A 144,179-nucleotide genomic window follows, 5' to 3' on the forward strand; every position below is an offset into this window, starting at 1 on the left:
CTGATGGGCTCAGAATTTGAATAATTTAATAGTTTTCTTCCTTTGTCCATGATTAATAGCCTATTGAAACCATCTCCTGGTATTTCTTTCAAAATTATCTAGGAAATCTCTCTATTTCAGTATGTTGTTATTTCTCAATGCGTATTAATTTGTTGTAAATTTTATTGGAAGCTCCAATAAAATTGCAGTGGAGATGGTTTGGTGCTCAATTTGGAAAGCAAAAGTCCCCAATAATGCTAAGATGTTTGCATGGAAAGCATGTCATAACGTTCTACCTGCATGTGCCAATCTGGTGAACAGAAAGGTTCTAAAGCATGTATTATGAGGATGACATGATGCATGTATTATGGATTTGTGAAGAGGCACAAAGAATTTGGTGTTGCAGTAAAGAGGTAATTAGAGCATGAATTCCTAGACTTTTTGAGAATATTTTCGCCTGTATTGGAGGAGTGCAGAGCAATATCCTGATTAAAAAAAATAAAAAATAAAAAATTAAATAAATAAATAAAAACCATACTCGGTTACAAACAATTGGTAAAATGAAGACCATATTTGGGTTTAGGTGCACATAGATTTTTTTGAGCAATCCTAATTCTTATACGAGGAATCTATAGCTAATTTGAAAAGATAATTACGCCACTATTAGTATTATGTCTAATCTTTTAATCAGCAAGGTTTTTAATTATTCAATTTAAATTCTTTCAAAAAGGAATCTACTTCAATTAAATGAGGCAAAGTATAAGAATTTGAAAAGAGAATTAGGCAACCAGATTACTAAACAACATTTACTACTGAAGATCCTTGCCAAATGTAAATGGGTTACTTGATGATTTGCTACTAACATATAGGTTTTAGTTTGGATGGATTCGGTTGGATATATTTTGGCAATGATTGGATTGACTGGGTTGTTCTTTTCATTATTATTATTTTTTTTTTTTTTTTGTTTGGTGAAAAAGCTTTACCAAAAGTTTGTTTTTCAACCCCTAAACTTTAAAATTTTCTTTTTCATCCTTAAATTTTGTAAAGAGTTTTTTTAATAGTTTAGAGACAAAAATAAAGATGAATTTTGTTTAATAATTTAGGGACAAAAAAACAAGTTTTTTGGTAAAGTATAAGGACAAAATGTAAAACAATAAAAAACACAAAATTTTTAAACTATAGGGATTAAAAAAAAACTTTAAGTAAAGTTTAGGAATGAAAAAAAAAAAAACTTTTAGTAAAGTTTAAGAATAAAGAAAAAAAAACTTTTGGTAAAGTCTAAGGACCAAAATATTATTTTACCCTTTTTTTAATGTGAATTTTGACAAATTCAACATTAGATTGTATTTTCTTATTATTTCTTCTATACTTGTAAAATTTTAAGAAAATAAAAAATCAATAGCTATGTCATCAATCAAATATTTAATTTCAAGTTTGTATAGTTTTAAATTATGTATAAAAAATAAGTTTATAGATCGAACGGTAAATATTATCAATTTGAACAAAATTTGACATATATGTTAAGAATAAAAAGAATATGCATTCCAACGGTTACATTTAATTTCAAAATATATAACCTTGTTAAGTTTTTAGTAGGAGTTTATAGCTGAATTTTGTCATTTTCATATACCTTCACCCGTCAAGTACACACCATACAACAACCATTCCCATTTCAACTCATCTTTACTAATATCTTGCTACCTCGAAAGGACGTCTACTATTAGTTCATATGTTATGTCCATACTTGGGATAGAAAGTCATACTCAGAAAAGTGGACCATTTTTCCTTTGTATAAATAGGGGGTCCCAATGGGATGAGAGGTTAGCAATTTTCTCTCCAAAACATTGTAGGAACCTAAAAGTTTTCCATTCTAGACTTTTCACGCTTAAACAACATGACTTGCCAACTAATCATACTAGAGTTCTTAGTACCTACAGCAATTTCACCAGAATAATCATACTAGACTTTTCCATTCTAGACTTTTTACGCTTAAAGAACGTGACTTGCCAACTAATCATACTAGAGTTCTTAGTATTTATAGTAATTTCACCAGTCTAATCATACTAGACTTTTCCATTCTAGACAACTTTGCATGATGCTATACTAATCATACTAGACTTTTCCATTCTAGACTTTTCACACTTAAAGAACATGACTTGCCAACTAATCATACTAGAGTTCTTAGTACCTATAGCAATTTCACCAGACTAATCATACTAGACTTTTCCATTCTAGACAACTTTGCATGCTGCTATACTAATCATACTAGGCTTTTCCATACTAGACTTTTCACCAGACTAACTTGCGCTTTCACAAGTTAGAAATTGATATATGTAACCAAATGAACCTAGGGCCCATAAACAAGACTTACATAGTCAATCCCTAACTTACGGTAGAAATTTAAAAAGAAATGCTATGTACACATAACAAAATATTTTCATAATAAATTCTAAGTTGTAGATATAGACACTAATAAGAAAATCAATATCTTAGATATTGACACCTTTTTTAAAATAAAAAAATTCAGCAATTACAATTGTGGGAACACTTCCTGCATTAAACAGTTTTTGTCCGCTTTGGGGAGCCAATCCCTCATAGTTTTGTCACGAAGGGGTGGGAGCTCAGGATTTTCACCCTTTGGGCTAGACACCCGAGTCCCACATCGCCTAAGTAACCCCCCACTCATGGTTTATAAGCTTCTGGAGCGACCATGAGTGTACCACTACTCAGCACATGACCATGAGTGTACCACTACTCAGCTTTTATAAATATGTGTGTTTCAGCTCCTAAAAGCTGAAACAAACGCACACTTAGTAAAATTCCACAAGCCCTAGCATCATATTCACTTCATAATACAGGCACAAAAAAACTTGGTGAGTAAAGGTTCCATAAAATATGTAATTCCATTTACTTGTACGCATGCAATACATCAGCTTGCATATTTACGTATGCCTTTTTGCATTGGAAAATTAAACATATTTACACAAGCCTTTTTGTGTGTGTATGTATATATATATATATATATATATATATATATATATGTGTGTATGTATGATTAAGAGCTACACCAAAGATGAGTATGGGAAAGTAGCCTAGCTTGCAAAATAAAGATACAATTTTATATATTACCACTGTATTCATGTCTTGCATGTCTTGATTCAGTATTCTAATACGACTGTATTAGCATGCAGACTACACCTTGTATTACACTGAAAAAAATTATTCATTAAGAACATTTAATGACATTCGTTCATATCAACATTTAGTCTATAACATCTATCCAATGCACTGACACACAAAAAAAAAAAAAAAAAAAAAAAAAAAAAAAAGATTGAAACTTCTGAAAGTCTAAGCTTTAATTTCGAAATCACTATAAGCTATAGAGTTTAAAGTGTTAATATGACCACAATTTTATATCTTTAGTGTGTTTGTGAATTTGATACATTGTCAGTTCACTTCATAACAGTTTAAGCTTTTGGGACTGCCTTCCATTTGATGAAACACAGACAGAGAGATCCACAACCTTGCTTCTGAATCTGAATGTGAACATAAAGCAATCCAAGATTATACACTAAAATTTATGTAATACCCACACTGCTGCTTGTAGAGATATAGTAAAGAAAGATACAGCCACAAACAGTCATTGCTCCTGACTCCTCACATCATATAAAATCAAGAGATGTTACCTTGGATCATCCCTTTTAAATTTCAACATGTGATAGCAATTTTCTACAAAAAAGGGTTGAGAATATTGTGAAGGCATGGACACATGCAAGTTAATCCATATGAACTGTGTATGAGACGTATTAGAAGAAAAACTAGCTGCCAATCTGTGTCTCTACTAAGCAAGGCCTTCTTTTTTTCTTTTAAGAATCCCTGGCTTTTATCAACATTCATATACACATATTATAGCATACTAAATGGACAGAATAAGAAAATGTTTACTCAAGAAAAATGAATTTTTCAACCATGACCAGATTGAAAATGATCATTTTCATTTTAAAATGGATCAATGTCATAATTAGATCAAATGTTATAAATCTAAGATATACCTAGTGTCAAGTTGCTTAAAATTTTAAATATCTACACTGTTAGATACAAGAACTTTAGTCTTAGCTTGAAATGTACATACAAAAACCTGAATTTGTAACTGTCGCAGCCTGGAAGCCCACTCTTCTTCTATTGCTCGTTTGTATTCGTCACTCTCCTTGAGATTTTCTCATTATTTTCAACCGAGGGGGTTAACATCTTTGATTTGGCATCATTTAACTGATGGGGAAAACATAAGTTCTGTGTAATAATGGAAACTTTTAAGTTATATATGTCTTGCTAAACTTTCAGAAGGAAATATATAAACAGCAAATACAGCACAGAGGAGGCAGAGCTAGCTACTAAGGGATGAAGGGAAAGTAGCCTTGCAAGATGAAGATACAATTGTTAGGATATATTATGATCCCAAGGGTTCAAACCCATTGTCTTACCTAGCTAGATTCAATGTTCTAGTACAATGCGCATACTCTTAACCTATTTTTTGTATTGTATTTCTGTACTAATACCTGCACAAAGGCCCATGTACAATTTTGTAACTCAATTACTGCATTCAGTTTTTACAATAATACATCTATAGTATTAAATTCAAACCTTCTTTTGGGTCTCTCTCACTTCTTACACACATTGTTTTTGCCTTTTATGAATGTCCAACAAACATCTTTCATCTCTTCTTTTCTTATGCATTCTTTGTGCCTCTCCTGCCTGTATAAGAGCAGATGTATTCAAGTCCAAGACAAAATTTTGTTTATTAAGAACATTTAAGTGACATAGATTCCAATGCACAGCACAAAATTTAAAACTTCTGAAAGTGTGAGGTTTAATTTAAAACACCCTTAAACTATAGAGTTTAAAATGTAATGTGACCACAATTTCATTCTTTAGACTTTAGTGTTTGTGAGCTTCATACATTGTTTGTCCACTCCCTAACAGCTTAAGCTTGATCCAATATAACAAAGTAAGAAGGAATACCCAAATATGCTATACAAGCAGATAATAGTAAACAACAGCTACTAGTAGAGGTACAGTGAAGGAAGATACAGCCACTAACTCTCATTGTTGCTCACATCATTTAAAATCATTAGATGTTATCCTTGGATATCATAGGTTTTAAATTTCTACATATGTGAATTTTCAACAAAGCCTGTCGAGGATACTGTGAGAATGACTCAGGAAAACTTTTTTCATCATGTAACTAAGTGGAAAAGGATTCTGTCCATTTCAAATGGATCAATTTCATAGATATTTGAAGGGGAAGGAATTTAGATATGACGGGTCCATCTGGATGGGCTTGACAGATTAGGATAAGTGGGCCGAAAGTGGACGGATTTGATGTGAACAGACTGGGGTGAACGGACCAAAGGGCCACGTGGTGCTAAATTGGTCATTATGAGGTCTCCAAGAAATCTTAAATGGAAACGACTTGCGTCTCACGATTAATCCTAGCCCATAGAATCCCAACATGAATAGAATTCTAATACGAAGAAGATTCCAGAAGATACGCCCATTAATGAAGATCTTCCCTATATGGATAAGACTTGTTGCGCAAGCATTGGAGTTTAATTCTACACTACTATAAAAACCCAAAGACCCTCAGAAAATAGGTACGCATAATTCAACCCGACTCTGGCACTCTAGAGTTGTGAGAGGTTCTAACTTGACCTTCGGAGGGTATTTGGCCGGCACCACACCTGTGCTCTTTGTTAGGTCTTCTCTTTTTATTGTGCATGTATTGTTTCGAGCGTGCGAGGGCTGTGTGGCTCACTAGTGATTTTTCGGCATCATCAATATTAAATATTACAAATCAAAAGGTATATCTAATATTAGGTTATTTTAAATTTTAAATGATGTGGCACCATATATATTATTGGATATAATAAATCATATCATCTTCTTAACTTGAATTAATGTACAAGGAAAAACTTGAATAAATCAAAAATTATTTTTTTGAATATATTCTCTAGAATGTTTACACCATTATACTCCTAATAAATCGGAATAATAATTAACTGTTTGTTTTTAGACCCCTTAAAACACAATTGGATTAATCTAGTTAATTAGCCAAGTGATTACTTAGTCCAAATTTCAGATCTAGGTTAACACACAATCATATAATCATATCAATGTAAAGTGCGAAAAATAAAGAACACAAAGATATGATGACCCAGGAAACTAAACCGGTAAAAACCTGGGGAGGATTTAACCTAGCTATCCTCAAGGTAAACTTGAATCCACTATGAAAGAATCGAAGTTTTACAATAGCGACTTAGACCACTAACATCCTATTGCTATCCACCAGTAGAAAATTTACTGACATGACCACGTGACAGCTCTGAGACCACGGACTCCTTCTTTCTTGGATTCTCCAGCAAGTACAAGCACTCCTGCTTGTGTATCTTTAAGCTTTTATTGCAGCAACTGAATGATCATCAAGTTCTTGAATCGAATTCTCCTTCTTGATAATCCTAAGTATGTGTGAAGGCAAATACCTCTCCGATCTCATAAGAGATTCACACACACAGCAAAAGGAGCAACCTAAAATGTGGCTAGGGTTTTCCCTTTTATACTTAGGGCAAAATATAAAACCCTACACCTCATATGGGCTTAGGGCTGAGTTGGAAAATTCTGCAGAAAAACGTTCTGCCCGAATTTTGATCGGTCGAGTCTAATTCTCAATCGATCGAGCCAGGCAGAATCATAGTATAACTTCTGTAGCAACTCGATTCCAACTTTACATAAAACGCATACACTTTGAGCAAGTCTAATCAAGACTATAAAACCTGTTTTGATCATAGTTTGCCAACAATACAAATTAGAGTTCTAATACATTAGTTCCTAAGTACTTAGAACCTAACATTAACCACTAAAGAACTAAATCCCTATAGTAAAAAAATAGGAACTAAGTAATTAATTAATAAGCAAGGTGTGTATAACTTTTATGTTAAATATATATATATATATATATATATATATTTAACTAAAAGTTAGTTTATTTCAGGAAAGATCTAAAAGCTAAATTATTTACCAAAATTATTTGAGACCAAAAGAGAAAAGAAAAAAGCAAATCTTTTTTCAACATTTTCCAAACGCACTATAGCTCCAAAGTTAATTTGTGAAGTGAAATTGTGGTTCCACTTGATGCAAACCTCACCAAGATATGGCTCTAATAACTTAGAAGTCAGGACAAACTATTATAAAGAAGTATTCAGGCACCCCATTAAGCAAATATTGATGAAATCATGATAAGATTGGTCTAATGGAAAGTAGGGATGGCAATTTAATATCCATATCCATTAACCTACTCATTATCCATTTAATTTAAATAAGTCTTAACATAACTCATTTAAATATTTGGGTTAAATAGATAAAAACCCATTGGATACTGTAGCAAACTCTTCATTCAATTGAAAATCATTTGGCAAAAATAAAAAAAGTTATGAGTCTTGTGGTTTGGTAAAACTAGGCCTGTTCAAGAATTCACCGGCGCAGACAAAACCGCCCGAAACCACGCCGAACCGACTGCTGAAAGCTCCACCGAAGGTTCCCGACATGATGATCAATAGGCTTTTTCCGTTACCGAAGTCAGCCGGTGCGATGGTCAGCAGCAAGATCTACAAACCAAAGAGAAACCGAACCGAACCGATATATATAAAATATATATATATATATATATATATATATATATATTTTAACTTATATAATATATATAATCATTCATCGATTTTAAAATAAAAGAAATTGAGAGGGAGAGAGAGAGAGAGTACCAGTTTGGCATGAAACTGGGAGAAGCAAAGGAAGAAGAAGGGAAAATAGCGTTTAGGTTAAGTTAGTTAGAACGACGCCGTTTCATTTAAAATTTTTTTTTTTTAATAATCTGATTCAAGCCGATGCTGTTTTGGAACTATTTTAAAATTTTACTATCAGGTTCAAAACAGCGTCGTTTTAGTGTCAAAATTTATAAATAAAAAAAAATAAAAAATAAAAATAAAAAGGAACGGCAGGAACAAGGAATAGTCTGAGACTTTGAGTGGTCTTGTTTTGTCTAAGTAAGTAACTCTGTCTCCCACTTGCATTTTTTGAAAAAATATATATATTAAAAAATATTTTAAAAAAAAAATGCTATGGCCATATGGGTTAATGTGTTACCGTCAATTTTTTGAAAAAAAAAAAAATTTAAATTTAAAAAAAAAAAATGCTATGGCCGTATGGGTTAATGTGTTACTGTCAGTTTTTTGAAAAAAAAATTAAAAAATAATAAAAATAATAAAAAAAGATGCCTATCACTGTTTGAGTGACTGATGGAGTTAGTCATTGTATAAGATTTTTTTTCCTCTTTTGATCTCAGCCACATGCGTCTTTTCTCCTCCTCTCCTACTCAGTTGCTCTCATTTCTCCTCTTTACTCTTTAGACTTCTGCTCTTCTCAAGTCTCAGTGTCTAATACTCTTGCCTCTCAGATAGAACTCAGTCATCACTCATCAGCTAGACAGCTACTTCATTTCTCTTCCAAACCCTAATCCCGCCAAACAAAGAAAAGTTTTTCCCTCTCAATCTCAGGCTCTCAGTCTCACCTAACCATTTTTCTCTTTTTTTTTGGCTCTCAGTTAGCCACATAATGTTTCTTCCAAACCTTAATCCCGCCGAACAATTAGTAATGTTTCCCTCTCAATCTCAGATTTGCAGGCTCCCACCAACCATTTTTCTCTTCTCTTTTGCACTCAGGCACATAATTTTTTATCCATACCCTAATCCCGCCGAACAAACAGTAGTTTTTTCCTCTCAAATTCTCAGTCTTAGGCTTCGACCTAACCTTCCCCTATTTAAGAACACAAGCTCTTAGTCTCAATGTCAAGACTCATCTCTGATTCTCAATCTCATTCTCTCACAAAGAAAGACTTTCCTTTCAAGGTCTCACGAAATTCCTAATACCTAAGACAGTCAATCTCCTTTTCATCTCCGTTCTCCACTGTGGCTCTGCCACTATGTAGTTCTGTCTTTGGTAACCCTAACCCCTACTTTGTTTTAGTTTTATTTTATGGTCACTAAATGTTTCTTGTTGATTCTAAATTTTTTTTTTTTTTTGGTTATTTTCTTGTAATTTCAAGGGTAATTTAAAAGATTCAGCTTCAGCCTAGTAAAGGAATAAATCTCAAATGCTTAAATAGTTTTTAGGTATTTTTTCATACTATTTATATTTGTTTTGAGTTCACAATTTTTTTATTTTTTTTCCTTTTTGTTTGATTTTCTTTTAAGGATTATTTTTTATTTTGTTTTCAGTTCACCATGTTGTGTCAAACTTTCATGTATGTGTTTGATTTTGCTTTTAGTTTTAGTGTTTTTTTTTTTAAAGGTTCACTCATGTTGTTTGCTATTTGGTTTTGTTTCCAGGGTTCAAAGACTGTAAATTTATTTTTTATCATCCTATTGATTAATCATACTGTTGTGATTTTAGTTATATATATAATATTTCTTTTTAAGGTTCACTCATGTTGTTTGTTGTTTGATTTTGTTTCTAGGGTTCAAAGATTGTAAATTTATTTGTTGATCATCCTATTGATTGATTATACTGTTGTGATTTTAGTTTATTATATCATGCTAATATGTTGTGATTTTAGTTGATTATCTTGTTGTGATTTTAGCACTGAGAAAGCTGCTTGTATAGTTTTTGTTTACTAATATTTTATTGAAATTAGTGTATGAGTATGACTGTGTGTTTAAGTTAAAGGTTGCTTGCATAATTTATTTGTTGTTGATTCCTTAATTACTATATATATATGATTGTTATTTATATTGATGTAATTAGATCATGGCTGCTTGTGCTTCTTCTTCCACCCCCTCTACTGAGCCTACTCCTAGTTCATGTACTGAGGCTAATCAACCAAATACACAATCTTCTATTCGACCATCAAGTGTTGCACCTCCTCAAACACAAACAGAAACTCAACAAGCTACTATTAATGGTGGTAAAGAGTCTTCTAAGATATTGGGACCATTTCTCTAGAATAGAGGGATGTGACCCCCTTTACCCTAAGTCCCAATGCAACTATTGTAAAAAGAGTTATAATTGTCACCCAAAAAGGAATGGAACCTCTGCCATGTGGTCTCATATAAAATCTGGTTGTAAGAAGTACCCCTATAGGCGTGATAAAGGCCAAAACACTTTGAGTTACCAAAAAAAAAAAGGAGGGAGAGGGGGGTAATGAGCTGGTGTTGAGGAAGTTTAGTGTGGAAAGATTAAGGATAGCCTTGGCTAGGATAATAATTGTTGATGAACTACCTTTTAGGTTTGTTGAGCATGGTGGGTTCATTGATTTTATGGCAGAGGTAGAGCCTAGGTTTGAAGTTCCCTCTCGGGTTAGTGTTGTAAGGGATTGTCTTAGACTTTACATTAGGGAGAAGGAGAGTTTGAGAAAGGTTTTAATAGCTGGTCAAAGGATGTGTTTGACAACTGATACTTGGACTTCAATCCAAAACCTTAATTACCTTTGTTTGACTGCACATTATATTAATGTTGATTGGATTTATCATAAAAAGATTTTGAATTTCTGCCTAGTACCTGATTATAAGGGTGAGACCATTGGTAGGGTGGTTGAGTCTTGTTTGCTTCAATGGGGGATTGATCATATTTTTACAATTACTATTGATAATGCAAGTTCAAATGATGTAGCCATAGAATATCTTAGGAGGAAAAAAAGGATAGGGTGGGTAGCCTCTTGGGTTGTGAGTTCCTTCATATGCGTTGTCGTGCCCATACTTTGAATTTAATTGTGCAAGATGGGCTAAAGGACCTTAATGAGTCAATTGTTAAGGTTCGTAATGTAGTGAGGTATGTGAAATCCTCTCCTAATAGATTTGAGAAGTTTAAGACATGTGTTGAAAAAGAAAAAATTCAAAGCAAAAGTTTGTTGTACCTTGATGTGTCTACTAGGTGGAATTCAACTTACTTGATGTTAGAAAGTGCACTAAAGTTTGTGGCTGCATTTGAAAGGATGGAGGAAGATGATGGGCATTTCCTTCGTTATTTTGAGGATCCATCTAGCGGTCCCCCTCGGTTTTTAGATTGGGAAAATGTAAGACTTTTTACAAAGTTTCTCAGTATGTTCTATGAGGCAACTTTAAGATTTTCTGGTTCCTTATTTGTGACTACTAATATGTATTTCCATGAGCTTATTAGTCTTCAAGACCAGTTAAATCAATTGTGTAATGGTAGGGGTGATCCTTTGTTAAAGGGTATGGCACAAAGAATGAAATTGAAGTATGATAAGTATTGGGGAAGTGTTGATAGGATAAATCCGATGTTGTTTGTGGCTGTTGTGGTTGATCCTAGATATAAATTGAAATATGTGAGGTTTTTGTTTAAGCAATGGTATGACGAGGAGAAGGCTGATGAGTTAGGATTGAGAGTCAGGGAAACTTTGAATAGATTGTACAAGCACTATAGTGGAGCAATGGGGACCCCATGTGGTGCTAGTGCTAGTGGGACTAGTGAGTTTGGTAGTGGTGATGTTGCTGCCATGTCTTCCATGCTAAGTGGCTTTGGTAGTGCAGAAGAGAGAATGAAGAGGTACAATAACATTTACAAACAGCACTTAGCAGATAAGGATAGTGTAGAATGCAAATCTGAATTGGACCAATACTTGTTAGAAGCTAGTGTAGATCCAAAGACGGAAGGCTTTGATATTCTTGATCGGTGGAGGGTGACTTCTTCAAGATATAGGATCCTTTCTCAAGTTGCTCGTGATGTTTTGGCAATTCCTGTCTCTACTGTTGCATCAGAATCTGCATTTAGCACAAAGGGTCGTGTCTTGGATCCTTTCCGTAGCTCATTCTCTCCTAATGCTGTTAAAGTTTTGATTTGTACACAAAATTGGTTGAGGTCCAAGGATTCAACTGAACCAATTAACCTACGAGAGGCAATGGATGAAGTGGAAAACTATGAACTTGAATCGAGTAATGTATTTATGTTCTTTTCTAATATTTTTCTATTTATAAATTCTCTTGTATTTTTTTTGTTATTTATATATTTGTGAGTTATTATTTATATACAATTTGTTTTGTTTTTTTTCCCCCTTTTAGAGCTTGCACCAAAACCCATTGTGGGTACAAATTCTGTTCTAGACTAATTTGGAAGGTGGGGTTGTTTTTTGGACTTAGCTACCTAAGGTAACTTAAAAATTTTATGTAATTTGCTTATGTTTGCTGGGTGCTGTTTGTAATGGTGTTAATTGTCATGTATTGTTTTCTACTTTCTACTTATCATTATTTTTTGGGGATTGACATTGTAGGGATGGAGTTTTTGTATATGATGACTTGGAGTTGGAGTTGTTGGCTGGCTGATTGCAAAAAAATTTTGTTATTGAATTGCTGACTTAATCATGGAGAGAGCCAAATTAGGAGTATTTGGGTGCTTGGGCTGCTGCTAGTTGCTGGCTTGATGCTTCTTTGCTGCTTTCTGCTTTATTTTTGTTTACTAAATGCACACATGACAACACAAGCACTGAACGAACACACTATTAGTTTTAGTAGACTAGACTACCTCCATTTTTTGTGAAAAATATGTAGTTGTGTAGTGTACCAATTGTATATTTTGGTCCAACATCCATTATGAATATTTGTATAGTGCTTCTCAAGCACTACTTGACTATTTTGTAGTGCTGCACTACTGCTCCTCCTTGGGGCTGTGCTACTGCTTATATTTGATGTGATTACTATAATAGAAATATTAATGTTAATGTTACTGTCATGTTGGAATTCTCTTGTTATGGTTGAGACTTGATATTTTATAATTGTGTGTTTGATTTGGAATGTTGTGACAGGTTGAGATTTATTAATGTGTTAATGTATTTAATAAATACATGTTTAATTTGACAGGTTGAATTTAAGTTGTATTATAGTTGAGACTTGATACTCTATAATTGTGTATTTGATTTAGAATGTTATGAGTCTGGTGACAGGTTTGGAGTTGTCTTTTTGTGGTTGAAACTTGATAAAGAAATGCTTAGTTAAAAAGAAGTCAGTTAAAAAGAAGTTATAATGGGCTCAAAATGCTATTTTTTAAAGGCTTAAAGGCCCAAAGCTTAGAATAGGAATCTTTAAATATCCAGCCCATATAACCAAACTAACCGCACCGAACCGTTAAGATTAACCACACCTTGTGTAGACCGATTTTTATCTTCCAAAAGTGAGGTGCGGTTAAGCATAGGGTGAAACTGCACCCTATAGGTGTGGTGCAAAAAATCTCTCCAAAACCGACCGAACCGAACTGTATACACCCCTAGGTAAAACGTCTCTTCTATGGAGAGAATTTGGGTTACATTTTCCACTTTATTCCAAATGACTTGCAGTTCGTCAAATGTCAATCAATCTTACTCTTGTTATTTTATATCAAACCTAGTTAAAGTACAAAACTTGTCACACTTGACATGAACTTGGTTGCAAATCAGATTGAGTTTTCAACGACATTTATTATTTTCTAAAGATGTGCATTAATTTTTCTGATGAATTTTCTAAAGATTGCACTTGCATTATTATTATTTTTCCCTAGATTAGTGGTGAGAGTTTTTACTTTCTAGCAAATAGGGAAGTGGATTCAAAACCAAATTTTCACTATGAGAAGAACTAAATAATATCACTAAACTACTAAACTACAAGAGTACGTCTTAACAATTGGAGAAGGCTTTTGATGGTTAAGTTTCCTTGAGCAAAATGCTTTAGATGTGGTACTAAACTCTTCACTAGGGATGTGTATGAGTTGAGTTGAGTTGAGTTAATTTAGGTTAGGCAGTTTAGTTTTTTTTTTTTTTTTTTTTTCTTTCTTTTTTAAGGGAGAGGGGGTAATAATTCAACCGGACTTTAAATCTCCAACCCAACCCAATCTATGACAACTCTAAAAATCAAATCCACCCAACACAACCCACAATGGATGGGTTAGGTTAGGTAGTTGGGGTTGTGGTCGTTTCTTAGGCTTATTTAAAAAAATGTATTTGATATTTATTAAATTATTTAAGCTTATTATTTAATAAATAATTACAATTTATAGAATTGAGTCTTATAATTCCAACTTCATTAAAACTACGTCTTGGGGTTCAAGTAATAGTTAAATAATAATGACATGACATCTTTTGTGGTTCTCCATAACTATAGTTGAAATCCCATGATATATATAAAACACTAATTCTTAAAATATCCACACACACACACACACACACACACACAAAAAACAACAACAACAACAACAAAAAATTAAACTAAGTTTCAAAATCCAAAAAAAAAAAAAATCATTTTTTTCTTCAAATTATTAATAGTGTGGCTTGGGCTATTTAGTTGAAAATTCAAACAACCCAAACTCAGCCTAACCCGAAATTTAATAAAAGATTGAAGGCTTGACCCAATTCACAATCCATGAAAACCAACCTAAGATATTGAGTTAAGTTGTCTAGTCAGGTTTGGTGAGTTAAATGCACACATCTAATGTTCACCCAAATTTTGGGTCCTGAATTATTATAAAGTAGGAAATACATCTGTTTTGTATATTGGATACACAAGATATCAGTACAGACCAATGGAATATGATATAAAGTGTATTAGTTTGACTTAGGAAGTTGAAGAAATGTTAGAGTAGAATCAATACAAAATAATTTGAAAATTAGTCTTCCATATTTAAAGAGTTCGCTTAGTCTGTTAGTTATTAAAAACCACAATAGATAAGTGTATTGGTTAAGAGGAAAGGACTAGAGTCAGTAATTTCATCCTCTAGAATTTTAGGATAACACTAAAATTCTACATTACACCGTGATGTTACATTACGCCGTAATATTACAATATTGTAATCTTACATTAATCTATTCTCAATACAAAAATACAACATTACATTATCCAGAAAGGTGATGAGATTAAGATGATGTGATATATTTTGTAATTTTAAATTATGGTAATGTTAGAAAAAATAAAATAAACCAAAAGTTTTAATGTCACATTATCGTAATGTGCATCGTATCAAAGGCACATCACAACGAACCAAACGCCGTCCACAAGTTCTTAAAATTCTAAGTTAGGTGAATAGTTTAGAATTTGTCAAATTATCAACATTGGAACAAAAATGACTATTTTTTTTTTTTTTTAGTTTCCATTTAATATGATGATAACATGGCAAAAATTGATCCATTAATTTTACAATGAATCGTTAAGATTTTACACACCCCATAATAGATTTATCCTAATAATTTTATATTATAGGATTTTAATCCTGTACTATATCACACCAGGGAATGTACAATATACTATCATTTGTAGCAATACATACACAATCCAGTAAAACAACACCATTGCCCAGGAAATTCAATGATGTTTTTTTTTAGTATTCTATATATCAAATTATCAAATAGGTAAGTAAAATTAATTTTATTCTGAAATCAGATTCAGATGAATGTGTTTCAAACTCAACTGAGACAATAATGTTTCTTTTTACTTTGCAAGCCTACGAAGTTATCATAGGACCTGTAGCTGTCAGTTAAGTCAACTTTAAAGCCCAAGGCTCCACTCCAAAGTGTCATGCCGACTAGAAACTAGCAGAAGCAGGCCCACAAATCAGAACTATACTCTGTAGAAAACACCACATCATGATGAAAATGATAGTCATGTAGAAGAATAGCCACAAGAATTTTAATAGAGTAGTTGGAGAGTTGCCTAGAGAGTATCGGTCTGATTTATTCATCATCTTTCTTTCTTTTTTTAGTTTTTAGTTTTTCTTTTCCTTCTTCTTCTTTCTTTAGTAAACACACAAGATTAAATCACAAGATTTATGGTATTGTTATAATTTTCAACGTTCATAAATAAACTAGTAAGTAATTTGTGCATTGTATGAAAACATTAAGAAAAATATGATACATTTTTCGGGTAAACTAATATTGAATCATTGATCATGCTGACATTCTAATATGTGACTCGTTTCCGGCACTAGCCTACGGGTTATTCCCACTAGCAAAATTTTAGGAGTAAGATTAATATATTCAATATTTTAAGGATTTAAAATTAGGTACACAATTGAAACAAATGCATCTTAGTGTATTAAAAAAAATACATATTTATTTTAGTTGATAATTTGTTAATACTATACATATACTTATTTAGAGTTTTTTTTTTTTGTTTTCTTTTTCATTTTTTTACTTCGACCCCTGGCATGAAATCTTGGGTCCAACCCTAGGCAAAATATTAAGAGTTTGATGTGAACAAGGCAACAGAGTCCTCTCTCTCTCTCTCTCTTCATTACTGCCTTTCTCTTACTTATGTGTCATCTCCATTTTCGCCCCTATATATGTTAGCTTGGGGGCACTAAAGTCAATGACGGCAGGTGACATTATCCTTGGTGCATGCTTTTTTCAATGATTTGTAACTGAATTTACTCTAACTTTGTTACCCAAAAAACCAAGCATTCAATGCCCAACTACCTTGTTTCTCTCAAGACAAGATGCCTTGCTTTCTTTACCATAAGAGCCACGTCAGTTTGTACAAATTTTCTGTCTATTTTAGAAGAAAAAACCTATTTTTTTTTATTTTACACCTCTACTTTTATAAAACACCCACATCAGTTTATCTATTCTACACATTTATTCAATAAAATATTTATTCTTTTACAATTTTTTATTATTCCCTCTCTCATTGCCTCTCTCTCTCACAGACCCACAATCTATCACTACCAACGATCACTCCACACCCAGCCACCATCATCACCACCCAACCAGCATCATCAAGGAAAACCAACCCACTCAATCCAAAACCTATTCAATTCCAAACCCATTCATCACCCACCCAACCCAAAACCCAATCAAGCCAAATCATCACCCACCAAATCGGCTGCAAGATCATCAAAACCCATCAATGAATCAGAAAAAACAAGCCGATCAAGATCAAAACCCACCGATCCACACCCGCAATTAACCAAAAAACCAAAAAAAAAAAAAAAAAAAAAAAAACCAACAACCAACAGATCGGAGCAAGATCGACGCCTCCAGCCTGAGCAAGATCGACGCCTCGTAGCACCGCCACCTCCTTGCGATGTCCACCGCCATGCGCTCCATTCGGCTTGAGACTATAGAAGAGAAGTGACGGGCTGCATTGTAGCTCGAGTTTGAGAGCAGAAGATCCTCGAACGTAGAAGAGTTAGGCCGAGAATATAGAGAGGTTTAGATTTAGGGTCGGACCACCGTCTATGGTGGCGTGATGCTCAGAGAGAAGCTAAGACCTGAGAGGCGTTGGTGTTGCTCAGTGAGAGGAGAGAGAGAGAGAGAGAGAAAAAAAAAGTGAAAAAGTTGTTTTTATACTGTACAAAGATAATATTAAAATAAGAGATAAACAAGCTACAGTAACCATGTAAATATACACGGTTACTGTAGCTCATGGAAATATTTACACATTTTTACACCCACTGATGTGGGTATTTTTTTGCTCAAAATGTGTAAAATTTGTACTTTTTTCTATTTTAGAAGACTATAAATGAGATGATGTGGTTGCTCTTCGAGCACTAGCATTGGTGTTCTAAATGCTAAAGCATTTAGTACTCCAAACACCAATAACATTACTATATCATACTCTCTCCGTCTCAATTTATTTGTCATGTTTGAAAAGTCAAACTTGTTAAAAGAACATCATTTATTGTCTTGTCTATCTTATAAAAATGTATAAGTTTACAAAACTATCCTTAAATAAATTTATCAGTTTTTTTTTTTTTTTTAAAGAGTTATTCTTAATGAAGCAACTAAAAAGGTGCCCCAATTAGATTGATTTTTTAAAATATTTGTTAGTTTTCTTTTTAAATAGTTTTGAAAATAAAGTAAGGATATAATAGGAACATTAGTAAATTAATAACTTTTATTTTTAGAAACAGAACAATATTTTGGGACATCCCAAAATAGAATAGAGGACAAACAAACTGGGATAGAGAGAGTAGTATTTTTTATCGTACGCTTTTAATAGTAGAAGCATACAACAACAAATGTTAAAACTAAAAATTAATTTTCACTCTCTCTACTATCTCTCTTTCTTTTGTCTCTCAAACCTAATATCTATCATCTCTCCTCTCTCAGATCAAACTCAATATCTCTTATCTCTTGCCGGTGGAGATCGGTTTGGATTTGCTAGATTTGGTGTTATTGTTGATGGGTTTTGAATATATAAAAAAGAAAAAAGAAAAGAAAAAAAGAAGAATGGCACATGAAAATAAAACAATTGATGTAGAGTGTATTGTTCAATATTATATTAAAGTAAAAAAAAAAAAAAAAATGTGTTAAAATATGGTTGGGATACAAAACCCGATGCAAGTTCTCTAACAAGGAAGGCCAACCAATTACTGGCAAGCCTAACCCCTTCCCTTTACTAAAACTTTGTTTTCAGCAAAAAAAAAAAAACTTTGTTTCCAAACATGTGAAAGAGGCATGGCTAAGCCAACCCTAGAAGATGGTGCACAACCTTTACCCTATGCAAAAACAAGATATTGACTTCTCAATATTGGCCAAAAACTGATTGGTGTTTTGGCCATAGGTTGAAAAAAAAAAAAAATGAAAGTATGCCAGAAACTGTTTTAAGCTTGACTCTCCTCCTTCAAACCGGGTTCAAAAGCTAGCATATCCTATCATGAAACGTGGCTAGAAAAAATAAAAGGACCCCACGGTTTAAAGTTCAAAACACATCAGGTTTAATGTATTGCTAGGCTACCAGTAAAACTTGATTTATCAGCTTTTGGCAACTCACAATCCCACCTTTACAATAAAAATAAGGTGATGAATGTGTAGTCAAAAGTTTTGGCTTTGAATAAGCTTAAAAATATATCAATCAGAAAATGAAATAAAATACTAAACGATGCAATGCAGATTATGATGTCAACTCGAAGAACGAATAACTAAAGTTATCTCAATGATTTGATTACAAATTTAGCATATGAATCTTTTATCAAAATTTTAATGGGAACCTATGCATATAAAATACATAGACATTCTTTAAAAAAGTAATTTATCATCGTATTGGGATTCTTAACTTCGGATAAATGTTGGACAAAGATTGGATCCAAATTCCAATGTTCTTGTGTACAGGATCTGTTGAAATGTAGACATATGACAAGTGTTTGACACATGTCCACATCCTAACGGATACAACGCACAATAGCACTAGGCCCAAACCAATTTCCCAAATGCAACACTAAGTCAACCTTTAGAGTTCATTCGGCAAGTCATTTCTTATATAATTGACACTTAAGTAAAAGCAAACAACACATTTAACAAAAGGACAATTTAATGGATGCCCTAAGGACATTTGTTAATGAACTATTTTGGAAAGTTTTTATGGGAAAAGGAAAAAAATAAAAAATAAAAAAAATTGATTTTTTGATAGCCTTTTCTATTTCCAATAAAAATAATATCAAACTTTTCATAAAATGGTTCATTAACAAATGAACTAAGGGCTCCCTGTTAACTGGACCCATTAACAAATTATACAATAAGGGTATATAAAGAAAATGTGATAACCCCAAGTAGATCGAATATTAAATTGAATATGTGCATGCATTGACTGCATGGTATATTTAGATCAATTTTGGTTATATAAAAAATTAGGAAAATTCTTAATTATAGTTTGGGTGTGACAAAGATGTGACTAACCCTTAATTAGGTTATAATAAATAGTATTAGAGCCAATCTAATAATAATATGTTGCTAGGACGTGTTAAATTTAATTACAGCGAATATGTTCTAGGTCAATTAGGAATTTAGGATTGGTTTAGTGCAAACATAACTAATGCTTCATCGGTTACTGTTAGCGCAAACACAATAATAATGGAAACAACACAAAGAGAAACTAAATAATACGCCGAATATTATCAATTTAAAGAGATGAACATAAAACTATTTGGACCGAAGCGCAGCACTCGCTCTCTTTAAGGAGATTCAAGCCCTTGGTTGGCTAATTTTTGTAACTGGTGCAGACCTTCTCTGACTTGTCTTCCTCAGGATACAACAACCCAACAAATGTTGTATGGCAAGAACAACTTCTGCATAAAGTGTTCAAGCCCAAAGCTCCACCAAAAGAACACCTTTTTTTTTGCCCGAAATCTCTTAAGTATTTAGGAATATTATTGAATTCACTCTCTCACACAATACTCTTTGCTTTTAACTATTTCTCTTCATTCACTCTTGATATGAAATTAGTCCATAGTATATATATCGTCTTCCAACCCTTCACATAACCTACATGTTATTTATTAATTTAGAAAACTTCTCTTACTTTATTTAATCTAACTTACATACAAGTAACTCTTTCTTTAACAAATTATAACTCATCTCTTTATTCATCTTCAGTTATTTTGAGTTTCAACATATTTAATTTAAAATGTACTAACAGTTACTATTTTAATTCCTTAGAATATACTATATTTTTTTTCACGCGTTTCCTACAAGTTTTTGAAAAATAAGATCTTTACTATTGAATTTGAAAACTTAAATACAATTATAATAATCCGCTATGATATTGATAAGACGAGTCAAGAGGTAGTTTATAGATAGATTTTTATTTTTTTTATTTTTTTGTTGTTGCAGCAATAGCATTCTATCCCTTTGGTATATATTATAAACTTATAAAGAACCCAAAAATAAACCAAATGAAGAACTAATTCTTATAAACAATCCCTATCAAAAACAAACAAAAAAATCGGATTAACAATCTAATTTTTTCCTTGCCACAATCATTGTTACCAAATTATTAGTACTAATTTCCCTCACTTTTGCCTCCATGTATTATAATTTACCATCAATAGATAATTCATACCTAGACTTTGTATATCAAACTTTTGTTGGAGACAACCCCAACTTAGCTCAACTGGTAAAATCTCTGATGGTTGTATAAGAGATTTGAGATTCAATCCCCGGAAATGACCTCTTTCACCATTGATAATTCATACCTAGACTTTGTTTTATTTTAATTCATTTCCAATTTCATTACAAAAATGTGTTAAATGCCAAAGGAAATTGTCACACACTCTTAGGATTTGTTTACCGGTTGTTTTATATTGCCAAACTTTTTTTTTTCCATGACTGTGCTTGCTACTAGAGTATATGCCACGCTAGTCCCATAGCCACAATAGTCCCATAGCGTAAAATCCATGTGTCATTATATATTTTTTTTTTAGAATACTAAGGGTATGTTTGGTATGCTGTAATATCTCCTGTAATGAAATAGTTATTCATGTGTAATAGCAATTGAATATAATAGCTATTCCTTAGTGCATATAATATGTTTTAAAATTAATATATTTCCAAAAATATAAAGTTTTTTTATACATCATCATTTGCAAGTTCTCCATATGTAACAACTAAACTTATGAATAGTAACAGTTATTCCATTACAATATTTCTATTTTCAATAATAAAGATTACTATTTCTAATGTAATCTACATTTAGTGTACTAAACATACCCTAAGTATTTTTAACACACGCACACAGAGAGAGAGGGAGAAGGTTTTTTAAAAAAACTTACAGTAGTGTATATCCAAAAGAGCCTAACTTTTTGATACACAACACAGGCTTTAAACCTCTTTAACTCACACTCATTTTCCAATGTGGGATTAACCCACTGTTTTTTCTTTTTGAGAATACTAAGTATTTTTAACACACACACGGGGAGTGGGGGAGAAGATTTTTTAAAGAAATTTACAGTGATGTATATCCATGTGTCATTACATGCATGATAAATGTCATATGATATATTAAAAAATTCATATAAAAAAATTATATATATACATATATATACATATATATATATATATATATATAATAAAAAATATACTAAATTACACACTCTTAAAATTTGGGTTTGTTTTTTATTTTGGTCCCTTACTATTGAGATTTTTGTTTCTGCACCAAAATTGATTTCATTTTCACAAAAAGTCATTCAGTCCATCTTTTGTTATTGCTTCGACAGCAACCACATCGGCATATGTATAGTTTTCTAAAATAGAAAAATGTACATATTTTACACATTTTGACTCCAAAAAAACACCTACGGCAGTGGGTGCAAAGTTGTGTATTTATACACAATTACTACAATAACCGTACATATTATAACTCGTCTATATATTATTTTAATATTATCTTCACTCTTTTTTTTCTCTCTCCTCTCACCTGAGCAACACCAACGCCTCTCAATAGTTTCTCCCTGTTTTATTCCTAAGCTCCTTGACTACAAACAACTACATATAGAACCCTCTCTACAACATGAAAAATCTTTGACTAAGAATCGAAGTAATCCATTTCAGTGAGCGAGGAGAATGTCATTACTGAACAAATCGATGATCGAATTGGGCGAGTCCTGGACCGAGTTAGGGATCGGGTTGAGGAAAAGCATAGACTTAGCCACCACATGCTTTTTCCTCTGGGGACAGCGCGGGCCGTAGATCCTGCTGGAGAAGCAGGGGATACCCTTGGTGAAGGCGTTTACCGGAGCTTGTTGAGCAGCGGCATTGGAGGACGGTGGAAATGATGGTGGGGTCGCACGGTGGAGAGAGATCAAGGAGGAGAGGAGGTAGAGCGAGTTGACTCGGTGAGTTTCTATGCATATATGTTGGGTTTGTTTTTGTGTTGTGGCCTGTTGGTTGCTGGTTTTTTTTTTTTTTTTTTTTTTTTTTTTTTTCCTGGTTGAGCTTGAGGCTACCGTGATAGTGATTGTGGGTGTGGGTTGGTGGGTTGTGTGGATTCTGGTGTGATCGCCTTGTTCTTTGGGGTTTTTTTTTTTTTTTTTTATTAGATGCTGGTGTCGATCTTGTTGCACAGTGGGAGGCCGGAGGCGTTGATCTTGATGATGGTGGTTGCTTGATGATGGTGGCTGTGTGGGTTGGGTTGGGTCTGTGAGAGAGATGATATTGTTAAAGAAATGAATATTTTATTGAATAAATGTGCAGAATAGATAAACTAATATAGGTGTTTTATAAAAATGAGTATGTAAAATAAAAAAATAGGTTTTTTCTTTGCAAAATATATGGAAATTTTATGCTAACCGATGCGGTTGCTCTGAGTGCAAACAAAACGACTATGTATTTTTTTCCCCCTTTCTTTTAACAACCATATTAGTTATAAACATGAATAAAATGATCAATAGAAAAAAGAATCTTAAATATAAAAGTTCAAAATGATAATGATTCTAAAATTTAAGAGTAAAAGATAACTTTCTCAAAAAAAAAAAAAAAAAAGAGTAAAAGATATAATTTTAAAAAAATTTTAAAAAAAATATGTATGTTGAGCTGGAGAAAGAGGGCTGAAGCTGGGGTAGAAGTCCAACAACTGTCCCCAATGCTCATGATTGCACAGGTTGGTCACATGGAGACTGCATTGGAATGGTGGGATCCATCGGTTAGCGTTCACAACGTGACCCTCCCTACTAACAAAAGCAAGCAAACTTGATTATCCAAAAAATAAAAAATAAAAAATAAAAAAAGAAAAGCAAACCCCCTATCATTTTTGTTCACCTTTGTTTTAGTTAACTTAACGAATAAAATTTTTGATAGTTAAATAAAAAATTTGGGATTCAGTTTTCTTCTACATCAAAAATCAATTGATATCTTTTTTTAATAATAAAAAGAAAAAAATTATAGAAGCAGACGATGCCATAAATTATAACTTTATTAAAAAAAATTATTTTCCCCTATTTTTCCCAAAGACCCCAGAACCTTCCTTTTTTAGTTCTTACTTCTCATCTCACTGGAAAAGTTAAATCTACAATTTTTTTAAAAAAATTAAAAATTGATGTGACAAAAATGTGATTAATGTCATTAAAAAATTAGTTAAGTGTCAACCCATCATATGTCAAAATAAAAATAAAATTACACCAAACCTATCACAATTCAAATGAGATAAATAAGAATGTTATGAGATTTTGTTGTATCCATGAACTTTATCAACAACATAATAAGCGGATGTTTGAATTAATCTTTTGTAATCAAACTTAAAAAAGTAAAAAAAAAATAGTCATATTAATTTATAAAGATTATGTTGTAAAATTTGTATTATTGCGTGTTAGCCTAGACCGGTCGTTGTGGCTCAATTAACATCTTATGATGTTTTAAAAGAAAATATTCAAGATTTAAAGAAATTAGCTTGGGTCGAAGTGTTCCTGTGCACTGAATGTTTATTTTTATTTTACGAATGAACCATCCCTATTTTGAAAAGGAAAATTTTTAGGCCAAAATGGCCAAATACCACTGTTTTTAAAAATATTTTGTAATTTACCACTGTTTCTGAAATATGTAGAGATCTACCATTAATTAGGAACTCGAGTTTCCATGGTACTCGAGTTCCATAAAAAATAGCCCGACAAATTTGAATGCTACTTTTTCAAAAAATTCGAGTTTCTACTACTCGAGTTACACGACAAATTCAAGTTTCACAAACTCAAGTTATATGGCAAACTCGAGTTTCACAAACTTGAGTTTCAAAAAGATGGTAGATTGCTAAATATTTCGCAAACAGTGGTAAATCTATACATATTTTTCCAAACAGTGGTACATGGTCATTTTGGCCAAATTCTTAGATACTTTCAGAGTATAGAAAAATAATGCTTCATCTTCTTACATTCATGATAAATCTTACTATGAATTTAATGAATAAACTATACTATGAATGTGTGAGAAAAGAGCATTATTCTCCATGCTCGCCCCGTCCTAGAATTCGTAAAAATTACTCTTCCGAAAATACCATCCCACCCCACCCACATGACATGAGCTGTCTATTTCCACATATGTCAATCTGTTTTACGGTGAAGAACCCTCCCCTTTTTTTTCCTTTCTACACATCATCCACTGATATAACGCCACGTAGAAGCTACAACACAACCTTTCCAATCGTCAAAACTCGCAGTGCTCGACACGTGTCGAGGTCCCGATGCCCCCAGAACTCTCCCTCTCTTTCTCTCTCTCTCCGAAGTAAACTAAAGTAGTACCATATTTCAAACTCTGTGTCCCTCCCTTTTGAGCTCTCATTTTTTTCTCTCTCTACAACTCTCTCTCTCTCTGGTTTTGACACAAAGATCTGGGTGAGAAGATTCAGCTGGAGTTTGATGGGTAACTAAATTTTATGTTTTTATTTTTTTTTATTTTTTTTCTGGGATTGGTTTGTTAGGTTGTTTTTAGGCCTCTGTTTGGTTGCTGAGAAAAAAGTAAAGGGAAAAAAGAGAGAAGAGTGTGTGTGTGAAAAAGTTGAAAATTTTGAACTTTGAGTGTTTATATTATGTGGGTTTGGTTTGTTTTAAAGTGATGGGAAGAGAAATGGTGAATTTTTTTAAGATTTGTTAGTTTCTCTGTGTTTCTTTTCTTTTCTTTTCTTTTCTTTTTCCCTGTGTTTTCTGAGCAACCAAACAGAGCTTTAGGGTTAATAAATTCATGACAAGAAATGATCCAGTTGTTACTGTTTTATGTTGTGGTTATAATTTTGTTTGATTCTGTACATCTTTTGGTGCTATTTAGTTTTACTTCTATTTTACCTTTACTAATTAGAATCATGAAAGCATGTACTAATATAAGCAAATTTGAGTTTTGCATATTGGGTTTTCAGAACTGATATCGATTTTACATATAGATTTTTCCCTGGAGGCCCCTTGATGATGTTTGGATTTGATTCTATAAAGTTTTTTTTTTTTTTTTTTTTTTTTTGGTTTTGTAAATCTACCTTGTATTTTTCATTGAACCCTAGTATATCTGTATATGTTTGTGATTATGCCCATGCATGTGTAAGTAAGCGTTGAATTCTCTGATTCTGGTGGAGCCAATACTCCGTTTGGATCAGTGGGCACATTGTGTTGTGTAGTCTAGGGGTTTAGTTAGCTCTCATGCTGATGATTAAGATAAAGTAAGAATGACGGAACTGTGAAGGTTGAGACTTAGGTGAGCAATTCCTTTCCCGTCTATCTATGCTCAGTGACCATAGCTAGACTTGGAAAGGAGAAAACCCTCGTTGTGAAAATAGGCAACCCTTGTAAGGAAACTTTCATTTTGTTGGAACTAGAAATAATTTTCATGAAATTGAAAAAAAAAAAAAAAGAGAAGAAGAAGAAGAATGTATTTTCACTTTCTTTGAGGAAATGAATCATGAGATTTTTTTTTCTAAATGCCTATGGTACATGTTTGGTTTTGCTCTTGGGAGATTTCTTCCATTTCAGATGTTTTGCTCTGAAAAGACTTGTTTGCGAATGTGTAGCAACTAGCAAGAGTTAAAACTTTTTCTGCCAGGAAAATAGAGAAAAATGTTTTTTTTTTTTTTTTTTTAACTTATTAGTTTCTACTGTTTGAAAGAGAAATGAAAATGTCATATTTCCAATAATTCCTTTGATTTTTTAGAAGCACATTTAACTTTCAAGGGGTTACCCCTATAATGGTACTGAATATGCTCTGAAAGTATCATAGTTTAACTATTTAACTTCTGTAGTGGAGAAAATGTCTTCAATTTGCCTTCATGTTTTAATTTCATCAGCTTAAACTTTTGTCAATGGACCCAAATTGTAGTATATTATTCCAGCTCTTCTACAAGAAATGAAACCGAGGCAGTTTGTATTCTTTCCCCTACATGCATTTAGCACAAATCCTTAAATGCACACTGCAATTGAGTTGTGTGGCCTGTTGGTTTTACTGGCTAGAGGTGAGTCCAATGGGCTATTCTTTAAAGAGGTTCCCTACTTTTTCAGAAAAAAAAGAAACAATAAATATGATTTATTAAGTTGATATAAATTGACATATCTGGATAATTGATGTACATGGATACATGTATATGAAGAATATTTGATATTTGAACTTGCCTACTAGGAACAGAAATTGTGCTTGATGTATGGGTAGACCAGGGTCTAGTGTCCCATACAGTATTTGAACTGACTCAAAAAATCTCCATTATTTTGGTGCTTTTGAAGTTTGGAAGATTGTGATGCAGGTGGGGATATAAGATGGGGTTGCCCATTTGTTTGAGTCATGAAGGAGGTGACATATGGTAGTAAGTGGAGATAGGGCATGGGCTCTGTCTTGTTATCCAAAAGTTTCTCCTCCATTGTGAGAATTTATAGAGAGAATTAAGTTTGTTTATGTATAAAGTACGTCATTTGATGCTTTAATTAAGTAGAAAAGATTTGCTTTTATTTTGGGTTGGGTATTATGTATCAAGTATGTCACCACCACTCCTTGGCAAACTTATTTTATTTTGGGGTAAGTATTAATTATGTAGCTGAAAAATTCTGAATGAACAACTTCTATGCCTGAAAGGTTGCCTCTCTATGGCAATTGGTTTGATTTTGCTTTCTTAGGGATTTTTAGAATTCATTTTTGACTGACAATAGGGTGGCAATTAATGCTCATCTTTATAATAAGGGGAAAAAATCAAAATCACATGATGGGTTCCATCGTCAAGCTAGAACTAGCCCCCCCCCCCCCCCTCATGAAAATTCTTAGCTTTGATCTAGATCCTGGCATAGTTGTCATGTTTGGTGACATTCAGAGAACATACCTTAGCCAAAGGGTCCAGCTTCAGTCCAATTTTTCTTTGAAAATAGAAGAAAACAGGCATATTGGGCATATTGGTAAGGTTGCTTTTTGTCTGTGGGTTGCATGACATGAAATCCCATGAGGATATACATGTAGGTTTTTGTTTCAAACTACTGTCCTCTTTAGATAATTAGGAGATGATTAGCTGAGCTTTCCTTGTGTGGATGCTGTGATGGTTAAGTTATAGAAATGGTTATCTTCCATCAGATAACCACACCAATGAGCTCTAGCTCAAATGTTACCTCTTCTACTTGTAATAGCAAGGTAAATCTGAGGTTGTGGGTTCAAGACCCACTGGGTTCATAACTTACCCAAGAAAAAATAGTCATCAGACAACTACAGTTTTATCCTTACTCTGATGTAGAATAATCTCATCAGATTTGTAACCATAGTTCCTTCACAAAGGCAGAAGGATGCTGGAATTTGAATTAGGAAAAATGCTGTATTGTAGGTCATTTGATTTTCCTGTAAGATTAAATCTGAGTCCACAGGTCCTCTCCCTCCTTCATTCCTGTGAAATTGGAACTTTGGCTTCTAAATGAGAATTAAAATTTTTCTCATTAAAGCAGAATCTTAAATGGTCTATTTGTGCCCATGCAATGTAATTTTCTCTTCTCACTGAACTCCATTGTATAATTAGTTCTCAATGACATGTATCTGAGCTTTTCTTGTGTGGTTTCTTTCAGCATTCTGATTAGGAGGTAATTACAAGAGGTGAAACATACTAAGTAATTTGCCATGGATCAATCAGAACAGACACAAAAACAGCAGCAGCAACAACAGCAGCCTGTGGTGGGAGTTTCCACAGGTGCCAACCAAATGGCTTATGCTGCTCCTAACTATCAAACTGCTGCCATGGTGGCTTCTGGAACTCCTGCCGTAGGCGTCCATTCCCCAACCCAGCCCCCCAACACTTTCTCCAATTCTTCACACCAGCTTGCCTACCAGCAAGCCCAGCATTTCCACCACCAACAGCAGCAGCAGCAGCAACAGCAACTTCAGATGTTCTGGGCCAACCAAATGCAAGAAATTGAGCAAACAAATGACTTCAAGAATCACAGCCTCCCACTTGCTCGTATTAAGAAAATAATGAAAGCTGATGAGGATGTCCGAATGATTTCAGCAGAGGCTCCAGTCATATTTGCGAAGGCATGTGAAATGTTCATCTTGGAACTGACTTTGCGCTCTTGGATCCATACAGAAGAGAACAAAAGGAGGACATTACAAAAGAATGATATTGCAGCTGCCATTTCCAGGACTGATGTCTTTGATTTCTTGGTTGATATTATTCCAAGAGATGAACTGAAAGAGGAGGGACTTGGGGTCACCAAGGCTACTATTCCAGTGGTAGGATCCCCTGCTGATATTCCATATTACTATGTCCCACCACAGCATCCTGTTGGACCTACGGGAATGATCATGGGAAAGCCAGTCGACCAAGCTGCAATGTATGTTGCACAACAGCCTCGACCACCTATGGCTTTCATGCCATGGCCACAGACACAAACTCAACAGCAGCAACAATCCCAGCAGCAGCAAACAGACTCTTGAAGACCATGTTCAAGGTAATGTGACAGGTGTTTAGTGGCTTCCTTGTGATTGGTAGAGATAATTTCAGTAGTGTCTTTAAGTGAGTGGTGTAGCAGTAGTGTTAGTTGGTAGCTGTAATGCTAAACTTAGTGAATGATGACAAGCATGTGAAGTGATTGTATTATGTATGGGCTTGTATTTGCTCTAATTTAAAAAGTTTGTCTCAATCCGTGTTTGTGTTTGGCTCTTTGGGTAGTAGATGAAATGATGGTTGGTTTGCTTGAACAGAAGTTCAAGAAAGCTTATATATTGTTCAAGAATGACCAAAAGAGTTATACTCATGATACGACTAACGGCTGTTGAGTTTCAATATTCAACAGTTACTGATTTTAAAACCAATTTGCAATGCATCCCTGCTTTGATGTTAGTATTATTGATGTCTGATTTCATTCTGTAAATTACTATGGTGGATCTTATTTTAAAACCGTATACTGGCCTCCCTAACCACTAGGGGTTGTATTAAATTGAACTTTCAGGATGTTTCAGGCTGGTGAAACATTTTTTTTCACCCTGTGCAGAAAAGGGTGGAATTGTTTTTATTATAGTTCCTTTTTCCCCCTTTTATCAATTTATTTAGTTTTTTTTTTTAATAAAATGTATGGTAACCACTTGCTATATCTATATGACAAGAACAATAAGTATTATTTGAAAGTGTTTTATACAGAAAATGATGAACCCACAGCAAAACAAATTTGCAGCTAAGATAATAATGTCAGATCCAGCAATTAAATAAGCAACTGCTGCCCCCTAGAACCCTACTTCAAAAAGGGCAGTTTTTGTTGCCATTTACACATTACCCAAAACAACTGAAAATATGACTTTAAGACGAGTTTTCAGACTTGAAAATGTGATTTTATATTTGGCCGCATAAATGCCTATGTGTGCAATAGAATTTTTCCTTCCAACCGAAACACAGCAGCAAAAAAAGGGCGAGGGCCACATCATCTTCCTAACCTGGTTAGCCTCCCATTGCAGCACCAAAGAAAGGCATTGGTTTTACAAACTGGACCGGCCGGTTCAATTGGGAACCGGGCACCAATTTGATAAGGTAAAAATCCATAAAACCGGTCAAAAACTAAGAACTATGACTAAAGTCGGTTCTTTGATTGTACAAATTTTTAAAACCATGCATTGGACACATTAGTGAAACATTTTACTAGAACAATTGTGACATACTGGTACAGCCTAGTAGTGATCAGTGTTTCTTAATCGTCACATCCATTTTCAATTCCAAAAAAAAAAATTATATATATATATATATATATATATATATATATATATGTATAGAAGCTGAACTCACAAAGGAACTGACAAGTGCAGTTTTTAACTCAACATCATCGCTCTTCAACAAGATTAAATCTATAGTGAAAAACAGTTCTCCTCATTAAATCTAAGGTGAAATTATTTATATTATGCCATCTTCACATAATGATTGCCTTTTATCATTTGAATAACTTATGATAGCAGGATTGCCTTTATTATTCTTCACAAAGTGTCTGGTGCTTAGCAAATGGGCTTGGGGAACCGAGATTTAGTCAGGAGGTGCAAGAGGTCTGAAAGACCATGGCTTCCCTCACGGTAATGGATACTTGAAACATGGCCTCCCTATTTTTTTTACAAGAAAAAATGGGGGAAGAAACAAGAAGTACGCTTGCATGAAAAAGGGCTTAAATATCATTGAAGTGGTAAATACAAAGGAACTTGGACCAACAGACATTATTCAATTCTTGCCACTGTCTGATTTCAGTAGAAAATAAATCTTGGAATATCAACAGCAAAATCAAAGAGCAAAAACATCAAATTTTTCAATGAGTTCCTTGCACAAATATTTCTTTAAAATTATTAATTATAAGTGGTATTTCTCCTTATAGTTTGATACTATTATAAAACTATCGTGTGAAAATTGAAGCGTAGCTCCAAAGAGGCTTGAGAAAAAGCCTAATTAAGAATTAACTAAAAAGCTCCAAAACCCAGAAAAATTAACTAAACCATAAACTCCATCAAAATTGAATCCTTATCTTCACGAGTAACTAAACCCTAAACGCAAAAACAAGAACTAAAGAAAAGAAAAAATATATAAATCCCAGAAATCTCTTAACAAAATAGTAGAATATTTAATAATAAGATTTTGATTAAAAAGATCATTAACAAGCACAAATTAAAACCCAATGAACTATCTCTCCATCACAATTAAATCCTTTTCCTCATGAGTAACTAAACCCTAAACTCAACAAACACACACACACACACACACACACAAAAAAAAAAAAAAAAAAAAAAAAAAAGGAACTAATTAGGAAATCTCTTATCAAAATAGTGGAAATCTATTAAGATTTTGATTAAAAGATCCTTAGCAAAGCACAAAGTAATTAAACTAACCTAAAATCATACCATAAAACACTCCATTAGACTTAAATCCTTATCCTCACAAGTAACTAATAAACCTAAAACCTAGAGACAAAGACAAAATCAAGAAAAAAACAAAAAACAAAAACAAAACAAAACAAAACCCAGAAATCAATTTAACAAAATAGTAGAAATTTAACAAGGTTATGATTAAAAAGATCATGAATAACAAGTTTTAGTTAAAAACTACTAAACTAACATAAAATCATACCATAACAAAGACCAAAACACAATAATCAAGAAAGGATAAAAAAAACATATCCAGAATCTCTTAACAAATTAGTAGAAGAACTCTAACAAGATTTTGATTAGAAAGATTATTAATCAATGAATCAATCCTCATCTACACCCTCGAAAGACCAAGCAAACTCCTCGCGAAGCTTCTCCTCCTCTCCCAGCTCGAAATCACTCTCCAGACCAAAGAACTTGCGAACAAACTCGATACTCTTGTTCTGGATTGCACTAGCCACGGCCCGGCAGAAGAAATCCAAGGCTTCCTTGAAGTTGAGGTAGTTCGCGGCGAGTATAAGTTCGGTGAGTTCTTGAGGCATCACCTTCTTCAACAATTCTTGCTCGTACTGCTCCATCTCTTTCTCCGTCTCTTTCTTGTTGTCAGCGTTATTGGCCTTGATCTTGAGATGTTTCTTGCAGTAGGTGATGAGTATGGCGAGCGGGTGGCTTTCCACGTTTGGAAGAGGGATCATGGTGGTGGAAGCGCCACTGGTGATGTTGTTGTTGTTTTCGTCATCAAAGTACTGCTTGACAGCGCAGAACTTCATGGCCACAGCTTCTTCGACCTCAAATAGTTCATTGTCTGAGGTTTTTAGGGTTATATATCTTGGTTGAACTTGAAGTGGGGTTTGGGTTTTCTCTTTGGTTCGACATTGTTGAAGGGAGAGAGATTGGTTCGTGGAGAGAGGGAAAAAAACTTTAGGGTTATGTTGTAGTAGAACTGAAGAAGTAGAACGTTCTTATGGATTTTGGAAGCTACTTGCTGATTTTCTGTTTTTACTTTTTATATTTTGAGAGGGAAGTCTACTTGGAAAAGGATTAGTTTTTTTTTTTTTTTTTGGTTTATTGGTAAATTTTATGTATCCCTACGTTATGTTTGTTTATTACTGTAATTCAAATCCATAATTATCTTGTATTTAATCATCATTGAAAAATAAAATACTATATTTCTATTTCATGGTTTTTTTTTTTTTTTTTGAGACATAGTTTCAAGTTTCAACATATGATAATAAGAAATTTTATCAGTTGTAACCATGCATTTAATTTTATAAATTTAATGTATTGTACTATATTTAATTAAGTTTTACCATTGCAAAGGACCTCATAGTTGAATTGACATCTCCTCATACACAAAGTATTTGAGAGTTTAGAGGAGAATATGTTTGAGTTTCGAAATTAACAGTATATTATAATTATCTTTTAAAAAAAATTATTAAGTTCTGTCGTTTGTTTCTTTTTAAAAGAGATGAGGAAGAAGGATAACCATTAATTATTTTCTATATCTTTTTAAAAGAGATGGGGAAGAAGGATAACCATTATTTTCTATATATGTTGCATTCGTAGCCTCTCTCTCTCTCTCTCTCTCTCTCTCTCTCTCTCTCTCTCTCTCTCTCTCTCTCTCTCTCTCTACTATTTTTCTTTTATATATAAGTAATATGAGCATGCTTATATAAAAGATATGATTTTTTTTTTTTTGAAATTTTTATGCTAAGTATGTTTCAAAAATATTTCAAAAAAAAGCTAAAACTTAAATTATTTGAAAAGAAATTGAAACAAAAAGTAGAAAAGAAAAATTAATAGAAAAGAAAATTTAACTTTTTTGAGCAAATCCCAAGTGCACTTTATATGTAGCAATTATTCAAGATACTATTCTATGATGATAATTAAATTTAAATTAAAAAAATAACAATAGTAATAAATTGAAATACAAAATTTGTTTTTCTAAAATTAATGTGATTGTGTTGCAACTTTAATTTTCAAAGATTTTTGACTTGTGGATTTAAATAAATTTTTTGTATCTTCTTCTTTTGTTGCTCCATAATAGTTAATGAATAACTCCATTCATACTCCGTAATTGCAGATATTGGTGTGAGTTGTACATTGATTGCAACATCAATTCTTTGTAAATTAGTAGATTCATGCAATATCCCTTTCACTTGATAACTTACTTTCACAATCATTTAAAGTATCATTGATATAAGTCTATCAATAGATCGAACATGCTAAGAAATCTATCATGATATGTAGAAGTAAAAATAAATAAAAATAAAAAAACTAATTAAGAAATCTCTAATCAAATAGTGGAAATCTAATAAGATTTTGATTAAATTAAAAGATCCTTAGCAAAGCACAATGTAATTAAACTAACCTAAAAGCATTCCATAAAACACTCCATCAGATTTAAATCCGTATCCTCATGAGTAACTAATAAACCTAAAACCCATAAACAAAGACAAATCAAGAACCAAAAAAAAAACAGAAATCTGTTAACAAAATAGTAGAAATTTAACAAGGTTATAATTAGAAAGATCGTGAATAACAAGCACAAGTCAAAAACTACTAAACTAATGGCCTGTTTGGAAGTTTAGAGAGGGATGAGAGTTGAGGGGAGTAGAGGGGAGGAGAGTAGAGTGGAATGATTTCCCTTCACCTTGTTTGGATGTTTTTAAAATTAGTAAGGGGGAAGGGAGTAATTAGCCCTTCTCCTTGTTTGAATATTTTAAAAATTAGGATGGAGAGGAGAGGAAATGATTAAAATAGACAAATTTACCACTATTTGAAAATGGACTTGTAACATTGGCCTATGATTAATTTATTCTAAGATTTTTTTCCAATCTTAGAATATGTTATTAGTGAATTTTTTTCATTACAATTTCAAAATGTTAAGAACCTTAAAAATTATTCACGCTAAATATAAAAATCAACAAATTGCGAACCATTAAAGCTTATATAAACTAAAAAAAAACTAACTAATAAATTCAAATAAAATTTTTGGAAAGGCCTTATGGTAGCTAAAATTGTACAAAAAGAAAATTAAATTGGAGCTTCTAAATCTCAGATTCATTATCATTTGTGACTACTTAACCTAATACAACTATGTATCTTTTTCTAAGTGAAAGCTCCTTATCGGTGGACAAAACTGAAGAAGAACAAAAAAAATGCCGTTTCCTCTGTTTTCTCAGCATCAAAATAGAGGCCAAGTAATGAGAAACAGCACGTAAACACAAAAATCAAGCATTGAACTCGATGAAACCAAAAATACAATAAAACTAGCTGAAAGTTTGAATATGAGCTAGGGTTTTGGAGAGCAATACGACAAAACTGAAGAAGAACAACCAAAAAAAAAAAAATGCAGTTTCCTTTGTTTTCTCAGCAACGAAACAGAGGCCAAGTAATGATGAGAAATGCCACGTAAACACAAAAATCAAGCATTGAACTCGATGAAACCAAAAATACAATAAAACTAGCTGAAAGTTTGAATATGAGCTAGGGTTTTGGAGAGCGATACGTTGTTGTTGTTGTCATCGCCGTTGTCGTTGACATCGTAGGAAGATATCTCGGCTTCTTCTTTGGCTTTGGAAGGCTTTTCAGAGAGCTTCGTGTTGGCAATCGAATTCATAGGCTCTGATACTGTTGCCTTTGCCCTAGCTAGTTTGATTCAATTTTTCTTTTCATTCACCTTAATTTTCTTAGGAAACAAACAAATATTATTTACATAATCAGTTTTTTTTTTTTTTTTTTTTATGTTAAAAAACCTTGTAATTTTTTTAATATAATAAGGGTAAATTAGGTAATTTATATATTCAATAATTTATATGTTCTACTCTCCCTTCAAATCTCTCCAATTTGGAGGAATTAAAAATGAGGGGTTTGAGGTAGTTGAAACCTCTTCAAACCCCTCCCCCTCTTTCCTTAAAAAACTTCCAAACAAGATAATTGAATTAATCTCCCTCCCTCTACTCTACTCCCCCTCCTTTTTAAACATCCAAACAAGTCATTAACATAAAATCATACCATAACAAAGACCAAAACACAATAATCAAGAAAAGACAAAAAAAAAAAAAAAAAAAAAAAAATCCTGAATCTCTTAACAAATTAGTAGAACTCTAACAAGATTTTGATTAGAAAGATTATTAATCAATGAATCAATCATCGTCTACACCCTCAAAAGACCAAGCAAACTCCTTGCGTAGCTTCTCCTCCTCTCCCGGCTCGAAATCACTCTCCAGACCAAAGAACTTGTGAACATACTCGACACTCTTGTTCTGAATTGCATTAGCCATGGCCCGGCAGAAGAAATCCAAGGCCTCCTTGAAGTTGAGGTAGTTCGCGGCGAGTATAAGTTCGGTGAGTTCTTGAGGCATCACGTTCCTCAACAACTCTTGCTCGTACTGCTCCATCTCTTTCTTGTTGTCAGCGTTATTGGCCTTGGTCTTGAGATTTTTCTTGCATGCAGTAGGTGAAAAGCATGGCTAGGACTTTACCACAACTTTTCATTAGTCTTCTACAGTTCTACTTCTACTACCCTTGAGTTTTTTTTTTTTTCTCCACAAATCAATCTCTCTCTTAATCTTAAAGAATGTTGAACCAAAGCGAAAACCCAAACCTCATCAAGATTCAGACAACAAACTATTCAAAGTCGAGGCATTTGTGGCGATGAAGTTCTGCGCTTCCAAGCAGTACTTTGATAGTTTGATGACGAAAGCAATGACAAAGACATCACCCAACGCCCCTCCACCATCGTCATCCCTCTCCCAAACGTGGAAAGCCGCGCGCTAGCTCGCCATGCTCATCACCTACTGCAAGAAACATCTCGAGAGAATGAGAGAGAAGGAATATGAGAAAAATGTGAGTAGGTTCATTATTAGAGCTTAACAAGGTCTTGGAGGTGCTGGTGGGGACTAAATACCATGTGGCAACTGGCAAATGATCGGTTGGATCTGTTATGATAATATAGATTGCATGTTATGATAAGGGATAAGGTCTATATTTGATATTTGTTTTGGAGAACACGAAGATGAGTTATCTTTTATCTTTTTCCTTTCGAGCATGCTGCGACAATAGATATCCATTAAACAATGAGTTAGAAAGTTTTTTATTCTATTTTAGAAATCAACAATGCTATTTAACTTGGAAAAATAACAGAAGTATGTATTTTTTTTTTTCATTATATCAAAATTACACATTTCTATTTTACTTCTACATATCATGATACATTTCTCGACATGTTCTGTTGGCACATATCAGTGGCACTTTAAATGATTGCAAAAGCAACTTATCAAGTGATGGGGATGATGCATGATTCTGCTAATTGAAAAGTTAGGTACTCTCAGATTATGGTGAAATTGTGATTCGTCCTCTTACATTCGTGGTGGACCATATCATAAATTTTATGATTGGACCTCACTATGATTGTGAGAGGAGGGGGCACCATATTTCGTATTCCAAGAGCACCTAATTAAGAATTACTCCTATTAATTTACAAAGAATTGATGTTGCAATCAATGTACAACTCACACCAACATCTACAATTATGGGCTATGAAAGGAGTTATTCATTGACTATTTAGAACAACAAAAGAAAAAGATACAAAAAAATTTATTTAAATCCTCAAGTCAAAAAAAATCTTTGAAAATTAAAGTTGCAAAATAATTACATCAATTTTAGGAAAACAATTTTTGTATTTCAATTTATTGCTATTGTTCTTAATTTTTTTTTTTTAATTTAATTATCATCATTGAATAGTATCTTGAACAATTGCTACATATAAAGTGCATTTGGGATTTACTTAAAAAATATTTATTCTTTTGCTTTTTATTTCAATTACTTTTCAAAGAATTTAAATTTTATCTTTTTGAAACATATTTAGCATAAAAATTACAAAAACAGAAATCATATCTTTTAGTAAACATTAAGCAAATAAGCACACTCATGGGGAGGTGCTCAAACCAATTCTTCCCTAAATCCTCAAGCACTTTGTGTATGGGGAGATGCTAATTCAACTACAACGTCTTTGACAATGGTAGAACTTAATTAAATACATGGTTACAATTGATAAAGTTTCTTGTGATATGTTGAAACTGTCTAAAATAAAATAAAACCAATGAAATAGAAATATACTATTTTATTTTTCAATGATGATTAAATTTAAGATAATTATGTATTTGAATTAGTAAACAAGCATTTAATGTTCAAAACAAAAAGAATAAGAAATGAAGGCAATAATTGATGTTGCTGATGATCTAGTTTTGATGCACTCCTCGACCATCCCTTCAAATTAGGACAATCATAGATTTAAAGTAACTTCAGTGATGGGAAGAATAGTATTCACGGCATTGTGGATGAAGCAAGGACATCCTCATTTATACCCCTTTCTGATATGTACTCCAGATCTTCCATTAAACTCAACACAAGACTATCCAAAGAGGGGAGCTTCAAGCTTGTCTTTCTTGTCTAGTCTAGTCCATACGGAAGCTTTGTTAGTTTTTACTTTTTACATTGTAAATCACAAAATGGCAACACTGCAACCTAAAGGAAAGAACTGAAAAGAAGAAGAAGAAGAAGGCAAATGGAGACAAGAGAGTAACCTATGTGACTGTGAGCAAAATGTTCTTCAACTGTGTGGTGGACTTGGTGGTGCGGCAAATTCACAAAACCTCTGACTTTTCAATTTTTCTACTGCTATGGTACAAGTAAGCCCTAGATGTGTTGGAATGAGAATTTAAAAAAAAAAAAAAATTCCCTTTTATTTATTGAGGTAATTATTAAAATACCTATGTATTCATTTTTAAAATGTTGAACGTCTAATTATTATAATTTTTTCACATATATTTATCACTAATTGGATTGTATTTTATTTAAATTAAATAAAAATTATATTTATTTTTAGACTTTTTAAAATATATATATGTATGTATATTATCGGTATAGGAGATCTAAAATAATAAGGTTCTTTAAAATTTTTCAAATTAATTAGGATAATTTCAAAATTATATATTTCCTTAATTTTTTTCAAAAAATTTGGGCGGGGGGGCAACGCCTCGGTCCTCATGTCATGTGGCTCCACCACTAGATGCAAAGAACTTATTTTTAGTTGGATGCAACTACATTATTGACTTTTTTTTTTTTTTTTTTTTTTTTTTTTTTTTTTTTTTTTTTTTTTTTTTTTTTATGGAAAGCTGAAAACATTTATTCAAAACAGAAACAAAAAAATAACAACTACATATCAACATTAAGGTTCTGCTCAAGAATAATTATATCAACAAAAACTGAAGGAGCAGAGCCTAAAACAAAAATACTAGCTAGGCAATTATTAAGAGACCATTTTACAAGAACATGAGTAGCCATTTTCAGATCTCTAGGAATAGTTGAATTTCACATTATGGACTTAATATTTTTTAAGTACTTTGATATTATTTCAAACTTTTGGACGATGTGTTTTAAATATTTGATATTGTTACACTACAAAAAAAGAGGGCTATAGCCGCATTTGCAAAACGCAGCTATAGCCGCATTTGCAAAACGCAGCTATAGCCTATAAAAAACGCAGCTACAGGCTATAGTTGCGTTTTTATAGCTGCGTTTCCAAACACAGCTTATGCAGTGAGGCTATAGCCCCCTGCGGGGACCTAGAGCTGCGTTTTAAAAAAGCAGCCCAAACCGGGATTTGTAGCTGCGTTTTAGACATCCTAGAGCCGCATTTTTTCACACCCCTAGATGTGGGACCTATAGCTGCGTTTTCTATAAAAACGCGGCTATAGGTACAACATAGAACTGCGTTTGAAACGCAGCCCAAACAGGGTCTATAACCGCATTTTTTTAAAAACGCGACTATAGGTACCGCATCTGTTAGTGTGTAAAAACGCGGCTATAGGGTGTCTAAAACGCAACTACAGACCCCGGTTTGGGCTGCGTTTTTAAAAATGCAGCTCTAGGTCCGGCATTGGGTTTTCCTGTAGCCGCGTTTTCAGAAACGCGGCTATAGGTCCTTATTTTTTCCTATTTTCTTCTCCCTAAACACAATCCTACTTAAAACAAGACCTGTAATTCCTGCCAACACTTAGATACAACCAATTGGAACCAACAAAACAAATTGCCTACACTCAACAATTCCCAACCAATTACCAGCAAACAAAACAAGTTCATTGCCAAAAGATTAATTACATAAACAAATAATTACATAATATAGTATTAGCTCTGATTATATAATATCTATGTCCCAACCTGAGGAGTGTTGTAAGTAAGATATTGTTAGGGGCAAACTAGTATTTGTCTTGGAATTAACCATAAATAACATGTATAAGACTATAAGTGTGTGAATAGTCTCTTTTGAAAAAATTCTTAACCCATTAAATAGATTCTAAATTTTTATAAAATTTCACGAATATAAGTGAAAATGGGTAAGGCCCACTATCCTGGGTTTTGTCCTCAATAGTGTTTTGAACCACTAAATTTGGATTAAAACAATTAAAAATGCCTTCAGAAAAGTATGGCAACAATTTTAGCAATACCTCTGCATTCTTAATATCTGGAAGTAGGTGGCAGTTCACTAAAATATACCATAGTGAATCTCTTGCTCGTGGAAGAACATACAAGGCAACTGTTGGAAAATAAAATAAATGACATTTAATTTTTTATATCTAATTTCTCATTTGGTAATTCCGCCCTATGCAACTAGTTTTTCCATACCCGAACAAGAAGTCTAAAAAAAATCAAGAAAAATCAAGGATAGAAGCAAGGGCATGGTAGGAAATGCAACATGATAAGCAAACTGTTGAAGAGAAGAAGCCTTGGTTTTAAGCACAAACATACCTTGTTTATCAACCCATCATTGATTACAGAACTGCTAATGCTCTTCTAAAGCTCAAAAGGTGCTTCAACTTCACTAACAGTAACTGGGAAATAAAAAAAGGCACAGAAGATGAAAAAATTAAAACTAGAAAGAAAGAGTTGAGGATGATTATATGCAACACAGAAGCTCACAACAACAAAATGCAGAAAAGGCACAAATTTTTTCCAGAATTTTTTCCTAAAAGAATCCAAGCACTTATCAATTTGCACTTATCAAGAGACAATAAATAATTGGGCTGATCAAAGTCCGACTAAAACAAATCAACTAAAAATAGAGTGGGCCAATGAAGAGCACTAGAAACCAAGCCAACTAATGCAAGTGGACAAATTCAACACCATTAAATTGATCCAACCAATCAATGACATCACATAACAGTACCAAGGATTTCCTCAAATATTAATTAGACCCATTAAATTTTATTTTTTCTTGGGAGTTTAGTAATCCTGATTGGAGTGCATAACTTCAAAGTAATTTTAACTAAATTATCTCTCACCTTGATCTCATTAGGCCGACAAGCATTGCATTACGTTTGTGTCTAGATAAGACCACTTCATTAGAAGCCCAATAAGATAAACTAAAGCCCTTAGTCACTACCCAAAATTCAGGGGTTTATGTGTCAGTGTCACTACCCCAAACTTCATTACTAGTTGGTACCTTCTTTTTCCCTTAAATTTTAATGGTCTAAAAAAATAAACTTCAAAATATTAGAGTTTAAAACACATATATATATATATATATATATATATATATATATACCTATGTGGGCTACATTAAGGCCGTACTCTAGGTGCTCATGCAATTTATGGGCTGCTTAGGACCTCAATCAAAAGAGTCTCTAATTTTTTAGTTAATATATAATGGTTTAACTGAAAAAAAAAAAAGAAAAAAAAAGAAAAAGAAAGTATAGATGAGAGATTTTTACCATATTGAGAACAAGAGCACAAACCATAATAGTTTGCCTAAGTAACACATTCAACTCTTCCAAGCGAATTCCCTTTGAGAAATCCTACAAGAACAACATGAAATGTTTTAAAAAGTTCTTTGCAACAGCAAAATATGAGAAAAAGCTTATGATCAGAACACTTATAGATATCATTACACAATTCTCTAGATAAAAGATATGGCCTCTCTGTTTTCCAATCACATGGCATACCTATTACCAATGTCTTTATAGATATCCCTTATAGGATAAGAATCCACAAAGTGGTCAACTCTATCACCCAAGAAATAGAGTTAGCCACATGGTCTTTCATCATCTTCATGAAAAGCATGCTCAGCATGATGCTTTTTGTTTTTTGCTTATTAATGGGTTGTTAAAACACCAACTTAACCACAAGGCAGTATGAAAAGTAATTTATCCAAACCACATAGTGCCATTCTGACACAATTCTAAAGACTACCTAATAAAATTTCCCTTGAGAATCACGGACAACACTGACAGCACAGTAAGTTTTTGCAAACTCATATTTGTTCATTCCCAGTAGACTACGCCTATTACCAATAGAATTGCCAAGAAAAAATAGATTAAATTAACAAACTGTGTAAAATAAAATCAATCTTGTAAGACATAAAGGTGTAAAGAAACTTGCCATAGCATGTTTATCTGATGAAAAAATGTCATATGGCCTATGATCACCTAGGAAATATACAACTAAGATATTAGAATTCATTAAACAAAAATTAAAAAATAAAGCCACACAAAACATTAGAAAGCCAAGCAAGATAGAGTATCAATTAAAAAGGAATGGTCGCATTGTTTAAATGTGCCACAAAAAACTAGACTAAGTAGGACCTATATCAAAAAACTAGACCTTCTTCTTGTTATTATTTTTTTTATAGGACCTACAAAGCCACCATACATTTCATGTCAACAACTATACATAAGCATATATCCTATTCCTCATCAAAACCCTATTTCCAGTAACAGTATTGTTTAATATTCTCCTCTGCCACCGTAGACTTCAACACATTTGCACACGTCCTAAACAATGAAAATTTGCTCTCCCTTACTTTATAAAAGGTTTTGTTCACTCTATTTTTCATAAACATGGCAAGTCAAGGTTTTAAGTCCTCATCTCACAATTCCATCATTCTCATTAAATAGCCTATGTAACCACTAATATACAGTATGTGAATTAAAAATTGTATTTCACAGAAACTCTTACAAGACAAGAATAAAGTACAAATAATACAAGACAAATATATATACTATTTGTTGTAAATTTCTTGACCTATTGTGGTCTCTTTGAATTGAACACAATATTGTCTCTTGCTATTTCAATAGTTCAACTTCCTACTCCAGTGAAGATTTGGAGTATTGAGGCAAATGAAGAGGCCAAGGGAAGGGAATGAATGTAGATGATGCTGTAAAACGCTTCTTTGAGGCTGGCCTTTATGCCAAGAAAATGGGAGGTGATGAAGATTAAATTGTCCAAATGAGGCCCTCTCTCACTACAAGGCCATCAAAATCTCCAAGCAAAAATCCATAAAGAGGATGATGCTAAATGAAAAAAAAAAAAAAAAAAAAAGTGATAGAAATATTTGTTGAGAAAACTAGTAGTGTATCGTTAGGTACATATGTACAAAAGCACTAATAGTTTTATGTATCTATTCAAATTAAAAGATAGGTGAAAAAAAAAGATAAGGTAAAAGATAGATTACTGATTAAAACTATTTATTCTTTACAAGGTAGTTCTGGTTTAGTTGTGCTAAGTTGTTAAACAATTGATTATGTGCCTAGACCTTACAAAGATTAGCACTTCTAATTTGTTTATGAGGTGAATTAGTAATTGTCTACTTGAGCCAACTACATTTGGGCAAGGGGCACTACTGAGTTATAGCTATAGTTACTGGTCCTTAAGCCCAATTTGCAATTTTATCTAGATCCTATTACTAACATGTTAGACAACACAAGCCCAAAAGAGTTTGGAAGGGTATCCATTCTTTTTAAAGCCCAATGTGCATCCAATAATTTGACCAATAAATCGATTGTCATGAGTCTCCAAATGTCAGTGAACAGAACGATTTAAATGTCATATTCTTCACAAAAGCAAAAAAGGTTCAAGCAAGAGACAATATACAATCTCATAAATCAATGCACATAGGTTCTTTATAAGAAGTTGTTGCCAGTACATCACATGTACAATATGCCACGGACTCATTAGCATATGATATACTTTTCCTGTCTCAAATACAATTGGTGGTCCACAAGAAGTTTGAAATCTATATTTCCCTTTCCAGAAAACTATTAGAAACTAAAAATGCATCAAATTTTTTTCTTATATGTACAAAATAAACTATTGCACTTCACAGAATAAATTAAACAAAGGGGTAAAAACTCTTTCACACTGTGTGTTTTTCACAAGATTTATTAAAACAAAGTGTGTGAAAGAAATACTGTCCTAAACAAAAATACAGTGCAGTTATAAAATTAGCTTTTGTGAAGAAAAGTCCATTTAAGGCATTGGTGTTAATTAACAGAAACAAATGGGAAAGAGAAAGAAGTCAAATGATCCAAACAATGGAAATTTATATGGCCACTCTACCAAACTGTCTCTAACAAAGACAATATAGACTAATGGAAAAGAAACACACATTGGAAAAGTGAGAAAAGGGCAAAAAAGAAAAAAGAAATTTGGCCTTTTGGAAATTGGAATCACTGAAATATTAGTTAAATACACAGAAATTTACAATCCCCCATCATTTATAAATTTACAAGTTTGGCTGTAATATTTGTAAATTTTGAAGTTTGGACATAATTAGAATTTGTGAAATCCTTCACTATAAAAGTAGTTTCCGATTGGAATATTCCAGTGACAAGTGCATTCATTAATGCATTCATTAATACAAGTTCATTTTATTTATCTTTGCTTGAGATAATACAATATATACTTACAAAACAGCACACAGTAGAATTCAAACTTTAAGAAGTGATCTCTCTAGTCGTTAAAAAAAAAAAAAAATACTAATACTTGTTTCCTGCAGCTGTTAAAGTTTACAATATAAGTGCAGCATAAACTAATATTTATAAATGGCAATGCAAAACAACACAAGAACAAAGATAGCCTTGACTTTCCTCACAAATTAAGTTCTGTACATTTAAGCAGAATTAAAAGCATCTGATCTGAAATGTTAGTACAAAAGATTTTTTTCAACTATCGAGATAATAAGAAAAAACGCATCCAGTTGATAAAAACAAAGTTTTTTTTCAAATCTATTAAATATTTTCAAACTTGACCAAATCAGAGCAGTGGAGAATGGTATGGAATGTCAGAAAACTGTTGTCCCTCTCTTCCTCTTCGTTCTCTCATCTCTGAAACAGAGCAAGCAAGACCCAAACCCAGAACAATTCATTTCTCCATCTCTGATACACTAGCACTAAACTAAGAAAAACACAGCAACTCAGACCCAGAAAACACAACCAAAACCCACTAACACCGGCAACCCAAACCCACGAATCGAGCACTGATACCGCCACAACCAATACCCACAATCGAGCACCTTACAAATCAAAAATTCAGCAGCCCAAAAGACAAAAATAGAAACCAAATAGAAACCCACAGCAACCCATGACAAAAATAGAAACCTAGCACCACGGCAAAACAAGCACCACAACCACGACCCACGGCCAGACCGACGGCGACACTCATGATCCCACGAATCGAAGCACAGATCGGAGCACGATCGCACGAATAGAAGCACAACTGGAGTACAGATCTCCATGCTAATGACCCACGCTGATCTCCACACTGATATCACCTCAACTCTAATGCCCAAGCCGATGCCCTCGCTGGTCAAAAAGTTTCAAGGTTGGGTTCGGTCTCAGGCATGGGAGAAAGGAAGGGATGGGGCTGAGTGAGCTGAGAGTTTTTTCAATTTAGGGTTTTTTCCGTTGTTGTGTCCTATTGAGGGCTTTTTTTTTTTAATAACAAAACGCAGCTTCAATTCATGTTTAAGCTGCGTTTTTGTTTCAAAAAACGCAGCTCAATTCAGCCATTTAAGCTGCGTTTATTAAACGCGGCTTTGGGATATATTGGAAAAAAAAAAAATTACCTGATGGGTTTATAGCCGCGTTTTTAAAAACGCGGCCTAAGCCCTGCCAGACAAACGCAGCTTCAACCCCATAAAACGCGGCTTCAGTGCTGGTGGAGCTGCATTTTCTTAAAACGCAGCTCAAACATCCATGGTGGAGCTGCGTTTGTATAAAATGCAGCTCATACATCACTTTGAAGCTGCATTTTTTTAAAACGCAGCTCCAAAATGCAGCTCCAACCTGCGTTTTTGATAGTGTTATTAACTTTCAAAATGTATGCTTAATAGGTATTTTGATGTTGAGCTTGTAAAACAAAAATTGTTTATTAAATTTATAACAATATTGTGGGGCCAAAGAATATGACAACCCCGGCCCACTTTATAATGAGCCCAAGACCCACGCCGAGGAGAAAGAAATGGCCAAGGACGGACAAAGAAAGCCCAAATAGCCTAGAAACGTTGCCGAGGACGATCCTGCTCTCGGCATCCCAAACCCCAGGAGGAAAGAACAGCACGCCGACAAAGGCAGCCTCCCAGAGCGCCCCCAGGAGAAGGACAAGTACAGTAGGATACCCATGGGCGTATGGTGTAGGAACAATTTAAGGAGAAACTGTTACCTCCGCATTGAATGCACCCAACTAACGTTCTAACCGCATTAATGAGGAAATGACCCCTGAACAGTGCGGTCTTGGTTGCCGCAACTCACAGAGGGTTTGGGAAGGTGGCTGATGGGATGAGCACTCAAGTAATGACCTACATGATCAACAGGTGGAGGGCCAAGATCGACTAGAAAGAAGTATATAATGTGAGAGACCCTCCAAGAATGGGGGATCGAGAAAAAAGAAAAAAGAAAGGAGAAGACAGTAGCAATTGGCGTGACTTTGGGAACCTCTACAACCTAGCACTGAAGAAAGAAGAATAATCATTAAGTTCCTCGGATGAAGCGCCTGAGGACACCATTTCACGCTTTAGTCTGTATCCTAGTTATCCAATCCATGTATAACCGTGCCTAGTTGTTGTAATCCAGACTAAGGCCTAGTTCTTAAACTCATTCTCTACAAATTTATTGTATTGGGTTAATTGGGCTTGAGACCACTCATCCAACTGAAGAAGTGCTCGAACCCAGTCCCTATAATTGGCGCCATCTGTGGGAAGAACTTGTGTGTTAGTAAGGGCAACAATTAGACATGGTAGGATCAGGCCCTCATCAAGCAAGCTCCCATCAGCCCGAACCAGCCAAATCCCAACAACAGGGTAACTTTCATAACCCCGAACGTGATTGAAATGAAGAGAATGGAAGGTTTCGAGAGGGAAGCGTAAACACCACTTAAACCAGCAAAAGCTGCTCTCGCGCGGGCAGTCACGTGCTTCAGAGACAAAATAACAACCGGGCCCCACAACCGGAGGAAGTTAGAAGCCATATGTCTCAGAAACAAAACAATAAGCGAGCCATGCAACGAGAGATAGATGATTTGAAGAGAAAGCTGCACCATGCACAGCAAAGACGATCTCGTTCTAGGCCTGACATACCCTCTGACGATGAAAGTGACGATGACTATAGACGAAGATCGAGGACTCCCCCAAGTGAGAACTTTTCTCACGAAGAAGAGAACTACCGGAGGCGTAGGCACAGAAGCCCATCTCCTAGGGTTTTGGGAAACGATGCCATGAGCAGGGCATTGGATCAACTCTCTAAGTCACCTTCACGCATCACATAGAAGGGGTCATACTTCCTCGACGGTTCCAGCAGCCAACCTTCGCCATTTACAATGGTAAAACAGACCCTGTGGAGCATGTGAGCCAGTTCAACCAAAGGATGGCTGTTCATTCTAAAAACGAGGCGCTGATGTGCAAGGTTTTCCCATCTAGCTTGGGACCAGTGGCGATGAGGTGGTTTAATGGCCTGAAGACGAATTCCATAGATTCGTACAGGCAGCTGACCCAAGCTTTTGGCTCCCGCTTCGTTACAAACAGCAAAGCTCCTCGGCCTTTGAGTGCTTTGTTGTCGCTATCCATACATGATGGAGAAACCCTAAAGGCCTACTTGGACAGATATTGGGAGACGTACAATGAAATGGAAGACAATTTTGACGATGTCGCCATTATCACCTTCAAAAATAGTCTCCCAGCCGATCACGGCTTGAGGAAGTCTCTGACTGGTAAGCCTGCCACCAGTATGCGCCAACTGATGGATTGGATTGATAAGTATAAACGAGTGGAGGAAGACCAGTTGCAAGGTAGAGGAAAAGAGAAGGTTATCCCTCAGGAGAGGAGGGATTTCAAGTCAGACCGGTATAACAGCAACCGCCCGATGAGAGATTTCGTAGGGCAACCCGGAACAACCAACACATAGACTGTCAATGCTGTATTCCGAGAACTAGTACATTAGGTGCTGGAGAAAATTAAGAACGAGCCATACTTTAGGTGGCTGAATAAGATGGTAGGAGAGTCCTCGAGGCGCGATCAGAACTTTTATTGCCAATACCATCAGGACCACGAACATACCACGGAGAACTACAGGAACCTCTAGAACTACTTGGACCAGCTAGTCCAGGAAGGAAAGCTGAAGCACCTGCTGCATCATTCCAGTGGTCATTAAGGTCAAGCCCATCAAGAAGCCAGGAGGGATGCTGTCCTAAGGCCACCCGTAGGGACGATCAACGTAATCATGGCCGCACCAAGAAGAACAGTCCCGCGCCCTTCATGAGTGTTATCGGTGGCTCAATTGCCTGCCGAGGAGTCCCAGCTAGGGCCAAAGAGGGCTAGAATGAACTTTCGTCTCGTCTTGAGTTTTTCAGAAGAGGACAAGATCGGAACCATCCAGCCCCATGACGATGCGCTGTTGATCACTCTCGAAATTGGGGACTACGATGTGAAAAGAGTGATGGTAGATGGCAGCAGTGCGGCCAAGGTTATGTACCCTGACCTTTACAAGGGGCTGGAGTTAAAACCAGAAGATTTGACGCCCTATAACTCCCCTTTAATGAGCTTCGACGAGAAGCTTGTCGTTCCAAAGGGCATGATTAGGCTACCCATTCAGACCGGCCCAGAGATAGTGGAGGTGAACTTTATCGTGGTGGACACTTACTCCCCTTATACAACCATCGTCGGTAGGCCCTGGCTCCATACTTTAGGGACTGTTGCCTCCTCATTGCATCAGAAGGTGAAATTCCCATCAGGGGACCAAGTTCTCGAAATCCGCGGTTGCCAACCCACGGCGAGGTGATGTGTGGTGGCGGCCGTCTCACATTGGCTCGATGTGGAATCCTTGGCCTCCGCTAAGAAGAATTTATAGCAATCAAGGGCCCCGGTTTCGCCCCCTAACACAACTGCCAAGGAAGCGAAATGCGAAGATTTAGAAGAGGTGGTTATTAGCGACGACTCGGAGAAATTCTTTCGGGTAGGGGTTCAGCTGCCTCTTCAGGAGAAGGAGGAGCTGATTGAGTTTTTTAAAAGAAATATTGATGTATTTGCATGGGATGCCTGCGATGCCCCCGAGATTGATCCAGCCTTTATCTGTCATCATCTCAATGTTAACCCGACCATCACTCCCAAGAAGCAACCACCCCATCGCCCATCAAGAGAGTATGCCGATGCGATTAGGGATGAAGTGACGAAGCTTAAGCGTGTTGGGACAATCAAAGAGGTCTTTTAGCCCGAATGGCTGGCCAACACTGTGGTGGTCAAGAAGAAAAACGGGAAATGGCGGGTTTGTGTGGACTTCACTGACCTAAATAAAGCGTGCCCAAAAGACGCGTTCCCTATGCCTCGGATAGACCAACCAGTGGATGCGACAGCAGGCCATCCTCGGATGAGCTTTTTAGATGCCTTTCAAGGCTATCATCAAATATCACTAGCGTTGGAGGATCAGGAGAAACAGCCTTCGTGACACCAATCGAGAGCTACCACTACAAGGTGTCGTTCGGTCTGAAGAACGCGGGATCCACTTATCAAAGGATGATGACAAGAATGTTCGAGCCGCAGTAGGGCAAGAGCATCGAAATCTATGTCGATGATATGATGGTGAAGAGTAAAATGGTGTCCGAGCATTTAGGGTACCTCGACAGCACCTTTGGCATCTTGAGGAAGCATAAGCTGCGCCTGAATGCTTCCAAATGCTCATTTGGCGTGGGATCAGGCAAGTTTTTGGGCTACATGGTTACTCATAGGGGAATTGAGGTTAACCCCGACCAGATCAAGGCTATAAATGATCTGAAACCACCGCAAAATGCAAAGGAGGTCCAAAAGCTTTCTGGGATGATCGCAGCCCTCAATCGATTCATTTCCAGGTCAACGGATAGATGTAGACCGTTTTATTTCTTGATCAACAAGTGGAAGGGGGAGTGGTCCGAGGACTGTGTTGTGGCCTTCCAGCAACTCAAGGAATACCTATCCCAGTCACCTATTATGTGCAGTCCCGAGGTCGATGAAGTCTTATATGCATATATTGCTATGGCCCCCCATGCTATGAGCTTGGTGCTAATATGGGATGACAATGGCCTTCAAAAGCCAATCTATTACGTGAGCAAGTCGCTGCATGAAGCTGAGATCAGATACTTACCCCTGGAGAAGGCCATACTGGCTGTGGTCTACGCCACGCAAAAGCTTCCCCATTATTTCCAAGCCCACACAGTGGTTGTTCTAACCCAACTACCCTTGAAGTCTGTACTTCGAGCCGCCGATTACACTGGAAGGATTGCCATATAGAGCACAATTCTGGGAGCTTTTGACATCAAGTACATGCCTCAGACCTCCATAAAGGGCCAAGTCCTAGCTGCCTCAGACCTCCATAAAGGGCCAAGTCCTAGCTGACTTGGTGGCCGAATTTGCTGAACCATCGATAGAAATAATAGCAGAGCAGAACATGGATGAAAAATCGATTGGAGTAATCTCTACGCCAGGACCCCCATGTTGGAAGGTGTACGTTGATGGAGCAGCAAATCAAAGGGGGTCCGGAGTAGGGCTAGTCCTAATATCTCCTGAGAAAACTATCATAGAGAAATCCCTAAGACTTGGGTTCTCGGCCACAAACAACGAAGCCGAGTATGAGGCCTTGCTACAAGGAATTGCCATGGTGTAGAAAATGGGAGGAAAAGCAGTGGAGATGTTCTCAGACTCAAGACTAGTAGTGGGCCAGGTAAAAGGAGAATTAGAGGCCAGAGACGCAAGGATGCAAGAGTACTTAAGCCAAGTCAAGCGCTTGTAGTCAGGCTTCGATCTTTTCAGCTTGTCGCACGTCTCCAGAAGTGGAAACACTCATGCAGATTCACTGGCCACACTTGCCACCTCCTCGGCAGGGGGTCTGTCTCGAATTATTCTTGTTGAGCATCTGGATAGAGCGAATGAAGTAGCCAAAGGCATGGTCCATGTCCATGAGGTTAAAGTGGGTCCTAGCTGGATGGATCCTATGGTGAGGTTCCTCAAAGATGATATCTTGCCCGAGGAAAAGTCAAAGGCTGAAAAGATACGAAGAAAAGCTCCTCGGTTCTGGTTGTCCGAGGACCACAAATTGTACAAGCGCTTGTATTCCGGGCCATATTTACTGTGTGTCCACCCTGAGGCATCAAAACTACTGCTTGAAGAGCTGCACGAAGGGATCTGCGGGAGTCACACAGGAGGAAGATCTTTGTCGCACCGAGCCATTACCCAGGGATATTGGTGGCCGGGGATGCAAAAGGAAGCCCTGGAATATGTTAAAAAGTGAGACCAGTGCCAAAGGTTCGCCCCAAATATTCATCAGCCAGGCAGGATTCTCAACCCTCTGTCCAGTCTATGGTCGTTCGCCCAGTGGGGCCTGGATATTGTAGGCCCTTTCCTAAAGGCAGCAGGAAATAAGAGATATCTACTAGTCAGCACAGATTACTTCACCAAATGGGTCGAAACTGAGCCCCTGGCAAACATCAGAGATGTGGATACTAAGAAATTCATCTGGAGAAACATTGTTACACGATTCAGGGTCCTTCGCAACCTCATTTCAGACAATGGACTCAAATTTGACAGCAAGGCCTTCAGAAGATATTGTTGCGAGCTGGGGATCACTAACAGGTACACAACTCTAACTTATCCTCAAGGAAATGGGCAAGCCGAGGCTGTCAATAAGATCATAGTCAATAGGCTTAAGAAGAGACAAGATGATGCCAAGGGGAGATGGGTAGAAGAGCTGTCGCACGTCTTATGGACTTATCGGACTACGCCTCGACGGTCAACAGGGGAGACACCTTTCGCCATGACCTACGGGGCCGAGGCTGTTATCCCTCTAGAGGCAAACTTCCCAGCACTGAGGACGAACTCCTTCACCCCGGACAGTAATGACGAACTGTTGGGGAGGAACCTAGATCTGATTGATGAACGAAGAGAAAAGGCAATGATCCAGTTAGTCTATTACCACCAGAAGCTCAAACAGGGATATGATGCTAACGTGAAGCTTAGACCGCTAGCACCAGGAGACTTAGTACTGAGAAAAGTTGTGGGTGCTGCCAAGAATCCATCTTGGGGAAAGCTTGGGCCCAATTGGGAAGGACCATACCGAATTACTTCAGTAGCAGGAATAGGAGCATACTACCTAGAAGACTTAGATGAAAAAGTTGTACCTCGTCCATAGAATGTAAATAACCTGAGAAGGTATTATTATTAATAAAAACATTTCTCTAGTTCAAATTTTAAGTCTATCCTGATTATATGTCTTGTATTCTAGCAACCGTTTAAATACTAGACAGAACCAAGGTCTTGCATAGTCCTCAGACTCAAACCTATGGGGAAACTCGCTACTTCAAAAAAAAAATCTAAGTACTAGACAAAACCAAGGTCTTGCATGGTCCTTGGACTCAAACCTATGGGAAAACTAGCTACTTACTAGACAGAACCAAGGTCTTACATGGTCCTCAGACTCAAACCTATGAGGAAACTGGTTCTCGAGAAGAGCGAGATTTCCCCCCATCCATGGGCTCCTTGCCTTTGGCAGCCCTCTTCCTTTTTGGATCGGTGGGCTCGGACCAAGGAGGTAAAGTCGATTGGTAGGGAGGAGGAAGTCCAGATCGTGGAGATGGTGGCTGCGATTGGGTGGAAGACGACTTGGTCTGAGCAGACTGAGGTTGGGGCAGCAAAGGAGGAGGAGGCCTGGATTGTGACTTCCCCGGCGCTTCCTTCCCCGGTTGGCCCTCAAGAAGGTCGAACAGGCTGGTCGCAGGTTTCCTCTTAAAGCCCATTTCTGCCTGAGAAAATGTCCCCACTGACAAGAGATCTGCCTCAGACAAATCGGGATTTCCCAAGTCACCAGAAGGATCCTCGGATGGACTAACTTGGTCAAACACACCAAATTCTTCCTCGAATAGACCCAAATCACCCTCGGCCTCCGCTGCTTGGTGGGATGAAGAAGAGCCTGCTAACGGGATGCCTTCGGGGACAAGAGATCCTTCGGGGATCAAAAACCCATGCTCTACTACAGTGATCTTCTGAAGCCGAGGATCGTTAGCTCTGATCACATGCTTTGGGGCGGCAAATGATTTCTGGATAGGATTGTACCCTAGGATCTTGTGAGCGGCCCTGACTTGGTTGTCAACTTCGTTTACAAAAACTGCCGCCTTTAGAATGGTCTCTAAATCTCCCCGGTTGGTCAGGTGAAAGTGTCGTTCAAAGGCATGCGGATCTTCAAAAAGAAAACACATTCACATTAGCAACCGAACGATGCAAATTACAATGGCACAAAAGATTAGCCCTCTCCTACTCTTGCTACCCCACTTGGCTCCCCCTCCACTGTTGGGCAATGAAGGCCATCGTGCCACTCCCCGAACACAATGAGGAAGTCCTTATTCAACCCTTTGCTGGTCTCGGGAAGGCATCGAATAAGCCGAACCTTATCATCCCTCGTCTTCATATAGTAGGATTCACCCCTCAAGTTTTAGAGGTTTTAGCACCAGTTTACATCGTGGTAGGTTAACCTCAATCCCATTTTCTCGTTTAGAGCATCCACACAACCCAGGATCCTAAACATGTTGGCAGTGCATTGGGTGGGAGCTAGCCGAAAATGCCTAAGGTAATCCCTCATCACTGGCCCCAGAGGGATTCTCATACCACCTTCTATAAAGGCAATTAGGGGAATCACCACTTCGCCCTTATTTCTCCTAAAATGCCACTCTCTTTCCTCACAATACCTCAAACCTACATTAGGGGGTATCCTATAATCGGCGATGAATTTTTCCATCGCCTCTTCGGTCTCAACCAACTTTTTTAATTTACCCATCCCTAGAAACGGCTAGAAAGACTCAGGGCAAGACAAAGGAGGGAGAGGGGTAAGAGGAAAAGAAACTTAGAAGAGAGAAAACACGAGTTAGGGAGAGAAGAAAACTTACAGAAATGAGGAAAAGCTCCTCGGACAGGCTTTTTATGCTGGAAAGAGGCTTGAGTTTGGCTGGAAGTTTGACTGAACTCAGGATATGTGTGCAAGAACTCTCAAGTGCAAAGGTAAAGAGACAAATCAGTCCAAATGGGTATTTATACCTCCCATTAAAAATAACTGTGCGGGTTTTCCCGCCCATAAAGACAAAGGAATCTCCACCGTTAGATTACCATCGTACCGTTAAACGTGGGGAGCACAGAGCCACCAGAATTTAATGAAGACACGCTTCATATACCAAGGTGCCAAGAACATGCCTCAGGCAAGCGAAGACGCTCTGGCATTGATGGAGGACAAGACTTGACAAGCCATGACAAAGGCCCGATGTCACCAAAACCCTCATCTCCGTCTGAGGAGCCAGACAGCAGGATTTTGTGGGGCTATTATGGGGCCAAAGAATATGACAACCCCAGCCCACTTGATAATGAGCCCAAGACCCACGCCGAGGGGGAAGAAATGGCCGAGGACGGACAAAGAAAGCCCAAATAGCCTAGAAACGTTGCCGAGAAAGATCCTGCTCTTAGCATCCCAAACCCCAGGAGGAAAGAACAGCACACCGACAAGGAAGAAACGGCCGAGGAGGAAGAAATGGCCGAGGATGGACAAAGAAAGCCCAAATAGCCTAGAAACGTTGCCGAGGAAGATCCTACTCTCAGCATCCCAAACCCCAGGAGGAAAGAACAGCACACCAGCAAAGGCAACCTCCCAGAGCGCCCCCAAGAGAAGGATAAGTACAGTAGGATACCCATGGGTGTATGGTGTAGGAACAATTCAAGGAGAAACTGTCACCTTCGCATTGAATGCACCCAACTAATGTTCTGGCCATATTAATGAGGAAATGACCCCTTAACAGTGCGGTCTTGGTTGCCGCAACTCACAGAGAGTTTGGGAAGGTGGCTAATGGGACGAGCACTTGAATAATGACCTGTATGATCAACAGGTGGAGGGCCAAGATCAACTAGAAAAAAGTATATAATGTGAGAGACCCTCCAAGAATGGGGGATGGAGAAAAAGGAGAAAAGAAGGGGGTAGACAGTAGCAATTAGCATGACTTTGGGAACCTCTGCAACCTAGCACTGAAGAAAGAAGAATAATCATTAAGTTCCTCGGATGAAGCGTCTGAGGACACCATTTCACGCTTTAGTCTATATCCTAGTTATCCAATCCATGTATAACCGTGCCTAGTTGTTGTAATCCAGACTAAGGCCTAGTTCTTAAACCCATTCTCTACAAATTTATTGTATTGGGTTAATTGGGCTTGAGACTACTCATTCAACTGAAGAAGTGCTCGAACCCAGTCCCTACAAATATTATTCACGTCTTTTTTTAAGCGGGTTAAATGGATTGAATTTGTGTCATCCTAACCTGTTTAATATTTATTGAGTTAAAATGGGTTGTATTACATTCATGTCAACCCAACACAACCTGTTTATTAAGCAAGTCTTATTGTGTCAATTCGTTTCGTTAACATGTCATGTTAAGGTTGAAGGGTCATGACATAATTATTAAATGAATCGGGTTTGAGTTGAATCATTTAGCCGAATATCCCTATCTCGACACAACATAAACATGATAGGAACTTCCATGTCAACCGTATAAAGAGATATTTAATTCAACAAAAGGCATGCATGACAATCAAGAAAACGATCATTTAAAAAATATTTTTTCTTCTATAAAATTTATATGAAAGGGTAACATATATGAACTAGTTCTATGAAAGGAAATGGAAGAATGTTGAGCATTGCATGTAACTATCAAGAACATGCAGCAATTCATGGCATATTAACATGAAAATTTGCCCTTTTCAAATAAACTTAGCTCAATTTGAATCTTTAGTAAATATATACATCAGCTACCATTTTTCTTTATTTTTTATATTTTGTTTTATTTCTTTTTATTTTTTTCTCTGATTGGAAGTCACTTAATGCATAATTAGACACCAATGACTCGGCACTATTTCATAAACCTTATTAGTTCCAAATTGAGTTAAGGTTTTGTAGTTTCTCAGTGTTATCTTGTTTTAAAAGCTTTAGGCTAGGTTTGGATTCAGCTTTTGCATTTTACGTTTGCGTTTTCAGCAGCTTTTTTTTTTTTTTCCCTTTGAGCCGGTTTTGTTGACTTTTTCACGATGAATAGTGCATCCGTGCACTGTTCATGAACCCACAAATTTCACTTTTCAGCAACTTTTTCATTAAAAATGGGTCTCACGGCACTATTCACATATCTAAAAATTATTTTGCTCCAGTGTTTTCAATTTTCAGTTTTCAGTTTCAGCAAAATAAGTTCTATCCAAACAGACTTTTAATCTTCCTTGGAGTTTTCACTTTTGAAAATAATTCAGCGATAACTTCTTTTATATATATATATATATATATATAAAAGAAGTATTTTATTGAGAAAATACTATTTCATGAGCAAAGGACATGAAGAAGCCTAAAGAATTACATAATAGAATTATGTACAAAATAAAATTATATAAATAACCTTTACTACTCATTACTACCCACAGTATAAGGAATTGAGTCAGCATGGGATGGCTAATAATTGATCTAAAGATTTTAAGTACATAACCTTCCTTCCCACTTTGAAAATATGATGGTGAATATATGACTAGAGTTTAATACCGAGAGAGTGGCTTAGGTAGTGCTTACTTGTAAAGTTTATGAGAATGGAGTTTGTTTGGCTGCCAAGAAAAACAAAGAAAAATAATGGAAAGTGAGGGGAGAGGGAGGAGGGGGAAGAAGAGTTAAAAAGATGGTGTGAGAATTAGCTAGCTTTTATTAGTCATGATAGACGAGTTGGAAGTATAATTGGATAATTTAATTGACTTGGAAAGCTCTAATTTGGGCAAATCAGGGGATTTAAACCTTTGTTGTAAGAGGACAGTTGTTTGGGTCATGGTCGTGTAGCGTTGAGTCCATTGCTGATGTTTAAAAATTTGTGTCTATTATTTCTACTAAGATTTTCCAGTCTTAGGATATATAAATAAAAAATAAAAAAATAAATAAAAAGTTAGAATAAGTATATAAAGTAAAATCCAGATTTATAATATTGTTATTTTAATTACGAATATCACAACCAACTTGGAAGAAATTCGACATGATTCGAGCTCACCTCAGCAATGTTGGGATAGGTTTTAGTTTTGTTTAGATCTTTTACAAGATTCAATTCGTTAATTGTGATGTATGGCAGATGCTATATAGGAGTAATAGTAGTCCTTTTGCATGATTAGATCAAATCAGTGTATTTTAGCATACAAGGCTATCATATTGGTATCTTAAAAATTGTGAACAAACTACTTCAACAAAGGATAGTAAGTGCTTAAACTAAAAGACCAATAAGAGCATTAGTATTGGGGGTTCGGCTATTTTAGCAATACACACTTAAATTGAGCTTTACCTTGGTGTGTATTGTTAAAAAAATTTAGCAATTGTCAACCGTAAGTTTGTATTTATACTTTATAGCAACTACTATAACAAGTTTGTATTTATTTTTATTTTCATCTCTCTCTCTCTCTATTATTTTTTTGAAACTCAGATGTGAATACTCTAAGGAAGATAAACCCGTGGAAGCTAGATGCTAAGAGCACTTGCATCGATACTTGTATAATAATAATAATAAAAATGACCACATTTTAACCAAGAAAGCCTAAAATTCACCCACATCAAGTCATACAAAGTTGTGTAAAAATACATAGTTATTACAATAACTAGTCACCAATCCATGCGATGCACGAGAAAACTATTAAATATGGGACAAAATTTAATTACAAAATTAGTTGTAACCTTAGGCTACAAACTTAATATCTTTTTATTGGAGGTGAATTTGATAAATCTACCATTAAATTACATCTTCTTCTTATATTCTCCATGCTTGTAAAATTTTAAGAAAATTAAAGATCAATAACTATGGCATTAATTTTTTTTTTTTTAATTGCAAGTTTTTGTAATTTAAAATTATGCACAAAATATAAACTTATAGATCATATAGTAAATAATATCCAATTGACACAAAATTTAACATGTGTATTAAGAGCATAAAAAACATGCAATTCAATGGTTAGATTTTCAAACTATGTTGTAATATTTATTTTATTGAGTGAATTTGTAGCCTTAAGTTACAACTAATTTTGTAGTTAAACTTTATCCTTAAATATGAGTTATTGTATATTCTATTAGGGTAGTTTAAGAGATTATTTTAAATCTCCATTTCATTATATTTTAGCTGGAAAATACTATATTGTCCCATAAATATTGGAACACAAATTGTCTTTTAACGCAAATGTTTATGAAGTTGCATTTCAATAATAAACTCCCCACAAAAATAATATAAATCAACCAAAAAAACAAACTTCTATGAACAACTACTAATGTGAGTTTCATATTTTGTTGTTATTTCTATAGTATAATATAGTCGCTAACCCATGCGATGCACGGTATAGTTTAATTAAAATTATATATATTTATTCAAATTTGTATGGATTTTTTTTTTTTCAGATTTGTAATGAAACTCTTAATCCTCTATTTTATTTAATATAGGAAAAGTAGAAAAAATAATAATAATAAAAATAAACTAAATTTTGGTTCAATTTTCAGTCTCTCTATTAATTCACTTGTTGTGAGTTTTATAGACAAACTTCATAAACAAAAATGATAGAGAACATCATACAAACATATAAAGGCAAAGAAAATAACGATTTTGTTGAATTTAACTAAGAATAGTTGTATCAATAGGAGTCAGGGTTTCATGTTTCAATTTGGATGTTTCTTTTCAGTTGTATCAAAATAATTACATACAATAAATGATATATCAATTTTTATTAACTGATAATAATAATAATATAATAGATGTACATGACCTAACTCCTATGAGGTAACCAATTAGACTCATAATTAAAAATTATAATAATCTTCAATAAAATGCCCCCAACAATTTCACAATATTTCTAAATTAGTATATCAACTCACGTATAGACGCATGTCAATATCTAATTTAATTCTTTTGGTATAATAATTTAAAATTATTGTGATATTTTGTTATGTTTCTCACATTGTACTTGTAATTAAGAACACTAAAATGGGCATAGCTATTATAAAAAACAAAAAAAAAACAAAAAAAAAAAAAAAAAAAACAAAAAAAAAAAAAAAACAAAAAATAACACTTAAAAAGTTTAAAATCGTGGCATGCTTTTTCACCACACATTGAAAAGTGGTTGCAGTCTTTTTAGTTGGTCTTGTTCCCTCCTTCTATGCTACTCAAATACTCTCTCAGTAAAATGCCATTTGAGCAAGACACAAACTTGTTTGATTCAAATTCATTCACGCACGATACAGTGAGAGAGAGCTGGGCTGCGTGTGAAGAAGATAAACAAAGGAAAAGAAGAAGAAAATTCGAAGAAGAAGAAGAAGAAAAACTTACATCAATTATATCTCCTAATGGATGATAAATCTGAGTTTTTCATACTAATGAAGTCATTGGTGCAGTCATTTCAGTTTAAAATATTTTGCTTTATAATTCAGGAGTAAAAAAAGGGTTCACCTAGCCTTCAAGGTGGCATCGCCAATGCCTCAGCCGCATTGATGCCAATCTTCAAAGCAAAGAGAATGAACTCTTTAGGGTTTTGAGTTTGTTGGTGTTATAAAATAGAAGTCGGGTTTCACATTTTAGTTTGATGTTTCTTTTTCTTTTTTTATATAAAATTTGAAAATAAATTAGTGATGTGGAAAATATTTCTTTAGTATATATATAGAAATATAAAATCAAAATTTTCGTTTTTTTTTTAAATAATGCTAACATGTAAAATTGTGGTGCTAGCAGAAGTTTCAGTTATATATATATATACATATAGATCAACCAAAATCCAATCTGAAATGGACTAAACTACAAATTTGGGGTAAAACGATGAAATTTCCATTCTTGTAGGGATCAAACTGCAAATCTTGAAAAGATGAAAAATAAATAAATAAATAAACCCTCGCAAGGCCCCTATATGACTATATCTAGTTTAATTAAAATTTCTAGTCGTCCAAAAAATTTTCATAAATTTATATTACTACTATTCATTTTTCATTAAGTTTTTTTTTTTCTTTTTTCTTTATATATATATCGAGAATGAAGGAAAAGAATGAGGTAATGGTGGTTGTGCTTGTATATGAAAAAAAAAAAAATCAAAATCAAAATTTTGAAGAAAAAAATTAATATTTTAATGAAATATAACGTTAAATAGGTAGTCTGACGTGAATTTTTTTTTTTTTATTATAGAATAGACCCAAAAAAAAAAAGAATGAATGAATTGATGTGATCGTTCTAACCATTTCCAAAGAAGATGGTTCGGGTCTAAGAAAGACTTCTTATTGGAATAGAAGAGCTATGCTGCTTATTTGGTTAAAAAGCCCGTTTAGCTAACAAATTAATAGGCCCAACTTTGTGCCCTATTCTAGTCCAGGATGGTGTTATTGTCAATTGGGCCTCCAAGCAAGGTTTCATCAGCACAAATACACAATGTTCACAAAACCTTTTTAGCGCAGGCCATAATTTAGGTGCTCTGATTAAACATAAATTCAAAAACATTTTTTGATGATCTGGAAAAATTATTAATTCAAACACATGTTTCTCTATCTAGAGATATGATTGAATAGACAAATATAACACAAGATCTTTTTAAAATTAATTAAATATCTAAACTACAATAATTTTTTTTAAATGCAATAAGATTTGAATCTTACATTCATCCATGATGATTACGATTGCACTTCATCATTAATTAGCTCAAACACCAATTAGTTGCTGTGTAGACAGGATTCAAGACCCAATCCCTTAATTTTGCTATTGCTAATAGGAGACCTTAATGATTGAGCTAACTAGCACTCAAATAAGAGACCTTACCGATTGAGCTAACTAATACCCGCTCTGAGATTAGCTTGGAAGCTAATTTTCTTGGGAAGATGGCAAATGGCAGATATTTAAAGGCTAGAAATTAAAATTTCTAGCATAATTTCTCTCCAATTTGAAATCCAATTTGGGAAGAAAACCCCTTTCCACCCTATTTTCTTTCCTTTCCCTTTTCACTCCAACCAAACACAATTCAACAAAAACCCATGTCTAAGCCAAGAATTTTGACAAAAGAGAAAATAGCAACTATGAATCTCTAAAAACCATGATTAAGCAAAATTACCATCAACAATATAAACATAAACAAATTCTCTCTAATTTCTTTAGCATCTAAGCAAATTACCAATCACCAAAATAAACATAAAACACAGTTATAACTCCCTCTCTCTCCTATGTTCTTATCTTCCCTTCTTCTTTTTTTATGTTCTCTATGTTACCATTTTGTGTGTCAAAGCGAATTTTCAGTCAAATCAATCTTCATCAACGCCCTCGAAAGCCCAGGCGTTTTCTTCGCGCATCCGCGCCTCTTCCTCCGGCGTGTAATCGCCCTCAATCGCGAAGAACTTCCTCACGTACTCCACGCTCTTGTTCTGAATCCTCACCGCCACGCTCCGGCAAAGGAAATCCAGCAGCTCCTTGATGTTCAGGTAATTCGCAGCCAGTATCAGCTCCTTCACGTCCTCGTTGCTCTCGTCTTTCAAGAACTCCGCCTCGAAATCCTTTCTCTCTTCCTTCGCCGCCTTCTCCGCCTCCGAATCTCCCTCTCCCACCGCATCCGCTGCCGCCGTCGCCGCCGGCGACGGAAGCTTCGACCGGATCTCGAGGCTCCTCCGGCAGTAGGTGATGACGCGGGAGAGAGCCGAGCCGGTCACGTTGGGAAGCGGCATCGGCGTGGTCGCCGAGATGGCGTCGTCTTCGAAGAACGATTTCACCGTGGCGAACTCCATGGCAACCGCTTCCTCCACCTCGAATATCTCCCCGTCTGCGGTCTTCAGCGTGATCGTCCTCGCAGCGGCTCCTGGAGTAGCTTCGATAGGGTTAGGGTTAGGGTTTTGGTGTTCGCCGTTCGCCATTGTTGGTTGCTGATGTGTATAGTTGAGTAGTGAGAGAGAGAGAGAGAGTAACAACGAGAGAAACGAGTGAAAAATATTTATAGGGGGCGATTTGCGTTTGCTTCGTGAAGAAGTTATGTACTTCAATTCAATAATTTAATTTACGAATCTGTATTTTCTACTTTTTTTTAAAAAAAAATAATTAAATAAAATAAAATATTTTGATATTGACTTTTTTAAAATATATAAAAATAAATTTGTGTTTCTTAGTCAACGATAAAATATTTTATTGTTGAGTTAATTAAAATCTATAATATTCACTAAAATTTTAATTTATAGTGAAATGAATTTTTCTTTACAAATTATATAAATAAATAAAATAATTTGATATTGTCTTAAAAAAAAAAAATTCAATCTATCACGTTTATAATATAATAATCATTCATTATTATTTGTGTGTGTGTGTGTGTTTTTTTTTTTTTAAGTTGGATTTGAATCCTAAATTTTTTATTTGACGATAAGATATTACTAGTTGGTCTAATTAAAATTCATGATATTCACTAAATTTTTGATTTATAGTGAAGTGAATTTTTCTTATTATCTTGGTTTTTTCTTTTTTTAGTTTAACAAAATTAGTTTTCCTAAAATAAGTTCATTTTTAGTTTTTTGTCTCACTATTAACATTTATTTTAATGGTTAGGATATAATTTTAGTATTATTAGCTTTTTTTAAAGGTAAGTTGGGTCTGAATTCTGAGTTTCTTAATCAATAATAAAATATTTGACTTGTTGAGCTAATTAAAATTCATAATATTCACTAAAATTTTGATTTATAGTGAAATGAATTTTTCTTTACAAATTATATAAATAAATAAAATAATTTGATATTGACTTTTTAAAAAATAAAAATAAAAATAGAATTTCAATCTATCACCTCTTATAATATAATAATCATTCATTATCATCAGCGTTTTTTTTTTTTTTTTTTTTTTTTTTGTAACAGTTTGGTTTGAATTCCGAATTTCTTATTTGACGATAAGATATTACTAACTGGTCTAATTTTGATTTATAGTGAAATGAATTTTTGCTTATTATCTTGGTTTTTGTTTTTTTTTTTAGTTTAATAAAATTAGTTTTCCTAAAATAAGTTCATTTTTAGTTTTTTGTCTCACCATTAACATTTATTTTAATGGTTAGGATAGAATTTTAATTTATAGCATCCACTCCATCTTGACTGCTCTTATCTTCAAGTTAGGATACTAATCAATTTAGGTTTAAACTCCAAATCTTTTATTCAACAATAAGATATTTTCCCGATTGAGTTAATTAGAACATTAAAGCTACCAAAAGTTATATCTTTCATGTCATATTTAGTAAATAAATTATCTTAAAATTATTGGATATCAAACGGATACTAAATTATTAAATTGAGAAACTTGCCAATTTTTAATTTTTTTTTTATAAAGTACAACTTGACATTTTCACATATTCAATCTATGCAACTTACCTAATAAGAAAAAGGGTTTCTTACAAGTAATATAAACTATATAAATGGATTTTTTTTTTGAATGGTTGTGATTAAAGTATAACTTTGACAAATCTATGCAACTTATTAATAAATCATGTGATTAGTACTATATATGAATGGTTGTTTGAATCACTGCACAATGAGTTTAACAAAACTTTCCTCTAAATCAATTTAAAAGTAAACTATTGTCCAAGACAAACGACATGCTTTTCAATTTTGATCTCTTAGCTTCATTTAACTATTTATGGTTTTGATCTCTTAGTTTCATTTAACTATTTATGGTCTTTTTGGTATAGATATTGACCCTAAAAACACACTTTAAAAAAAAAAAAAAAAAAGTTATTTTTTAACATTTGATATCTAAGGTTAAGGTAATGTGCCATGAGGGTCTAGCAACCCATGTTTTTATAAGATGTGTTTTTATAACAATGCTTTAGATAAATATGCTTATGCTTATATTTCAAAGGAATTATGCATGTTTTATGTCAAGTTATACAAATTCTATGTAATGAAGTTTGAAAGGAAAATCATGTGGATATGCAAGATTTTCTAAACCCTCTTTTGAAAGTAAAGAATTTTTAAGAAATGAGAATTACTTTTAAAAAGTGTTTTCTTGTAAACTTCTCAGTATTTCACTTATATAAGTTATAAATTCAAGAAAAGGAAAATTTTAACTAAAAATTTTAACTTTTCCTTAATTTTCGCAAAAATCACTATTTAAAAATGATATACCAAGAGACACAATATTTTTTACAATTTTTTAAATAATCTGTTGTAATTGACCCATAATAAAAAAAATAGTTTAATAGTGATACTTTACCCAACAAATTGGCCAACATTTGGTATTATATGGATAACTTCAAAGATTCTTTGAAAACTTTGGGTGAGTGAGTCCAAAAGCCATTAAAGACATACTAGAAAAAGGTTTGGTTCGATTCCTTGTACTATTTAATACTAGATGATTAATATATATTGATTTTTTTTTATTCAGTGCATAAGTATACAAATATCTTCATGATTTGTTTGTTTATCCCAAAAAAAAAAAAAAAAAAAAAAAAACCAAACAAACAAAAACAAAAAAGAGAACTTGTACTGTCAGCTTAGAAGGGAAAATCACCTTAAGCTCTCCTTAATAAGAAAATAAATATAGACAATATATTTCATTTTTTGGTCATAATCAAAATTGAGCTAATGTTCTATCGAAAACAATGTAATATATTGACATTTTCAAAATGGGGGCTCATATATAAAACTCTCATCTATTACTCATCCGAATAAGTTGTCACTCACTGATTTAGTAGAAATACAAAGGTGAAACTACAATTTTCAACCTATTTAGTAGATTTATCTCTTTTTCTCTTTTTACTCCTTTTCTTCAACAATCCTTTCTCTGCTAGAGTTTTCAATTTTTGTTTCTTGCGTTCTTTTTCTTTCTCATCAAAGCCGTCATCCATCATCTTCATCACTGCCACGCGTTTGGCCTTGTAAACCTGCATATTAAAGTAGAACATACTTAAGCAGGCAGGAATGAGATCTCCACTTAGTTTGATTTTTGACAAACAAATATAACGTCTCATACAATTTTTTTTTTTTCTTTCGGATAATTCAATCGCTACAATAATGAAGAAGGGAGAATTCAAACATGATTATCCTTATAAATAAATGCTAAAAAGCTCTTGGCCAAGCAAAAGAGAAAAACTAATAGGCCATAACAGCTTTAGACATGTTGACATACTTAATACATACCACTAATCTGAAATGATGAGAAAAGCTAAAAATAATAGCATCTTGATAAAATCATTATAAGAATAAGCATCTATTTCATCACAGCCTAAACGAAAACATAAGTTTTCTCCAAAAGACATTTTGTTGAAGCGTTATGACAATTTTGGGCCTAAGGTTTCATAATAATTCAGCATTGAAAAGGTTTTCATTTCAGGATTTGATTCAGACATGTTGGTACACATTGATAGATTCTGGGGATATGTAAGAGTAAGGGAAAAGTAAGGCATACCTTCTTATCATTCAAAATAAAGGATAAGCTAGATTAATATAAAAGTTGTGTACCACATTACTAGTGTATAATTATCTTAAAGATTACTTGCACGTGACAGAAATCCTGGTAATTATATGGAATCCAATATCAATGAGATTTTTGAAAACTGAAAGTTGCAAAATATTAAAAGAAAAGGTACAGGTAAGGCCTAAATATTCCAATAAAAGGGCTAATATTGATTTTTTTTTTTTTTAAAAAAGAAGAAGAAGAAGAAGAAGAAGAAGAAGAAGAAGAATAAAGCCTGTTTTTATACATTACAAGACCAGTAATGCATGCTGCCCCATGCTAAACCCAGCTTTTTAGTCTTTAACCCTTCCCATGCACTTCTAACAGTGAATGAACCTAGGGTGATCAATCCATTGTACTCCACTTATGAAAAGAATTATAAATACTTATTTTTAAAAGTTTCCTTCCAAATAAGTCATAAATCATCCCAAAAAAATTCTTATATTATATTTATCCTTTTCTTATTTCCAAATTAAAAGTAACAGGACCAAGTTCCAAATGTCTAAAGTTCTGTTACCTAAGATGCAACTGAAAATTCTTATATAAATATAAGAATATTCAGTTGCATCTTAGGAAACTTAGAGCCCGGGACATTAAAGTATTGAACTAATATGGGACAAGGTTGATCTTATCCATTCAAAAAAAAAAAAACTGTTATTTATATTTTTTCCATAGCTACCTCACCGCCTTGGAACCCTACTTTTCAACCATACATCTAAAGGTATTTAACCTTGGTCCTTGAGGATGACAAAACTATTAATTTGGATGCATGTGGAACACTGAGCATGCATAATCATCAAGCAAGTTTATAGATAGTTATATGACAATTAAAAAGTTAGAAAATGAACATCAATGCTTTCAAATGAATTTGAATGGTTATATAAATCAAATGAAATTACATCCATCATCTATCTATTTGTAACTGAAATGGATGAAAACTGGAAAGTTCTGATTAGCATAAATTGGAAGAACTACAATTTCTCAGATATTAAAAACTCTTCCTCAGTGTAAAGCTTATTGCCAACGAGACTTCTTTTTGGAGTAGCGTAAGAGAAAAATTCATCATATAAAAGTCGCTTATAAAAAGCTCTTGGTTTGGCTTGGCTGTTTTCGCTTGGGCATTTTTTTGCTTATGTACATATTTTTAAAGCCTCACTTTTTTTCTAGGAAGTAGAACAATTATATTTTTGCCTAGCTTATTATTTAAGCAAAATAAGCCAATTAAAAAAAGCCATACCAAACCAATTAGAAAGAGTAGCAATGAATTTTTAACGTGACAATCCGGCTACAAATCTAGTAAAATCACCAAAATCATTCTGAGAGATCTTACCTTTGTAATATCAGAAAGCACCTCATTCTCTTTACATTCAAATGCTTCCAACTGTTTTCCAATATCAGCTTCTATTTCATGAATGAGAGCAACATCATTCTGCATACAACAAACATTACAAGTAAAGAAAACAATTTAGAACTGGTCTCATATACCCATGAGGGTCTTCACTAGCTAAGATATATAGTATGCAAATTTTCAGCAAAAATCTGTAAGTTGATTATTCTTGGGACAGTTGTCCTGCAACAATACTCAGACAAGAGTTGAAAGCTATAAAGACAAGGAATATGGAAATGCAATAGACTCTATGGCATTGAATCTAAGGAAGATCTTGTGCATCTTCATTGCGCAATGGTGAGTGAGAGACCTTGTTTTAAGAAGTACTAGAAATCCAGAAAAATTCAACTTTATTTATTTTAAATAGAGAAAATACCGGTGTGATCTATCTAGCTACCTAGAAAATTGATGAGAATGTTTCATGGAGTATTGTATACACTGGATAAACTTCCCATTGAAGCTAGAGTTCTCCATGCAAAAGATATAACAAGATGCATGAAGTTCGGAGAAATTGAATCACATTTTTTCTTAGTTGCCACTTAAAATATGGTTGCTAATCTACTGAAAAAAAACTGGATTATTCCTACCATGTGACATAGGACAAATTGGGGAATTTGTCTACATGTGCTTGTGGAGGGTTTAGGGTTAGGAGAACTTGTGGGTCTAGGGTTCAGAATTGTTGAAGAAAGGGTTGTGAGGTTGTGTTAGAAATTAAAAGATGATTTGATGAATTTTTTATGGCTATCTAGTAGAAGAATTATGTGGGATTTTAGGGTGTTGATAGGAAAAAGAAAGGTGTTGTAAGAAAGAAGCAAAGAGAGAATTTTATGGCATCGAGGGGCTATATGCACAATACTTGTGAACAATCATTACCACAAGAAAGAGAAGAAGAAGAAGAAAAGAGAGAAGAGAGCGGGAGAAAAGAAACACGCGAAGGCCGACATGCCTTAATGCTCAAAACACTCAATATTATCATTAATCAACTCCCACTTATTTGAATACAATAACACATTTACATAGACCGTAACCTTGTCTTCTCCTAATAGAACTATGACCCATACTTAGACTATTAAACCAAACCCTAATTGAATTGAACCAATTCCACAAACAGAGAAAAAAATAAAAACCATGAACTAAAAAATAAAACTACTTATTAATAAAAATAAAACCCAAGGCCCATTTCTATTGTAGAATTACTAAAATACCATTGACTCTAGAATAACCAAATAAAATATAAAACCATAGGTAACTACTATGGACACTTATTCTTGGGCCTTGCCTTAACCTAGACTTCCAAAGAGGATATTGCTTCTTTAACCATGCTATGGATGCGACATCACTATGTGTGGCTTCTAATGTACAAAAAGCTTATGTTAAGAACTTAAGATAAATGATGAGAAGTTAGAGTTTAAGTGCCCGTTTGGCAAAGATTATATTTGCCAATTTATTTTACTATTTAACTTATTTTTGTTACTATTCATGGGTCTTACTGCACTTTTTGGTACTATTCATGAGTTTATTATACTATTTCAGCTAATTTTTACTTTTATTTACAGTACTTTCAGCAAAAAAATTTCAGTTTCAGCAAAATAAATTGATCCCAAATGAGCCCTAATAATAAAATCATCCTTAATCCTTAAAAGCAGAAGGGACAGAAGCTGAAGGTGTCACATTCATTTTTTTTTTTTTTTCCCTTTTTCCTTTTTAAAAAAAAAAAGTCTGTCTATATAGGATTTTTTTTCATTGTAGATAAAAAATTATAGTAAGCATATCCCAAAGTAAAGCACCCCTAAACCGCACCCAGCAAATAGTCAAGGAGATTTGTTGAGGAATTTGTCTTTAAATAGTATCCATACATTCTCTTGAAATCTGTTAGACAGGGATGGAGATGCAGAACCTAGCATCCACCATTGTTTATATAAGACTTTTTTTTCTTTTTTTTTTGATAGGTAATAACAAATTTATTGATAATAGAAGTACAATGGATTTACGATAGTAAACTCATTGCACTGAAAAAAATACAAACCAATCAAAAAGAAAGACTAGCAGAACGATGCACCCTGAAAAAAGAGGATTTTGGGTCTTACTGCTACTGTATGTGTGTGTGTGTGGGCGTGTGTGTAGCACAAAAGCACTGCAAGTGGCATTTGTGGTAAGACAAACAAGAAAGCATCCCAAATTCATAATGACACATAGGAGTTTAGCCATTCATAGAAAGAAATCACTCGTGACATAATTGTTAGCATTAAAATCTTTACCAAAGATACTTTCAGCTTTGATGCATGATCAAATGATGCTCTGAGAAACATAAAGAGTTCTATATAGATCTCTATATCATTTCCAGCAATATTTTCACTACTTACCTCGGTAACAAAGCTCACAGCCAGCCCTCCTCTGCCTGCTCTTGCCGTACGCCCCACACGATGGGTATAATCTCTAGTGTACCTGCAGTGGGCTGGCAGTTAAATCCCAACATATAGATGTCTTATTGGGAAATTGACAATAACTAAAATTAGTCAAGAGATGTAACCTAGGAATATCATAATTTACAACAAGATCAACTGTAGGAATATCCAAACCACGGCTGGCAACATCAGTTGCGAGCAATACAGGAACTTGTCCAGATTTGAATCGATGTAGAGCAGCAAGCCTTAGAGACTGAGATTTAAAAGAATGTAATGCTGCTACTTCCTGATCAAGCTCTTCCAGTAATAAACTCAAAAGGTGACAGCTTCTGCATCCACAATGTTTTTGTTTTTTGATAAGTCATACAAGTATTGCTCATACTATGGATGAGAAATCAATGCACATTTCTATATTATAAACTTTCTTCACTGAAATGAACAACTAAGATAATGCTTAATTTTTTTTATGAGTTTTACTAAAGATAAAAAGACTTCATATTCACAATGATGAACACCAAATACAAAGATAATGCTTGAAATATCCAACTCATTACATTATTTTTTTTTAATATTAAGATAATGCTTAATTTTTTAATAAGTAAAGAGTTTTATTAATGATAAAAAATACTTTTTGTTCACAATTATGAACACCAAATACTAAGATAATGGTTGAAATATCCAAATCATTACATCATTTTTTTTAATAAGTAGACCAAATGTTAAAACTCATTACATCATCTAGAAAAATACTAAGATAATGCTATGTGGAAATGAAGATGCTATTGATTATGATCTAAGGAAGAAAAAACAAATGATAAAGCCAAAAAGCCGAAGGGAAATATCTACAGCCGTTGGGTGACATGACTCAGACTTTAAGTTCCCAAAGGCACAAGGGGAAACGACATTACTCTTTTTTTTTTTTTTAATAAGTAAATAGAAAATGACATTACTCATGAGACTCCAATATTTAGAGAGAGGAATTACATCATGGCTATATCAGTTGACTTTTATTATAGCCCTGAAACTTTGATAATGAAAACTATATTGGAACACCTCACCCCAATAAAATAAAAAAAACTAGAATGTAACCATGAACAACTTTGCATCATGACGAAAGATTTAAGGTTGTAATTCATATCATACTCTGACATAAGAAGGTTTGGTTACGATATTTTGAATAATTTCATTGTTGAGAACAGGTAAGAAATTTATGATCACACTCAAATGAGGATACAATTTGGGAAAAAAGAAGTAACAAAATAGAAACCACAAGTGAAAAATTAGCTAAAATTGTTCAGAGCTGAATCAGAATTAGCCAATCCTAACTTATCCAAAAAAAAAGAATTAGCCAATCCTAAATTGTATATACCAATGACAGACTTCTTATTTTGGCACAATGTTTTTGCAATCAAACTTGACCTAACTGGAAGTTCAAGCAATAGTTGACTGGCCAACACACATATCTAAAAAGGCAGGCAAGAAATTAGTCCAGAGAAAATATAATACAGCTAGCTATTAATGGACGAGGTGGGCCAAAGCAAACCAGGATGACTAGAAAACACACATCTATGTCCCACCTAATTTTATTTAAGTCTTTCAAAATGAAAACAGGTATGTATCAAGTTGTATGTTAAAGGATCATATTTCATCATTCAACAAGCCATCAAACTAAATGTCAAATAGGAAAATTGTTGCTAAATATCTCTAGCTACATGCTATAGGCCAAACTTACAAGCTACAGGAGGCCCCGATTTTTCCTCTTTTTCTAATTCATTTTTTCCCCCTTTCTTTTTTTCATCTTTTATTTTGTTTCCCTCAGGGAAGTTGGGTATTGGGTAATGAGGCCCTATCTTAGTCTTGGCAGACATTGGGCTATTCCCAAATTATAAAGCACCAAAATCCCTCAGGATATGAGAGCATTTAATCATTTACATTAAGATCAAGGATTCAAGGTTCAACGCCAAACATTATTTCAATAAAAAGTAGCCAATTAGCTTATGTATAGGAGCATTCCCACCAAGCTCAATACAGATTTAGCCAAATCTGGTCTGAAAATCCTACTTTTACAATTTCAGCAAACTTAAATTCACATAGACCTGCATCAAGCTTAATATTTATTTGTCTATTTATATAAATATTATTTCTTCTCTCTCCAATCTTTTTTTTTTTTGATAAGTAGAAGTAAATGGTAATATTGTTTCTCTCTCCAATCTCTTCCACTCTTTCACAATTTTCAGTCAAAATCTTCCCCAATCTTCACGCCCTAATTAAAGCGCACACAGCCAACAACAACAACAACAACAACAAGATGATTAGAATCCCCAATTCAGCCACCCATAGTCACTCAAGCACTCATACACACAAAACCAATTATTGAGAAATTAAATGAAAAATAAAGCAAAATCCTCCAAAGGAGATCAAGAAGCGGAGGCGAGCATCTGATCCAACCTCAACACCGCATTTGATGATCAAGTGCCAGCTGTTGAAGCCCTCAAATTGAAACTTGAGAAGATCGATGGGTGAGTGGGGCTTGGACCCAGCAAAGAGGTTCTTGTTCTCCACCATAGGGATCGAGATAATGAGTAGGAGAGAGAGAGATAGAGAGAGTGAGAATTTTCAGATGTGCACACACACACACACAGAAAACAAATATTAAGTCATTTGTGGTGGTCTGCTTTTTTTTTAATGGGTATTGAGTTACTGTTCAATAATGACATTTTGTCTAAAGGCTGTTGATGCAAACCAGTTTTAAGTTAGTTTAGCTATATTTGTTGTAAAAATTTGGTTTGTTGAGCCTGATGCTAATGCTCTAACAGAGAAATGGTTTTACTCATTCCTCCAATCAAATAAGAGCAGGAGCAGATTTTAAGATGGATTTAGTGCAGAAGGCACAAACACAAAGCATTGTTGATTTAGCTATTGTTGTTGATATCTTATGAAAAAGTGCTTCATTTGTATGGCAAGTGGAAATGGGTCAACTAACAAACTAAATTTGCATGAGAAAGCTTGGTCCTAAGAATCCAAATCATATAGAAGCCTATATATATGGTACATAATTCAACTCACTATCAGTGGTATCAATACAACAGGTTGGTGACTTCAAACTTCAAAGCTTGAAGTTTTAAACAACAAAGGCAAACCAGCAACTAACATCCCAACTCTAGTTCTCACTTGAATGCATACTCAAAAGTCTTATTGATTTGGACCATATATGTGCAGATTATTTCATAAACACACTCATATTAAAAAAAATGGCAAATTATACTTATCAAACAAATAAAAAAAAAATGTAAATTACACTTTTTTTCCTATTGTTGAGGCAGAAAGCAAGTCTGGAGCAAGGATATATAATAAGTACTTTCATTGCATATGCATATATTGCTATTGAAAGGTTCACAACAACCAAATGTTTATTGTGATTATATGTGCAAGTGCAATTGGGAAAGACAATAAACTACAAAAAACATCAGAAAACAGTTTCAAAAATTCAGACTGTATTGTTCAAGGAAATAGTACCTGCAGGTGGAGACAAATATGATGGCGGACCGAACACCCATATCTTCTATTTTAGACAAAATGTGCATTAGATAAACATCCTTCACATTGTTAGGAATAAAAATATACTGCTGTTTTAGAGTGGCAACTGTCTTAAAGCCTTCGTATGCCTCGTAGAAGTATGCCTTATTTGCAGAAAGCTCAAGAAGTGCTTCCAGTTCACTTGTCATTGTTGCAGAAAATAATAGAGTTTGCCGATTTTTTGGCAAACACTTAAAGACCACCCTCAATTCCTCTTCAAATCCAACATCTAGAACTCTATCTGCTTCATCCAAAACTAAGAACTAAACAAAACAAAAGGAACATATAAATAAGTACTTCGATTAAAAAAACAAAGAATCACTAAATGTTTCACCTTAAGTGTAAATTTAGAATTGATGCTGTGCAAAACTCAGTTGCAAGCAAATCAAGCTCAGAGAAAAAGACAATGAGGCTGCATAATCAACTCCAATGGAGTTTGCTGACCCCATTCTAGTGCAAGTTGACACTTGACAAGCACAACATGGCAATAATGATGACGATAATTAATTTGTGGATTATGGTTTAAAAACATGGTGAACATGCTTCTGAAAAATTCTTAAAATTGTTGATCAATGAACTTAAAATATTAAAAAATGAAAGGATAGATTAATTAAAAATAGTCACTCCAAGAAAGTTCTATAGGTTGCACCACATTACATATTAAAGCATCTAAAATCAATTAATTTGGCTGACAACAATTATTTGAAACAAGATCCATCACTGTTGAGTTGGATTAACAAAACCAAAACAAAACAAAAAGGTTAGATTATAAAAAAAATAAAAATGATTACCCTAGCATTGGAGAACAAGGGAGGAATATCAGGATTTTCTTCCAGCAAGACCTTGATCCTCCCTGGAGTTGCAATCACCAAATGTGGCCTCGTCATCAAAGTCTTTGCCTGGTTCAGCATGTCCATTCCTCCAACAACCACAGTACACCGCAAATGCAAGCATGACCCAAGCGCCCTAAACTGCTCAGCCAACTGGTATGCAAGCTCCCTCGTTGGTGTCACCACCAACCCAAAGATGCCAAAGGGATCTTCAGCGAGGCGGTGCAGGATAGGCAATGCAAATGCAGCAGTCTTGCCACTGCCAGTCTGTGCAAGACCGAGTACATCACGGCCTGCAAGGATTTTTGGTATGCAGTGGGTTTGCACCGGTGTGGGTTTGTGCATTCCGAGCTCTTTGCAGGTCTGCACTGCCCACTCAGCGAGGCCAAGGTTGGCAAATGTGGCGGCGGTGGTAGTATCATGGTCAAGGTTTGTTGATTTTTCAATATGTCGGGTTTTTGCCTCAATGTTTTGGGCGGTGGTGCTGGTGCTGGTTGTGGCAGTTGGTTTAGAGCGTTTGGTGGGTTTCGAAAATAGGGGGAAGTCCTTGTCAACTAAAGCATCTTGATCCATTCTGTTTACGAGAAGTGAAAGGTCAACAGTTTGGGACCAGAAAATTACATTCACATGAAACTATCCTTTACAAACTTCTCCAAAAGAATTAATTGGAGTTCTTTCAACTGTGTGAGGTAAAGCAGCTACCAGAAAAAAATCAGGGATTCACTTCTACAGTTTAAGTTAACGGCCCCACCAAAATCTAGTTATTGTTTTACTCCCAAAGACAGTTTGCCATTTTAATTAGAACCATAAATTATGCATACAACTAATAGCAGCAGCATTTTCAATGTATTTCAGAAAAAAACTAAGAACTACCCATTGCTAGAATTAATCCAAAAAGTTCAAAAAATGGCCAAAAATTTTGGTAAATCCTATTAAACATTGGTTCTAAACAAAATCATTGACCAAAAAACAAACAGATAAACTACAAATCCGGTCTCAGAGATTAACCACAAAACAAAACAAATAAATCCACTCAAAACCCTAAAAATTTTACCTTTCTCTCCAGTCTCTGCTCTCCGCCTCTCTCTAGTCTCCAGTCTCCACTGTTCAGTCTGTTCTCATCTCAGCCTCTCTCTGATTCTCTGCTCTCCGCCTCTCTCAAGTCTCACCTGCTCACCTCACCGTATCAGGTTCTGAGGTTCAGGAATCAGGTATAAAATTATAAATATTTGGGCTTTTATTTGTTAAGAACTTATATAAGATAACTTTGTTTATTTGGGCCCCCCCTGTCCCTGGTTGGTTTTGTAACTTTGTTTATCACTTATCAGTTTATCATTATGGCTGCCTGGATCCTCCCTGGACTGGGCGTTTAGTTTGGGCCTTCAAGTTTTTTTTTTTTTTTTTTTAAAGCCTGCTTTTTTTTTTTTTTTTTTTTGGTTATTGTTATTTTTTTTTTTTTTTTTTTTTTTTTTTTTTTTGTGGGTGGGTCTTATTAATAAGTCTTGTGTTAGTGTTATGGTTGTGCTTAAATTTTTGTTTTTCTTGAGCTTAATTTTTTTTTTTTAATTTATGCAGGTTAAGATTGCTAAAAACTTGTTATTGTTCAGTGAAATTACAACAATATTTTTTATATAAATCAGGTTCTATTTCTCATTTGCTCTACACTTGAAAGTTATTTTTTATTTTAATCTTTATAAATATATTGTTTTATCATAAATGTCTACTAGAAAATATGCATATGGATATGAAAAACTTAAAAAAAGAAAAAAAGAAGAAAAATTAATTGAGTCTCAAAAAGGATCAATGGATAAATTTGTTATTAATAATAAATAAAATATAACACAAAATTTAGATGAAAATATCACAAATGAGCAAGAAATTCACCAAAATAATTTAGAAGAAAATGATGTTCAATTTTGTAATACAACAAATCTTGATAATGAACTTCAAAATAATTTAGAAGAAAATGAAAATAATGATGAAAAATATAATATACCACAAGCAAGAATGATAGACTGAAAGCAAAGCAAAAAAATGGTATTTTTCAGAAAAGTGTTTTCAGAAAATAGAAAGGGTAAGCAAAATATAAAAATTATTTACTTCATAATCTCAAATAAATAAATAAATAACCAAAAATCACACACCATAATCCAGTGAAGCCTCGTGAGCCACAATTTCACCTAAGAGGATCGTCTAAGTTGAGAGGAAGAGATTTTCATACTCTTTGGCTCGGCAGCACAATCTTCGATTTCCTTTCTTGACGTGACTTTCGTTCACTCTTCTCCTGTCAATCTAGACAACATATAAAAAGAAATAAAAGGAAGAAGAACAAAGCACTGCGTAAAAAAGAAAAAAAGAAAAATGGTGAGAGAAGAAAGACGGACTGAGATCAGGTGCACTGTTGAAAGTATTTTTTTACATTTTTTTTTTTTACTTTTTAACTCTCCTTTAATATATTTTATTTAATGATTGAGATTGAAAGTTGTTTTTTCAACTTTTAATCTCAGCCATTAATTACAATTGCATCAGGGTATTGCACCTGAATCTGAAAAAGACAAAGAGACCTACACATACACATACACAGACATAAGCACACATACACAGACATAAGCACACATACACATACACATACACTTACACAAGCACACATACATACACATACATAAACATATGCATACACATACACATACAAATACACATAAATATACATATACATACACATAAATATACATATACATAAATATAAACACACATACATATAAACACGTATAAACTCACATAAACGTAAACATACACACACATAAACTTAAATATAAATATAAACACACATAAAAGCTCAATTTAGCATGCCAAAATCATATATAAACATGCATAAACATAAATGAACATAAACATAAACGCACATACACATACACATAAACATAAACATACACACACACACACATAAACATACACATACACCTACACACTCATACACATACACATACACATACGCATAAACATACATAAATATAAGCACGCATAAACACATACACATACGCATACATAAGCACACATACATACACATACACATACACATACACATACACATAAACATACATACACATACATATAAATATACATATACATAATTATAAACACACATACACATAAACACGTATAAACTCACATAAACGTAAACATACAAATACATAAACTTAAATATAAACATAAACACATATAAAGGCTCAATTTAGCACACTAAAGTAACTAACGAAATTGTTTGAGGATTGATATTAGTTTGCAATTTTTTCTACTCTATATGAGGGTTTAATTTTTCTCAGTCTGTATGTGTGTTTATGTCTATGTATGTTTATATTTATGTTTGTTTGTTTTTGTTTATATTTGTTTATGCATATTTATGTGTATGTGTTTATGTTTATTTGTTTTTGTGTATGTTTGTTTGTGTTTGTGTTCATGTATGTTTATGTGTATGTGCCCGTTTGTTTCCACGTTTTGAGCCCAAAAATGGCTTTTTGAAAAAAGTCAAGCCTAAAATTGCGTTTGGTTAAGCCCAAAACGCAACTTTTTGATAAAAGTTGCGTTTTGGGCATAGGCCAAAAACGCGGACTAAACGCGAAAAATTTATGGACCTCTGAGGGCCCATAAATGAAAACGCACACTGCGCGTTTGATGGGTTACCATTGCTAATGATGGAATTACGAAAATACCCATGAAATTAATCAGTTCTCTCAACGCCTGACCTCACGCCCCTCATCTCATCTCTCTACTCTCTCTTTGCACGACGCCTCCCATCTCTTCTCTCTGCTCTGCTCTGCCCTCTCCGTGAGTTTCTCTGCTCTGTCTTTCCTCGTCTTCCTTTTCTTCTTCCTCTTCTTCTTCTTTCTTTCTGTCTTTCTCATCTCATCTCTTTGCTCTCCCAACAAATTTCCAAATCCAAACACAAAAAAATCTATAACAAATTCCCAAATCGTCTCTCTGCTCTCCCAACAAATTTTCAAATCCAAACACAAAAAAATCTATAACAAACTCCTAAATCAGTTAAGGAAAAAAAAAAATCAATCCCTTGCGAATTAGGATTCCTCAAAATGCAAAACAAAAAAACATCAAAATATAGCAAAATGATAGAGAATTACCGGACAAAATTGAAGCCGAATGCGTCAAAAACACCAAGCTCTGGGTTCGATCAAATCGGCGAACCCCTCCCAATCAAACCCGGACGACTCTGACTCCGACTTCGACTCCGACCCCATTTTCGATCTCCAAGCCCTTCCCTCTCAGCCACTCGCCGTCTCCGAACTCCACCGCCTCATCTTCGTCGTGCACTCCGATGGATTCTATGTCGCCAGAACCTGAGTGGGATGCTATTGATTCCGCCAAGAACCAACAGACGAAGTGTTAAGAGAAAAGGGAGAAAGGAAAAAAAAAAAAAAGTGACGAAGAAGGAGAATGTTCTGGTGTTTGGAGGAATGGTAGGGAAGGAATAAAGAAAGGAGGAAAGAAGGATTAAAAAAGAAAACAAAACGGGTACGTGTGTGGAGGAGAAATTTAGTGGGAAAAAAAAAAAAAGAAAAAAAAGAAGAAGAAAGAAATGCCGTGTGGAGGATAAAAAAAGAGTGGAAAAAAAAAAAGGAAAAAAAGAATAATGAAATATTATTACAATTTTTTCACAATAAATTTTAAGGGGTCGGTTATTATTAGCTAATATTGGTGAGAAAAAAAAATTTTAGAAAGAAAAAAAAAAAATTTTAATAGTATGTTAAAATTAAAATTAGTATAAATTTTTATCACAATATTTTCACAATATTTTTACAATAAATCTTAAGTGGTAGGTTATTGTAGGGGCCGGTTAGTCACTAAAATTATTAAAGTCAAGTTAATTGGGCCTATGGCCCATCCGAGGAGGCCTATATCAGGTTGTGGGGGTAACCAAACAAAAGGAAGAGTAAATATCATGAAAGGTGAGTTTAATATTCGTCCGAGGACAAAATCTTTCTCGGCAGTCTGAGTCCGAGGACGACCAGAACGCCACCTTGTTACAAACGTACTTCGGAGCTACGTCACCACTAGAAGTGGGATAAGGGACCAAGGGCAAGGAAGAGAAGGCCAACAAATATCTATAACAACAGCTGCCTCCGCATTAATTGCCTCTCAACCAACTCTCTGGCCGCATTAATGTGGAGGTGATGCCTGAACAGTGATGAAGCAGCCTTACAGCTGCTAGTAGGAGGTTCCAGAAAGTGTTAGATGGGACAAAAAGAGATCCTCTGAATCCAACTTACACGTGTGTGGTGAAGATGATATGAAGATGGCAGTATATAACATGAAAGAAAGTATTAAGGAAGAGGATCAGAACATAAATAAAGGAAACAAAGAACACTCAGGAAAAAAGCTTAGAAACCAAAGAACTGTACTTGTTTCAAAGGAAAACCAATTGTTATATCGGTGCTAATCCATCTATAAACGTGAGGTTGAATCATTTTTCTTTTAAAAGTTGAACTAGTTCTTGAACATCCACACTCTACAAATTTTATTGTTTGGGCCTTTAACGTACGAACCCAATACCATTTTGGGATCGTTATAAATTGAGTCCTTACAATTGGCACCGTCTGTAGGAAGAGCTTGATTTAATTTAAAAGAACTCCGGTGCAACGTTTATGATAGAGGAAGCAAGTCCACATCACTACGCGGCGGGACCACATCAGGAAGATGCCAACCCACACCAGGCAGAGTCAAGGGGCTTCCAGCATGGTAATCCCCATCGGAGTCCCGAACGGAGAGAAGGCCGTGAGGGGAGTGTGTGCACAACTCATACCACCAAAAGTCACTTTCGTGGGAAGAGTCATGTCTCCCGTGCAAAGTATGACGGGAACTTGCAACGTGAGATTGTCGATTTGAAGAGAGAGTTGTGTCATGCCCGGCGAGAACGCTCCCCACCTTGCTCCAAACCATCATCCGAGGAGTCGGATGGAGCTAGTTACAAGCGGAGGTCAAGAACTCCACCCAGTGAGACTTTCTCCTATGAAGAGGACCATCGACATAGGCACAGAAACTCGCCTAGTAGGGGCTTGGGTAACAATGCCATGAACAAAGCATTGAGCCAAGTTTCCAAATCACCCTTCACGAGGAATATAGAAGATGCAGTTCTTCCTCGGCGATTCCACCAGCCTACGTTCACCCTGTATGATGGCCGGTCAGACCCAGTAGAACACGTTAGCCATTTTAGTCAGAAAATGGCTATCTACTCCAGGGATGAGGCCTTGATGTGCAAGGTTTTTCCATCAAGTTTGGGTCCGGTGGTGATGAGATGGTTCAACGGCTTAAGGGCCAATGCTATTGAGTCCTTCAAAAAGCTAACTCGGGCTTTTGGCGCTCGCTTTATCACATGCAGCAGGGTTCCTCGGCCTTTGGGATCCTTGCTGACTCTGTCCATGCGAGAGGGCGAGACTCTCAAAACTTATTCGGATAGGTACTGGGAAATGTTTAATGAAATAGAAGGAGAGCACGACGACATGGCCATAAGTACTTTCAAAGCTGGCCTCCCAGCCGATCATGATTTGAGGAAATCCCTGACGGGTAAACTTATTACCAGTGCACACCAGTTGATGGACAGGATTGATAAGTACAGAAGAGTAGAGGAGGATCAACTGTAAGGAAAAGGAAAGGTTAAGGAAATCCCTCAGGAGAGGAGGGATTTTAGGTCGGACCGTTATAACAGTAATCGACCTCGGAAAGACTTCGTCGGGCAGTCGGGTTCTGCGGACACCCAGGTGGTTAATGCAATGTTTTGGGAGCCGATGCAGCAGGTTTTGGAGAAGATAAAGAATGAACCCTTTTTCGATTGGCCGAACAAGATGGCGGGAGAGCCTAGAAAACGCAACCCGAACCTATATTGCCACTATCATCAGGATCATGGGCACACGACGAAAAATTGCAGGAATTTATGGGACCATTTGGAACAATTGGTCCGAGAAGAGAAATTAAAGCAACTCTTGCATCATTCTAGTGGAAGGGCAAGTCAAGCAAGCTCGGAGATGCGTGGGGATGCTTCTTCAAGGCTCCCCCTTAGTACGATCAACGATATCTTTACTGCCCCAGGGAGGACTGGCTCCTGCCCTTCCAGGGTACTGTCGGTGTACCGACCTCCGGCCGAGGATCATTGCCAAACGTCGAAAAGAGCCAGGGAGGACGTCCCCCTGATTCTGGGCTTTTCGGATGAGGACAAGATTAGGACCATACAGCCCCATGATGATGCTTTGGTGGTCACGCTGAGGATTGGTGGGTACGACGTCAAAAGGGTGATGGTAGATCAAGGTAGCGTTGTGGATATAATGTACCCAGATTTGTATAAGGGGCTAGGTCTGAAGTTAGAAGACTTAGCAACCTACAGCTCCCCTCTAGTGAGTTTTGAGGGAAGGATGGTCGCTCCGAAAGGACTAATCAAGCTACCTGTGCAAGCTGGAATGGATGTGGTGGAGGTGGACTTCATTGTCGTAGACGTTTTTTCTCATACACGGCTATTATGGGCAGACCTTGGCTTCATACCCTGGGAGCGGTCTAGTCTACCCTGCATCAGAAAGTGAAGTACCCATCTGGAGGCCAAGTATTAGAGATAGTAGGAAGCCAAGTGGCAGCTCAACAATGCTTGGTAGCGGCTATACAACATCGGCCAGAGGCAGAGACCTCGGCTACGGCCGATAATGAATTATAGCAATTAAAACCCCTAGTATTACCCTTAGATATGTTAGCTGACAAGGTAAAGTGTGAAGATTTGAAGAGGGTAACTGTTACTGATGATCCGGAAAAATTCTTCCAGGTTGGGGCTAAATTGCCTTTGCAAGAGAAGGAGAGGTTGCTGGAGTTTCTCCGAGCAAATGTAGACGTGTTTGCATGGAATTCGTATGAAGCCCCGAGTGTGGACCCGTATTTCATTTGTCATCGACTCAACGTGAATCCCGCCGTTATTCCCAAGAGACAGCCACCTTGGCGACCATCGAAAGAGCACGCCGAGGCTGTTAGGAGTGAGGTGGCCAAGCTCAAACAGGCTGGGGCTATCAAGGAAGTTTTTTTATCCTCAATGGTTGGCCAATACGGTGGTGGTAAAAAAGAAGACAGGAAAGTGGCGAGTGTGCGTGGACTTCACGGACCTCAATAAGGCTTGTCCCAAGGATCCATTTCCCATGCCGAAGATAGACCAATTGGTGGATGCAACCGTGGGTCATCCTAGGATGAGTTTCTTGGATGCCTTCCAAGATATCACCAAATACTGCTGGCCTTGGACGATCAGGAGAAGACTGCTTTTGTCACCCCTATTGGAAAATACCATTACAAAGTGATGCCCTTCGGTTTGAAAAACGCCGGATCTACCTACCAACAGATGATGACTAAAATGTTCGAACCACAACTTGGTAGAAGCATTGAAGTTTATATCGATGACATGGTTGTGAAGAGTAAAGTGGTATCCGAGCATGTGGAAGATCTCACAAATATCTTCGGGATACTGAGAAAACATAAGTTACGCTTGAATGCTTCAAAGTGCTCCTTTGGTGTAGGCTCCAGGAAGTTCTTGGGGTACATGGTGACTCATAGAGAAATTGAAGTGAACCCAGATCAGATTAAGGCCATTAACGATTTACAAGCACCTCGAAATCCAAAAGAAGTGCAGAAACTGACTGGAATGATGGCTGCTTTGAACCGATTTATTTCCAGATCAGTTGAGAGGTGTCGTCCCTTTTTCCGTCTACTGCATAAGTGGCAAGGATTTGAATGGACCGAGGAGTCTGTTGTGGCGTTCCAACAGCTGAAGGAGTACCTGTCCAGGCCGCCTATCATGTCTAGTCTTGAGGTGGATGAGGTATTGTTTGCTTATCTGGCAGTTGCCCCTCAGGCAGTTAGTTTTGTCTTAATACGAGAGGACAGTGGCGTCCAAAGGCCAGTTTACTATGTAAGCAAGTCCCTTCATGAGGCCAAGGTGAGATACTTATCATTGGAAAAGGCCATCTTGGCGGTGGTCCATACAACACGCAAACTTCCGCATTACTTTCAGGCCCATACTGTGGTTATCTTGACACAGTTACCTCTCAAGTCCATACTAAGAAGTGCAGACTACACCGGAAGAATTGCAAAGTGGGGCACAATTCTAGGTGCTTTCGATATCATGTATATGCCTCGCACCTCTGTGAAAGGCCAAGTCCTTGCCGATCTGGTAGCCGAGTTCGCCGAGTGCCCAGAAGAAGTTAATATGAAGCAAGACAACATGGATGAAAAATCGATTGGCCTAATATCCACACAAGGCAGATCCTCCTGGAGGGTATATGTGGACGGAGCAGCAAACCAACGGGGGGCCGGATTGGGGTTAGTTTTAATATCCCCTGAAGAGATCATCGTTGAGAAGTCCTTGAGGTTGGGATTCTCGGCTACTAATAACGAAGCAAAGTATGAAACTTTGTTGATGGGAATGAGTATGGTCAGGAAAATGAGCGGAAAGATAGTAGAATTATTCTCGGATTCAAGATTGGTAGTCGGTCAAGTGAAGGGAGAGCTGGAGGCCCGAGATCCAAGAATGTAGGGGTATTTGAGCCAAGTTAGGCGTATGCAAATGAAGTTTGAGTCTTTCGACTTATCGCATATCCCCCGAGGTGAAAATACTCACGCCGATTCCTTGGCAACCCTTGCCACCTCCACGGTACGAAATTTTCCTCGGCTAATCATCGTTGAAGATTTGCATACCCCCACCTCACCAGAAAATGACGTTTGCCAAGTTTATCAAGCCAATCTAGCGCCGAGCTAGATGGATCCCATATTGAAATTCCTTGAAAGTGACATCCTGCCCAAAGAGAAAGTAGAAGCTGAAAAAATACGGAGGAAAGCTCCTCGATTTTGGTTATCTGAGGACAAAAAGTTATACAAACGGTCCTTCTCTGGGCCGTACCTGCTCTGTGTACATCCTGAGACGTCAAAGTTAATCCTAGAAAAGCTGCATGAAGGCATTTGCGGAAGTCATACAGGGGGAAGGTCCCTATCACACCGGGCCATCACACTAGGATATTGGTGGCCAAACATGCAGAAGGAAGTGCATGAGTATGTTAGAAAATGTGACCAGTGCCAAAGATTCGCTCCAAACTTTCACCAGCCAGGAGGAACTCTTAACCCTCTCTCCAGCCCTTGGCCTTTGGTCAATGGAGGCTGGACATTGTCGGCCCTTTTCCTAAAACCTTAGGAAACAAAAAGTATCTGTTGGTCGGTATAGATTACTTCACTAAATGGGTCGAAGCTGAACCCTTGACTAACATCAGAGATGTAGATGTTAAGAAGTTTATTTGGAGGAATATTGTCATGCGATTTGGAACTTCCCGCACTTTTGTCTCGGATAACGGACTTTAATTTGATAGCAAGGCCTTTAGGCAATATTGTTCAGACTTGGGTATAAGAAACAGATATTCTACCCCAGCTTATCTTCATGGGAATGGGCAAGCTGAAACTGTTAACAAAGTAATAGTCAATGGACTTAAGAAGAGGCTGGATGATGCAAAAGGAAAATGGGTAGAGGAATTGCCACATGTTCTCTGGACCTATCGAACAACGCCCCGACGTTCAACGGGGGAGACTCCCTTTTCCATGACCTATGGAGCCGAGGTCGTCATCCCTCTGGAAACTGGATTCCCAACGTTAAGGACCAATACATTTTCCTCGAACAGTAACAATGGGATGTTGGAAAAAAGCTTAGACTTGATCGAAGAACGAAGGGAGAGTGCAATGGTCCAATTGGCTTACTACCAGCATAAACTCAAGCAAGGCTATGATAGTAATGTGAAGCTGAGGCCGCTAGCCGTGGGAGATCTGGTGTTGAGGAAAGTTCTGGGGACCACCAAGAATCCAGCTTGGGGAAAATTGGGGCCTAATTGGGAAGGGCCTTATCGGATTACTTCAGTAGTCGGAATAGGGGCCTATTATCTGGAAGACCTAGATGAAAAAGCTGTACTTCATCCTTGGAATGTAAATAATCTCAAGAGGTATTATTATTAATAGAAGTAGTCCAGTTTGAGTTTTTCTTTTAGTTTATGTTAACCATGCATCTTGTGCTCCCACACTCTATGATATGAGTTGAAGTGTTAAACAGAAACTAAGTTATGTCAGGTCCTCGGATCACAAACTTGGTGGAAATTAATACCCTATGATATGAATTGAAGTGTTAAACAGAAACTGAGTCATGTCAGGTCCTCGGATCACAAACTTGGTGGAAATTAATACCCTATGATATGAATTGAAGTGTTAAACAGAAACTAAGTTATGTCAAGTCCTCGGATCACAAACTTAGTGGAAATTAACACCCTATGCTATGTGTTGAAGTGTTAAACAGAAACTAAGTTATGTCAGGTCCTCGGATCACAAACTTAGTGGAAATTAACACCCTATGCTATGTGTTGAAGTGTTAAACAAAAACTAAGTTATGTCAGGTCCTCGGATCACAAACTTAGTGGAAATTAATACCCTATGGTGTGTACTGAAGTGTTAAACAGAAACTAAGTTATGTCAGGTCCTCGGATCACAAACTTAGTGGAAATTAATGCCCTACAATATCTACTGAAGTCTTAAATAGGAATCTATGAATATCATCTAAATGTACAATTGAAGTATTGAAGACCCAACTTCATTCAACCTTTGAACTTTCCATCAAGTTTCAATTAGCTAGGAAGAATACGTATGTATCTAAAATGTCTCCCTGAGACTTTGGAGTATTAATGCTTATCACCCATTTTTAATTGCCAATTAGTGATATTTATAAGTAATACTTCCCTATGTAAACAAAAGATAGTCAAAATGAATCCATCCAAATTACAATAACACGGTGAACAAGTACAAAAATAACGTAAAGAAGCAATAGCAATAAGCAAGTAAAACATAAGAATCCTTACAAAACTTCTAGTCAGATTACAAAACAAGTCCTATTTTTTCAATCTAATTTGCATCTTGGGAGCTTGGCTAGCTAGTTTGTCCGCCTCCGAGTGGGTGATTTCCTCTTTCTCCTTAGAAGCTCTCCCAGCTGGCAAGACCGTAGAGGCCAAATCCTGTTGAAAACTTTGGGAGGCCACCTCTGCTTCAGAAGCAGTTGCAGTCTTGTCCGAGGAAGCCTCTAGAGGGGTAATACTCCCTTTAGCTGGTTCTGGTTGGCCAGGAGGAGGAAGACTTGGAGGCAAAACCTCCTCGTTGGGATTAACGGGTGAGGGAGTGGCTTCAGCCTGATGGGTTGGAGGAGCTGAGGGGCAGATTGCCTCAGGATAGAATACCCTCTCTAGCCTCCTTAACTCATAGGAAGCCTCAACCCCAGCTCGGTTAAGGGCCTCATCCCAAGTTTTGGCACAGTAGATGCGGCACACCATTGGAACCTCGACTCTCAAAGCCTCCTCAGTTTCAGCTATACCGACCTCATAGCCTCTCTGCTCAACTTCATTCATTGCCTGTTCGGCCTCGGCCTTTACTTTCTTGGCTTCCTCCCTGAACTTTTCAGCTTGCCCCCTCAGCTTTTGGGTTTCCTCCAAGTGTTTCTTAAGGGCTACAGCCTGTTCTCGAGCCTTCTTCAGTTCGGCATTCACCTCACGCAAGCGGTTCCCCTGATCCTCATCCTGCTTTTGATAGCCTTCTAGGGCCGACTCAGCGCTCTTGCGAGCTTGCTCCTCAGCAAGTAACTTTTTCTTCGCATTGGCCAAGTCCTTTTCAGATTGGGACAAAGTCAGTATAGCTGTTGCCCGTTTCTTCCTTTCATCATCTAACTGATTAAAGCAGATATTGAACATCTCATCCAGCTTGAAAGTATTTTAGATAATCTGTAGGGAAGAGGTTAACACTATAGTCAGTAAAAAGTACATATTAGCAAGTAATGATCACAAAAAGAATAAAGAAAAAAGAAAAGAGTCAGCTTCTTACCATGCCTAAGTATCTTTTATTGTTGAGGATGAGTTCATTCTTCCTCACATTCTTTATTTCGGCCATATCTCTGGGGAGCAACAAGGCCTCCTCTATGGCCGAGGCTATGTGGCACCCTACGCCGCCGTTGAAATCCCTAATAAATGCATCATCTCGTAGGGGCTCCCCGCCGTGCATAGGTGCTGGCAATCATGCTTGTGGCTCAGGAAGTTGGGTATCAGACCTTTCCTGACCTCGCGGAGCTTGGTGTCTGATTTTTTGCTGCTTTGCAACTCGTTGGGCATCCTCTTTGCGAGTAGGGCGAGACCTGCCAACGTCTACCACCTCCTTACCCTTCTACTCCCTGCGCCTTTTTAACTCGGCAGCATCAGGACGGGCTGGCTGGGGAGGTTGATGAGAAGGCTGGTGAGGAGCAGGAGGAGGAGACCTAGTGGGAAGAGATGGAGTCTGGGATTGTGTTGGTTTTGCCGGTGCACTCTTCCCGGGCTGACCTTCCATCAACTCCATCAAACTTCTTTGGGGCTTCCTTTGTATCCCCATCTCAATAGGATCTTCTTCGAAGCGTATGAATTGATCAAAAATCCCAAAGTCGTCCGAGGAGTCAAAAAGTTCTACAACTTCTTCCTCTTTTTCTTCCTCTTCCTCTCTCTCTTCTACTTCCTCTTCTCTGAGGGTAAGTTGGGATGAAGAGGCTCCTGCCGAGACGTCAGTCACGAAAAGGGGTTCGGTATAGGATGTATCTTGGGGAAATGGAATACCCTCTGGAACAATGAACCCCTTGAAGGCAATATTGATACGGTGAAGCCGAGGATCACGAGCTCTGATCACGCACTTAGGTGCCTGGAAAGCAAATGATAGGGGGGTATAGTCGAGGATCAAATGTGCTGCCTGGAGTTGGCCGTCAGCTTCGTTCACGTATATCTCAGCTTTCAATACCTTATCCAAGCTCGCCTGATTGACTAACCTAAGGTTGGGTTTTGTGTAACGTCTATCTGTAAAACCATTGAATTGGAGTGAAGCGTTGTTAGAGATAGGAATACCAAGACTCAAAATTAAAAAAAAAAAATGTACATGTAAACCAAATGTTATAAGTATATGACTACATTTCCACCTGGTACTCCTTCCACCATGGGGCATGGCAGACCATCGTGCCATTCCCCAGAGAAGATAAGGAAATCCTCCTTTAGGTTCTTGTTCGAGGTGGGAAGGCACTGAATCAGCCTCACCTCGGGATATCTCGACTTGAGATAATACCCCTACCCCTTCAAATGGTGGAGATTGTACACCCAATTCACGTCATGATGGGTCAATTTTAGATCCATCCTCTTGTTCAAAGCATTTATACTTCCTAGGACCCTAAACATATTTGGGGCACACTGGGTAGGGGATAACCTAAAGAACCTAAGGTAGCTCCTAATAATACTGCCCATGGGGATGGTCATCCCGCCTTCTATGAAGGCAATCATAGGAATAACCACTTCCCCTGATTGTCTAGCGACGGCCCATTCCCCTTGGGCTGCGTACCTCATACCCACCGTAGAGGGGATCCTATACTTAGAGCGAAAATTTCTGATACCTTCCTCGGACTCAACTAGACATCGAAACGTACTCTTCTTTTTCCCCATTTTTCTAAAGGATCTAGTAAAGAAATTAACGAGTTTAAGATAAAAGTGGTAACGATTTTGAGAAGACTTACAGGTTTGAAAGAGGGACCTCAGACAAGATTTGATTATTTGTAGACGCCAGGAAAACGACGAAAAATGAGAAAGGCAGGTTCAGTGTATGAGCTCTAGAACTGTGTGATCACTGAAGGTAAGAAAGAAAATTGATTTGAGAACGCCCTTATAGTCGTGTAGAAATTATGAGCGGTAAAATTCCCGCTGCTTGCAAAACGAGATAGTCCCCCTACCGTTTGATTTACATCTCACCGTTAAACGTGGGAGACAAGGGCGTTGCCAAAATTTAATGCTGTCAAGATCAGGATGCTGAAGCATCAGAAGCATGCCCCAAAACATGAATGGGTATGGGCTTATGACATCAAAATCCATCTTTTCTCCCGAGGAGTCGAAAAGCAAGATTTTGAGGGGTTATTATGGGGGCTGGTTAGTCACTAAAATTATTAAAGTCAAGTTAATTAAGCCTGTGGCCCATCCGAGGACGTAAAGCTGTCCGAGGAGGTCTATATCAGGTTGTGGTGGTAACCAAATAAAAGGAAGAGTAAATATCACGAAAGGTGAGTTCAGTATTCGTCCGATGACAAAATCCTTCTTGGCAGTCTGAGTCCAAGGACGACCAGAACGCCACCTTGTTACAAATGTACTTCGGAGCTACGTCACCACTAGAAGTGGGATAAGGGACCAAGGGCAAGAAAGAGAAGACCAACAAATATCTATAACAACAGCTGCCTTCGCATTAATTGCCTCTTAACCAACTCTTTGGCTGCATTAATGTGGAGGTGATGCCTGAACAGTGATGAAGCAGCCTTACAGCTGCTAGTAGGAGGTTCCAGAAGGTGTTAGATGGGACAAAAAGAGATCCCCTGAACCCAACTTACACGTGTGTGGTGAAGATGATATAAAGAGGGCAGTATATAACATGAAAGAAAGCATTAAGGAAGAGGATCGGAACATAAACAAAGGAAATAGAGAACACTCAGGAAAAAATCTTAGAAACCAAAGAACTGTACTTATTTCAAAGGAAAACCAATTGTTATATCGGTGCTAATCCATCTATAAACATGAGGTTGAATCGTTTTTCTTTTAAAAGTTGAACTAGTTCTTAAACACCCACACTCTACAAATTTTATTGTTTGGACCTTTAACGTACGAACCCAATACTAATTTGGGATCGTTACAAATTGAGTCCTTACAGTTATTATTAGCTAATATTGGTGAGAAAAAAATAATTTTTTTAGAAAGAGAAAAACATAATTTTAATAGCACGTTAAAATTAAAATCAGTATCAATTTTTATCACAATATTTTCACAATACTTTCACAATAAATCTTAAGTGGTAGGTTATTATTAACTAATATTGGTGAGAAAAAAAAAATTTCACAATATTGATTTAAGTATGAAATAAACTCCCTTATATATACACTGTCCTTTTTGGTAATTTACCTTTCAAACTGCCACTTTTATAAGTGCTAACCAAACACTCAGCTTTTTCAAAAAGTACTTTTTAACAGCTTTTACCAAACACTCAGTTTTTTGAAAAAACACTTTTTCATTATGCACTTTTTGAAAACTCAACTTTTTCATTATGCATTTTTTTAAAAAGCTGAACCAAACTCACCCTATATGTGTTTATGTTTATATATATAAACATACATAAACATACACACATACATAAACATGCATAAACATAAATAAATATAAACATAAACACACATGCACATACACATACACACACATAAACATACACATACACATACACATACACATACACATACACACTCATACACGCATACATAAACATACATGAACATAAATATAAACACACATGCACACACATAAACATACACATATACATACACATACACATACATAAACATACATACACATACACATACACATACATTTTTAGTTTTAGCCTTAGGCTCCAAAATGTTTAAGGCCGTCCTTGATGATACCAACTTCGCAAATTCAGTGTCTGAAATTACAACTGGTACACTATGTAACTTGGCCTTTTCTTTTTCAATTTTCGCGGGAACCAAACGGGAATTGAAGAAAGTTGATGAGAGAGCTCACCTTGGTAAGTTGGGTATAGAGGCCACGAGTTTCAGAGACTAGGGTTTTTGAGGAGAGAGATTGGGGTTTTACTTAAGAGAGAAAGAGATTTGAAGGCGGTGGATTCTGGGTCGTTAAACTCGTGATTCGACCCGATTTAATAATTTATATTTTTCTTCTATTTTCTTTTTCTTTTTTTACCAGATTTTTTTTCTATTTCTATTTAATAATTTATATATGTATATCATATTAAATTAAATATAATGAAATTTCAGTTTTATATGCTTTAGTTTATGTCACCTAAACTATTAGGCATTACATTTATTTATTTATTTATTATATTTTACATTTTTAAAAGAAAAATGCATCCACAACATATTCATAATAATTTTACAACAAATATTAGGTGACAAATTGTTACTAGTAATGTAATAAAATTTTACATAAGATATTTATGCCTTATGACTAGTATCAACATTACATATCATCCTTTTTTCTTTTTCTTTTTTCCTTTTTTGGGTAAAATTTTAGAAAAACTTCTATATCATCTTCTTATTACAATGCGATTCATATTTTTTTAATTATTAAAATTTTTATGAGTTTTTAAATTTTTTTATAAAAAAGAATAGGTATGCCTCATATTTTTTTTATTACATATGTGTTACAAAAAGTTAAAAGTTAGATTATTTTATAATATAATAAAAACTAAGACAAATATCATAAGTGAAACTTTTTTAAATAAATCCCGAATACACTTGATATGCCTCATTTGTTCTATTAAATTAATAAAAATCTATATAGAAATTTTATTGATAAAAAATGTTACTTATATTTCTTTTTTTCCCCTCTTTCGCCTTTTTCTGCAATATTTCACATAAACATAATTAGTAAATTAAAAAAAAAAAATTAATGACATAAGTTTTTTTTTTACTACCTGTATGACATGATTTTCCTACTTCAAGGATAAAGTCCCTCCTCTTTTTTGTCTAATTATGACGAGGAGGAAAAAAAAATCACAGTTGGATAATAGACTAGACCCAACACTACAAAAACTTTGGGAGTTGAAATTAAATTAAATTACAATTAAAATAGTACAGTGTTAGACTCATGTAATTAGAAGTAATACTATTTACAACTTATTACCTAAATATTTTGAAAAAAAAAAAGTTTTCATCCATATATTTTTCTAAAAGGGTGTTTGGTTCGCCTAATATTGCGAACATTCAGATAGCATTTATAGGAATGTGGGATAGAGTTTTACATTAAAGATTTTTTTTTTCCTTTGTGGTTTTGGTTTGTAATTTAACAATAAATTTTCACTTTTTTTTTTCTTGTAACTACTTAAATGACATGATTTCCCTACAACAAAGATAAAGGTGCTTCCTTTTCGGCTGACAGTGGGGAGCAAGAAAAAGTGAAAAACCATGATTTGATCATAGACTAAACTCAAAACATATTGAAATTCGAGTGTGAGTTTTTTTGTCAAAATGAAATGTTCTTACAATAAAATAAAATAAATTTTTTTATGTCAATATATATACAAACATATGGATGTAATAGAATTTTAATTTATAGCATCCACCTTATGATGATTGTTTTTTATCATTAGACTAAGATACCAATCAATTTATGGTGTAGGTAGGGGGTTAGAATCTCATATCTTTTATTCGATGACAAAAATCTTTACCAGTTGAGTTAACTATAACCTATTACAATAAAAATAGTGGTAGTGGTGTGTTTATGTGAAATTGATGTTATATCATTTCTTACCTTAATTTCTTGAAGAAAAAAATAAATTTTTTTTTTTTCATTTACTATAGGATTGCTCTAAAGAAGGTTTTGGTTTGCTAATAGCTTTATAACTATAGTTTTAAAAACCGGATCGGGATAAGCCAATTCAACCAAACACTTCTAATATTTTTAATTTTTAATATAAATATCCAATATTCAAATCTCCACTCCATTGTTTCTATCCAGCCATTAAAAAAAATTTCAATATTGGCTTGTATAGTTAGAACACTGGCAATAGTATAATAGAAAAAGAACCATATTTTAGCCAATCAAACCCAAAATTCACTCACATCAGGTCATGTAAAATGATGTAAAAATACATAATTGCTATAGTAACGATATAAATTTACACTTATACTATTCATTTTACATTTTTTTTAGTATGAAAAAAGTGAGCGAAAGATAATTGTATCCGTGTGAAAAAAGAAAAATTAAATAGAAATTTTAGCACTCATTCATGCCAATGCTCTTTTATACACAAACAACACCACGCAGTTTCACACGGGCGATAATTACAATAGGTTTTTTTTTTCTTTGTGATTTATAGCATTATTTTTGGAAGGTTGCATTGACATTTTAGTATTTTACAGATAAGATTTACTGTACTATTTCAGCTTACTTTTATTTAAGATATTTTTAGAAAAAAAAATTCAATTTTAACAAAATAAGCGGATCCCACTTAATATTGGTAATCACACTCTTGTAACTTAACACTTAGGTCTGTTTGAATACCACTTATTTTATTGAAACTGAAAACTTATTAAAAATATGTTGAATAAAAATAAAAATTAACTAAAATATTACAATAAAACCCATATATAATACCAAAAAAATGCAAGGCTGAACAGAAAAATAATTTTTATTTTTCATATTCAAACGGATGCTTTTATAGTTTCTGTCTTGCCTTTCCTTGGTTCCAAAAGTCTGACACGATTCCACAAACTTGTGGCCTTGTGACACTGACAAACGAAGCCAGACTCACCAACCATCAGAGAGAGAGAGAGAGAGATGGAGTCACCGTTCAAGGCAGAGGTATTGAAAGGGAAGGTGGCTCTGATAACAGGAGGTGGTTCTGGAATTGGGTTCGAGATTTCCACTCAGTTTGGTAAACATGGAGCTTCTATTGCTATCATGGGTCGACGCAAGGAAGTCCTCGATTTAGCTGTCTCAGCTCTTCATTCTCAAGGAATTCAGGTACTCTCTTCTATTTTCTCATCAAAGGTTTTTTCTTTTTCAAAATTTTCATCTGGGTTCTTTTAGTTCTTTGTTTTTTCCTCGTGGGGTTGTTTGTTTGCTGAAAAAATCGATCATATGAGGAAAAAAAAAGGTTTTTGACTCTTACCCCTTATTGAGTAGGAATTCAGGTTCATTTTGTATGTTTATCAGCTATATAGGATCTGTTTGGTTGATAAGAAAAGTTAGGAAAAGAAAAGGAAAATGAGTTTTTTGTTCCTTTTGCTAGATTTCCATCTTTTTTTTTTTTTTTTAATAAAATAATTTCTGCTTTTTGTTTGACACATCATGTTGAATGGTTTGCTTGGTCACCGAGGAAAGTGTCCAACTGTCCATGCTTTATTGTAATCATCAGTTTGCTTGGTAGGATAAATTGCATCCATGTGGTGATCTCCTATTTATTGCTTATTGTTCTTTAGAAACAGTGAGCTTATGCGATATAAACTGGTCTTTAAAATTGTTAAAATAATGAATTCAGTATGGGTATAACTTAAGTATGATACCTTAGATGTAGGCCTTCAGGTTCCCAATTAAATTTAAACACATAGTTTCATTGCCCCTAATTATCCTTGGAAAAGATAATACTTTTTGTATTTCATTGGTCAAGGCAACCGTGTGTTTGAATTTAGTTGGGGAAACTAATGCACAACACTTAAGATACTGTACCTAAAATTTATCTATTCACTATTTCCTAATAACTCAAAAGCTTTCATTACCAAAAAAGAAAAAAGAAGCAAAAAAACCTTAAGATTTCGAGACAATCAACAATTTATCATTATATCTATACATGTCTTCCTGAGTTCGAACTATGAACCCTGTACTCTCCACTCTACCTCCCATTTAAAGAATTTAAATCCCACGTACTGGGCCTCACTTATTAACATGTGAGGTGAAGTGTTAGAAAAATTTAAACATTTGGGACAATCAGTAGTTTATCATACACACTATTATTTAGTGATGTCAGTTCTTTCTTAGTTTGTTTTTAAACTGGGAAAGAAGAAAATGAAAACACGAGATGTGACGAATCAATTGGTTAAATTGAAATGGATGGTTCAGTCTGCTAAGGTCCCACCAAGTTTCTGGACAACCTAAACATGCAGTTCAACTAGATCTGCCAAAGGTCCATAACTATGTTCATTGGAAAAAACTGGTCGATTCCAATTAGTTGTTTCGTTTAAAGCAATGTTCATGGCTTTGATATATATATTTATATATATATATTTTGATAGGTAGGCATATTATGTAATTTAATAAAAAAATTAATTGATTGTATAGATCACAATCTTATACTTTTTTCTGTTTTATGGAGGCTGTTGGCTTTGAGGGGGATGTTCGGAAGCAGGAAGATGCAAAAAGAGTTGTAGAATCAACTTTCAAGCATTTTGGCAGGCTTGATATTCTTGTCAATGCTGCAGCTGGAAATTTTCTTGTGTCAGCAGAGGATTTGTCTCCTAATGGATTTCGAACAGGTTGTGTGTTGTATCTTGTGAAAATAATGGGTTTCTGTCTGATCTTTGTTTTCTTTATTAGGTGACTTCATTGTAGACACGTTCGTTAAATTTCTTCCTGTATCAAATTATGCAATTTTTTTATTATAAATGATTTAGAGCTAATTTCACCTTATCTATAAATGCTTAAATTTTGGAGTTTTTTTAATTTTATTTTATAGGAGGGTGTTTCTTTTCCTGGACTTTTTATTTTGCTGAATGACATGATAATTCATTTAGCTTGGGAGTTATTGAGGTCAAATTTGGTTATCTAGCTTGAATTGAGTCTTTCTAGATAACTTTATAGATTTATGTAGACGAATAACTCAAAAAAATATGATCCAGTGACTTTACTCTTAACTCCCAAAAAGAAGGATGACAATGAGGAAATTAATTCTGTTATTAAATAAAAATCATTGACCTGATACAAGTCATGGTTACTTGTGTTGCAGCGCATTGTGAGCTTATTTATTTATTTATTTATTTTTCCCTAAATCATTAAATAGTTTAGAAAAATGATTTGCTTTTTCTTTACATAGTAATTAACCCTTTAAACAACTTTTAAAGATAGGCTCTGTTGGGAGTTTTGGACAAGTTGTAATTGGTTATAACCTTTCCCTACAGTTATGGATATTGATTCTGTTGGTACCTTTACAATGTGCCACGAAGCACTTAAGTATCTTAAGAAAGGTGGACCAGGAAGGAGCTCATCTGGTGGTGGAACAATTTTGAACATTAGTGCTACTCTGCATTACACAGCTTCTTGGTATCAAATCCATGTATCTGCAGCCAAGGTTTGTCACATAAGTTTCTAAATGTTGCACATATCTGAATCTGGTGCTTAACTTTTCAAATCTCTCTCTCTCTCTCTCTCTCAACAGGCAGCTGTTGATGCCACTACAAGAAACTTGGCCCTGGAGTGGGGGACTGACTATGATATTAGAGTCAATGGGATTGCACCGGGCCCCATTAGTGATACTCCTGGAATGAGTAAACTTGCACCGGACGAGATCAATAGCAGATCTAAAGACTACATGCCTTTGTATAAACTAGGAGAGAAATGGGATATTGCTATGTCTGCTCTATACCTTGCTTCAGATGCAGGTCTGTAACCTTGCCCACTCATACATTTATATCTCTATTTTATTATATCGATATCATTATATCTTGAAGAATGTGGTAAATTTCGCTGGATAAGTCAATAGATAATTTATGGAGAACTATGATTGTTTCATGCATTATAGTCTGTGTATCATATAATAATGTGGCCTCCTTCCTCACCACCCACACCTCCTATCGGTTATCCTGATATTTAGAGCTTCAGAGTCTGTGCTTCTGCCTTGAGGTTATGGTTTCATTGTCACATTCAGTGATATTCTCCAATGTGTTAAAAATATGCAATTCCTATATTTTGCTCCTCAGACCATTACTCTAATTCTGACTTTTTAATAAGTATTCCTTTGATTCTGATTTATTGACTGCATAACAATTTGGAAGCATATATTTACTTTACCAAATAAATTCTTAATTTGCATGGCTTGTTTAAGATTTCCTCTTTTATATAAAATAAGATGACTGGACAAAGTTGTTAGAGCATTAGCATTGGAAAATGCTAATGCTATTCTATTTTACCATTCTAAAAACTAACTTTATCATTATACCATCTTATTTTACAATACCTTCACATCCCAAACTTCTATTTCTCTCTTTTACTTATTAAAATAATATATTTACAAAATAAAATAATATATATCAAAATTTTTTCTTTTCTCAATAAATTCAGAGCCAAACTTAGCAGCAGCAGCAGTAGCAAACGACGTCGCTCTTGAAAGTCGAGCTCAAGCACTTCATTTTGGCGATTCTCGATGACCCGATTGTCAGCCGGGTATTCGGCGAAGCGGGTTTTCGGAGCACCGATATTAAGCTCGCGATTATTCACCCGCCGATTTCGCGCTTCGCCCGAACCCGATGCCCGCCGGTTTTTCTCTGTAACTTGACCGACCTGGATTTGACACAACGACGTAGCAGTTTCGGGTTTCCGGGTATGGAAGACGAGAATTCGAGAAGAATTGCGGAGGTTTTGGTGGGAAAGAGCGGGAAGAGGAACCTGTTGTTGCTTGGGGTTTGTGCGATGGACGCGCTTCGGAGTTGAAGGCTTGGGGATTTGAAGGCTTTGGTCGAAGACAATGATGATTCGAGTGAGGGTGGTGGTGTGAGTTTTGTGGTGTCGAGGTTGAGCCAGTTGGTGGAGCTTCATGGTGAGAGGTTGTGGTTGATGGGTGCAACGGGGAGTTCTGAGACTTACTCCAAGTTTTTGCGGAAGTTTCCAAGTATTGAGAAAGATTGGGATTTGAAGCTCTTGTCCATCTGGGTTCGGCGATGGAGATTGGAGAGACAGAGATGAGGTTCGGTGATGATGGAGATTGGAAAGACAGAGATGAGAGATGAGAGACAGAGGAGAGAGAGTGAGATAAAATATTATTATTTTTTTACAATACTTGCTACAGTGCAATTCTATGTTTAGAATTGCACTGTAGCAGTATTGCAAAAAAATTTGCAATACTGCTGTTTAGCATTCACCAATGCAGATGGTTTTGGAGCTTAAAATTCTAAATTTTCCTTAGATATGGCATTAGCATTCTCCAATGCTAATGCTCTTAATGAAAGCAGATCACCCTGTTTGGCACGCTACCTCATTTTTAAGTGATATTGACCATGCAAAATGCCTGAAGTCCTGACTCAGTATTTTTCTTGGAAGGAACTCATATGAGTCATCATGCGCATCTGCATCGACATTTTAAAACAACTAGGCATATGTGACCAAAAAAAAAAGCACACAGTAGAATGGACAGTTAGACCGTCTCAAATAACTTATTTTAATGTGATGGTCTGCTGTTGGTATGGCATGCAGCTTGATCATTATTCATTGATGCTTTACATCTTGGTGGATCTTTATAGACTTTATTTAGTTTTGGGGCTCAAAAGAACGTCTACTGAACTTCATGTGAGTGTGAACTGATTTATGCTGGTTTTTTGGGCCCAAAAGTTTTTTGTTTTTAACTTCTAAACTGTTCTGAGTGAATGTAGCTTGACTACTTTGATAGCTAAAAAGCTTACATGGAGATCATGACCTGTCTTTAAAAGTATTGGTTTAGAATTGGTAAATTGTTCAATTATTGCTGTTTTACAGACTGGCCTGCATTACGAATTTTCTGAAATCAAGTTAGTATTTGTAATGATTGCTAAGAATGGAGAAGGCAGTAAATTTGATTTTTGATATTTTGATAGAACCAAATCTTTTGAAATTAAAAAAACTTTTGAAATTATGTGGTTATCGAAAACACCAATTATTAGTTTCTTTTACATTGCCCTTCAATGTAGTGAAGATCTCTGTGTATAGAATGAGAATTACCTCCAAATGACTGAATAAGTAGCAAGCTATTGAGATTTCTTATTATTTTCATCGTACTAGTTTTTATCATTATTTGCTATCCATTTTAGTTCTTTCTTGAATCACCTAATTATTTATATAATTTTTGAAGGTAAATTTATCAATGGAACCATTCTTATTGTTGATGGAGGACTCTGGCTGAGCCGGCCTCGCCATCTACCAAAGGAGGAAGTTAAGCAGCTTTCACGAGCAGTTGAAAAGAGGTCTAGAGATAAACCAATTGGAGTTCCAACTAGCAAGCTGTAATCCAACCGTATAAGAATATGGTCCCTTGTGGCCTTGTTGCCCCTTTACTTGGAAAAACTATAATGAATTACATTTTGAATATTTAGTGTCCATTGGATGCTTTGCAGAGTTTTGTAGTTCAATTGGTTGGCTTCTCTTAGTATGCCCATGGCATTCAGGGTTTAAATCCAACATCTCATGTTGTAACTATGGTTTTAAATACTGGTACGGTGAAAGAATCGGAAAATGGACTAATTACCGATTTTTTGGTTAGACCCGATGGTCAAACTAATGACGTCATAAATAATTTAATTATTATTTATTTAAATTGTATAAATAATTAATAATTTTTTAATATACTAAAACTAACCAACTAATAGTAATAAATATGTTTTCTTAAAAAACATACAAGTATATAACATCTTTTTATAGAATTCAACATAATAACATTACAAAACAATAATCCTTAACATAATAAACTTTCAACAAAACCAAATAAATAAGTTCATTAGTCATTACACTTACATTCAAATGGCAAATAGCAAATAAGTTCATTACATTCAAATAGCAAATACGTTTTAAATGAAGAACTAAATAAATAAGTCTGTTACATCCAAATAGCGGAGGGCAGAGCACAAAGGGCGAGACCGAGACCAAAGAAAAAAAAACCTAGACTTTAGAATCAAGTAATCAAAAATCAAAAGCAAAGGAAAAAATCCCAGACTTCAGAATCAGAATCAAAAATCAAAATAGCTGATGAAGCCACTGAAGCAAAGAGGGCGAGATCGAAAAAAAAAAAAAAAAAAAAAAAAAAAAAAAAAAAAAAAAAAAACCTAGAAGCAGATTGTGACCTATGACTGTGAGGATGAGAAGCAGATCAGAGGCCGTGAGGGTGAGAAGGAAAAAAAAAATTGAGAGATTCAGAGAAAGGCATGGCCGCGTGAGCTTGAGTGAGGTGAGACTCTCATCGTGAGAGTGAGATAGAGAGGCGTGAGAGTGAGATACAGAGATAGAGAGGCATGAGAGTCTGATGAGTGAATTAGGTGTTTAGGTTAGTTTTTAGGTTCATTTTGTCCAAAATGATGTAGTTTTAGGCTGGAAAAAAAAAAAGGTGTATTTTAAGACTCCGTTTGGGAGTTCATAAGGGAATGTAATGAAATGATTATAAGGGAATGGAAAGGAATGATAAAGAATGAAATAGAATGGAATTAAGTAACCTTGATTGGATGTTTTAAAATAAAGGAATGGAAAGAAATGAAAATAAATGGAATGTAAATAATCTTGCTTGGGAATAACATGGAGGGAATGGAATGGAATCATTTTATGACAATATTACTATTAGACCCTTGTTTTAAAATAAATGGTTGAATATATAGGGGTATTTTGAAATTTTTAGTAAAAAATTCATTAAATCTAATTTTATTCCCTCCCATTCCTCCCAATTTCGGGGGGAATGAAAATTTGAGGTTTTAAGGGAATAGAGAGGAATGAGTGTTTCTTCCTACCCATTCCGTTCCCTTCCACTTAAACTCCCAAATAAGAGAATGAACTTTCCATTCCCTCCATTAAAACTTCCAAACAAGGGAAGGAAAGAAAATTCTAAAATTATTCTTTTCATTCATTTCCATTTCATTCAATTTCCTCCTCCCAAATGAGGCCTAAGTGAACAACACAACTGGCCCTAAATCGGTTCGACCATGCCGGTTCCCGGTTGAATCGGCTGGTTTTTGGATTTTCCCGATTTTTGAGTGATTTTCGGTTTTTACCCATAACCAGACCAGATTAAAGGCTGGTTTCCAGTTGAACCGGTTGGACCACCCGGTCTGGTCTGGTTTTTAAAACCATGGTTGTAACTATCAAATTATTAACATATATATATATATATATATATATATATATATATATATATATATATATATATATATATATTGTCTACTAGAAGCCTTATAGAACATGAATAATTCTCATCTAGAGCCATTGTCTACTAGAAGTCTTATAGAACATGAATAATTCTCATCTAGTTGGCTCTTGTGACATTCAGTCAATAGTTTCAGACTTTCTTCCACAGTAAATGATAACATTTACTTGCAAGTTCTCTTGATTCCTATTTATGACCAATAAAAGTACATCTCTGGTCAAATATGTAGCCTTTAAATGGCTGGATCATAATTCCAATGCACCAAAATGTGATATACAAATTAAAACTCCATAAGTCTAGTGACAACACCAAGCCTTATAGAACATGAATAATTCTCATCTAGTTGGCTCTTGTGACATTCAGTCAACAGTTTCAGACTTTCTTCCACAGTAAATGATAACATTTACTTGCAAGTTCTCTTGATTCCTATTTATGACCAATAAAAGTACATCTCTGGTCAAATATGTAGCCTTTAAATGGCTGGATCATAATTCCAATGCACCAAAATGTGATATACAAATTAATACTCCATAAGTCTAGTGACAACACCAAGAGCTTGATTGACGCTCTTAGTATATTTTATGGAAGCATTCATAGTTTAAATCTCCAATTTTTGTAACTATCAATATATAATTATATATAGGTAACACAAAAAACTTAAACATAAAAGCGTTGTGACACAAAAAATTCTCAAATTTTTTTTCCCAATTAGTGAGACGTCGTGTAGTACTTAGTACATAAGTGCATAATAGAAGTTGATTTGTTTTTGCTCCTTGTGAAATTGACCTTGCTTCAAATACAACTTGCCACTTTAGCAAGTTGTAATAATAATAATAATATCTGAAAATTGAAGCAAAACATTTATTATTACTATCCTTCTATCGAGTTCGAGCCACATTATAGTAGCATTTTGGGAGTCTTTTGGTTGAACATTGTATAAAATGGAGTTTATTTGTAATATAAGCACTGTTCAAAGTGATTTAGGAAAATGAGGAGAGACGTGAATTTCGACAATGGTATTGTCGAAATAGTGAGAAAAAAGTAAGAGAGAGGAGAGAGAAATGATGTGATGGAAGGGAGGGAGAAAAAAAGTAATTTAAGCAATGGTATTGTCGAAATAACTGCCCAACTTTTTCTACCAACTAACCAAATTGAAACACCAACTAATCGGACCAAAATAGGAGAGAGAGAGAGAGAGAGAGAGAGAGAGAGAGAGAGAGAGAGAGAGAGAGAGAAATTGAATTGTGGGAATGACATTGCCACAATTCAAGCTAAAATTTTAATATTAAAATTAATAAAAATAATCATACACAAAAATAATTATTATTAATTATAATAGAACCCCACACACACACATATATATTTTGAATAATAGTAATAGTATTAATAAAAATAATCATACACACAATAATTTTTTTTTTTGAAAAAAAATACACAATAATTAATATTAACTATTATTCAAAAAGTTGAGTGCCACAATTCAACTTTTTTTTTCTCTCCCCTCTCTCCTATTTCAGCAATTCTTTTGCCACAATTCAATTTTTTTCCTCTCTCCTCTCGCCTCCTATTTCGACAATGTCATTGCCACAATTCAAAAATTTTCTCTCTCCTCTCTCCTATTTCAGTCAAGTTGGTGTTTCAACAAGGATGGATCCATAATTTTGAGTTAGGGGGGGGGGGGGGGGGGGCAAAGTATAAGCGAAAATAAAAATCATGAAATTTCAAATAAGCATTCATTTAGTATTGACAAAGTACCAACAAAGACAAAGATATAAAAACATTGTTTTATAATACATTACAACGCAATCATCTACTAACAAAGACAAATATTTTGTTTCTTACCATAAAAAGCATTTGCATTAGTTCATGCAAAAATTCTTGTCTATTTTAGTATAGGAACCTACTTTTTCTATTTTGCATACCCACTTTTCAAAGCACCCCACATTATACTATCTAATTTACACTATGTTTTATTAAATTTTATTTCCTTATCAATTTTTTATTATCACCTTGAATCATATCTCTCTCTTCCTAAACCAAAAAACACTCCCCTCATTGTACAATTGTATTTTTGTACAATGATACATAGAATGATGTGGGTGTATTTTGGAGTTGATTGGAAAAATTTGGGACGTAATGCTATTTTACAACAACTAATGCAAGTGCTCTTACAATAAAATTAATTTAAAAGGAGGAAAGATTTTTTGAAGAGGAAGCCAAATATAAAATATAAAATAACAAAAAACAATTTTCAATTTTTTTTCCTAATGGTCCTAGCCCTTTTAGGCCCCCACCTAGATTCATTCATGTGTTTCGATCAGGTCAATTGATGGAAAAAATTGGGCAAGTATTTTGGCAATACTATTGCCAAAATTCACATCTCTCCTCATTTCTTCGGATAACTTTGAACAGTGCTTTTATCACAAATAAACTTCATTTTATACAATATTTAGTCAAAAGACTCAGTATTTTAGTCTATTCAGTTCAATTTGGTCCACTTTAGTCCTTTGGTTAGTTCAATCCACTTTGGTGATGCTTTGGGAGTAGAAGTTTATGAAGAAAGAGGAGCTTATTTATTACCAATTATATCACATTATCATCGTAACATTGGTAAGTTCTTTATATAATTATATTTTTCTTATATATATTATTAAAGTCTTGTATTTTTTTTTTTATATATAAGTGATGGATTTACAAAATATCTCGTTTTATATAATAATTGAATGGAAAATGTATATATTTCCTTGAAAAAAAAAAAAAAAAAACCCTTAACAAGAAGGGTTTGGGTTGTATTGACTATACTTCGTTAGAAAATAATCACATTATTTTAAGAATGTATTTGGATTCGGGATTAACACTAATAAGTTTCATTTACTATTTTCATTTTTCGCTTAACAAGAAAAAAAAAATCATTAAATTTTTCTGCTTATCACGCTAATTTGCGACTAGTTGATTTTAAGATTTAGTCCTTTAAAAGTACTGTCAAGTGAACTCAACACTCCAGATAGTGTAATGACCACTATTTTCCTCCAAAACAACCATTGTTCAAAAGAGAAGATATCTCATGCATCAAACATATGCATATTCTCTCTCATGATAAGTAGATTTCACACAATTGTAGAGCCCTTGAAATCCACCTTGTTAACCTTACTGCTCAAAAGGAGATTTATATGAGCCATTATAATAACCTTATTCCAAATAATGACCTTGCTTCAAATATTGACTTTGTTCCAGAAAATAACCTTGTTTCAAAAAATGGATTTCAAGGGCTCTAAGGGTTTTATGAAAAACATTACTGTGGTTTTTGGTGAAAGCAAACTGAAGGTTATCAAGAATGAATTTAATAGAATCTGGTAATTCTGAGTAGGTACCATTGTGGAATTGTAGATTTTTTGACAAGACTTCTTGTAAAGCAATTAATATATCACCATTGGAGTATGTCACCTCTGCCGGGACATCTCCTTGAAGGGATGTTGATCCACTGGGTTTTACACCAGAAGATACACCTTCATGCATTTTAAAAGGTCGTCCCGCTGGGAACCTTTTGCTTTGGGAATAGTCATGCGCAGGAGCTTTTCCCTTGTTTTTTCCTTCCATGATAATCCACTTACTAGTGGTATAAATATGAATATTATTATTATCCCACTTATTAGTGGTATTTATCCACGTATCATTATCCGATTCCTGCAAAGAATCATTAATATTGTTAGGATAATGGATAGGTTTTAACATTTTAGTGTTATGAAAATCACCTTTAAAATCATCGGAAGGGGACGCACAGATGAAGAAAAGGAGAAGGAAGCACAGATGTATTGTAAATGGAAATAATGTAAAGAACTTGAAAGTAAATAGCTTTAAAGTAAATGACTTGAATGTAAGAACAATAATAAGGCGGTAGAACCAGCCAAGCAATATATATCAAAATAATTCAAAGTAAATAAGAACAATAGTTCAAAATAAATGAAAGCAATTTAGAACCATCCGGTATGGCGGTAATCCGTCCAAGGTGGTGGTAGCAACAAGTAAAGTAATGAACATAGAACTGAAAATACTTGTTATTGAAAGTAGGATAAACACTTACAGTAGTAGTAGTCAATACAAGATCTCAACAGTTATGGGTTAACAAGTACAAAGCTTGAACTAGTCCTAGTTACAAGGTTTGTAGGATTACAAAGTTTGTAGTAAACAAGGATGAGTAGTAGAAGTAGGGTGAGTTCTTTCTCTAAGAAGGCTAGTTCTAAGGGAAAGGAAATCAGAAACCAAACTTGACTTGAGAAGCCCTAAAATTTAAGGGACAACCCCCCTTAAATAGGCAAAATTTCGGAGTGAACAGTGTCATGAATAGTAAAAGTGAACAGTGATCTGTGAACAGTAATCCGTGAACAGTAATCAGTGAACAGTAATCAGTGAACTTTTTGAAATGAAAACTTCTGAGCTTTTGGCTTTCATTTGGTCCAACATGTCAGGAGAATCATGGCAAAAGGCAAAAGGAAAGCATGCATGTCTTCCACCAAGTACTTGGATGCTTCATTCTTTTCTAAAAAGACTCCAAAGGTGGCATGGTTGGTCAAAAGGAAGCATCATATCTTCACAACCATCATGGCTTGTGTCTTTCAATTCTGAATATTGTAATAGATGTGGCCGTTGTGTAGGCTAGAGAAATAGTGGCCGTTGTGCAGGCTAGACAAATAGGGGAATCAAAATCTTCCGCAAAATCCGGAATATCATGAGTTAGTTCCGGATTTTCCGCAACATATTTGTGAATGACAATAAAATATTTTGGCTGTTGTGCAAGCCAGACAAATAAAGTAACACCAGTCTAGAAATAGTAGTGACCTCATCAATCAGTAGAGGGAGCATCGGAGGGATAACCATCAAAGGGATCAAAAGGACCTTGTGGAGAATCACATACATGATCATGGTAAATAGCATACTTATTACAGAATCCACAATATAAAATTGGCTCAAGCTTTGGAGTTTTTCCTGGGATGAGGAGACTGTTTAGATTAGGATGATCTTTTGTTTGTAGGTGAACAAAGGCGTCAGCATAGGGTTTGGGGCCAAAAACAGCAATTCTACCTGTGCTTCCTATGAAATGATAATTTTTCCATAGATTATGAGCAACTTCACGAATTTGATTATTAAAATAATTTCTCCAGCATTTTGCAAGAGTGGCTTTAAGGGACAACTGAGAATTTCCCTCGAACCATGGCCCTTGGTGGGTATAGCCATTAATGAGGATGAGATGCTTTGAGGGGTTAACATTCATCCAGTTATTTTTCTCCCATTTTGGTAGAGTGCTCCAGCATCTGATGGTAACAAAAGGTCTAGTGGAAGAGTTTTCAAACCCTTTAATAGCATTCTGAATGATCTGTGGAAGTTGGCTAGCCTGTTTATGACTTGTCAATTTTATAAACCTAACAAAGCCATATTCAAACATTTGGGAAAGCCAGCTAGAATTAGGATCCTCATCATCACTATCATCTGAATCTTCATCAGTGAAATATGAACCAGTATCAAAATTAATAAGGAGACCAGGAAATGGATGTTTCTTTTCATATACTCTGAGACTGCTCCCAAAGTGGTCTTCCCATTCAAGCTGAATAAAGACATTATCACCTTCATCTATTTCATTAGGGTCAGGAATAGTAGCAGTAACAAGTTTTCTGAAATATTTGGACCATAGGTCAAAAGACCGAGACATAGCCTTGCTATCCAGAATACGAGATTGTAAATCTGAAGGCAAGTTGGCAACAGCACTTCTTAACATGGACTGGGTCTTAAGACTCAATCTAGCATAATCAGTGCCCATTATAGCCTTTGTATCCATCGAATGGATTTCCTCTTTGCCAAAGAGTTGACTAATGTAGGTTTTAAGACGGCTCACAAGAGCCTCATTTTTTGAAACAAGGTTATTTTCTGGAACAAAGTCAATATTTGAAGCAAGGTCATTATTTGGAATAAGGTTATTATAATGGCTCATATAAATCTCGTTTTGAGCAGTAAGGTTAACAAGGTGGATTTCAAGGGCTCTAAGGGTTTTATGAAAAACATTACTGTGGTTTTTGGTGAAAGCAAACTGAAGGTTATCAAGAATGAATTTAATAGAATCTGGTAATTCTGAGTAGGTACCATTGTGGAATTGTAGATTTTTTGACAAGACTTCTTGTAAAGCAATTAATATATCACCATTGGAGTATGTCACCTCTGCCGGGACATCTCCTTGAAGGGATGTTGATCCACTGGGTTTTACACCAGAAGATACACCTTCATGCATTTTAAAAGGTCGTCCCGCTGGGAACCTTTTACTTTGGGAATAGTCATGCGCAGGAGCTTTTCCCTTGTTTTTTCCTTCCATGATAATCCACTTACTAGTGGTATAAATATGAATATTATTATTATCCCACTTATTAGTGGTATTTATCCACGTATCATTATCCGATTCCTGCAAAGAATCATTAATATTGTTAGGATAATGGATAGGTTTTAACATTTTAGTGTTATGAAAATCACCTTTAAAATCATCAGAATTCATTATCAGTTCTTGAACAAGGTCATTCATGGGAGAGTCTTTCTTATAAGACAGATTATCAATATCAATTTCAAACTTTGAAGCAAATTTGAATTTTACTTTCTGTCCAAATGGATCAGTAGTAATTCCATCATGTTCAACAAGAAAGGGATACAAAGAGTTAATAAATGGCAGACCAAGAATCACTTTATCAGTCATGTTTTTGACAAGAACAGAAGGAATCTTGAAACAAACATCATCATGGCACACCTGAGCATTATTCAATTCATACTTAATTTTCATTTGAGAACCATTAGCAGAAACCAATCTTTCAGTAGATTTCTCAAAATATTTCGAGGGAATTAATCCTTCTTGGATACAGTTCATATCTGCACCAGAATCAATCATAGCAATAACAGTGAAATGATAATCAGGAGAAACAACAATTTTAACTTTTGTAAACCATTTTGGAGGAAATAATTTATTAACAAAAGCAAGTTGGGGATTAGTAAAAGTATCAGGAGTACCTTTATCAGAAAGAAGAGCCTGTTGACTGGAACCATTTCCATCACTGTGCTCATTTTGTTCGTTACTGGATTTATTAAGATCTTTATCAAGCTTTAGCATTGTCAATTCTTGTTTAAGATTATGATTATCACTTTTCATGCTTTTAAATTCATGTTTTAATTCATTTATTTCTTGTTTAACAATATGAATTTCATTTTGGAGATCATTAACAGTTAAATCTTTAGATTTCTTTTTATTAAATCTTTCCAAAGTTTCTTCAAAACTTATGGTTGATTTTGGTTTTTTACTAATTTCATCTCTTATCAAGTTTTTCTTAAACCTGTCCAAATAATCTTTCTGGAGTTCAGGGTTTTGAATTTGATTTATTAGCTGAATTATCAGTTTTTCATCTTCTTCACTTTTGGTGAGAGTATTAATAACATTGCAACAGGAATCTCTACAACCAATTTTAATATTAGGAGAATCAGAAGAATCATCAGCAGATTGATAGCAAGAATCAGATGAAGAAGAAAAATCATCTTCCAAAGAATCAGACGGACTGTTTGATTCAAGGATTCTAAATAATTCTTCTTGCACATTATCATCAATGTTTAACATGTTGAACTTGTTTTTTAACTTACCAGGTTTTTCTTTACAATCTTTACTAAAGTGTCCCGGTTTACCACAGTTAAAGCATTTACCTTTACTTGGGTTTTGTTTAACATGTTTTTTAGAAACATTTTTCTTCTTAGCATAGAAATCATTAGGTTTGAAAGTATTTCTGTATTTTTTATGGCTTTTATCATGTTTTTTACTTTTCTGCCTAGAAGGAGCAATAGGAGGCAGACCATATTGTTCACAGAAATTTCCCATTTCATATTTAGCTTTTCTTTTATTCTTTAATTGGTGTTTTAACAATTTTTCATCATTGCACATATTAATACCAAGTTTTTTAATAGTACTGAACGTATCACCATAAGTTAAATTATCATAATCAATAGAATCATTTTTACCCATTAATTCTTGTTTTACCTTATGAGCAAAGATAGGAGGCAGACCGTCAATAAACTTTTCTTTCCAATAAGGCTTATGGCAATCTTTCCGGAGCATCACCCTGGAAGTAAAAACATCTTGATACCATCTGTAATCAGACATAGTTGGACAACTCAAATTATTTAGATAATCAGAAACACGGGATGAAATATTGGATGGAGTACCAACAAAATGTTTGAGAATGGTATAGATCAAGGTATTAACACCATCAGGAATACCACGACCAATACTTTCATAAAAAATAGGCAAACCTTCTTCATTCTTTTTAACAGCATGTTTAATAGACTCTTTGGATTCTTCAGTGATGTAAGAATCCCACCATCCACGAAGAGTACCAGAAAAACCAGTAAGAAGCAAGTTAACAATTTCAGGTTGATCAAGATTATGGTTGTTTTGATAAGCAATACCAACCATAGACATGTGGCTCATTTTATTAATGATTTCCTATTCAGACAAACCATCAATATTCCATTCATAGAGTTTATCAGCAGAGACAGAAAACTGTGTTTGAAAAGATCTCTCTTCAAACTGCATATCAGGAGGAGTGGGTTTTGGATACCAATTTTTTGTAAAAGACATGGGTTTGGAGTTTCCAACAAATCTTTTAATTTCTGGGAAATCATTATCAAAGATTCTTTTTGCAGGAACAGAAGAAACAGAAGAAACAGTATCAGAATCTGTATTTTCATCAGAAATAATTTCTTTTTTGGAAATAGTGAGAGCAGTTGGAGTTCTTGTAGAAGTACTAGTACCCTCAGATTTAATCTTTAGATCAGAAAGCATTTTGTCAACAATTTCAAGAGTCTTGGACTGAGAAGTTTTAAACATAACTTTTTCTCTTTGACTGGGTAAATCAATCAAAGGTTTCTCAGTTTTAACAGTAACAGATTTTTCAGAATTAGAAACAGATTTTTCAACAAATTTTTCTTCAATACGGTCAAGCTGTTGACCAATAATATGCAAAGATTGATTAGTAAAATTGTTTTGTTCAATAAGACTAACAATAGGAGTTTGATCATCAGCAATTTTGAAAGGAGAGGCCTTCACTTCCTCTTTTGTCACTTCATCTTTCTTAGTAGTTATCAAAATTGAATCAAGAGGCGGATGACTAGACCTAACAATGGTTTTATCAATCTTAACAAAATTTGATTTCTTTATCACATATAAATGTTGTTTTGAAACCCCATTATTTGGAACATAATGGTTTTCGAGAAAATCAAAAAACAAAATATGTTTTTTCAATTGATTCATCATTTCCAGCCATTTACCTTTAGCATGGTCTTTATCAGACTGAGCAAAATTATCTTGGAAATATTTTCTCTTGGTTTTGTTTGAAGCAAGCATAAACTCATTGTACAAAGAATCCCAATCAATTTCAAAATCATCATTTAAAATAGTCAAAACTCTTAATTGATTTTGGTAAACAGGAGGAGTTTCAATAGGAGATTCAAAATCAGATGGAGTAAGAGAAACAGTATCTTCCTCATCTTCATTAGCAGTTTTACTAAATGGAGTGGAAGTTTCAGGTTTAGTTGAATAGTAAACAGAGCTAAATTGGGATTTATCACTTGAAATACCTTTTAGTTTTAAATCAGAGGATGTTTCCAAATTCTTTTTCAAAAATTCATTGATCTCGTGATCTCTTTTTGAAATACTTTCAGATCCAGCAAAGGAATGTCTTCCTTCGTTGATCCTCAAAGGTGGATTGTTTTGAAAACTTATTTTAACAGTACCATCAAGATATTGTTGAATATGGGTGAGATCAAGCTCATCAAAAATGGGCTTAGTAGGAGGGGTTTCTTGTTTTAACAACCAATCCTTAGGAAGATTAATATCTTGCCATTGAATCATTTTTGGAACTTGGATTTTAGCATCAGGAGTTGAACATTGAATTAACATGGTTTTACCTGAAGGTTCTCTAGGCATTAAAGCACAAGGATTCATTTGAGTACCCATTAGTTTGTAATAAATGCGATAGATCAAAGCAAAAGGCTTACTACCCTCTTCCATGTAGTAACCAGATGAGGCAATATTCAAAGTTAAAGCTTTAACAATATTAGGATCATCCAAAGCAAGAGTAAGATCAGGATAACAGTTAAAATAAACAGGACCATCATACAAAGAAGCAGTAATCATTCCAAGAATGCTATCTTTAAAAATCTTAAATCTAGCATCTCTTAAACACATAAGAACAGAAGCATTAATGCCCTTGCGGGTAAGTGGTTTAATAGCAACTTGAACCATACCAATATGCAAATAATAGAATTTTTTAGCAGCAAGGAAGTCATTAATATTCTTTTTAGTGAATAAGCAACATTTTTCATGAACTTTCGAAATAGAGAAAATTTGTTCAACAGTTCTAGCTTTATAAGCAGAATGAAAAGTACTTTCAACAAAACTAGTTTTATAAATAGTTTTAGTATCAACTTTAGGAATAGTCCATTTACGAAAATCAGGAATCATCTCATTATCATCAATAGTGTGATCTTCTTCATTTACAATATCAGGAGGACAACTAGTCCTGGAGCTGATAGAGGAGTTGGATCTCCACAACTTATCCATACTATCCTAGGTTCAACACTCAGTTATCATGTTTTTCTCACAACCGTTGCATTTCGTAACACATACCCCAATCAACCTCATACCTCTCATGCCCTACACGCCCTCTCTTGGCTCAAACGGGCCTTACAGCTAAGGAGAAGGAAGCACAGATGTATTGTAAATGGAAATAATGTAAAGAACTTGAAAGTAAATAGCTTTAAAGTAAATGACTTGAATGTAAGAACAATAATAAGGCGGTAGAACCAGCCAAGCAATATATATCAAAATAATTCAAAGTAAATAAGAACAATAGTTCAAAATAAATGAAAGCAATTTAGAACCATCCGGTATGGCGGTAATCCGTCCAAGGTGTGGTAGCAACAAGTAAAGTAATGAACATAGAACTGAAAATACTTTTTATTGAAAGTAGGATAAACACTTACAATAGTAGTAGTCAATACAAGATCTCAACAGTTATGGGTTAACAAGTACAAAGCTTGAACTAGTCCTAGTTACAAGGTTTGTAGGATTACAAAGTTTGTAGTAAACAAGGATGAGTAGTAGAAGTAGGGTGAGTTCTTTCTCTAAGAAGGCTAGTTCTAAGGGAAAGGAAATCAGAAACCAAACTTGACTTGAGAAGCCCTAAAATTTAAGGGACAACCCCCCTTAAATAGGCAAAATTTCGGAGTGAACAGTGTCATGAACAGTAAAAGTGAACAGTGATCTGTGAACAGTAATCCGTGAACAGTAATCAGTGAACAGTAATCAGTGAACAGTAATCAGTGAACAGTGTTTTTTCCACTTTTTGAAATGAAAACTTCTGAGCTTTTGGCTTTCATTTGGTCCAACATGTCAGGAGAATCATGGCAAAAGGCAAAAGGAAAGCATGCATGTCTTCCACCAAGTACTTCGATGCTTCATTCTTTTCTAAAAAGACTCCAAAGGTGGCATGGTTGGTCAAAAGGAAGCATCATATCTTCACAACCATCATGGCTTGTGTCTTTCAATTCTGAATATTGTAATAGATATATATATATATATATATATATATATATATATATTGTTGCTCGGAAGGCACGAAACAGACGCTTGCAGAGCGGCTCCGGCCCACCTTCTTTAATATAGCCCCATGATAGAACTATGGAAATTACAAAATGACAAGACAGTGGTGCTTATATGCCTTAAGGTGAAGAAAGTAGGTGTGAGTGAGTGGATGTGCTTGAAGAGTTGATTAGTTGGTGGTGCAACAAACTGGAATTGGTGAAAGTAACGCTGAACCAGGCCTGCACAATTACATTTGGATTCGAAGGAACAGAAAACTCAAATAAACACAAGCATGGGGATTCCCATGTGGCAACTATTAGTTGATTTTAAGAACTTCAGAAGCTATGACTTAGGCACTACTTATTCCAGATCATGCCGGTAGTGTTTCAGTCTTTTTTTCTTCTTTTTCTGGAACAAATAGCACACTGACCTTTATGTGGAAACAGTGACCCCCAAAATTTTCATGGAAATGACACGATCCCTCTTTGAGCTTTAAGATTACCACAAATACAATGAGGTTAATATAATTTTGGGGACCATTGTTGTTTCCTTATACCTCAAAGGAGGTTAATATAATTTTTTTTTTTTACTTTTTTGGTGGATGACATTATAGCGGTGAGAACTGATTATTGGGGAAGACGGTACCTCCTATGTCTGCTCGCCCGATGGAGCGGCAGTGGGTTGAGGGTCAAAATGGGGGTGAATACTGAATACATAGGTGTGTGTAGCAGCAATGAAAGCAGGGATTGGTGTCCTTCATAAGCTCAAAACAACCTGAGCTTGGTGAAGCAGCTAGGGATGCTTAATTCACTGAAACCAGAAACCCCTCACGTTTAATGGCAGTGCAAGACTAGTTATGTGAATTGGATGTATGATCATCTTATGTGCACTAAATCCAGTTAATTGGATAGATAAGTTGTAAGCCAGTTTAGTTGCTAAAATCAATAGACACTGTACTAAAGATCTAAGAGCAAATCCTGCCTTTACCCAGAATGCCGGAATAAAATTGCAACAGTAACTTTAGCGGCGTAGTTTTCAGTGATGAAAACAAAATCGTGAAGACAAAATATACACGTAATCAGGAAGTTTACTGCACCCTTGTTTATTACAAGACGGTATTGCTCAATTGTGATTATATGGGTAATAAGGTCACCATAGTTTCAAAGGGAACATACATTTTTCCAGTTGGTCCATTGATGGGTTTGGGAAAGCTATTGGATTTGCATCTTATGGGAGAAAGACCTAATTTTGATTCAGAAAGGACTCTTTAACTGACATATCATATTATCTGCAGAATTTGAGCAATTATATGATTTTTGCATATGGAACTAAAGCTTAGAAAATGGATATCAAACATGAATATCCAACTAAGAACTACAAAATGAGTGCTTATGAAACTGAAGAAAATAAATTTTCCCTTTATAAATATATGGAAGGAGTTTACAAATACAAAACAAAAGGCGGATTTGAAAAACTCCCTATAATTTAAACCCCCCACCCCCCCAAAAAAAGGTTGTATCAAATACACAAACCTCCCACTTTATGGTAGGCAATCTTACCCTTAATTTGTTTTGGAAAGGCTGATTCCCAGCCAATTTACAATCTCCCAATATAAATATAGTATTTCTTTTTAAAATATAATCAGATACAAAACAAGGAACTTTCTCTCAAACTACAAAACCATGCATGATATGAGGCTTCTGTCAACAGTTGCTAGCTCTATTCACGGCTCACCAGCTGACAGACATCCAAACTTCAGTGAATTCGATTTGAATGCAGCAGTTAGCATCCTCAGTTGATTGATTACACCTGGGTAATCCACTGGCAGATTTGACACTTGCCCATTATTGGCCTTCAGTCAATTCAACAAAATACTCCAATGCATGCAGCTGTGCACATCCCAGGTGGCTTGGCTTTCACAAGGGAGCAACTAATATCTTTCCAAAAGACCATCATTTTTACATGCAAGGAACTGTAATTATGATGGACTAGAAGTATTTCAACATCTGTGGAGTGGTGCAGGATATATGTCCAATGGTTGATATCGCAACCGATCTTTGTGTGGCAATGGTCCCTCCTAAAAATTTATACAATGAAATAGTATATTGCTAAGCATTCAAAACTGACTTCAATATAAATGAGATTCTGAATGTGTATGTGTTGGGGAAAAAGAAGAAAGCAATGGTCTGGAACAAAGACATTGAGGAATCATCACTTTGTTGAGGAATTGGTAAAAATTGGAATGTGAAGGAAAATAAAACAGACTCCAACATCCAATTCAACCTTTAAAGAGTAAGATGCATATTGATCTTCTGTATAACTCTTAAATAATCTTCACCTTGCCAATCAATTTAAATTATGCATCAAGCAACTTGAATGAGTATAAGCAACAGAGACATTTTCTATTAACGATGTCCAGATAATAACTGATCAGCATGGGGAGGATCAGCATGTCAAGTAATCAGTATAAGCAACTTCTGTTATCATGTCTGTTGCCAGAATAAAAAGAAAAGTACCTGTTCCAAGTTTATCTGGAATGGCTTTACAAAGTCCTCAAACATTACTGGAGATAGGGTCTTCAATTTCTCTTCAACTTCCTAGAGAAAGAAACAACACAAAATGGTTATTTTATTGGGAAAAGTATACAAGATGTTTAATTAGTTGCAAGAAATAATATCAAGTTCATTCATGAGGTTTCAATTAGGAGGGAAGGTAATGAAAAGCAATTGGAAAAGGTGAGAATGCAGGAGCTTGTCTTTATCTATCATTGACATAAATATGCTATTAGGCTTCAAAAGATGCCATGTTGTCTGGGATTCTACTAATAAATAAAATTTTGAACCAAATTCAATAGATGTACTTCAATGTAAGATTCAACCCTGCCATATTTTCGAACCATTATGAATTTGAATATCTTCTCCCCGCCCTTTTTCATACTTTCGTGGCTTTTGTCATTTCATAGAAAAGAACCCTGCACTCTAACATACTGTTTTCAACTGGTATATTTAGACATAACATTCTTTTATCCTCAAGTAATCATTTTGCGTAGTAATAGTCTGATAGGTTAAGTGATTAAAAAAAAACTGAAAGGGAAGGAGGTCTACTCCATTATACTATCCAAAGCCCCAAAATTTGTTCTTAGATCACATTGCAGTCACAGTGAAATATTTAAGGGTATTTGTTAGGATACCAATCCAGTTATCCTCGACTTTTCCAGTAGTTCATTTGTGATCAGGTCCAGAATGTGAATGTTATCCCTCAAGCCACGCATAGCAAGTTCTTCTGTTTCTTCAATGTACTGCAACCATCATCAAATCCACTAAATAAATTTATGAGAAAATATAAGGGTAAAAGGATCACATAGAAATAAGAAATGAATAAGCATTTCACATGCATTGCTTCAAAAATCAGATTATTTACTGTTTTGTTTTCTTTCCAAAAAGTCAGCTCTCAGATAGCAATACAGAGGCTGGTTTTTCCTAATGTCATCCTGCACTAAATTACTACTAAGCTTTATGGTTGTATTTTTAAACTAGTAATCAAACCAAGAATGCAAAAGCATTTGAGATCTAGACAAAGTTGTCATTTTTCTATAGAATTACTTCTGCACAAGGAATTCACACTTTTTCTTTAATTCTTTTGACATCAAAATATGCATTAGCACGTGTGGGAATCAATGTATAATTGGCAGCCCTCAGAGTTACATAGAGAAGGAGGTTAAGCAAAACAGTGAACTTGCATCAATGCACTGCCACCTGCCAATTTCATTGTATGAAGCTCAAAACAATGATGCAAAAGGAAACAAGCACAATTACCCTTGTTAACTCTCTACTAAATAGTTCAGAAACTTCAAGAGTCATATTGGCTGGAATCACTTGAGGGTCATCCCACTGATATCACAAAAAAAAAAAGAATAAGAAGAAAATTAACTGATGAAAAGCATTGTCAAAAATTATATGAGATGGTATGCAACCATAAGCTATTTCATTTGCAACTTTGGAGAATGAAGTACATACCCTGTATCTTATCAACTCGGCATCTGGACTATCTGGCCGATCCATCAATCCAACTCTTTTTGTTAAAGCAGTAAGCCCCAATCTAGAATTTTGAGGACTTATTACCATCTCTCGAGCAATCTGAAAAACAACTTGAGTTAGAGAAGGGATTAGGAGATTGAAACCAAAATTTTTATTCATTATTACTCGATGATAATTAAAAAATAACTAAAAACCAATATTTGAGACAAATTTAGCTAAAAGCTATTGCAAAGAAAAGTTGCATGTGAGGAGATTAACGATTATCTACATATCACAAAATGCTCATTGCACCTAGTTTTGTTAATTGTTTGCAAAGAGGATAATCTTATGGCCTTTTTTTTTCTATTGTCAACACTTCATCTATAAAGAAGAAAATGTCTAAGAAACTAGAAAGTGGGATGTATCAATCATCAAGGTGAGACCACTTTGCAGCGTTTATGCAGCAACCAGGCCTACAGATGTACAAAAAATAACTTTTACATGAGTAAAGTATCATAGATAGAGTTGACTGATAAAGGAGTTTCCAGTACAAAGAGAATGTTAATATAGTATGACCCTAGATATGACAAATACTTGGGTCACCTTTCCCGCTGCATCTTTTGACACTCTTGGTCTTGAGTCCAGTTAATGGCCAACTTGAGACTTATTAGTCATGATGCATTTTTCTAATACATGAAAACATAGGCTTCACTCAAAAGTATGATTCAACAAATGAAACATTTAAAAGTAGAATCATAACTTCTTTTTTTGTAGATGGTAGGAAGGACCAAGGTAATTTGAAATTGTTAGAAATTTAATGGACATGAAAATGTATGAAAAGGTACGGTGATAATATATACTGACAGAAAAATCTTTAAGCCATTTATAGTTCTTGTACTAGCCGCTCCATTCTAAGACTTGCAATTTAACTAGCTAGAAATCCTCCATCCCTTTGGTTCCTAATCCATATAGTTCATCTTTCAGCCCAAATCCGGCATTAAAATAAAATAAAAGAGCAAAGAAAGGAGCAAGAAGTATGTTGCTAAACGAGCTATCACCCAAAAATCATGACAGATTGACATGGCCGTGGTAATACAGTTACTCAGGATTGATTCTCCTAAGTTACACACAAGTAACAATGGTTACCTTTGTTATTTTCTCTAGATCATCCCTTCCTCCATCGGTTACGTCATCCCCAAACACAACACGTTCCGCACAACGTCCACCATGAGCCACCACCATTTGCATCTGCATGTAGCCAAAGGTTGTATAACCTTGGTCTACCATATCTTCTCGGGGATAGAACACAGAGATTGCAGTTTCCTGCTCATGTTAATGAAACCCTATCAGAAGGCAAATCCTCCAACCTAATCTCAAGGCACGACTAAAGTCCATTTCTGTAGCCAGAAATCTTACCTTGCCACCAGGCAGGAGCTGAGAAAATGCATGCCAATCAAATCGAGGAAACAAATGGGCCAATACTATGTGACCAGCCTCATGTACAGCCAGCAGTCTTTTCTTCTCGAAAGACACCTATTAAAAATTATGCAAGTCCCATGATCAAAAAAGTACAACATGACATTGATAAGAGCACATACAAAATAAAAAACAAACCCAATGCTAACAGACTTACACTTTCTTCGGATTTCTGCTGCTCCTCCTCCGTAAGAAGTACACCCATACCCTCAAGTAATTGTTTATCTAGCACATCAACAATGTCTTCCTGAGAGATCTTGGAGTGTCCTTTCCTCACCTGCAACAAACAATGAAATTTGTTTAACCAAAATAGAAGGTAGCCTACCATTCAACTCATGATTGTTACTAAATGCATGAAAGATTATTAAAGGATGCTCCAAAGTTACAGTTCAATCTAAAAGACCCAGATAGTCACAAAAATCATAAGCATGAGAAACAACACTTTTTAGAGAGTCATGTATCAAATTCCCACCAACAATGAACCTTTCAAGATGATAAGATGTTCGCCAAACATACTCTACAGCAATGGTGTCTTCTTCTTTTTTTGCTACAGTAAGTTGAGGGACTCTCTCCATCGAGAGAACCAGAAGTGCCACTAAGCCAAGAAGCTATTGGTGTCTAAAGGGTTGAGATTGTGACACCAGATTGAGAATGAAAATGTCAGAGCATCAGCACATATGATGAAAATGTATTTACATGTGTGTGCACACAAATCAAGGTAATAGCTTGAATGTTAAAATTGAACTAATTAGGAGGATATGAGCAGGTAAAGTCCACTTAGAGTAAGCCCCAACCAATTAAATTTTAAGGGGGAAACATTAGATTATACACATGTATTCATACCATAATCAAAGCTATTTGATCTATTGCATGCATAAGATATTTTCATCTTTTGTGATGACATAACTCTAAAATAATTTCTGCTCTTTGAATTGCAAAGTCAAAGAAACATGAAGTCTACTAAAAGACTTCCCATGACATAGTGGTATAAGAGAAAACCTATTGCAATTAATAATATGAAGTTCAACAGTTTAACTTACCGACATTATTGCTGCTTCATTGACAAGATTTCGTATATCTGCCCCAGAGAAACCAACAGTACGGAAGACAAGCTGTAGAGAGGAAAAAAAAAGTGATTATATAAATCCAAAAACTAAATTAAATCTTTACATACAATGAGAACTACATAAATGAGCATCGCATGTAAGAGACTGAGCAATCAGTTCATTTTAGACATCTGGGATCACCTACATATTTACAAAATACTACCTCACAAAAAAACCTGAATGAGACTACCATCAAACAAAACAACAAAAATCCCCACCCTCCACACCCCCCCCCCCCCCAAAAAAAAAGAAAAAGAAAAAGAAAAAGAAAAAGAGTGGATAAAAATCATGGAAAACATCAAAAAACAAAACTATCTAGGTTTTCTGGGGAACGATCATTACCACAAGTATATTGGCCAATGGTCCAATATTGAGGTGCTTTGAAGGTGATATAACAACAACCAATCCTTAGCCTAAACTTTTGGTGCTTTGAAGACGATAATGACAAGAAAAACCCAATCAATAAAAACACTTAAAACAATGATATCAATAAGCTATATTCAAAAGAAACTGCACGCTGATAAAGCTGCACAATCAAATCTTGATATGTTTTCCTGTGTTAGAATAAAACACTGTTTTTCAAAATGATGACACAACGTTGAAACAATGGCTCCTTTACTCCATAGGTGAATATTAATGCAGTCATAATATTGAACTCCACTAAAGATGTCGAGTGGATAACAGCAATTTTCTATAAATTTTTTACCTTTTGGGAAATATACCTACACAGCTCCCTATATTCCTTTTGTCACCATTAATTTATTAAACATCCACCATAATCTTGATTCATGTGCATCCAATTCCTTAATAATCCCATTACAGACTCTTTACCCTTTTTTAGAGAATAATAATGTAACCTCTAACTCTTAAGTATTTGAATTCACAATCCATGCAATTCTAAAAGATAAAGCTTTTAAGAACAGATAGGCCTTTGTTCCAAGTTAAATCTGAAGGCCAATTACAGACATAGGGCCTACTGAAAGCCCAATTCTCTCTAAACCAGCTTGAGAATCAACAAAATGAAAACTAGAGAGAAAATGAGGAAGAAACAGGAGAGAGTAAGAAGTGGAAAAAACCATGATAACCACTATTTTTGGCAATTTAGCATCAACTAGGACTACCCACGTTGCTATTTAAGGAAATAGCAAACATAAAAACATTTCATCCCATTTTGTTGGTCAGATTTAGACAATCCAACTTTTTAAGCGAACATTGTTTAATGCTTTGTCTTTTAAATAAAAAGTTACAAGTTTTCAAAACTACCCTAGCTAATTTAAACTTTAATTTAATATGGGTATTGACTTTCTAAATAAAGTAAGGAAGATTGTCATTATTGTGTTCATTGACTATTCAAAGATGACTATATTTTGGGACAACCCAAAAAGGAAAAGAGGACCAACAAAATGGATTGGGAACAATATAAAAGGAAAGAAAGCTGGGAATTTTGAACAATGATCTCAGTAATTAATTCACACTTTCCTACCAACTTAAAATTTAATTATTACAAAATTCAACATTCATGTTAAAAACAAAGAGAGCATATAATCTAACAATAGGATTTTCAAAATATTAATACAAAAAACATTATCAAGTGGTGTAATGTTGATAAAGTGTTACACAACGTATAACTCAATCTTGACCCTATATTTCAATTACAACTCGTTTCCCCTATATCTATAAACAAATTCATGTTGATTATTGACTTTGGTATTTGTGGTGTTCGGGGTGAGTTGGGTAATGATGACATTGGTAATTTGGTACATACTATGCTTCAGTGTTGCAGGAGGAAACCAAATTCATTTTGAAATAGGTTTTGGAATGTGATTTCATTGTGCCTAGTGTGGACAATTGGGAAGGAAAGAAATTGGGGAACATTTGAGGGACATGAGATTTCTATTGAAAGGCCAAAGGCTGCAGTTATCAGCACTTTGTTTTCTTGGCTGATGCTAGATGAGTCCTGACTGCCTAATTTGCATCATGTTTTGAATACATTGTACTCTTAATTCTTCTCTTGAGTATACAACCTCTATGCTTAATCTGTTAGCCTAGATTGTTTTATAATCCAAATTTTTGTAATACGAAGCAACCTGAATCAAATAGATAACATCACAAAATTCTGGTATAGGTAGTGGTGGCCCAACAATTCAAAGCACTACAATGATACAATCTCCCCAGCTCCTCGCTAGATTGAAAAGGTGATACAATCTCCCCTGAGGAAGATGGTGATATTTAGAAGGAATTCAATACTGATTTGTAACTATCCGATGATTTAGGGGACATAGCAAAATAGGAAGACAGAATGGCCAAAGAAAGAACATGAAGTAGCTTTTGTAAGAATCAAGTGGTGAATATGACAGCAGCTTTGCTAGCAAAGAAACTAGCTTATATGTTGATGAAAGGTATTGACTTCTAACCTGATCACTGGTATAGGATCTCATTTTTGCCAACATTAATATACAAAAGCTGATTTTTCTATTGAGCTGTAACTTAAATGGCACCTCACCCCTTTAAAATTATAGGGTGGAGGGTGAGCTTATTGGTTCAAAACCCACCACATGCATAGCTTCCCAATAAAAACTGCCAAAAAAATCATTATTTGAAGCACTTGCTAATGACATTAACATTTGAGAACCACCAGTGCACCCCAAAATAGTCATATGGAGTTTCTATGCACAGGGCAATTGAGCTGATTTAATCAAAGTTGCACCGACATAGACACGGGTACGGATACAGGAGTACGACAATTTTTGAAAAATAAGGGTACGACACGGCGTGGGTACGGCAATTAATTAAATTTTATATTTAGGCATATTTTTAAATATTTTTAGACATAAAATACGTTTATGTCTAGAATTTAAATTATGTAAGAACTACAAATAAGTAAACTAACACCCAAAGTAGTACAATAATGCACATAAAATGTTTAGAGTACAAACCAAAAGTTTTATTTTTCATTTTTTTATTTTTTTTTATTTTTTTTATGAATGTGTTTAAAATTGTAAACATGTATGGATTCTTCAAAAATGATATCCCTGACCCTTCGGTCCACGCAAACAAAAAATACGGGGCCATTAACATTTTGCTTTTGGGCCCATTTTCTTACCTCATGGACTGACAGACACAGGCCCACAGTCCATCAAATAAAAATTAAAAAAAAAAAATTGACAGCCTCAATTTTTTTTAAACTCAGCAAAGACAAAGTTAGATTAAGATTAGTGCAGTACAGCTGTACAGCACGCGGTAGTACAAAAGAAGAATAAAAAGCCAGAAACTAATTGTTTAGTCTGTAGCATTAAAGACTAAACACTGAAAGAAACAGACATGTACTAGTGGCAGTGGTTGCTAGCTTGGACTGGAGCCGGAGCCAGAGCCTGGAATGGAGCAGACAACCACGAACTCACAGTGATGGTCAAAGCCATGTGGTATTCTGTTATAGTTGTGGTATTTAATCAAACATGCTGTGTCGGAGCCGCGTCGGCGCCGTGTTGGAGAAGTGAAAAAAAGAAAAAAGAAAAAAGAAAAAAAAAGACACCACTCGGACACTGGAGTCTAGCAAGTCTTACCGGTATCAGTGTCCGACACATGTCAGACACCGGTACTTTGCCAAAAATGGCGTGTCGGTGCAACCTAGGATTCAATACCATGCATAAGTATCTTATGCTTACTGAGCTCAGTGCTCACTAACCCACAGTGACAAAATACCAATAGAATCAGCAGAGTTTTGTTTATGCTACTTCATGTTCTTTCTCAGACTCCTTTCTTTTATGAGTAACTCATTAAAAAGAAAGACACAATAGAAGGGTGCAATCCTAGTGCTTGGGAAGTATCTTTCTCTAACCCATTGTGTTGTCAACAGGCATTTTTTAAACCATAAAAAAATAAAAATAAAAAATAACTGCACATACAGTAAGTAATTGCATTTACTCAAACAAGCCATAGTTGCAAGTTAACATTTTTCATGTGAGAGCAGAGTCCACTTCACTGCACTGAGGTGCAGACAACTGCTAAGATTCTTCTATTTGGTCTCCTTTTCCTTTAAAATCTTAGCCCTAGCCCTGCGGTCTACATTGAATTATATTACTGTTTAAATCTGGCTTACCAAGAATCTAGTAAGGAAAAAAAGAAGAAAAATTTGTATCAGCTTGTAAAATTACCACAAATTGATCAAGCCAATAAAGAACATGACAAAATGGCCAGTTAGGTAATGTCGGTCGGGTTTTTTTTTTTCCCGGGGGGGGTGGGACAGTAATATGCTCCTTGTTAAATGTGTTAACTTATAACCAAGAAACACCAAACACTTACTTTTGCAAAGTCCACATCTTCTGCAAGTTGCTTTCCTGCGCTGTGAACACCAAAAATTTGCACTCGTTGCTTTGCATCAGGCAGACCAATATACAAACGACGGTCAATACGTCCAGGCCGAACAAACTCAAGGTCCAATTCATCTGGCCTATTGGTAGCACAGATGAAAATCACAGCTTGTCTAAGTGAGAACCGATCAACGCCAGTTCTTTCCTTCCTAGACATGATAAAGAGCTAAATGTGAAAATTAATTTTACAGGGAAAAAAGAAAACCTAAAAGGGTAGCATAGATTAAAATACAAGGTAAACAACACAAAAAAGGTAAAATACAGAATTAAGAACAATTAACTGACTTCCACAAAGCCAACGAATAAAGGCAAAAAGAGCAGGTTATAATTAATTCCACTATATGAGAAACTAATGGTCCCAACGTGCTTTAGGCTTAGTAATTGTTATATACTTATATCAACATAAACTAGCCATTACCTTAAAAAAAAAAAAAAAAAAAAACCCTAGCCATCGAATCTTTAGATAACCCACAACCTATGAGACTTAGCAAGTGCCAGCACCTATCTTTCACAAACCGGAGTCTTTACCTCCCACAATAACAAACCGATAACAAATGTCATGGATTGTCAAGGTCACTTGACATACAAGGATTATCCAAACTACAGTGTTGGCATGTCTTTAGTAAAAAAAAAAGACAATGAATCCTTAAAAGAAGAAGAAATGCAAGGAAGAACTCCACATTCTTCAAGACAAGACAAGAAAGCTACGTTCCAAATGCAAAAGAGGTGTTACACAACGGTACTCAGAACAAATAGACCCCATTCAAAAAATGACCACCACCACCCACCCCCAAAAAAAAAAAAAAGACCTCTTGAATGTTAAATGGCATCTCCTCTCTTACTCATGAAAATTTGAATTTTCATTAGCTGACCTAGCCACCTAAACTCCCACCCAATGGATATAGATAAGCACACACCCTTAAAGAAAACTTCTAGACCTGCTATAATAGCAGAGTCAACTGCAACCATCACTGAGGCCAAACCCATGCTGGAAGCCTCCTTTATAGGCTTCAAGAAGGGCTAGAAATTGTATTAGCACAATATACTGGCTGCATAGAAAGAGCAAGCACAACCTTCCCTAGTGATCCGTCTAAAGATCCATCTGACAAAAGTTACCACGAAAACCCGTCATAATATAAGTTTCTGAATAGCCTTCAGAAGTATTTTTCAGGAAAAGAGAAGACTGCAAACAGGCTAAATTAATACACTTACTCCCCATCAAGCTGTCCAATCAGAGCCTCAAACGTTGCCCTTCTTCGAGGATCCTTTCTTGCATGCCTTCCAGCAATAGCATCAATTTCATCAACAAATATGAATGAAGGAGCCTGTACAGAGTGAAGTGGAATATAAAAAACAAAACAAAATTAACAGTAGTGAAGTGGAATATAAAAGACAAAACAAAATTAGAAGAAAGAAACATGAAATAAAGGAACAAAAAGAATGCAAAGAGAAGGATGAGGCATCCTTCAAAGTTGAAGAGAAGAAATGGAAAAGGAGAATAAAGACAATAAAAAGATACAAAGCTTTAAGCCATTGAAGCATTTTCTAATTGATGCTCAGAAGTAACACTCATTTTGGCTTACAAGTCCGCTTCCAAGTTAGCTGACCCTATCTCATTACCAGTAGAGAAATCACCCTAAGTCCATAAACGAGCACCCCATGGGACTAAGTGCTCTAGCGCAGCTACAGTGTAAAATTACAATATTTGAACACTATCCCATGCTAATAGAAGATAGTTATGATTGTGCCAGGGGTATTCATGTCTTCATAAACAGAAACTAATTATTTTTTTTTGATAGGTAATAACAAACTTTATTGATAATAAAAGTACAATGAATTTACAATAGTAAACTCACTGCACAGAAAAGAATACAAACCAATCAAAAAGAAAAACTAACAAAATTAAGGAATTCAAACAAAGAATGACAATGCGTAAACCCCCAAATACGGGACCACTCAAACAAAGTCCTAAGTAGCAAGGACTTCACATAGTCTACAAGTCTCTCAGTTTCCTCAAAAGTTCGGACATTGCACTCCTTCCAAATTAATCACATAAGACACGCTAGAACCATATTCCACACATTTGAAGTGTGACTCCCCAACCAATTCCACCATGCAGAGAGAAGAGAAACAACATTCTTCAGCATCACCCATTGAACCCCAAACAAACGAAGGACTTCACTCCACAAGGTATGAGCATACTTACAATGGATCAATAAGTGATCCACAGTTTCCTCTTCACATCGACAAAGGCAGCACCAATTAACAAGAGGTAAATTCTTCTTAACAAGGTTGTCTATAGTAAGAATCCCACCCCTAGCAGCTGTCCATAAGAAGAAAGCCACCCTTTTAGGTACCTGAATACACCAAATGCTCTTCCAAGGAAAAGACACCAACAGGGTTGCTAGCAATGAAAAATAGAAAGAGTGCACATCAAAAACACCACTACGATTCAATTGCCATATCATGGTATCATCACTCCCTCTGGGTAGCTTGGATGCGATATGCGCAAGAAAATCATAAAAGATCCCTGTCTCCCAATCTTGAAAAGCACGACGGAAGCGTAAGTTCCAGCTTCTACTACTCCCATCCAATGCACACTCAACCATATCAGAAATCATAGCTGCCTTATCCACAGCAATAGCAAACATTGCCGGATATAAATCCCTCAAGGCAGTAGGGCTACTCCAAGGGTCATACCAGAATCTGATACAAAAACTCTCACCCGCTGCACACAACACATGACCAAAGAAGCTCTCAGCCCCTTTCCTAATGTTCTTCCACATACCACATCCATGCGTCCCTCTAACAACTCTAGTACACCATCCCCCACTAGCCTCCCCATACTTGGAAGCTATAACTTGTCTCCATAAACATGTGACCTCATTCCCAAATTGCCATAGCCACTTTCCAAGCAAAGCTTAATTAAACAGCCCAATCTTCCGGATCCCCAAGCCACCTGCCTTCACTGGCCATACAACTTTCTCCCAAGCAACAAGTGAGAATTTAAAAACATCATTAGATCTCCCCCAAAGGAAATTCCTCTGAATCATCTCTAATCTGTCCGCCACATGTTGTGGAATAATGAACAAAGATAAATAATAAGTAGGGAGACTTGATAAGGTACTCTTCAATAAAGTAAGTCTACCCCCTTTTGACAAATATAATTGCTTCCAACCTGCGAGCCTTTTTTCCATCCGTTCAATGATAGGGTTCCATATTGAGGAATCCTTATAATGTGCCCCCAAAGGCATACCCAAATAAGACATTGGTAAACAACCTACCTTACAACATAAAATACGAGCTAGGGCATCCAAATTCCCAACCTCACCAACCGGCACAATCTCACTCTTACCAACATTTACTTTCAATCTTGTGATAGCTTCAAAGAAAATTAGAACCATACGAATATGTAATAATTGTTCTTCGGAAGCATCACAAAAGAGAATAGTATCATCAGCAAACAAAAGGTGAGAGATATGCAAACCTCCACTTGTATTGGGGCTTGCTTGGAATCCACTGAGAAAGCCTCCATCTTCTGTCCTTTTCAACAACCTACTCAATATCTCCATTACCAATAAGAATAAGAGTGGAGATAAAGGATCCCCTTGGCGAAGACCACGAGAGTTGCCAAAGAAGTCAGCTGGAGACCCATTAACAAGCACTGAAAAACGGGCAATAGAAATACACATCTTCATCCATCTCCCCCACTTCTCACCAAAATCCATCCTCTCCATAAGGTAAAATAAGGCACTCCAACTTACATGATCATAAGCCTTCTCAATATCCAATTTAATAATCACACCCGGAATACCACTCTTCAATCTACTGTCCAAGCATTCATTTGCGATTAGAACAGAGTCAAGAATCTGTCTTCCCCCAACAAAAGAATTCTAGGAGTTAGAAATAAGTTTATCCAACGCACAACGTAGTCTATGTGCCAAGACCTTTGAAAGTAGCTTGTACAAACTACCCACAAGGCTAATAGGGCAAAAATCTCTAATATTGATTGCACTAAGCTTCTTGGGTATCAAACACAAAAAGGTGGCATTGAGAGATATTTCAAAGATACATTCTTTGTGGAAGTCTGCAAAAAAAGCCAAAATCTCCTTCTCAAGAACACATCAGCATTTTTGAAAGAAAGCCATAGTAAAGCCATCTGGACCGGGGGCCTTATCACCCTTAGCCTCACGTAGGGCTGCAATGATCTCCTCCTTCTTAAACTCCCTTTCTAAAGTAAGCCTATCGGTTTCATCCAAATTTGCAAACTCTAAACCATCAATAGTGGGTAGGGCTGTCCATCTAACCCGCTGACCCGTCCAACCCGCCCAACCCGCCCGTACCCGACCCGCTACAACCCGATCCGACAGCTCTGGTGGTCGGACGCGGGTCCCAAGCTTCAAAACCCGACGCCGGCGGTTCGGTTTCGGTTCCCTTCCTTCAAAACCCGTTCAACCCGACCCGCCCGAAGAGAGAACGACGAGCTGCGATTTCAAGCTTTCCGGCGAGTTTTCCAGCACGATTTGGCAGATTTCGGCGACTAAAACACCAGATCCGGCGATTCTCAGCACGATTTGGGGGAAAAGCCATCGGATTTGGCGAGATCTCTGCCAAATCCGGCTAGATCGCACTGGATCTTGGACGGATCGGGAGAGATCTCGCCGATTTTCTACATTTTTCGTCCTCTCCGGCGGGTTTCGGCCTCACCCGAAACCGCCGCTCACCCGACGGGAAACCGACCCGTAAAACCCGACCCTAATACGGGTCAGTTGCGGGTCCGGCACATCCCAACCCGATCTCCGGCGGGTCGGTTGCGGGTTGGGCACAAACCCGACCCGCCCGACCCATGGACAGCCCAATAGTGGGCCTCCAAGATTCGGTCTCCTGGTACAAAGACTTATAAAAACCCACCACTTGATCCTGAATGGCAGATTCATCCTCATACAAAATGCCCTCAACCTCCACAACTCTCATAGCATTTGTACATCTATGAGAATTAGCAAGCCTATGAAAAAACCCAGTATTATTGTCACCTTCTTTTAAGTACAAAGCCTTCAATTTCTGCCTCCAAGAAATCTTCTCCAAAGAAGCTAAATATTCAATATCGGCCTTTATCTCAACTCTTCTTGCACTATCTGCCGGTGACAAAGATTGCATCCCTTCTCTCAAATCTAAGTCCAAAAGCTCAGGCAGCAAGCATTTTAAGACTCTCAAACTTGCAAACTTTAATGTGAGCAGATGCAAGCCCTCATCACAAGTTTGCAAGCTCTTAACGAAATAACAAAATAGTGGGTAAATTATAGAAAAGGAAAATATAACAAATTCCACAAACTACAGAAGAACAGGAGAAATGACTATTGATTTTGGGTGATTCCAACTATTTGACGCAATTGCAACAAACCAAAAAATGTTAAAACTCATTCAAAGCATGAAGATGCTAGGACTGTATGCCCAGTAAATTAGACTAATAAAGGAATCAGAATTATCTGAGTATCTACCCTTTTTTATAAGCCAAGAATAATTTTAGTCAAAAAGAAGAGGAGTAACTCAAGTATACAGGAAGCATACAAGAGGTCCTCCTAAAAAATTACTCTAAAGTTTAATCAAAATAAAGAAAATTGGCTACTTTTTATTATTAAGTAGCAAGAGCTTTAAGGCATTAGGACTTCAAATGTGAAAAATCCCCAACTTCTAGCGTGACGATTTTTGATAGAAATATAATTTTACTCATAGTAATAAATGACACAAAATAATGCTTTTGCAAATTATAAATGAGAGAATGCTTACATTTCTCCTGGCAATAGAAAACATCTCATTGATCCTTGCTGCACCACTTTTTTCACTATCTGTAAACTCTGCTCCGGAAGCAAAAACAAAGGGCAACCCACTTTCCTTTGCCAATGTCCTTGCAAAGAGAGTTTTCCCCGTTCCAGGAGGTCCAGAAAGAAGAACACCCTGTTGAGAACACAGTCATCATAAACTATCATACTATTACACTTCTATAAATTATAGGACAGATCAAATAAAAGAAGTCTCTATCTTTATAATACTAGAAATAGTTACCCGAACAAATTTCACGCCTTTTTCATAATACTGCATGGGATTTCCCATATAAATCATTAACTCATCGAGAAGGTCCCAAACATCACCCCCTAATACCACTTCCTTATACATTGAATTTGTGTCACCAACATCCCCAACTGGCTGGTTGAGTACAAAAAGTATGAGAATTCGAGGATTTTTATAAGAGATAAGCAAGGAAACAACAAATGCAGAGTTATAGATATACCAGTATGAAATTTTCTGCATAAGCCATGTCAAAGAGCTGGTTATACTTTTTATATAGGAAACGCTTAGAAGTGATGCTTAGAAGCATCACAGATTCCCTTATAAACCACAGAATCAATATTCCAGGCAGTAATGCCATCACAACTTTCAGAAAGTAATGGATCTGACGCTTTTGAAGGAGATCTACTTCAACTCCAGAACTGGATATAATCTCAAACAAATGAGGGTCTAGTGGAATATCGACCTATCAAGAATAATGATCAGTAATTATAAAAGTAGGAATGATATGTTTCAGATCTGGTAGTAAAAACAACAGCAGCAACCATTAGATGGTAGACTTACAACATATTCTAATGGGAAACCTTCTTTCATTGTCACATACAATCTCTTTAGGTCCTCGGTAAAACAACAGCAGCAACCTGTCCAAAAAGAGTCCACTGGATCAGTAACTGCATACCTACTTACATTATTAAATGTTTGAACTGCACTAGAGAATGAAGTTTTTGAAAGGTGTCAAATTAACATTTGAATTGACTTTATTTTACATCATTAGCATTTGAAGTCAAAAGCTTGACCAGGATGAGTGTAGATCCTAAGGCTCAATTCCACATGATTATCATTGCTTGTACAGTAATGCAGATAGTATTTCAATATATGATTCTGCATCAATTGTCTATACAATCTGACTACCAAGGGTGCGGACAAAAAGGGGTGGGGGGGGGGGGGGGGGGGGGGGGGGGGGGGGGGGGGGGGTGTGTGGGGAATGGGGTTAAATATGCACATATGTACATGGATCATAAAATCTCATCTAAACCAACTGGTGGATAAAAAGAATTGAAATTTCATGCAATACCCAGCAACAAGACAGCAATGAACCCACAAAGAAGAGAGAAAGAAAAAAGTGAAGGAAAATAACACTTTTACCTCAGAGCAATCGAGTTTGTGAAGAAAGTAAGTATAAGAAAGTTTAGGACGATACCGCCACCATCTCTTGGATATCCATAGTGCTCTGGTTCCTTGTGTTTCCGTGACCTTTTCCACCACATCCTTGCGAAGACTTTTTTCAACCTCTTTCATGTCAAACTCTACCACATATTTGGCATTTATGGAATCTAATTGCTCAGCTAACTTTTCTTTTTTGAGGATCTCCTTCCATGTATTAAGTCTTTCACGCCATGTTCCTTTACTTTCCTCTGCCAAGCAAGCACGAGAATGAATTGGCTGTTAGGAATCAAACAGTCCATACATCAAAACACTATACAGAGGTACAATCCTAGGGAAACTAAGGATCCGTTTGGATACAACTTATTTTTGTTAAAAACTGAAAACACTGTAGCAAAATAATTTTTAAATGTATGAATAGTGCCGTGAGACCCATTTTTAATGAAAAAGTTGCTGAAAAATGAAGTCTGTGGATCCCGTGAACAGTGAATAGTCAACAACTGCGGCTAAAAAAAAAAAAAAAAAAAGAAAGAAAGGAAATGTGATGTACAAAACGCAGATGCGCAATTCAGCCAGATCCAAACAGTCACTAACAATCAACTTTAATGATTTTACAATAATAACAATGTTAAGTTTATCTTGAAGGCAGCCTAAGAGTGACATGCACAAATAATGATAGATCCACTAATTTTGTGGAGAAGTTTCAAAAGAATCATGGCTGCTCATGCATAGAGGAGTTTGAAAATGAACACTGAACTAGGTGGATGAGCTAAAAGTCTAAAAAAATAACTGGGTTCAACAATGGCCTGACACAAAGTCTTATATTTCCCCTTTCTTCTTCTTCATCTATATTATGCACTCAATTTAGATCACCAATGTCAGTCTATATATGTATCTCGAGCACTAAGAATGGTTGTTAAAATCAAAATCCTACAAGGAATGGTAGAAGGGTCTTTTAGATTGGATCGAGAATCATAAGATTTTAAGAATCATCAACATAGGTAATAAAATCTTCTTTTAGTAGAAAATGAGAATGATAATCTGTAATTAATTAAATTTATCTTAAAATATAAATAAGTTTAACTATAACACATTGATGATAATCTACACTAAATGAAATAAATTTTAAAAAGATAAAAGTAGATATCATTAAATATAAATAAGTTTTTAACCATAGAACATTACAACAATAGTATCTACATGTGTTTTATTTTTAAGAGAATCAATTAAATATAAGTTAACTAATCATTCAATTGTATTGCCTTCATTCTCTTATGTGCTTTTGATATGTCAAATGGAGAGAAAAGAGTTTCTCGTCTTGATAACTGATACAACAGAAGATGACAATTAGATTTAATAAGAAATTTTAATATCTAAGATGTCAATTAGAGCTAAAGATTTATCTTAGAGAAGAGATGAATTTGTTTCAATAGCTGATTTTTTTTAAGTTTAGCTTACATGTCCAAACAATTAGCTATAAATACGTCAAACAATCACGATCTTACCAATCCCATGATTTGGATCTTGATCTTACTAATTAAATATTCTAGTGCAATCCAGAGCATTTAACAATTCTAGGATGGAAGGATCTTAAGATCCTACCATCCATAACGGGATTTTACAGTCATGGAACTAAGTGATTCCTTTAAATGTCTCTATCTACTTTGCAACAAATAAATTTAAAATAAACAACAGAATATGAAGTGCATCACAAAAAATGTGGACATTATTCCCTTTGTATGTAAAATCATTGTTCCATATTATCTTTCTCAATAAAGCTTGAACCTTTATGTGATGGTAAGTGCCTTCCAGCCAAAGCCGCATGTCGTACATTTGAGTTTTGGAATTAGCCTCCCAAAAGAAAATTTTGGGGGTAAGGCTGCCTAACCCATAGAAGTGGAACCTTTGCACACAGGGTATGGCCTTTTTTCACTATGATCTTTCTCAATATATCAAAAAGCTCATGCATTTTAACTTCTTATCAAATCCTTATGGATATCAACATAGGAAGAATATTTGCAATCAGAACAAACTCATAAGTCATAACAAACTAAGATATACAGCACTAGTCCCAAAAGCTTAAAATGATAGCAAATGGTGAATCTAATCACTTAAATATTGTTCTAACATACCGAATGCAAAAGTCAAAATGTATGAGCAAGAAAGAAAAGAGAGAATATGTAATGTGACCTTATCCCAAAGTACACAACATTTTAAGCACAAACATGCACTAAGATACTTAACTAACCCAAAATTTGTAATCATAACAAACTAAGATTATACTTAGATAAACTATCATTTGTCCCAAAAGTTTAAGACAATAGAAATGTTAAATTCAATGATTATTGGTTTTGTAATTAAAAGTACACGGTTTTGTCACCTCTCCAACTATCTCCCCATTATGTAGGATTTTATTGGCCCAAGCACTTATTTGTTGAGGAGAAACTGATCCAATTCGAAGTTTTTGAAGTTTATACCAATCGATCATAGAAGAAAATTTCTTATTCATTCCGATTAAGCTTCCTTCCTATTCATTTGGAAGTTCTTCTCAGATGATAAGAATGTTGAATTCAATCACTTAAATGTTATTCTAACATACTGAATGTAGATCAAGAAATATTGAGCATGAAAAAAAAAGGAAAAAAGAGAACATATAATGTGACCTTATCCCAAAGTATACATCATGTTACGCACACATGCACTTGGATACTTGACTAACCCGAAATGCTCAAGTCTTCCTTCAGTTCCTTCTTTTCTTCTGCATTCAGTTTGACATCACTGTCAATAATTTGCTTTACACTGTCCTGAGGACGCTCCAGATCATCATCCCATGCATCCTCTCCAACATAAGAACTATCATGAACAAGTGTTCCATCAGGTCCTTCAATAAACTTCTTCATTTTCAGGCCCTTCGGCATTGTCTTCCTCCATTCACTCTTCCTAAACCTGCAAAATTATAAGGAGAATCTGAGGCACTGAAATTAAACAAGTACAAGTGACAAACATCCTAAATTTCTTTGTTCTTATTCCTTTTCATTCTCATCATTTGCAATCTGAGCCATCACATTCTACCATTTATAATAGGGCAAAGATCCACCTCTTTCCAAAAATTAGCAGTTGTTAATCTCAAACAAGAGGGAGGAGAATGAGGGGCAAGGGAGGACTTGAATATGCCTTGATGGATTGGGCTGATTGGCTTTATTTTCTTCTTATCTTTTGTTGGACAAAGATTTTAGAGAAATAGCTTTTGCCTGAGTTGTATTGCTTAATCTAATGTTACTCTCAAATCCCAAGCCATCTGCCATCTATCTATTAGGTGTAAGCAAACTACCCAGTGTAATAGGTGTATTTAAGCTTTCCTAGGACGAGTTGGGTTTGATTAGAAACTCTATGGTCATTTAGCTGGTGCCTGGGTTGAGTCATAAATCCATATATTGATTGAGATTGCCATTGTGTGAAAACTCATAAAGGAAGAAAATTTAAAATTTTTCATTAAGTGAAGATAACTTCATTAATGAAAGATCAGAAGGATTCACTTAGTTAACAGGATGTATGCAAAAGTATTCTAAGATCTAAGGAGGAGATTTAAACTTGAATTCTAATCCTCATGTAATCAAGATAAGGTAGTGGAGTTGTTTCTTATTGTCTAATCACAAAATAATAATAACTTCACCAAGCTATTAGCATCTTGTCATGTCATTAGAATACAAAGAAATTGATTGCATCTGTGGATAAAGTAAAAAATTCACTTACTTTCTAATATTGCTAGGAGATGGCTCAGGAATCAATGCCTCCATGTAAGCCTCTGTTAACTCCTTTCTTTGGCGATTTAAGATAGGAGCTCGAATTGCCATATATATTCCTTTGTAGGAAACTATTGCAAAAAATATATAGAGAATTAAGGCACCAATTCGTTTAGGCTCCCATGTTTTGATATCCTAGAGAAAGGAGAACAACCATATCATTATCCACTTCATAAAAATTATATACAGATTGGAGAAAACTTCTCATAAGGTAAACGAGGACAGGCACTGTCCACCATTACAATCTCAAAAGGCAAATTTTCCTCGTCTTGAAACATTTGAGGATCTTCATAAGGTGACCAAGATTCAAGGATGAACATTGAATACACAAGTGCAAAGAAATTTTTTTTTTAAACCTTTAAAACAAGATAACACTGAAGAAACCACAAACTTTAATTCAATTTGGAGTTGTTCCAATTCGCTTATAGAAAGGTTTATGAAGCAGTGTCAGGTCTGTTGTCAAACTTTGCATTACATGCCTTCCAATTTCAAGAAACAAGTGGGGGAACAAAAGGTAAAGAAGAAAGAAAAATGGTAGCTGACATATGTCCCAAAATATCCAAACTTAACTAAATTTCTTTGAAAAGGGAAAAATTTTCATCCTATGTGCCATGCTAGGAAGCATGGACATTGGTATGGGTACGACATGGTGATACGAGCAATTTCTGAAAAATTATAACAAGGACACAGCGGGTATGACATCCCACATAAAGTGTATGTTCTTCCTAGGTGCCATTTATTGTTGCATCCTTGCATGTACTTAATAATTACCTGCAATGCTCAAAATTTTCCATTTCCACCAAGTTCATATATGCTATCCTTATCTGTATTAGTGTGCACACTAACAACAAGCTAATATACAATGCCCCAACAGTTCAGAAGAAAATACTCAAACTTGTCCCTTTTCTATCCTTTTCCTGCAATTTCTTATCTACCAAACAGAAATTAAAACAAAAGGGTCTCAAAGTGCAGAATTACCTTCCAACGCTCCCACCGATTCCAACTCACAAATTCAGGCACTAACTCAGTCCTAAACCGTTCCAACTCACCCCGACCTTTGCTGACCCCTTCCTTTGCTCGCCCCACAAACTCACCCACCTTCACATTGGCATCTTCCAAGTCAAACCCAGTTTCCTTCTTCACTGACTCACCGAGTTTCGACCACAACCGCTCCGAGCCACGCCGGACAGACTGAGTCAGCCTCAGCCATGAAAACCCATCAGACCCATTTGGGTTTGCAGAAGCTAGAACACGAAAATTGGGTCTGTGGTGGGAATTTTTGGACCTGGGGTTCTTAGGAAGCTTAAGAAGAATGAGAGTTTGAGAGTTGGGTGTGAGTGGAGCTGAAGAAAATAAAAGTGGGTTTGGTTTGTATGGGACCGTAAGCTCCATCTTTAGTTTGGATTGGTGGAACTTGATAGATTGAAGAAGACAGTGTTTGTTAAAAGAAAGCAGCAGTGTGTCTATGTGTTGTGTTTTGCTGAAGACTGTGAAGTAGTGGATTTTAGTACTGTTTTTGGGGTTTTGGGGTTTATCTAATTATCTGTGCAGCTTGTTTATAATTTAGATTTTTCATTTTTTTTAAGGAAAAAAAAGGTTTGGAGTAGATTTAAAAAAAAAAATTTGAGAAAAAAATTTAATATAAGGTAATATTTTTTTATTATTGCTATTAAATATAAGCTAACACTTCTTTCTCAAAAAAAAAAAATAAAATAAAATAAAAAGCTAACACATTTTTTTTTCAACTTATAATTTATTAATTATAACGTATATCCTATTTGTTATTTTTCTTATAAAATAATTAAACTTTTTACTTGTCTTATAAAATTTAAAATTAATATGACATATTATTATTGTAATTAAATTAAAATATAATATAAAAAATTTCTATTTTTAGGGACATAATGAAAATTCACAATTGGACTAAAGAGTGAAGATACTGAAAAAGACCGAATTTGACATAATGGACTAAAATGAACCAAACTGGACCAATTTAGTATTTTAGTTGATATTTTGCAATATTATTTTAGTATCATATATAGAGAGAGAGAGAGAGAGAGAGAGAGAGAGAGAGAGAGAGAGAGAGAGAGAGAGAGAGAGAGAGAGAGATTTTCGACTTTATGACATCCACTCCTGATGATAGCTCTTTATCCTCACAGACCAAAATACCAATTGGTTTTTGGTATAGGCGGTGGTTGAATCTCATACCTCTTATTCAATGATTAAAACTTTATTAGTTGAGCTAATTGAAACTTACTAGTATCATAGTTTATAATAAACTAGTTTGTAACTCCATGCATATGCATTGATACACTTAAAGATGTACAATAAGATGCATAATATAATTCATATATATATAATTTAAATACTGTTGATAGTCATTTTATAATTTAACTCTTTATATATAATTCCTATATATATAATGTAAATTGTCTATATTTTATTTATTTATTTATTTATTGTGAAGCACACATTTTTTTATGATTAATTTATTCTAAACTCTTTGGTTTTTGTACTTAATAACTCACTTAGATGAATATTTATGATGTGGTTCCATATTTGATTTTAAAATTAAGAAATAAAATTATTTAAGAATAAATAATTTAGGACACATGGCGTAAAATTGAAACTCTAGTTTAGAATTGTAATTCGAGTTTCTCTCGGCTTTACCTATTATTATTATATATATAGATGATAGCGGATTGGAAAAATTACACTAAAGTTTAAAGACAAAAATAATATGGTGTAAAATAAAATTAAAAAAATAAGAGAGAAAAGAAAAAAAGAAAAAGAAAAAGAAATATTAGTAATAATTTAATGAAAAACAATTTAACATACAAAATTTAATTAACAAATGGAGTGCTAGCATTTCTACGCAACTAAGGCCAACATTGTCAAATCAAATAAAACCCCATGGCCATGGTGAGAAAAGAAAACCATTATAAGAACCTTTCTCTCAAATTTTTTAATAAACTTTTATGGGTTGTAATTTTTTGCTTATTATAATTGTGTTTGAAAGCTAAGAAAATGTGGGAAAATAATTAATAAAAAAGATGTTTTTTTTATAGAATTTTTAGAAATGCAATTAAACACTTGAAAATATTTTCTTAAACATTTTCAAAAATGCAACCAAGCAGGAAAACACTTAAAAATATTTTATTTTCTAAAAACTATTTTCATCTTGGGTCGAAAAATATTATCAAGAGAAACAAACGCAGTCGAGGATATGAATAGGTTTCCTCCTGCATCAAATGTTTGTATTAATATCCCTGTTAACTCATGAACTGAAAAATAATCTTGGGTGGAGTATGAATTTGAATCCAAGGAGAATAAAACTCATAATTCACACCTATAAAGATATATAATGTATTGAGAATTATATAACCATTTTTTTTTTGAATTTAGTGAATAATTTTACATTCATCTCAATTTAAATTTTACATTTTAAAAAAAATAATATTATGCATTTTTTAACTATTGATATAACCAAAAATGTTATGAGCCTAGCTCCAAAAATTAAACATTAAAATAGCATTGAAGTCATATATTGGTGTGTGGATGTGTTCACGTGTTCGAAATAGCAATGAGTCTAGTATTGTATAAATATCATCCATTCAATGTGTTGCTTCTAATGTAACTTTTAATCGATTTACTTTTTAAACTTATAATTAGTAGAGTATGGGTTTGTTAAAAATATTGTAAATAAAGATAAAAATTAGCTAAAATAATATAATAGAGCCCATAAATAATACTAAAAAGTGTAGTGGGCCATAAAAATTCTATCCATTTATATCTATGAATGTACAAGAAAATTACTATTCAATGTCTTTTGTTGGGCCTTTCAAATTTTTTTTTTGGGCACCAACATTTACAACCTGTTATGTAAATACAGAACTTATTAATTTTGGATACAATCTTTACTAAAGTTAACTTTTATTTTATAAAAAGTTAAAAAAACAAACTAATGAATCAGACCATGTGCTGTTAGCAGTAGGATATAATGAAATCTGACCAAATTCAAAGATGGAAGAGAGAACAGAGAACAGAGTTCAAAAGACCCAAAAACAGAACTGTTGATTCTTCCTTCTGCAACCCGGAACAACCCAAAAATGGTGTTCAAGTTTTGTAAACCTACTATAAAACCAAACAGTATGGAAGTTCATCCTCTCACCACCAACCTCATCCTACATTTCCTCTATCATGGCTGCTGCTGTTTTATTCCTCATTTTGCTTACCACCACACCACCGGTTATGGCAATCCCTCAGCTTCCAACACCACCTTTCCCTCCATTTACCACAGTCAGTTCATCACCACCACCATCACTACCTCCACTCCCACCATTCCTCTCATTCAGTTCATCACCACCACCACCACCACCACCACCTTCCCGACCTGTGATTTATGTGAGCTTGGGAATTTTGACCCTCACAGCCAGTGTCATACTCCTTTTAGTCTTTGCTCACTGCACAAAGGGGAAGGACAGAGAGGAAAAGCAAGACGACACTGAGAGTAAGAGTGGGAGTGAGAGTGAGAGTGAGGGTGAGAGTGAGTCAGAGGAAGAGAGACAGTAGGTAATATTAATTTTAACATTAATAGTTTTTAATTCAGTTACCTTGATTTGGTTCATTTTGGGTGATTGTGTAGAATTTTGATTATGAGTTTTTATTACCTTTTATTAGTGTTCTCCTGATTAATCTGTCTTAGTTTATTACTTCATTATATGTCAGGTTGTAAGAAACTTTTTTCAACAAGAAAAAAAAAATCAGGCCTAAGCAAATTTGATGTTAATTCTTTCAAGAAAAAGAAAAGGACTTTGGATGGTTCATGACATGCTAAAGGGTTTGTGTCACTGATGTGGTTTGTTTAAACAGCACAAGTGATTTTAGTGCTGGGTTTGTAAATAGGCTGAATGCCTTGTAAATTTTGAAAGGAATGGAAGCAACAACAATGATTGTATTCAATTTGTTATGAATGTTGTGCACCATTTTATAATCCTAGCCGTGTCTTGCTTTAAATGGCACAATTCATCTGGATGTGGTGGTGATTTGACCATTGCTTATGATTCTTGAGGTTTTGTTTATATGGGTTTAAGTTTTGCGGTTATGTGGTTGAGAGAGAGACAGAGGAACCGTGAGATTCAGAGGTATAACCCCGTTTGTGTTTGCTTCTTATTTAGAAGTTTAATATGAACAAACTTTCATTTTCCAACATGAATATCCTAGTTAGCCAAAGAGTCTGTAACAGAAAATGGTATGGTTATTGAGGTCAGACCATTATAATATCTCACTTGGAGTTGGAGAGTGCACTTTGGTACCAAGCAAGTATACACTTTTAACAAAATTGATTGAAATTGACAATCTTCTGAATTTTTTCCAACTTTTTTCTATCAAATCGATCAGGAGCCTCCTGATTGTAATAGAATCTGAAATTTTAATGCTCTATATTCTTGTGGGGGAGGGGGGTAGGGGCACCTTATTCTTGTGATTTTAACTTTTCAATCAAATTCCATTATGTCCAAGTGCTCCTAAAACATAGGTAGATCTTTTCATTCAGATAGTTGTAAATTTACATTTATAATGATAGTATTTGGACTTTCTTTTGGTCAGGATTTGGAGCAACCATAGGAGCTGGGGTATCTACTCTTGTTGGAACTGTTGCTAAAGAACACTCCGGACTTGCTCTTACTATTTCATTCCCAATTGCTAGAATAGCTGCTGCACTCAGCATTTTAGAGTAAATGAGCAATTTCTTCAGTTATCTTTATGGTTGTATAGTTGTAGGGGTCTGTTCATCTGAAATGGCTTGTCGGCTGTCGCATAACTGATAATTGCTTTGACTCTTTGTGGTGTTGTTCTTTCATTAATAAGATTTATTGAATTACCAACCAAAAAAAAAAAAAAAAAAAAAAAGGATCTTATCAAATGGTACAAAAATTCCAAATAGTCATACATCATACATGACTATCTTTTATCTTCAGTTTTGAAGATCAATTGAACAGTTCCAGCTAGAGAACAATGTTAAGGATACAACTATACCACCTATAGTTTTATGTTCAGGGCCTGTTTGGGTAAGGAATTTCCGTCACTCAATTTCCATCACTCATCACTCATCACTCATCACTCATAACTCATCACTCATCACTCATCACTCATCACTCATTTTTTAACACTCGTTTGGCAACATCATTTTTATTTTCATCACTCAATTTTTTCACACTATTCATGGGTCCCACACCTGTCAGCCAGTACAGTAGTTTTTTTTTTTATTTTATTTTATTTTATTAATACCCAACTCACCGAAGCTTAACAAAAAAAAAAAAAAAAAAAAAAACAAACAAACCAACCGAACAGCCAACCCAGGAAAAGAAAAAGAAAAAAAAAAAAAAAAAAAAAAAAAAAAAAAAAACCCCAACCCACAAAACAAAAAAAAAAAGGAAAAAAAAAAAACCTGAACGGCCAACCCAGGAAAAGAAAAAGAAAAAGAAAAAGAAAAAAAAAAAAAAAAAAAAAGAACAACGCCAACCCAGAAAAGAAAAAAAAAAAAAAAAAAAAAAACCTGAACGGCCAACCCAGGAAAAGAAAAAGAAAAAGAAAAAAAAAAAAAAAAAAAAAAAAGAACAACGCCAACCCAGAAAAGAAAAAAAAAAAGGAAAAAAAAAAAAAAAAAAAAAACCTGAACGGCCAACCCAGGAAAAGAAAAAGAAAAAGAAAAAAAAAAACAGCCAACGCCAACCCAGAAAAGAAAAAAAAAAAAAAAAAGTCAAAAGGTGGTCAAAAGTTGCGGCTGTGGGTCCCTCATATGTGTTTATTTACGGAAATGCCATTGAGTTATGAGTTATGGAAACTGAAAACAACAAAGGCTGTTTTCAGTTTCCATAACTCATAACTCAAAAATCAGAGAATTGAGTTATGGAAACAGAGTTATGGAAACAGAGTTATCGTTTGGCCAAACAACCTTTTTACTATGGGTCCCACCATTTTTGAGTTATGAGTTATGGAAACTGAGAATTGAGTTGTGGAAATTGGTTAACCAAACAGCCTCTCAGTCACTGAACTAACAGTAGATTAGACAAATACATGATTGGTTAGTTGATTATTTTCAGTTTTTTTACATGCAAAAGGCACATCCTTGTTGCTAGAGGTAAGCAACATATTTGCTGTTGATATCCATCAATAAGAATTAAGAAGGCAGCACATGGTTTTGTTCCAAGTCTCATGTTCCAAATATCATCTAGAATCACCTACTCAAGCACTTGTTCTTGTGCTGAACTCGACCAAGTCTCTCAGTGACCTGTTCATCTCTCAACCCTCGAATTTCTTCCTTCTGCTTATTAGATGATGAGAGAAGACTAATTAGAAATTCTTCCCAAACGTATCTTTTTTGACATTGTTACTAGACATATACTCAAGTGGGGCACTTCAAATGATCCTTGACGCTTGCCGCTGGTGATCATAAAACATCTTAATTATTGAATTAAAGTACAAATGAATGGAGATTTAAATAAAATTGATAAACATCAGTAATAGATTAAAAAGAAAAATAAAAAGAAAAAAGTGAAGAACAAAAAAGGTGATTACAATTATTAAGATTTTGTGTAAATCCTAAAAATTGATAATGTATTAGAGTTTAAGTTGATAATAACAATTAAACTTCTATTTTATCCAAAACATTGATAACAATTATTAAGATTTTGTGCACATTAAAAAAATTGATAAAGTATTAGAGTTTAAGGGTTTTTTTTTTTTTTGAGGAAATATTAGAGTTTAAGTTGATAATAACAATTAAGTTTCTATATTATCCTTTTTTTTTTTTTTTTTGCAATTTGGGGCAATCATTTGGCATAACCATGGCTTTTAGCCCCAACTTTTATTATATCTATACTATTTATAAGAGGATTCCCTTTTTTCAACTGGATTTTTATGTGGTTCAAAAATACTCTTACTAATGAAGGGTAACTTCATGTAGAAATAGGGTCATAAATGTCAAATAACAAATTTCATTTTGAATTCAAAAAGAGAATTTTTAAAATTTAGGATTTTTTTTTTCTTTATGTTCAGAGGCTAGTATATATATATGCCCGTGCGATGTACGGCTTAATCAAAATTCATATGTAAATAGTTTTTTTATTCATTTACTTAAAATTAGATAATAGAATAGATAATAAAAATATTTAAATATTTTACTTTTAAGTTATATAATAAATTCATATTGTGTGAAACTAAGGTATTATGAAATACATATATATATATATATATAATAAGTAATAACTTATTAAAAGAGTGCAATAAATATGTTTATTTTCAGAATGCATAAGATGGTTTATTCTTTTTTTTTTTTTGGTATATTATTTTTTGTCAATATCATGAAACAAAATTTATATGCTTTTCTTCAAACTTGCGTGGATTTGAATTTGTCATTTACTTTTCTACAAAATTTATCATTATTTTATATATATATATATATATTAGTTTTTTTTTTGGGTTACTTTATCCTAAATTTTTTTTAACTTAAATTAGATTTTTTTAATCAAGTTTACGTTAATGTTAATACATATTAGCTATCATTTGATACTTTATCCACACACAAAAAAAACAACAATTAACACTTAAATTAGGCTAAAAGTAAAATTGTTACTTTATAAAAAAATTGATACAATACTTATTGTTACTTTATTTGAATAAGTCGATAAGAACAAATAAAATAAGAGTCTTACTTAAACTTAAACATATTTGTTAAATGGATTAGATGAAGAATTTGGATTATAGTGAAATTAAGATTGAATAAGAATTAGATGGATTAGATAAATAATTTGTATTGTAATCAAATTAAAATTTTTATCAACTTAGAAATTGTAGGAGAAGAAAAATTATATATATATATATATATATTTAAAATCTAAATTTGTCATTATTTAAAATATATAAGTTTTTTTTTTTTGGGTTACTTTATCCTAATTTTTTTTTTGTTTTGACCTAAATTAGATTTTTTTAATTAAGTTTACAATAATGTTAATACATATTAGCTATCATTTGATACTTTATCCACACACAAAAAAAACAACAATTAACGTTTAAATTAGGCTAAAAGTAAAATTGTTACTTTATAAAAAAAAAAAAAAATTTGATACAATACTTATTGTTACTTTTTCCAAATAAGTCAATAAGAACAAATAGAATAAGAGTTTTACTTAAACTTAAACTTATTTGTTAAATGGATTAGATGAAGAATTTGGATTGTAATCAAATTAGGATTGAATAAGAATTAGATGGATTAGATGAAGAATTTGGATTGTAATCAAATTAAAATTTTTATCAACTTAGAAATTATAGGAGAAGAAAAATTATATATATTTTAAAAAAATCTAAAAAATTTTATGCAATTAAAGATGCATTAGAGCATGTAGTGTAGTAATTAAAAAAAAAAAGTTGTTGCCTTTTTTTATAATACACTACACATAAAAAATAAGGATTAGATGAAGAATTTGGATTGTAATCAAATTAAGATTAAATAAGGATTAGATGGATTATATGAAGAATTTGGATTGTAATCAAATTAAGATTTTTATCAACTTAGAGATTATAAGAGAAGAAAAATTATATATAATTTTTAAATCTAAAAATCTAAATAAAATTTTGCAATTTGGTCAAGTCATTTGGCACAACCACAATTTTTAAATCTAAAAATCTAAAAAAAAAAATTGTAATATGGTGAAGCCACTTGGCGCAACAATGGCGATTAAACCCAACTTTTATTATATAGTATATGATATGATATGATATATATATATATATATATATATATTTTTTTTTTTTGAGATTTCTCCCTCCCTTAGGCACCTAAGGGCTTGCTTTTCTCTTTTTTGGCTCTACTCTTTACATCTGGACATGGTTGAGGATGTGATCAATGGGTTGGAGAATATGAGATTGATGACGGAGGAGGAAGAAGTGATTACAATATTGGATGAAGGTCGGAAGGAGGAAATTGAGGGATGTGCCTTGAGTCTGATTGGTAAGTTCCTTACTTGCAAGCCATTCAATAAGCGTGCAGCCCATAACACGTTGAGACGAGCTTGGGGCTTGGAGAAGGATATACAGATTGTGGAAGTGGGATCCAATCTTTTCCAGTTTAAGTTTAGTAGAGAATTTGATTTGGATAGAGTTCTCAGAGGGGGTCCT

The 144,179-nt window shown here is 35.0% G+C and overlaps 8 protein-coding genes and 1 long non-coding RNA gene across 10 annotated transcripts in view; 4 read left to right on the forward strand and 5 right to left on the reverse strand.

The window, feature by feature from the left end:
* Positions 1–24,949: 24,949 nt before the first annotated feature.
* On the forward strand, positions 24,950–29,334 carry LOC126720464 (nuclear transcription factor Y subunit C-2). The gene is made up of 2 exons (XM_050422965.1): positions 24,950–25,117; positions 28,264–29,334. Exon 2 carries the CDS (start codon positions 28,316–28,318, stop codon positions 29,126–29,128), a length of 813 nt encoding a protein of 270 aa, XP_050278922.1. The 5' UTR covers positions 24,950–25,117; positions 28,264–28,315; the 3' UTR covers positions 29,129–29,334.
* A 2,571-nt stretch (positions 29,335–31,905) lies between these two features.
* LOC126721270 (SKP1-like protein 1A) lies at positions 31,906–32,352 on the reverse strand. The gene has a single exon (XM_050424325.1). The coding sequence runs from the start codon at positions 32,350–32,352 to the stop codon at positions 31,906–31,908; it is 447 nt and encodes a 148-aa protein (XP_050280282.1).
* A 7,306-nt stretch (positions 32,353–39,658) lies between these two features.
* LOC126720465 (uncharacterized) lies at positions 39,659–42,019 on the reverse strand. Its single transcript, XR_007653419.1, has 3 exons — positions 41,359–42,019; positions 40,397–40,479; positions 39,659–40,184 (listed from the first exon to the last, which is right to left on the reverse strand). It is a non-coding gene; the product is annotated as an uncharacterized LOC126720465 (long non-coding RNA).
* A 5,264-nt stretch (positions 42,020–47,283) lies between these two features.
* Positions 47,284–47,820, forward strand: LOC126721271 (uncharacterized). Its single transcript, XM_050424326.1, has one exon. It carries the CDS (start codon positions 47,284–47,286, stop codon positions 47,818–47,820), a length of 537 nt encoding a protein of 178 aa, XP_050280283.1.
* Positions 47,821–61,044: 13,224 nt separating this feature from the next.
* On the reverse strand, positions 61,045–61,905 carry LOC126720466 (SKP1-like protein 20). The gene has a single exon (XM_050422966.1). The coding sequence runs from the start codon at positions 61,821–61,823 to the stop codon at positions 61,221–61,223; it is 603 nt and encodes a 200-aa protein (XP_050278923.1). The 5' UTR covers positions 61,824–61,905; the 3' UTR covers positions 61,045–61,220.
* A 2,557-nt stretch (positions 61,906–64,462) lies between these two features.
* On the reverse strand, positions 64,463–74,838 carry LOC126720467 (DEAD-box ATP-dependent RNA helicase 36). 2 transcript variants are annotated; one of them, XM_050422967.1, is made up of 7 exons: positions 74,644–74,838; positions 73,551–74,163; positions 72,700–73,022; positions 69,309–69,512; positions 69,142–69,223; positions 66,722–66,820; positions 64,463–64,819 (listed from the first exon to the last, which is right to left on the reverse strand). In XM_050422967.1, the coding sequence occupies exons 2-7, from the start codon at positions 74,160–74,162 to the stop codon at positions 64,661–64,663; spliced, it is 1,479 nt and encodes a 492-aa protein (XP_050278924.1). In that variant the 5' UTR covers position 74,163; positions 74,644–74,838; the 3' UTR covers positions 64,463–64,660. The 2 variants fall into 2 exon arrangements, with proteins under 2 accessions (XP_050278924.1, XP_050278925.1); XM_050422968.1 differs by lacking the exon at positions 74,644–74,838 and having other exon boundaries at positions 73,551–74,429.
* An 18,074-nt stretch (positions 74,839–92,912) lies between these two features.
* Positions 92,913–98,699, forward strand: LOC126720468 (peroxisomal 2,4-dienoyl-CoA reductase [(3E)-enoyl-CoA-producing]-like). Its single transcript, XM_050422969.1, has 5 exons — positions 92,913–93,226; positions 94,575–94,734; positions 95,377–95,546; positions 95,634–95,856; positions 98,295–98,699. Exons 1-5 carry the CDS (start codon positions 93,041–93,043, stop codon positions 98,447–98,449), a joined length of 894 nt encoding a protein of 297 aa, XP_050278926.1. The 5' UTR covers positions 92,913–93,040; the 3' UTR covers positions 98,450–98,699.
* Positions 98,700–113,400: 14,701 nt separating this feature from the next.
* Positions 113,401–135,513, reverse strand: LOC126720469 (ATP-dependent zinc metalloprotease FTSH 12, chloroplastic). Its single transcript, XM_050422970.1, is given in 20 exon segments — positions 113,401–114,079; positions 114,519–114,599; positions 115,193–115,300; positions 115,818–115,892; positions 116,019–116,138; positions 117,165–117,341; positions 117,435–117,551; positions 117,652–117,771; positions 118,535–118,606; positions 122,903–123,119; positions 124,183–124,295; positions 128,758–128,925; positions 129,034–129,174; positions 129,260–129,502; positions 129,601–129,665; positions 129,668–129,677; positions 130,183–130,451; positions 132,920–133,146; positions 133,954–134,138; positions 134,982–135,513. Coding segments are annotated over 20 exon segments (3,000 nt in total). The 5' UTR covers positions 135,396–135,513; the 3' UTR covers positions 113,401–114,001.
* Positions 135,514–143,888: 8,375 nt separating this feature from the next.
* LOC126721273 (uncharacterized) overlaps positions 143,889–144,179 on the forward strand; it is a 579-nt gene continuing 288 nt past the window's right edge. Inside the window, exon 1 of the mRNA XM_050424327.1 lies at positions 143,889–144,179. This exon is cut by the window's right edge and continues 288 nt beyond it. Coding sequence (XP_050280284.1) covers positions 143,889–144,179 — 291 coding nt within the window.

Source organism: Quercus robur, chromosome 4 (assembly GCF_932294415.1).
Source record: "Quercus robur chromosome 4, dhQueRobu3.1, whole genome shotgun sequence".
In the NCBI taxonomy this organism is placed as follows: domain Eukaryota; kingdom Viridiplantae; phylum Streptophyta; class Magnoliopsida; order Fagales; family Fagaceae; genus Quercus; species Quercus robur.

Bases quoted from the DNA above. Each gene is read 5' to 3' on its own strand.
- LOC126720466 (XM_050422966.1), bottom strand. From the start codon at position 61,823: ATGGCGAACGGCGAACACCAAAACCCTAACCCTAACCCTATCGAAGCT.
- LOC126720467 (XM_050422967.1), bottom strand. From the start codon at position 74,162: ATGGATCAAGATGCTTTAGTTGACAAGGACTTCCCCCTATTTTCGAAA. The intron at 69,513-72,699 runs GTACTATTTCCT...TTGTGGATGCAG, and splicing joins ATATTTGTCTCCACCTGCAG to AAGCTGTCACCTTTTGAGTT. The intron at 64,820-66,721 runs GTAAGATCTCTC...TTTAATATGCAG, and splicing joins TGCTTTCTGATATTACAAAG to GTTTACAAGGCCAAACGCGT.
- LOC126720464 (XM_050422965.1), top strand. From the start codon at position 28,316: ATGGATCAATCAGAACAGACACAAAAACAGCAGCAGCAACAACAGCAG.
- LOC126720468 (XM_050422969.1), top strand. From the start codon at position 93,041: ATGGAGTCACCGTTCAAGGCAGAGGTATTGAAAGGGAAGGTGGCTCTG. The intron at 93,227-94,574 runs GTACTCTCTTCT...TGTTTTATGGAG, and splicing joins TTCATTCTCAAGGAATTCAG to GCTGTTGGCTTTGAGGGGGA. The intron at 95,857-98,294 runs GTCTGTAACCTT...TAATTTTTGAAG, and splicing joins ATACCTTGCTTCAGATGCAG to GTAAATTTATCAATGGAACC.
- LOC126721271 (XM_050424326.1), top strand. From the start codon at position 47,284: ATGGCTGTTCATTCTAAAAACGAGGCGCTGATGTGCAAGGTTTTCCCA.
- LOC126721270 (XM_050424325.1), bottom strand. From the start codon at position 32,352: ATGAAGTTCTGCGCTGTCAAGCAGTACTTTGATGACGAAAACAACAAC.